This window comes from Gobius niger (assembly GCF_951799975.1).
Source record: "Gobius niger genome assembly, chromosome: 16".
NCBI lineage: Eukaryota > Metazoa > Chordata > Actinopteri > Gobiiformes > Gobiidae > Gobius > Gobius niger.
In genome coordinates, this window is record NC_136867.1 from 4,773,804 (window position 1) to 4,916,194 (window position 142,391).

The 142,391-nt window shown below is 41.9% G+C and overlaps 7 protein-coding genes across 9 annotated transcripts in view; 5 read left to right on the forward strand and 2 right to left on the reverse strand.

The window, feature by feature from the left end:
- Positions 1–22,453: 22,453 nt before the first annotated feature.
- On the forward strand, positions 22,454–33,688 carry LOC306976285 (pituitary tumor-transforming gene 1 protein-interacting protein-like; the record flags this gene model as incomplete). Its single annotated transcript, XM_079574207.1, has 7 exons — positions 22,454–22,526; positions 23,240–23,289; positions 23,493–23,601; positions 25,568–25,670; positions 27,920–27,985; positions 30,431–30,477; positions 33,394–33,688. 7 exons carry the CDS (start codon positions 22,454–22,456, stop codon positions 33,429–33,431), a joined length of 486 nt encoding a protein of 161 aa, XP_079430333.1. The 3' UTR covers positions 33,432–33,688.
- A 4,718-nt stretch (positions 33,689–38,406) lies between these two features.
- LOC306976152 (small ubiquitin-related modifier 3) lies at positions 38,407–42,103 on the forward strand. The gene is made up of 4 exons (XM_079574039.1): positions 38,407–38,554; positions 40,141–40,269; positions 40,416–40,487; positions 40,579–42,103. The coding sequence occupies exons 1-4, from the start codon at positions 38,534–38,536 to the stop codon at positions 40,639–40,641; spliced, it is 285 nt and encodes a 94-aa protein (XP_079430165.1). The 5' UTR covers positions 38,407–38,533; the 3' UTR covers positions 40,642–42,103.
- Positions 42,104–44,467: 2,364 nt separating this feature from the next.
- Positions 44,468–68,181, forward strand: LOC306975605 (thrombospondin-type laminin G domain and EAR repeat-containing protein-like). The gene is made up of 13 exons (XM_079573204.1): positions 44,468–44,603; positions 48,705–48,928; positions 52,497–52,822; positions 55,301–55,391; positions 55,469–55,628; positions 55,721–55,846; positions 57,702–57,772; positions 57,934–58,095; positions 59,232–59,436; positions 61,672–61,901; positions 65,653–65,831; positions 65,904–66,005; positions 67,921–68,181. The coding sequence occupies exons 1-13, from the start codon at positions 44,519–44,521 to the stop codon at positions 68,072–68,074; spliced, it is 2,115 nt and encodes a 704-aa protein (XP_079429330.1). The 5' UTR covers positions 44,468–44,518; the 3' UTR covers positions 68,075–68,181.
- A 1,406-nt stretch (positions 68,182–69,587) lies between these two features.
- On the forward strand, positions 69,588–86,133 carry usp40 (ubiquitin specific peptidase 40). Of its 2 annotated transcripts, XM_079574100.1 has the most exons (31): positions 69,588–69,736; positions 69,939–70,258; positions 70,335–70,591; positions 71,803–71,967; positions 72,040–72,186; positions 72,276–72,419; positions 72,494–72,622; positions 72,698–72,808; positions 72,875–72,982; positions 73,052–73,243; positions 73,331–73,466; positions 74,692–74,773; positions 74,853–75,024; positions 75,114–75,198; positions 76,063–76,133; positions 76,288–76,700; positions 76,774–76,918; positions 76,990–77,056; positions 78,167–78,220; positions 78,333–78,421; positions 78,539–78,625; positions 78,702–78,744; positions 78,824–78,888; positions 80,574–80,648; positions 80,720–80,887; positions 80,963–81,081; positions 81,692–81,757; positions 81,831–82,041; positions 83,702–83,797; positions 83,885–83,976; positions 85,775–86,133. In XM_079574100.1, exons 2-31 carry the CDS (start codon positions 70,063–70,065, stop codon positions 85,869–85,871), a joined length of 3,882 nt encoding a protein of 1,293 aa, XP_079430226.1. In that variant the 5' UTR covers positions 69,588–69,736; positions 69,939–70,062; the 3' UTR covers positions 85,872–86,133. The 2 variants fall into 2 exon arrangements, with proteins under 2 accessions (XP_079430226.1, XP_079430227.1); XM_079574101.1 differs by having other exon boundaries at positions 69,588–70,258; positions 78,702–78,738.
- A 4,841-nt stretch (positions 86,134–90,974) lies between these two features.
- Positions 90,975–92,133, forward strand: fabp7a (fatty acid binding protein 7, brain, a). Its single transcript, XM_079573794.1, has 4 exons — positions 90,975–91,133; positions 91,416–91,588; positions 91,668–91,769; positions 91,934–92,133. Exons 1-4 carry the CDS (start codon positions 91,064–91,066, stop codon positions 91,982–91,984), a joined length of 396 nt encoding a protein of 131 aa, XP_079429920.1. The 5' UTR covers positions 90,975–91,063; the 3' UTR covers positions 91,985–92,133.
- Positions 92,134–94,869: 2,736 nt separating this feature from the next.
- LOC306975594 (uncharacterized protein) lies at positions 94,870–121,613 on the reverse strand. The gene is made up of 24 exons (XM_079573181.1): positions 121,285–121,613; positions 115,140–115,337; positions 113,232–113,315; positions 113,051–113,155; positions 112,818–112,973; positions 109,137–109,280; positions 108,918–109,061; positions 107,336–107,479; positions 107,128–107,247; positions 106,904–107,023; positions 105,310–106,794; positions 100,222–105,237; positions 100,056–100,151; positions 99,856–99,903; positions 99,739–99,780; positions 99,579–99,647; positions 98,416–98,448; positions 98,208–98,246; positions 97,908–97,952; positions 97,575–97,610; positions 96,484–96,522; positions 96,178–96,237; positions 96,073–96,102; positions 94,870–95,810 (listed from the first exon to the last, which is right to left on the reverse strand). The coding sequence occupies exons 1-24, from the start codon at positions 121,292–121,294 to the stop codon at positions 95,725–95,727; spliced, it is 8,349 nt and encodes a 2,782-aa protein (XP_079429307.1). The 5' UTR covers positions 121,295–121,613; the 3' UTR covers positions 94,870–95,724.
- Positions 121,614–135,272: 13,659 nt separating this feature from the next.
- The window catches only part of LOC306975618 (E3 ubiquitin ligase TRAF3IP2-like), an 8,634-nt gene continuing 1,515 nt past the window's right edge, over positions 135,273–142,391 (reverse strand). The window contains exons 2-10 of one of the 2 annotated variants that reach the window (XM_079573225.1): positions 141,903–142,151; positions 141,727–141,836; positions 138,850–138,973; positions 138,584–138,747; positions 136,969–137,057; positions 136,833–136,886; positions 136,654–136,758; positions 136,498–136,572; positions 135,273–135,512 (exon numbers count right to left, since the gene is read on the reverse strand). In XM_079573225.1, the coding sequence (XP_079429351.1) occupies positions 135,339–135,512; positions 136,498–136,572; positions 136,654–136,758; positions 136,833–136,886; positions 136,969–137,057; positions 138,584–138,747; positions 138,850–138,973; positions 141,727–141,836; positions 141,903–141,916 (909 nt within the window). In that variant the 5' untranslated portion in view covers positions 141,917–142,151 and the 3' untranslated portion in view covers positions 135,273–135,338. Of the gene's footprint in view, positions 135,513–136,497; positions 136,573–136,653; positions 136,759–136,832; positions 136,887–136,968; positions 137,058–138,583; positions 138,757–138,849; positions 138,974–141,726; positions 141,837–141,902; positions 142,152–142,391 lie in introns of both variants that reach the window. The other variant, XM_079573224.1, reaches the window with a different exon arrangement.

The window sequence follows — 142,391 nt, forward strand, 5'->3', positions numbered from 1 at the left end:
AAAATTACAAAAATTCAACAAAAATGTGACAAAAATTCAACAAAAATGTGACAAAAATTCAACAAAAATGTCACAAAAATCTCAACTAAAAAATTACAAAAATTCAACAAAAATGTGACAAAAATTCAACAAAAAGTGACAAAAATTCAACAAAAAGTGACAAAAACTCAACAAAAATGTGACAAAAATTCTACAAAAAGTGACAAAAATTCATCCAAAAAGTGACAAAAATTCAACAAATATGTGACAAAAATGTGACAAAAACTCAACAAAAAAAATTACAAAAACTCTAAGCTCTAAACTAAAAAAACAAAGCAAAAAAGGTGACACAACACAGCAACAACGCGAGGAAAAAGATCAGTTTTGTGGGTCTTAGCTTTCAAATGAGGTGTTACACAGGCCTATATAATGGCCAAAGAGGACAGAATGCATTTGGTTCAGGCGGGTGGTAAGAGGTTGTGAATAGGACCCTCCATACAGACTCAAAACGAAGATATATCAACTCAATGTGACATGATCTGCATACCCTCCATTGTGCACCAAGTTTATATTATAAAAATGCATTCAAATTGAAGCATGATGAGTTCATCAATAACTGCCATCAAAGTCAAAGCCCCGTTTAGCTTGTGTCAATGTGGTTGAAAGAGTGTCCGCCATTCCCTGGTGTGTGCTGCCCTCTTGTGGACAACTCTTATGACTGCAGTTTTACAGCTTTATATGTATATTATGTCTGTTCCCTTATCAGGACTTGTTATTTATTTATGTTGGCTATATTTTTTAACCTCATAGCCCCCGCCTTAACCGAGCACACAGCTGGCTTCACGACATTTGAAAGCTAAGACCCACAAAACAATTGAAGCTTCTTTCTTGTTTTGATTGTCATGTTTTTTTTAAATCCTTTTTGGCTGTGTTTTCATCACGTTTTTCTTGCTTTTTTGATAGTTTTGGTCACATTTTTGTGGCCTGATCACAGTTACGTTACACACACGCGCATACACACACGGACACGCACACACACACACACACACACATACACAAAAGGAAATGGCGCCAAAACGCTACAAAGAAAGCAGTGAAAATGTGATGAAAATGTAGCAAAACATGACAAAAATGTGTTAAAAAAGCAATAAAAACATGAAGCTTAGATGAGTTCGTTTGTTTGTTTGTTTGTTTACTTTATTGTCCCCTTAGGGAAATTCATCCTTCCTTTAACCCATCCTTCGATGCCGCTGGGGCCACCCGTAAGGAGCAGTGGTCGACGGGAACCCATCTCCATGATGTGGAGCCAGGCTGATGGTCAGAATCACCTGGCTGGAGGATTCACCTATTGTACATGTTTTTAGTGGTAGGGGAAACTGAAGTACCCGGAGGAAACCTACGCAGACACGGGGAGAACATGCAAACTCCACACAGAAAGGCCCCGTCCTGGTGGGAATTCAACCCGGACCTTCTAGCTGTGAAGCGGGGGCGCTAACCGCTGCGCTACCGTGCCGTCCGTTGTGTGGGTCTTAGCTTTCAAATCAGCCATTACTCTGGTCGATTGGCTGTAAACTCTCCAGTCAAGAAGTCGTTGCTTGTGCTTGGTTTGGGTGCATTTCTCCAGTTCAGTTTTACCCAAATCTATAAACTTCTCAACTGGAGCTTACAGACTTGTTTTATTGTTATGGCAGGTTTTTCGGAACTATGGAAGACTATAGGCATCTTAACCTCTTAACTCCCACCTGAACATGTTTTCTCCTGTTCTCCAAATCTAAAAGCTTCTGCAAAACAGAGGCAAAACACGAGAAGAAAATGAGGATTTAAACGCTACAAAAAAAGCTAAAAAGTGACGCAACAAAAAAGTGACAAAAATCCAGCAAAAAAAACAGGGGAAAAAATTACAAAAATCCAGCAAAAAGAGCATAACAAAGTGATAAAAAAGTGACAAAAACACATAAGGGAAATAAAAAGTGACGACAATGGCAAAGAGGAGAGAATGCATTTGGTTTTGGCGGGTGGTAAGAGGTTAATTCAATTGTCTATTCATTTGTCAAATGGCTGTGCATTAGGTTATTTTAGTATTTGGCAAAGTATAATGTTATATCCAATTTTGACATTTAATTTTCTATTCCAAAAGTTCTAGTGGCAATTCACTATGTAAAGTGTCGATGCAATGTCTTCATATATTGCAAAATACTAGTTTTGAAATGAATAGCATATTGCCATGGGATTTTGGCCTCTTTATTCATTTTACAATGCAATTGAGAATGATGCATTTGACATAAAAGAATACGTGGTGAAACAGCACCATCTTGTGGTGACAGCATTGCGGATTACAAAACGTCTCACGCGCCAAAGGTCTCTTTATGCTCCTGGCCAATCAGAGAAGAGTTCGCCTCAGCAGAAAATAAAAGAGTCCTTAAACTTAAACTTTGTGTAATTGCTGATTATGTGCCAAAAAGTCACTCAAAAGTCATGAATGTGGTGGAACGAGCTGTTTTGGATTTGACTGTTTTTTTGCACAGATTGGTCCTGCACCCCACGTGGCAGACGAGACTCAAAGGTATGATGGTCCACAGCCATCCATCCTTTCACTGCCCAGACTCCAGGTCCAGATGCCCTCCTTCAGTGCGGCAGCTTCCAGTGTTCAAAAAGACAGTGCAACATGGGTCCAAAAACCATCTTAACCTGCGTGGCGCGTGGGTTCCGTGAGTGACGAGGCGGCTACAGGAGCCCCGACACTCACATCCTCCACCTGTTCACTCAGCTCACTCCACTCTCGGCCGCCTCTGAAGCGACATCACCGCGCACACTGCCTCCTCCTCCGCCCCGGTCACCTCCACCGCTGCTGCCCCACGAGGAGCCCAAAGTGAGCCGCATAAGGCAACGAGTTTGAGAAATAAAAGTCCTAATGAAATGATAAACAATGGTTACAGCGGAGATCGCATTGACGCTAAACCTCTTTTACTTCAGTTTTTCCCATTTTGCGCCCTTTTCAAACATGCTCTAACATACTGCAAAACACAGAGATCAAATGTTCATATTTTCTAAAGCTTGTGCTGCTTTTTGTTGGCAGGGTGAATATGGGTAAAGTGGGACACTTTGAAAATTCAGTTTCCACCTCATTTTTGGTTTGGAATTAAATGCCAAAGTCTTTAATGTTGTATATTTTTACAAAGCTTTAGAGTCTATTTTACGTCAGTGGAGGAAAAAAAAGTCAAATGTTTAACACAGAAGTTACAATTTTGCCTCAAACACAGGTTGGTCCAATGATACATTTTTTGAGGTGCTATTGGTAAAGTGGGACACTTGTAATTGGTAAAGTGGGACGCTATTAACATGGTAATTTTTGTATTCAAAATCATTAATATTATTGTAGCAACTACTTTTATGAATATGTGAAGAGGTTATGAATAATAATAATAACCATTCTAATGGTTATTCTAACTGGTGTGTGAGACATATGACCATGATGGGATGTGTCTGATGTGCAGCCCGAGCTGTCAGACATGTTACAGTGTGGAATATCTAACTGGGACCTTTGGTATAAACTAAAAACAAGAGTGACAGAACAATGGAAGAATGATATTGTAAAGTGCCTTCATCAGATTTGTTTTTGTTTATAGATGAGTGAGGAATAATCTGAAGGACATGCCCAAAAAAACACCTGTAAATCTGTGAACTCAGGCTGCCTTTGATTGGTGAAGTATATGGGAACAAGCCTGTTTTAAAGATTTGCAAAGAAATATATATAGCCGATATTAAAAAAAAAAAAAAAAATCTACAATTAAAGAACTTAGAAACCTCAAATAACAACTTAATGTTGAAATGTTGCTAAATGGCGATCAAGAGTTCGTAGTGAACAAGAGCTATAGTTAAAACTTCAATCAGAAATGTGATCATCAGAAAACTTGATCAAAACAAGAAATATAGAGTTGATCTAATTTGAAGATGTGTGAATACAAGAAGACCTAATACCCAGGATTTTCCACAAAAATACACTGTCCCACTTTACCAATATGAGACTGTCCCACTTGACCAATAGCACATTGGTCAAGTGGGACAGTGATAAAATCGCTTATAAAAATAAAAGTATAAAGAATAAACATGTGATTTTGGGATGTTTTGTTTGCAGATGCATTCCCTTATATCATTTATCAACAAAAATCTGCATGTCTGTTAGTTAAAAAAAAATATATATAACCTTAAGATCATAAATCCCCAGATGCTCTGTCATTGGACAGACCTCTGCTTTTTTATTATGATCTAAAATGCCCCAGATTGCAGGAAATCATATCTGAATTATAAAAAAAATCCCCCCTTCAGAGTGCCCTCCCACACTTTCAACAGGTTCTGATGGTCATGTGGGGCGGTGCCAAAGGAGATGAAAGGTCTGGACTTCTTCTCTTTCTCTGAAGTCACCAGCTGGTTTTACTTCTTTGTAACTGGAACAATGGCAGTAAAAGCCTTTTCTTTGAGACAACTTATATCTCCAGTGTCTGCTTTGGCCATGTCCAAATAACTGTTCCCGCGTGATACAAAAGAACCAGATCCTAACAAACCCTAGACACTATCGCTCAAACTCTGTTCTTTGACAGATTAATATGGACATTCAGGAAGAAAGTCTTATATAAATCTATTAACACAGATCTGAAGGAATGAAATCTTGAATCTTTTAACTATGCTGACGAAATCAAAGCACAATAACACGTAGAAATCCAAACTTTAAATGCAAATGGGAATATTTATTCAAAATTTGAGGTCACACACACACATTACTATTACTATGGTTTAATGTATAACAGGTCTTAAATGGGGTGAATGACAATTACAGTAGTGGATGGAGCATCTTTGTTACATTGGTCTAATTATCTTTAATACGGTTTGGCCTGATCGATAGATTTACAAAGGGTTTTTAAAAGTAATGTAATGAAAATGGTCAAAGGTAGCCTGGTCTTACCTCGTACTCATTTCATACAGAGGGTCTGGATCTTCACAGCGGAGCTCCATTTTCAGGTGGGAGGGGTGAACTCTTTTGATAATTTGAGACGATTGGATCTGACTTCACGTAGGCGATGTAATGCGCCCGAGTGAGTGAAGAGAGCGATCAAATGCTACACCTACAAGCCCCGCCTCCCCTGCTCGCTGATTGGTAGGTTGAAAATCAACCGATGTAACGCGGCCACTGAGATCAGACCCACATGAAACATGTAGGGAGATAATGATTGGCCGGAGTTACGGATGGCGATGGCGAGGTCAAAGGGGACATTTTGGGGGCGGAGCTGGAGTAGCCTGCGCTCAACACCAAGCCGACAGACACCGCAGGATGGAGGCGATCTTTCACCTGGAGGCCATGGAGGTGGACAGCACTTGTTTTGGAGGACGGGTTTGGCACCGTGGTGGTCAGCCTGGTGGCGCCCGAGAGGAGCCAGGTGCGCCTGGTTTGACCACTTCTCTCCTTGTGTGGGTCCCCAGAGGCTCTCCAGTATACTCGCTCAGGCCCAGCGCGGGTACTCTCGTGGAGCCGCGCTGAGCTGCTCTTTAGAGCTACTGTGGCCGGCGCTCGGTCGAGCCCGTCCAGGGCTTCATTATGTTGCAAAAAGTGCTTTTAACAATTGTGATCAAAAAACAGTTTCCCCAACCACTGAAAACAGATGGAACTAGCCCAAGGCTGCAATCCAGTGTGGCATGTTTACATGCACGAGACCCATGTATGTTAATTAACACGCACTGTCCCGACCAAATAAACCAATTAATTAATTAATTACAAAATTAAATTTGTAAAGCTATTTTTTTTTACCAGGATTTGCTCCAAATGGTTCAAGTTCAAATCAAGTTCAACTACTGAGCTCAAAAATGTAGATATTTTTAAAGAAAAATAAATGAGAAACACGAGGTTTGAAATGGAGGGAAGACGAGCGTGACCACGAGGATGGTCACCACAACAAAGAGAAGTTTTATAAGAGAGCGAGATCAGGCCCTATCTTTAAATTTGACGGCAACATTAATACTCCATCAACTACTGATAAATATTCAACAAAGAGTCAAACATTTGTGTGACACACATAGTGAGGCCGTTAATATGTACATTAGTCACATTGTCAGTAAAGAGTCTTTGGTCTCGTCCAGAGGGTCCATGGCCAGCAGCAGCTTCAGACTTGTTTCATGAGTGTCATAAAATAACCAAACAGTTGAAATCTGTTTCTTTCTTTGTGATAGGACAGTCTTTGCATGGAAATCCACTGTCTGTGGGGGAACTTTGTCTGACCTCAACACAAGGCCAAGATGTTGGTTTCAATCCTGAATCCAGAGGAGTGTGGCTTTTCAGCAGATGTTAAAAGCTCAAGGAAGTTTCATCTTTGTGAATGAGTTTTAACATTAGGATCAGTTCCTGTTTTTACTTTTAGTGGGTTCCTTGCCATCCCAGTGGGGGTCTTGCTTCTGGCAAAAGGAGAAACAAAGGAGTGCCAGTCTAGAGAGGATGGAAGTCATCCATCTTGTTGATTAGATCCTAGGAGTTTAATTCTAAGTTCAGTCCCAAAGAATTCATTATGCTTTGTCATTACTTGAGTAAAAGCATCTTTGTAACTTCAAAAATATGACGGTAAACTTCTGAAGACGACCCAGTTCCTGATCACCTCTAAACATTTGTCATACGTTCTTAAACTCTGTACACTTTGGGTAAGAGGGAAGGAGTGATTAAACTCACACCAGCTGTTCCCCTTATTTCCCTCTGCAGGCCTGAGCTCTGAGGCAACACGTGGCCGTCTCAGGAGGAGAGCGCCCCCTACAGGAGACCAGGGCCCAGACAACGTTGAGCTGAAGAAACAACCTAAATGCAGGTACAAAGCGATGCTGCCCGCGACAGCAGCCACAGAACGAGGTCCACTGCAGCTGCGTGGAGCCCTGCCCCGGGTCCTGCACATGGGGGGGTTTGGGGACACATCTGTCCCAGAGCTGAATTCAGAAAAGCTAACTTGTCGCTGCCCAGTCTGGTTACACACAGTACCCTCACGACCCATAATGTCACGCCCTATCCTCTCTCGCGATGTCCTAGCCCTCGCTAAAGGCCGCGCGATGTCCTAGCCCTCGCTAAAGGCCGCGCGATGTCCTAGCCCTCGCTAGTACCCCGCGCGATGTCCTAGCCCTCGCTAAAGGCCGCGCGATGTCCTAGCCCTCGCTAGTGCCCCGCGCGATGTCCTAGTCCTCGCTAAAGGCCGCGCGATGTCGTAGCCCTCGCTAAAGGCCGCGCGATGTCCTAGCCCTCGCTAAAGGCCGCGCGATGTCCTAGCCCTCGCTAGTGCCCCGCGCGATGTCCTAGCCCTCGCTAAAGGCCGCGCGATGTCCTAGCCCTCGCTAAAGGCCGCGCGATGTCCTAGCCCTCGCTAAAGGCCGCGCGATGTCCTAGCCCTCGCTAAAGGCCGCGCGATGTCCTAGCCCTCGCTAGTGCCCCGCGCGATGTCCTAGCCCTCGCTAAAGGCCGCGCGATGTCCTAGCCCTCGCTAAAGGCCGCACGATGTCCTAGCCCTCGCGATGTCCTAGCCCTCGCTAAAGGACGCACGATGTCCTAGCCCTCGCTAAAGGCCGCGCGATGTCCTAGCCCGCGCGATGTCCTAGCCCGCGCGATGTCCTAGCCCTCGCTAAAGGCCGCGCGATGTCCTAGCCCTCGCTAAAGGCCGCACGATGTCCTAGCCCTCGCTAAAGGCCGCGCGATGTCCTAGCCCTCGCTAAAGGCCGCGCGATGTCCTAGCCCTCGCTAGTGCCCCGCGCGATGTCCTAGCCCTCGCTAAAGGCCACGCGATGTCCTGGCCCTCGCTAGTGCCCCGCGCGATGTCCTAGCCCTCGCGATGTCCTAGCCCTCGCTAAAGGCCGCGCGATGTCCTAGCCCTCGCTAGTGCCCCGCGCGATGTCCTAGCCCTCGCTAAAGGCCGCGCGATGTCCTAGCCCTCGCTAAAGGCCGCACGATGTCCTAGCCCTCGCGATGTCCTAGCCCTCGCTAAAGGACGCACGATGTCCTAGCCCTCGCTAAAGGCCGCGCGATGTCCTAGCCCGCGCGATGTCCTAGCCCTCGCGATGTCCTAGCCCTCGCTAAAGGCCGCGCGATGTCCTAGCCCTCGCTAAAGGCCGCACGATGTCCTAGCCCTCGCGATGTCCTAGCCCTCGCTAAAGGCCGCGCGATGTCCTAGCCCTCGCTAAAGGCTGCGCGATGTCCTAGCCCTCGCTAGTGCCCCGCGCGATGTCCTAGCCCTCGCTAAAGGCCGCGCGATGTCCTAGCCCTCGCTAGTGCCCCGTGCGATGTCCTTCCCCTCGCTATTTTGCCCCATGTCGTCCCATCCTGGACTATCAAATCTCTACCAAACTGAGCCCAGTAAAAGCAAATTTTATGCCATTGATGTGAGAGAACCACCGCCCTGTCCTAAACCTCCCCCCACCCCCAGTCGTACAACAACTGCCCTGTCCTAATCCTCCCCCCGCCCCCAGTCCTACAACCACCGACCTGTCCTAACACCGGCCCTGTCACACCAATGGCAGCAAATTTACCTCACTGACGACTGATCAGCTTTTCGTAGGGTCCGCTCGCCGCAGAGGCCCCTCCCACCCTCGCTGGGAGGGGCGGGACCCCGGGGTCAGAGGCTTCCAGACGCAGCTGCAGGTCCTCGCTCTGTGGCCCGCTGTCGTTCGAGCAGCATCGTCCTTGCACCTGCATTAAGCTGTTTCCTCAGCTCAACGTTGTCTGGGCCCTGGTCTCCTGTAGGGGGCGCTCTCCTCCTGGGACGGCCGCCTGGTGCCTCAGTGCTCCGGCCTGCGGAGGAAACCAACGGGAGCTGAGATGTGTGTTTATCCCTGAGAAGAATATATTCATATTTTAGAAGACACAGTTTTCATTTGACCGAACAACTTTTACTATTAAAATAAGTTCAAATACTTTACTTGAGTAAAAGCATCTTTGTAACTTCAAAAACAGACAGTTCCTGATCAACTCTAAACATGTGTCATACATTCTTACTCTCTTACCCAAACTGTACAGAGTTTAAGAGGGAAGGAGTGATTAAACTCACACCAGCTCTTCCCCTTATTTCCCTCTGCAGGCCTGAGCTCTGAGGCAACACGTGGCCGTCCCAGGAGGAGAGCGCCCCCTACAGGAGACCAGGGCCCAGACAACGTTGAGCTGAGGAAACAACCTAAATGCAGGTACAAAGCGATGCTGCCCGCGACAGCAGCCACAGAACGAGGTCCACTGCAGCTGCGTGGAGCCCTGCCCCGGGTCCTGCACATGGGGGGGTTTGGGGACACATCTGTCCCAGAGCTGAACTCAGAAAAGCTATCTTGTCGCTGCCCAGTCTGGTTACACGCAGTACCCTCATGCCCCATACTGTCACGCCCTATCCTCTGTCGCGATGTCCTAGCCCTCGCTAGTGCCTCGCGCGATGTCCTAGCCCTCGCAATGTCCTAGCCCTCGCGATGTCCTAGCCCTCGCTAGTGCCCCTCGCGATGTCCTAGCCCTCGCGATGTCCTAGCCCTCGCTAGTGCCCCGCGCGATGTCCTTCTCCTCGCTAGTGCCCCGCGCGATGTCCTAGCCCTCGCTAGTGCCCCGCGCGATGTCCTTCTCCTCGCTAGTGCCCCGCGCGATGTCCTAGCCCTCACGATGTCCTAGCCCTCGCGATGTCCTAGCCCTCGCGATGTCCTAGCCCTCGCGATGTCCTAGCCCTCGCTAGTGCCCCTCGCGATGTCCTAGCCCTCGCGATGTCCTAGCCCTCGCTAGTGCCCCGCGCGATGTCCTTCTCCTCGCTAGTGCCCCGCGTGATGTCCTAGCCCTCGCTAGTGCCCCGCGCGATGTCCTTCTCCTCGCTAGTGCCCCGCGCGATGTCCTAGCCCTCACTAGTGCCCCGCGCGATGTCCTAGCCCTCGCTAGTGCCCGCGCGATGTCCTTCCCCTCGCTAGTGCCCCGCGCGATGTCCTTCTCCTCGCTAGTGCCCGCGCGATGTCCTTCCCCTCGCTAGTGCCCGCGCGATGTCCTAGCCCTCGCTAGTGCCCGCGCGATGTCCTTCCCCTCGCTAGTGCCCGCGCGATGTCCTAGCCCTCGCTAGTGCCCGCGCGATGTCCTAGCCCTCGCTAGTGCCCGCGCGATGTCCTTCCCCTCGCTAGTGCCCGCGCGATGTCCTAGCCCTCGCTAGTGCCCGCGCGATGTCCTTCCCCTCGCTAGTGCCCCGCGCGATGTCCTTCTCCTCGCTAGTGCCCGCGCGATGTCCTTCCCCTCGCTAGTGCCCCGCGCGAAGTCCTAGCCCTCGCTAGTGCCCCGCGCGATGTCCTAGCCCTCGCTAGTGCCCCGCGCGATGTCCTAGCCCTCGCTAGTGCCCCGCGCGATGTCCTTCCCCCCGCTAGTGCCCCGCGCGATGTCCTTCCCCCCGCTAGTGCCCCGCGCGATGTGATTCCCCTCGCTAATTTGCCCCATGCCGTCCCATCCTGGACTATCAAATCTCTACCAAACTGAGCCCAGTAAAAGCAAATTTTATGCCATTGATGTGAGAGAACCGCCCCCCTACTCCTGTAACTACCGCCCTGTCCTAAACCTCCCCCCGCCCTTAAGTCCTACAACAACCGCCCTGTCCTAAACCCCCCTCCCCTCCCCCCAGTCCTACAAAGACCGCCCTGTCCTAATCCTCCCCCCGCCCTTAAGTCCTACAACCACCGGCCCGTCCTAACACTGGCCCTGTCACACCAATGGCAGCAAAATTACCTCCCTGACGACTAATCAGCTTTTCGTAGGGTCCGCTCGCCGCAGAGGCCCCTCCCACCCCACCGTGCGGGACCCCGGGGTCAGAGGCTTCCAGACGCAGCTGCAGGTCCTCGCTCTGTGGCCCGCTGTCGTTCGAGCAGCATCGTCCTTGCACCTGCATTAAGTTGTTTCCTCAGCTCAACGTTGTCTGGGCCCTGGTCTCCTGTAGGGGGCGCTCTCCTCCTGGGACGGCCGCCTGGTGCCTCAGTGCTCCGGCCTGCAGAGGAAACCAACAGGAGCTGAGATGTGTGTTTATCAGATCATATTAAGAATATATTCATATTTTAGAAGACACAGTTTTCATTTGACCAAACAACTTTTACTGTTAAAAGTGGACTAATCCGTATTCTTAGTTTTTTCATTTCAAACTAAGAATAATATTATGAGTTTAAGTCATTTAGACCTATTTACATATGAATTTGTTGACACTTAGGTCTTAGTGGAACCGTCACTGAAGGATCGTTCAGAAATCGTTCTCGATCTGGAGGAAAATCCCCAAATGTGAGCAAAGCGTGGTTATTGTGGCCTTCACTCATGTTGGCGCTGTTCGCTGGCTCAAATGTTTGCTGGACGTTTTCTGCTCCTGAACCCTGTGTGTTCGTCGTCTGAGGGATTCATATTTCTGATGTTCTTTCAACTTCGATGATGAGATGCCTTTGATCCTCTTTTAACACGTTGAAGAGAATCTAATCACGTCCTGCAGACTCTCGTGCGGCGCTTTCAAAGTCTTGTAACTGCTGCTCATGCAGGACTTTCCACTCACACCAACGTCTTTCATTCTCAAATTGCGTCTCTGACCACTGTCGTTCTCTGGCATGAAAAAACGACAGCCAGAGCCTGTCACGCTCCTGTCTCCATCTCTCTCTCTGAAGGAGACCTGATCTGGAGCTCCTGGATCTCGGTTTGAGTCTGTCTTTTTCAGAAAAAGCTTCAGCTCCTTCTGTAACACTGTAGGAAGTGTCTTGGGCGTTTTCCATTTTGCTAATGTCACAAATGTTTGTACAAACGAACTAAAAGTCGATCAAAACTGTCACAATGTGCTGAGCGTTTGCTAAGACGGAGTCGCAATGTGCAGTTTGGCAGAAATGACCTGGACTCACCATAGCAACAGACACAGCATTCCATATGGACCAGGAAGGAATGTGTCATGACACATTTTGGAATATGACCTCTTGCTAGGTTACAAGGTAGATTCCACTTTCCCAGGTCAAAGGTCATGGTACATTAAAACTGAAAATGGTAAATGGTCTCAACTTATAAAGCGTTTTTCCACCTATATTCCACCCAGCAAGGATCATACTCTCATTCACACACCGATGTACGCAGACACTGGGGGCAATGTGTCTTGCCCAAGGACACAACGACAGTGTGCACTTTCAGGAGGTGGGATTCGAACCCCCGACCTTCCGATCATGAGACGACCCGCTCTACCATCTGCACCTCTGTCACCCCTATAATAATGATTTCTCTCAAAAAGGTGCTCCATCTCAAAGCGCTAAAACTCAATTAAAATGAACACTGCATGAGTGCATCTAGTAGTTGTGGTAGGCCGGGCTATAAATAACCCATTTCTTGGGGGAGGACCCCCAAACCCCCCTTCAGAGTGGCCTCCCACACTTTCAATAGGTTCTGATGGCCATGTGGGGCGGTGCTAAACCCCCTCTGATCCATATGCAGCTCCTGATGTGCTCAGTCATGTAGATCGTAGACTTTCTTTTGGCTTAGAATTGAATACGATTACGAGACACTATCGCCATGAAAAGGCCCCCCAGCTCGGGACCGACCAATGTCTCACTCCAAAGTTTGGTGAAAAGTTGGCAGCCCTGATACAAGTGTTAATGGGATGATTGTGGGGTTTTTCATCTCCCCCGGTGCCTCTGGCCAGAAAACCACAATTGCAACTCCCCCGCCTCCAGGTCGGAGGCTCCAAAACACACTAATGGAATCATGAAGAAGACACTAACAGGCTAACGGGCAAAGCTAACTGCGGGCTAGCGCCACTTAAACAGTATTTACAGCCAAGTTTGAGTGTAAAAAATAGCTCCATTGTGTAATTGGATGTACAATTCCCTCTCTCCCTTTGTCTTTTCTGTCAGTGTAGTTTGATTACGTCGACCACGTCGACGTAATCAATTACGTAAATATGTCGATGTCGTTTTTTGTGCGTCGCCGCGTCGCTTGTTTACATTTCACTTCCTGCATGTGTAACGCGTGGTGGCGATGGTGGAGGCATGGACGTGTGCAGCTGGATAGTGATACGAGCAACCAGGTTTCCACGTAGTACTTCTTTATTTCCTTAAGCTCTAAAGAGCCATATTTGGCTCCGCCCCCCTTGTTTCTGCATCTCCGAGGCCATAACTTTCACATACAAATACTGACAGTCATATTTTTCACCTCTCCGTGTTCAGTGGACTCTCAGCAACAAATTCATCCACTCCAATTTCAAATCAACAGATCCTAGCTCAAACAGCAAGCCACAAAATGTCAGTTTGTCATAATTCGTTGTACATATTTTGGTCAGTGACAAATGAATGCTTGTGACCCGATATGTTCCTATGACTAAAATACTTAATTTCTGTAAAAATAAAATAAAAAATTGTTTAAAAAGTTGTAAAAAATATATATATATTTTTTTTTATTTGGCACAGTTAGATTCCGCCTGGACTTTTTTTTATATAAAGCATTTATAACTTTAGTGTTTTGACCTACTGGTATTTTGTTGACTACAGGGAGCACACATTATATTGTTTTTTTCCATTTCTGTTCTTATTTGCTTCAGCACAGACAGAGAAAGAGCATTTTTTGGTGCAAATATGTGTTTTTCATTCAGGCGGAATTTTGATTTTTCTGTTTCAAGCTAATTTTTACTTACAAACTGCCGACACTAGGTTAATGTTGAGGATTTTAGGTCCCACGGTAAAGCGCTGTTACGTCTTACGGGTCATATAGATGGTTTTCCATTGACGTCACACTCCCGCATAGTTCCATATGGCGCCATCGTGTGTGTCAAGGGTCTAATTGTTTGTGTTACGGATCATTGATAATATCGTGAAGAAATAGTGCTGTGTTGTGTGGGGCTGATCCCGACATGACGAAGAGAAAATGTCTCAATATCCCAAAAGTAATTCATCACTAAGTAACAGAAACATAAAAACTTTCGTACGAGAGATTTAAACTATGGCCGCCGACCGCTCGTCCCAGGTGTCGGGTCTGACTTTACGGGGCAGCCTGTGCTTATTCCGCTCTGTGTCTGAGTCTGAGTTTCATGTCTTGGCTGATGTTCCCTGGTTTTGCCAGGGGAAATAAATGAGAAAAAGTGGCATCAAACAGATTTGACAACGGGGCTAGCTGCTAGCATGAAATAAACAAGTCTACGATGAGCTCATAGACTTGTATTTTTTCATGCTGCTGTCAAACGCAAACCAGATACAGTTAGCAGCTAGCAGAGAAATGAGACTCGGACAAATCACGGAGGAAGCACAGGCCGTCCCCGTAAAGTGAGACCCTGTGAGAGCGCGAGGCGGCGGGGGAGTGCGAGGAGAAGGCCGGGGAGGCGAGAGCGAGGCGGCCGGGGAAGAGCGTGAGTCGCTCGGGGAGAGTGTGAGGAGAAGGCCGGGGAAGAGCGCGAGCTGGCCGCTGTTACTCTCTTGGTTCATCAGGAGGTAAACTAAACGCAGCACAGATTGGCGCTGATACACGTTATAAATACAGCCATTTCTCATTGTTTAACAGCTCACATGACAGCTGTTTGTTTGGTTCGATGGACGAGTTTAAGTGCACGCTATGGCCTACGTGTTTTACTGTAATGATTACCGTGCATGTGTACATCACATTGATTACATTGACCAGTGCAGAACACCACGCTCTGAGACGGGGACAAGCCCAGGAGGCGGTGCACCGTTTCAGATGATCAGAGGAGACAGAGGGCAGCTACAGTTTCTCCATCCTCCAAGGTCATGCGGGTGGAGTGGCTGAAGGACAACAAGATCATCGACCCGGCCGAGGACAGGAACTTCTACATCACCGTGGACCTGATCATCAAGCAGGCGCGTCTGTCCCACACGGCCAACTACACCTGTGTGGCCAAGAACATCGTGGCCAAGCGCAAGAGCTCCACCGCCGTGGTCATCGTCTACGGATTTCCCATCAACCAGTGCTTCTCCTGTGACCAAAACAGTGAAGATGGCAGCCGCGACACAACCATCTTTCACCAAAGAAAAAAAAGAGTGGTGCGCACTGAATGGGTGCTGCTGCCGGATGCTCTCTCATCGAATGCAATTTCTCCATCTGTGAGATCAATAAAGTATCACCTTACCTTACCTTATGTTAGCCTCCCCATCACATGGCTCATTGTGAGTGAAAAAAAACACATTTGCGACTACAGAACAGCCGTAGTAGACACAATTCTTCATGAAATGTGCATGCGAGTCGTGCATAAACATTGTCGAACGCCACATAAAATGGCGGCGCAGAGGATCATGGGAACGGAAAACCATCTATAGGGCATGTGTCTGTGTGCCAAACTGTTCCACTCACCAGTAAAGGCTGAAGAAACAGTGGTACTTCGATTTGCATTACCAGTTTTAATTTCGTTAATCGTGAACAAAAGTAAAATCTCAATATTTTTCCTCACAATAATTGAGTTCTCATCCCGAATGTCCGCTCCCCACTGGCTGCAGGTGGTGGAGAAGTTGATCCGGGGCTTGGCCATGGAGGAGAGTAAGAACCTGTTCTCTCTGTTCGAGCACCACTCCGTCACGAACCGCGCTGGAGAGCAGGGTCATCGTGGCCGACGTCCTGGCCGAGTTTGAAAGGTGGGCCTGGTTTAGTCTTTGTTACAGTCACGGCAGCGGGGCGTCTCCAGTGGCGCTGTCAGTGTCCCGCACCGATGTCGGTTTGGCGGCTCTGAGGATGTTTTCGTGTATAGAATTAGTATTGATTATCCTTGATGTGGCCGCAGACTGGCTGGCAGCGAGGAAGAGGACGAGGAAGGACAGTGGAAGCTCTATTTCAAGCTCTACTGTTTCCTGGACGTGGAGAGCACGTGCCCAAGGAGGGAGTGGAGTTTGCGTTTATGTTTGAGCAGGTGAGATTCTTCCCTTTCTGTGTCAAGAATCATCTTTACATTCACCAGAGAATGCTCTAATAGATCACACACATGAACATAAAAACAGTATTTTGAAGAACATTATGCAGTATTTTGCTAAATTAAAGCAGAACTAAGTAACTCATGCCCCGAGAGGCCACAGGCGCCACTGCAGGTGTTATAGCATGTTATTGTTTTTACTGACATACTCCAGATAATCCAGATCCACTATTGGCTGACACAAGGCCCACTGAAGTCTGGTCATTAAGCGTTCCAGTATTTCATTAAGTATTTCCTATAAAATAGAACATAAAGGTAAACCTTTGAACTGAGGAGTGAGGAGAGGTCAGCCCTCTCCTCACTGACCACACGGTCCCTCTCCTCACTGACCGCAACCGCGCATCAAACAAGCGCAGAGTGCGCACAGAGCCACGGGCACCTGCCCGGTCAACTTAGCCATAGGATTTAGCCTCACAGTAAATGTAGCTATGCTAGCTTTATAGGTTAGCTTGTAGATGCGCTCACATTTCACATGGCTGTTGTCAAATATGAAGCTACAGTCGTCACAAAACAAATGAGAGGGCTGACCTCTCCAGGTGGACCGTGTGGTCATTTAGGAGAGGGCTGACCTCTCCAGGTGGACCGTGTGGTCATTTAGGAGAGGGCTGACCTCTCCAGGTGGACCGTGTGGTCAGTGAGGAGAGGGCTGACCTCTCTGGGTGGACCGTGTGGTCAGTGAGGAGAAGGCTGACCTCTTCAGGTGGACCGTGTGGTCAGTGAGGAGAGGGCTGACCTCTCTGGGTGGACCGTGTGGTCAGTGAGGAGAGGGCTGACCTCTCCAGGTGGACCGTGTGGTCAGTGAGGAGAGGGCTGACCTCTCCTGGTGGACCGTGTGGTCAGTGAGGAGAGGGCTGACCTCTCCAGGTGGATCGTGTGGTCAGTGAGGAGAGGGCTGACCTCTCTGGGTGGACCGTGTGGTCAGTGAGGAGAAGGCTGACCTCTTCAGGTGGACCGTGTGGTCAGTGAGGAGAGGGCTGACCTCTCTGGGTGGACCGTGTGGTCAGTGAGGAGAGGGCTGACCTCTCCAGGTGGACCGTGTGGTCAGTGAGGAGAGGGCTGACCTCTCCAGGTGGACCGTGTGGTCAGTGAGGAGAGGGCTGACCTCTCCAGGTGGACCATGTGGTCATTGGGTGGTTCTGACGTGGTTTCTGCTGATCAGAGACGTTAACGTTGGCAAGTTTACTAAAACTGAACGTGTCCAAAGAGACTTGAAACTATTCAATTTGCCAAACATTTGTAAGCTTCTAGTCGCTGCTGTAGCCAGAAAAAAACTAATACCATTTTAGTTTTTATGGTATAGGGTGGCAAATTCTGCAGTACAGTTATATTTCTATAAATAGTCAATACAAGTTTAAAATCTATATTTAAAAATAGAAAATGTAACAATATTTGATCCTTTTTTAATATAATTCAAATAGAAGACAGTATCTTCTGATGAACAGAGCCTGATTTGGAATTTCACATTATGTTCAAATCCTTTACTCTCTCTGTCCACTGAAGCCATGAGGAGAACTACAGTTCTAAAACAAAATGAAAGTTTAGTGTTGAATTAATATAGTCCATCATATGCACTACAAAAAAGTGGATTGTTTTAGTTCATTAATCATAGAATCTACATGTTCTGTTGAAAAATGCCGCCGCGGCCCCGTGAACTGTCACCTTTTTCACTATATCTGTGTTTGCATGTCTTAAATGTAAGTGCAGTCTTATTGCACAGTGGACTCATTAAGAAATGTTGTGCTTTTAGGTTTATTGATAATGAAAGAAGAACCAGATGAGGAGAAGAAGAAGAAGAAGAAGATGATGATCATCTTCAGGACATTACTTTAGCCCTACAAACGGGGGGATTGTGTTGGGATTTGTAGGAATCAATAATACGTGATATTAACGGCCAATAACCGAATAACACTGTTGAGCCAATGACATAAGGATTTACCGGCCAATGCTGGATGACCTAACATTTTGTTTGTTTCCCACATAGACTGCAAAATTAAGAATTTACTGAGAGTGTGGGCTAGCTGGAACTTGCATGCTTGCAATGTGACCATTTATTAGAATAGGGCAAGAATAAAAATAGTAAAAGGATAATTTTGGGACGACGTTGCACATGTTAAGACAGACACGTAGAGGTAGTAATGACGTGCTTGTGTTCAATACTGTACAAAAGAGGCCAAAATAAGTCCACTCTTAATTTTACAGTCTATCTAATAATACGTAGAGAAGAATCGAGAAGTTTTGTCCGCTGCTTCTGAGCTACAGTCGTAGGAAAATGCAAATGTGCTGCAAAAAACGAAAGCACGTCTTAGAATAAACCTAGTGAGAATGAAAAGGTGTACGCTACCATATACAGCTGCTGATTAACTTAAACTGCTCATTGCTATTCACAGGTTGTGTCCATGTGTGTGTTTCAGCTCACTGGTCACTGGCTGCTGGATGACCCTGTGATGACTGACCTTCGCCTGCCCCGTCTGTGCCTGATGGACCTGTGGACCCCCAGACTCTTCTACTCCAAACTAAGCTTCAGAACGGTTAGTTTGTGGTAAATGTTTAGTCATTGTTATGAGGAACTTTTCAACAATAAAACTCTCTGTGGAAAGCAAAATGCTTGTGTTGCATTTCTTTTGGTAAAATGTTACGTAGTGTATCTTTCAAGCCTGGAAAGTACAGGATCAAGATCAAAATTATATATATAGAAGCAACACTTTAACTGCTGCTGTTGCTCCGTTGTCATTGCTATAACTACTCAAACTACACAATAGTAACTTAGGGGCGAGACATGGATCACGACAGGCACAAAAAGCGTCGTCCTTCTAACACATCTCACAGTATAGGAGGTAAACATCATCCACCAAGTCAACTAGTCAGGGCAGCTGGGTGGGGCCTCCACCCACTCTCAACAGGCCACTATACACTCTGACTTTTTAACACCACCACACTATTGCTGGGTTGCAGGTGACATCACAGCATTCTAAAGGCCTATACTATTATATAGAGGAAAAATAATTTTGTTTTTGAGGACATTTTTGGTCTTGTACAGAGAGATCATGGACCCAGTGACTGATATTAATGATCATTTTTCTAATTCATACATTTTCTTTTTAGCTTTTTTTCCTATTAACAGCATTACACTTCCACAAGTCGTAGCTAAAAAGACAATGTATGGATTAGAAAAATGATCATTAATATCAGTCACTGGGTCCATGATCTCTCTGTACAAGACCAAAAATTTCCTCAAAGACAAAATAATGTTTTCTCTATATAATAGTATAGGCCTTTAGAATGCTGTGATGTCACCTGCAACCCAGCAATAGGGTATACAAATTGGACATGTCATTGATCCAATATCGATAACAAATAGTGGATAGTAATGACAACAAGGAAGTGGCAAGATGGCAGAATATAAAGTCCAATATGAATATAATATGAAATCGGACATTCACTGATAATGACAAAAATGAAAATTGTTATGATAAATAACAATAACTACTAATCACATTTATTACTTTTTTTTATTAGCATGCTGTGTTTATGATATGAAATGGTAAAACCTCCTTGTTTGCCAGTGCTGCAAAAGTCTGTTGATTGTATGTTGACAATTGTAACAACAGTAGGATAAAACTTAACTCACAAATACATATAGGTATATATTTGTGTACTGACACTGATATAGAATACTCAGAAAGGATTGTACTTTGTTTATTTAATGTAAATGTAAAAGTAATGTATAACTGTAGCATCATGAATTGCAAATGTGATGCACATGAACAAGGGGTCGGCACTTATCAGCTTTTGCTTCGGTCGACTCCCTTTGAGCTTCCATTGACTGTATGATTGTGAAACTCTGGAGAAAGAGAAAATGTTAATTGCTCAAATAAAACTACACAAACAAACAAACAAATTAGGACTTATTAGGATTTAGTAAAATGAACAAAATTATGATTAAACTGGGTGTTAATCAGATAAATACTTTCATTGAATGCACCACAAAAGCATAAATGAAATTATCTAATCAAAGGCTTTATGTGCCAACGTACAGCGCCCGGAGATCAAGCTAATGGCCATGATCTCCAGCTGGAGGTTTGTGCATGTTCTTAGCGGTAGGGGAACCGGGGCACCTGGAGGAAACCCACGCAGACACGGGGAGAACGTGCAAACTCCACACAGAAAGGCCCCACAGTCAGAATGTATTTTCCTTTTCCACAGGTACAGATGTTCTGCACTGAAGCTGGTGTTCACTGCACACACAAGAGTCATGTGATTATCTCATTGACTCATTCTGCAGGTACAACACTTGCAGAGCTGAACAATTTTGCCTAAAGCTATTTTGCTATTTTTATTTTATTTAAATTGTTTTTCCAATTTAGCAATGACCTGAAATGACTTTTTGTTGCATATACGAAAAATATAATTGATGAAATATTGATGAAACAATCCATATTGTTGTCACACCTATGAACAACGGGTATATAGGCTTTAGAACATCCACCATACATATAGTATAGGTAACCTACAAAGAACATACCACTGCTGGCTTTGGGGCACATCTGATATTGTCCACGCGCCGCGGAGTCTGAAAAGTGCATCCAGGCCTGTCCACAGAACGCCCTGTGCACATTTGACAGGAGCGCACGTACAGATGACCGGGAGCAAAGGCCAATAGCGTTTGGAATCAGGTCTGTCTTTATCTAAGAGACTGAGATCTCTACGTTTTATAGCTCTATTCTCCTGTTCAAGACAGATTCACACTTGGGTCGGCTATTCCAGTTGACACAGAAAAGGATTCTGTGTAGGATCAATTAAGGTAAATTGTTGTTTTTTCTTTGTTGATAATGTCTATTATCATAAACCTATTGCCCATCATGGACAACACCTCCCACCCACTGCACGGGACCGTAAAGGAGCTGAGCAGCTCTTTCAGTGGAAGATTGAGACTGAGACACCCTCAACGCAAGAAGGAGCAGGTCCTTCATCCCCACTGCTGTCAGACTGTACAAGACTGTAAAGTAACATGTGCAATAACCCCTTTGCAGAAGACATGCAATAACCCCTGTATTTACATCACTTTCTGCGTCACTTTATCAAACACTTGCACTATGATTGTAAACCTGCACTGCTAACACTATAACTTTTTTATAGTCTGTTTACTTATTATTTATTGTTTATAGCTACTTTTTGTCCCCACAAAGTCCTTGGTAGTCATTGTGTATAAGATATCACATTTCATATTTGCTATTTAATTGTTTTTTCCTTACATTTCCTGCCTATTCGCACACCCTGAGTGTTTCTAAGAGTTGAACGTAACAAGTAAATTTCTCCATTGTGAGATCAATAAAGGCAGTTTTATCTTATCTTAAATGTCTGATATAGACAAATAAACATAACGATTGCCAGTATTTTTTATATTGCAACAGTGCACAATGTAAAAACGCATTTTTTTATTTTTTATTTTCCTGTTAAAATAGAAAATACAACGCAAAAGTTCACGGACAAAAGTAACGCTGCTCTTACGGGAGTATATTTCTGTTATGCGTGTGTGATGATTTAGTTTCTATCGCTGCAATGTCATTGTAATGTTTGATTTGTTCCTTAACCCCTTAACTCCCACCTGAACCGAGCCCATTTTCTCCAGCTTTACCCCAATCCAAAAGCTTCTGGAAAAAAAGGTGTGAAAATAGCAACAAAACTGAGACGAAAACAAGGATGAAAATGTGAAAAAAGTGAGAAAAAATTGACGAAAAAGTGACAAAAAATGTTTAAAAAAAATGACAGAAATGGATAAAAATTGGACAAAAAAGTGAGAAAAATTTGACGAAAAATTGAGGAAAAAATGGACGAAAAAGTGACAAAAAACGGACAAAAAAGTGATAAGAATTTGACAAAAAATGCAAATAATTTGACGAAAAAGTGACAAAAAATGGACACAAAAAAATCTAATTTGACGAAAAAGGGAAAAAAATGGACGAAAAAGTGAAAAAAAAATGTCCAAAAAAATGACAGAAATGGATAAAAATTTGACAAAAAAGTGAGAAAAATTTGACGAAAAATTGAGGAAAAAATGGACCATAAAATGAAACAAAAAAATAAAAAAAATTGACGAAAAAGTAACAAAAAAGTCACGAAAATTTGACAAAAATGAGATGACTGCCAAACAAAAAAAAGTGCTGAAAAAAAAATCTGATGATGTGAGGAAAAATATCAATTTAGTTTTGTAGATCTCAGCTTTCAAATGAGGCCTACAGGATTTGGGTAAAAGCTGAACTGGAGAAAATCCTCTCGGTTCAGGCGGGAGTTAAGCGGTTAATTCGAGGTTCCATTTCTATTTCGATCGAAACAGGAACAGAATCTGCACAACCTCTCTTCTGCCCACGCCCACCGCCTCCCTGCGCTCGTGCGTAACAGGTACGCGTCAGGACGATTTGGAGAGCTGATCCACTTCGACGGTGGAGGCGCTTGGGAAAGGAAGAGGACTCTGAGAAGCACCGTTTTTGTTTTGGGTTTTTTCCACTTTATCTGCCTGACTTCTTTCCACTCTAAGGATAATCGTGAGAACCATGAGGGATCCGAGGATTTTACTCCCTGTGCTTCTCCTAACACTGGGTTTGGCTGCTGTCGCCATAGCACAAAGTAAGTAGAAAGGGATTACGCACGAAACACTGGCTTCCTGCTAATGCATCGTCTTGTTTTATGCTAATACTTAGGCTAGCTGTTAAGGCTACTTTCATCAAATTCGAACGTAAACAAAAGTTAGACCAATTATATCCATATTTTTTAGGCTAATATCCGCCTCTAATTTGTCACCACGCGCGTAAAACTGTCCAAAGTCGATGTACAAAGTGTATTCAATACTTGTGACACTTTCTAAACAAGCCAGAGTGATGAAAGAATGAAGAAGTTGTGGTTTCACTGTTGGAGTTCTTTTGTTAACGTTTCTTACTCATCACAGCCAACGTAACACTTCTTTACGCAAACAACAAGCCAAGCCTCTCCAAAAATCCTTTAAGGCTTTTTTTTTTGTAGACAACGTCAACCTACAGCCTGGTGTTGTAAGTTAGAGGTTATCCTGCTGATATTAAAGATGGTAATTATAGGCCTACTTCAGGGAGAGCTTGTTTACTTGGTCCAATCTCCAAGGGGAAAACACCTCCCTAAAGGATCAGCAGTGGCAACAGAATCCAAGAAACAAGGAAAGGCCTGTGCTATCAGACTCTGTGATCTAACCCTTTTGTTGCATTGGCTCATACGTTTGGGCTTTTTTTTTTCTCGCCACAGCAGGTGATTTCTGAGATGAACCGTTTGCCTGAGACAGTTTAACGTAAATCTTGCTCTTTGTTTTTCAGCGTGCGAATCAAACGCAACAAACTGCGAAGAATGCCTCCGAAACGTCTCGGTAAGTGCCGTTCTCACTTCCCTTTGCGTGTCGGTGGGAAAGAACTGGCTCCTCCTCCTGCCCCGAGCACCTGTTGGTCCGGTTTGGGGACTTTTACCTGCCTCTTTCTCTCTCTCTCCCTCCGGCGTGGCCTGGATACTTGCGGATTCTCCGATTTCAATGAACAATACAGTTGGTGACATTGTGTTCCTCTTGTTCGGCAGTGCCTGTGGTGCGGCACGAAGAAGACCTGCATCACGTACCCGGTGAAGACCATCCTCCCGCCCCACTCGGTCTGCCCGCTCAACGACGCCCGCTGGGGGCTCTGCTGGAGTAAGTGGCCACGCTCGCGGATCGAAACGAAAACACAGCAGTAAAAACATCAAACGAGCAATGGTGGAGTGATGGGAAAATCAAAACGGTTACAAAAAGTGACGCAAACGCCACAAAACGGGTGACAAAAAAGCAAGAAAAATACGACAAAAAGGTGACGACGACACGGCAACAACGCGAGGAAATATCTGAGATGAGTTTTGTAGGCCTTAGCTTTCAAATGAGGCACTACACTGGTTTATAGGCTGTGAACTCCTTTTAGATTTAAGTTAAAGCTGAACTTGAGAAAAGGCGCTCAGTTAAGGTGGGGGTTAAGAGGTTAACACAATTGTATTTAAGATTTTTGCTAAAGATTTGACCCAGTTTTTGTTAGTTTTGACGTTTTTTGTGATGTTTCTAGTTTCACTTCCTGATTGGACACTGACAGGAAGTGACATAGATGGAGGCAAACAATTTTAAACCGTCTACGTGGCAAACATGTTATGCCAATGGGAAATGAGTGTACTGCTGTCAGTGGCTTAAAATAAACATAACTTTGAGTCCTAATAGGGCTGCTCGATTATTGAAGAAATAATAATCACGATTATTTTAGTCACAATTGAAATCATTATTTGTAGCCTTTATTTATTTATTAATCAAAAAACTACATATTTTCTGTTTTCTGAACAGTCATAAAAGTACAAATAATTTCAAGCTGGCCTCGATTAGGGAGAGGTCTCTGTTTCACACCTGCCCCCTGCTGGCCAGCCCTCACACCTGCGCAAGTCTGCTTTGCAAAAAAAAAAGATAATCATTATTTTAAAGTGGGGGTATTCTGCAAAATCGACTTTTTCAAGCTTTACATCATGTTATTATGTCATTCCCTCATTAAAAACATGCCTGAAGTGTTGCCTTGGCACATTCACGTATTTTTGAGTAATCTGTAAAAACTCTGATGGCGGCCATTTTAGGGATAGGTTTGCCTGAGTCCTCCTAGGAACGCCCCCACCTCCTGGAGACGCCTCCGAGCTTTCGTCACCAGCCGAGTAACCAACCACTGCTCCTCAGAAGAACCCCCTCCCCACTGATGCCACAGACAGCATGTGGAGGGGGCGTGTCGGAAAGGCTCAGAGGTTCTTAAAGAGACAGAGGCCTATTTCAAGACATTCACTACAGCCATTTTGAGAGAGCCATTTTATACAAGGCAGTTATTCTAATTTACTGCATTTACAGACCAACAGAAGGTTTGGTCATCATTGTAGTGTGATATAGACTGGTGCTATGTGACTGAAAAAAGCAGAATACCCCCCCCTTTAAAAATTATTGTTGTTTTTTTTATTCTTTTTTTCGATTATGCTAATTTTGTAATCGTTTAGTGTAATAATTGAAATTCGATTAATTGTAATTCCTAACATTTCTTCATCAAATTGCTGCTTTACTGAAATAACATAATTTTGACTAACAATGTTATCCATCTAAATAAGTCAATAGCAGTAAAACCTGTCAGGTTCAGTTCTTCTCTCCCCTCTCTCTTGCGGTGTTTGTTGGTGTTTCCTCTTTGCTCTGTGCTGCCAGGCTTTAGGTTCATGGAGAGAATCTGAGCTCTGCAGGGGCATAACTGAGGGGGGGAATCACAATCCCTGACAGAAAACTGCTCCATTACATTAAAAATACAGGCTGAAATTCAAAAAATGAGTAAAAGGGATGTGCCCTTCCCAGCAGCTCATGTCAAAGCCTGTGAACTGTACTCGTCATAGAGCTGAAATGGGAAGAGCAGAGTCATTTGAACTTCGTCTTTTGGTCTCAGATGAAACCACATTCAAACCTAGCACCACATCCAGTCTTTCAATTCATTGTTTAATAGCTGACCAAACGTTTTTCATGTATATATTTACTGTGATTTACTATTTATTTTTGACACATTTTCCGCCTGTATCACGATTGAAGCAATGCCAGTCGTGATGAGAACGTGGTTGTTTGTTTGCAGTGAACTTCCAGACCCTGATCATCACCATATCAGTTGTTGCCGCGGTCATCATCATCGCTCTGATCATCTGCATGTTCTGCTGCTGCAAGTGCGGGAACGCGGGGTGAGTAAAACCACAGCGGGGAGGTTTGAATTCAATTCACCCCAGCCTTGGATGCATGTCTTATGTAGGTTTCTGAACAGGTAAACTGACGACAACAAGCACTAGTCAGATGCGCCCTGTAATATGAATGATTAGCCTGGATTTAAATCATTAACCTCTTAACTCCCGCCTGAACCGAGAGGATCTTATGCGCCCTGTAATATGAATGATTAGGCTGGATTTAAATCATTAACCTCTTAACTCCCGCCTGAACCGATAGGATCTTTTTCCTCACGTCATCAGATTTTTTTTTTCCATCATTTTTTTGTTGGGTATTCAACTCATTTTTGTAAGTTTTTGTCATTTTTTTGGGTCATTTTTTGTAATTTGTTTGTCAAATTTTTGTCATTTTTGGTCATTTTTTTGTAATTTGTAAAATTTGTATCACATTTTTGTCACATTTTGTCAATTTTTTTCGTCATTTTTTGTCACCATTTTGTCATTGTCATTTTTTTGTCACATTTTGTCACATTTTTGTCATTTTTTGTCAAATATTTGTCTTGTCACATTTTGTCATTTCTTTGTCAAATTTGTATCACATTTTTGTCACATTTTGGTCATTTTTTGTCACATTTTTTGTCATTTTTTTGTCACATTTTTTGTCATTTTTTGTCACATTTTTGTCATTTTTTGTCACATTTTTGTCATTGTTTTGTCACATTTTTGTCATTTTTTTGTCACATTTTTGTCAATTTTTGTCACATTTTGTCTTTTTTTGTCACATTTTTTGTCATTGTTTTGTCATTGTTTTGTCACATTGTTGTCATTTTTAGTCACTTTTTTGCCACTTTTTCATCAATTTTCAATATTCAACTCATTTTTGTAACTTTTTTGTCATTTTTGTCAATTTTATGTCAATTTTTTGTAATTTGTTTGTCAAATTTTTATCACGTTTTTATCACATTTTTTCGTAATTTTTTTGTCACCTTTTTGTCCTTTTTTTTGTCAGATTTTGTCATTTTTTCGTCACTTTTTTGTCAATGTTTTCTCACTTTTTTGTCACATTTCCATCATTGTTTTCTTCCTAGTTTCGTTGCTATTTTCACAGCTTTTTTTTCCAGAAGCTTTTGGACTGGGGTAAAGCCAAACTGGAGAACATGTGCTCTGTTCAGGTGGGAGTTAAGGGGTTAAACTTTTGTTCATATCAATAAAGCAAAAGAAAACAGGTTGGACTGTCTGAAGTATGTTGTCGGAAACATGCGCAGGTAGATAGTGCACTTATCTAAACCTGCTTTTGTCAATCAACAGCGGCCGTTGCCTGTGAATAGGTTAAACCTCAGGAACACAGTGAATGCTGGCGGTTTGCTGTTACATTCCCCATGAACAATGCTCCCATCAGATTACGCCCATTTGCTTAACAAAGTCGACCTATTTTGTTTAGTAGAGCCAGCACTCCGTGTACCTGTCCTGCCATCTTGTCTGACGAGTGCATTTTCCTGTTAGATTTTTTTACAAAGATGGCTTCAACCCCTTAACTCCCACCTGAACCGAGCACATTTTCTCCAATGTCCAAAAGCTTCTGGAAAAAAGCAACAAAACTGAGACGAAAACAATGATGGAAATGTGGCAAAAAAGTGAGAAAACATTGACAAAAAAGTGACGAAAAATTTATGAAAAAGTGGCAAAAATGTCACAAGAAATTGACAAAAAAATGACGAAAAAATTACAAAAATGTGACTAAAAATGTGACAAAAAAATGACAAAAAATGGACACAAAAAATGGACGAAAAAATGACACAAATGTGACAAAAAATTACAAAAAAATGACAAAAAAGTTACAAAAATGAGTTGAATACCCAACAAAAAAAAATGGAGAAAAAAACAGAAATGACAAAAATGTGACAAAATTTGACAAAAAAATTACAAAAATGTGACAAAAAAGTGATAAAAATATGACAAAAAAATGACAAAAAAAGACAAAAAAAATGACAAAGAAAATGACTAAAAATTGACAAAAAAATGACAAAAATTTGACAAAATGTGACAAAAAATTGATTAAAAAATTGACGAAAAAATGTGACGAAAAAATGACCAAAAAAATGACAAAAAAGTTACAAAAATGAGTTGAACACCCAACAAAAAAAATGATGGAAAAAAAATCTGATGACGTGAGGAAAAAGATCCTCTCGGTTCAGGTGGGGGTTAAGAGGTTAAAATAAACTGCTTTTTCACATAATGTAACAAAACTTGTGTTGGTTCGTGTCTTGCAGGTCCAAGCGGTTTGAAGCCAAGATGGCGAGGCAGACAAACAAGATGAAGGATAAACAAGAAGAGAGGTAAGTTTATTCTTTCATTTTTCATCTACTGTAATCGCATTATGATCACCTGACATGTAAAATAGTGCATGCTTTTTCACCTGCGCAAACCAAATACAAAAAAACTGAAGCTGTGCCTGCTAAGCTCGTAAGACCTGTTTACCATCCGACTTTTTTATTTTTTTGTTGCTGAAACATAGTTAACACAATTATATTTAAGATTTTGCTAGAAATTTGACCCAGCTTTCTTTAGTTTCACTTCCTTAAAGGACACTGACAGGAAGGGACATAGATGGAGGCAAGCAATTTTAAACTTGCCGTGCCGACCATGCTATGTCAATGGGAAATGATTGTGTCAAACTGCAATGGAACTTTACCTCTATCTATGTCACTTCCTGTCTGTAACTTTCAGATTGAAGTCAGACGTGTTAGATAAGAGGCACACGAGCAGCTGGTGTACTCGGCTCCTGTAGGTTTAGCAAGATAGTAAACCCAACAATAACGCTCATATTTTATCAATACTAGATTAAAGGGACTATACAGAGTTTAAACATGTTAAAACTAAGTATTTTCATCCCCCTACATCAGGGGTGGGCATGTTTGTGTCATGGGGGGCCGATTTTCTTCATTGCCAAAACACCAAGGGCCGAAACTCACAATTTTAGCCCAAAGTAAAGCACCTTTTCTTTACAAATATAAGTTTTGTGTACAATATATGACCTAATGGGTGTTTTGCTGGGAAATGTGAAAATGTTGACAGTATTTTCTACATTTTAGAGTCCTTTTCATGTAATTGGTCTCGGATTTATGAATAAATGTTTCTTCAAAATTCTCTTGAGGGCCAAAGGTTTTATGCTGGAGGGCCGAATTTGGCCCCCGGGCCTGACGTTGCCTAACCCTGCCCTACATGTTCCCGAATGAGCTCAGACCTGTTCACCACAACTGCCTCTAAAATCCTGCACTGTCCCTCAAAAAGGTGTTAATTCGGGTCCGAAGTGCCGTCATGCACGAGCTTAATATAGAAGGTGCAGTTACGCATAAGACCTGAGGTGGCAGTAGTGAGTTTAAAATGACCAACTTGCATCTAGTCTCTTTAACGTAAGAAAAGAACTGCAAGAGCGTCACTTGTCCACTTCCTGGTCACTAACATGCACTTCTCCCCTGTTATGACGTGTTAAACTCCACTTCTTGTTGTTGCTAGTTAAAGCCACACTGCGTAAGATTTCCCCCAATAAACAAAATTGAAATACAAGCATTTATTTTCTGATCGACACTTTCACCATATGTGCTGTTGCTGTGAGTGGCTGACTTCTGCTAAAACGTTACTATAATTTTACTGGGAGTGGGTTCGTTTCCAGCTTGTCTCCGTGGAGATGTCGAGGTTAGGCCTCATCCAGATCCATTCTTATATTACCCACTGCAGTAGAGCTGCTCATTGGAAGCATGTTTTGTGTTGATGGCAACAGTATAGTCCACAATGTTACGCAGTGTGCCTTTGGAGCAGTACTAAGTAACTCTGGCCCCTAGAGGCCATAAGCGCAACTGCAGGTGTCGTAGCAAGTTAAGTTTTTGTAACTTATGAATTGTCTTGGAGAGTAAATACTACGCTGACAGGAAAGGCGAAGGGACAGAGGGATATTGTACATCCAATTATACAATGGAAATATTTTTTTTCACTCAAACTTGGCTGTAAATACTGTTTAAAGTGGCGCTAGCCTGCCGTTAGCTTTGCCCGTTAGCCTGTTAGCTTCTTCTTCGTGATTCCATTAGTGTGTATTGGTGGCTCCGGACCGGTGGCAGACAAGTTGCAAACATGGTTTTCTGGCCAGAGCCACCAGGGGGAGATGAAAGACCCTCCAATCGTCCCATAGACACTTGTATTACCCCCACAGGGACTACGGAGAGGATTTATTAAGGCAAACACGTTACTTAGTACTGCTTTAACAGTGGCTGAGGGGGCGGGGCTTTTGCGAAAGGTCATTCGCTTATGATGACCTTTGAGTTCAATAAAATAATAGAAGCGTGTGTTATTTGCTCAGAAATGTGGGCAATGTTGATGCCACAAAACTTAAAAAAACTTCAAAAAAATATATATATATATTTGAGTGTTTATTCATTCGTACTGGGTCTTTTCCCTATGCCATTTCCTTTTCTTCTTCTTTTTTTAAATACCTATTATTTATCAGCCATGCCTTTTTATCTCAAGTGACTTCCTGGTCAAATAAAAGTATGTAAATCATTTAAGAAATAGATGGATTGCAGAAAAGACAGGCAACATTATGCACTCCCTTAAATCTTTCTGGTTTTGATCATGATTAGTCACCATGACACAGCCTGAGCTCCTTGTGCGTAGTTAAGTATATCAAAGAAGTACGTCAGCCGCGTATCTGCCCTAACAGGTTTGCACACGAGTTATAATCGGTCACATACAGTAATGTCGCTCATGAGGAATGTTTGTGTTCACAGGCGGGCCGAGATGAAGCAGAGGCACGACGAAATCAGGGCCAAATACGGTAAAGGCACTCAGGATTTTGATGACAAGTTTGACATTTTGTGGGTTCTGACCGGACTGATTTAAGGCGGTGGCTTCACTAACCGAGCTGAAACAGTTCATGTGTAAATCTATGACAATGGATCCATTTTTTTGATATAAGCGACTACAATTAAAGGAGGGGTATTATGCAAAATGGACTTTTTCAAGCTTTACATCATGTTATTATGTCACTCCCTCATTAAAAACATGCCTGAAGTGTTGCCTTGACACATTCACATATTTTTGAGTAATCTGTAAAAACTCTGATGGCGGCCATTTTAGGGATAGGTTTGCCTGAGTCCTCCTAGGAACGCCCCCACCTCCTGGAGACGCCTCCGAGCTTTCGTCACCAGCCAAGTAACCAACCACTGCTCCTCAGCAGAACCCCCTCCCCACTGATGCCACAGACAGCGTGTGGAGGGGGCGTGACGGAAAGGCTCAGAGGTTCTTAAAGAGACAGAGGCCTATTTCAAGACATTTACTACAGCCATTTTGAGAGAGACATTTTATACAAGGCAGTTATTCTAATTTACTGCATTTACAGACCAACAGAAGGTTTGGTCATCATTGTAGTGTGATATAGACTGGTGCTGTGTGAGTGAAAAAAGCAGAATACCTCCTCTTTAAACATGAGTCATGTGACAGAGACCCCACAATAATGTTTCTCGTGCAAACTAAACCTAAATTGAAAAAAAAAAAGAGAAAGAAAGCGACTAACTGCTTATCGATCCAGCCTTCTCCAGTTCGGCTTTACCCAAATCTAAAAGCTGCCCAACTGGAGCATTCAGACTGTAGGCCAGTGCAACTCTTTTCTCGCGTTACTGACGTTTTTCATCAAACTTTTCGCCACTTTTTTGTTCAACTTTGTGGCTTTTTTCATTGCGTTCGTCACACATCTGTCTTTTTTTTTTTTTGCGTCATTTCATCTATATTTTTGTTACTCCTTTGTCACATTTTTTCGGTCACTTTTGACGCTTTTTTGTTGCGCTTACATAAGATGAGATAAGATAAGATGATACTTTATTGATCTCACAGAGAGAGCATCCGGCAGCAGCACCCATTCAGTGCGCACCACTCTTTTTTTCCCCCCCATTTTCTCGTTTTTGTCACTTTTTCCATTGCTTTTTTCACGAAGCTTTTAGATTTGGGTGATGCCAAACTGGAGAAAATGTGCTCAGCCGGGGGTTAAGTGGTTAAAGTATGAATTAGCTACATATTATGAAGTATTTAACCCAAATGCTACTGGATGAAAGCTTACAGGTCTGACAGAATGCAACATAAAAGGTTTACTGTTGACTGAAATGTGCTGTGGTGTAAATGTTTTGAAACTTGCTGCTGGACAAAAAGAGAATTTGGTTTAGAATTTGGTTTAGCTTTTAGGAGGTGGATATGTTGATCAGTTTCTGCCGACTTGCAAGTCCGTGGAAAGCCGCCATTTGTCCTCCAGTATGGTGCTGACTGTCCTGCGTTACCATGGAGATCAGCTGTCTGTTTTAATAGGCCGATTGAAACTACAAGGCGACTCTAATTGAAAAAAGTTGCGATATGCGTTGTAGGTGTGCAATATCACTATTACAGTATTATTATTTCAATTAACCTCTTACCACCCGCCAAAACCAAATCCATTCTCTCCTCTGTGCCATTGTCGTCATTTTTTATTTCCCTTATGTGTTTTTGTCGCTTTTTTATTACTTTTTTTCTGCTCCTCTGTCACTTTTTTCTGCTGGATTTTTGTCTTTTTTTTTTTGCTGGATTTTTGTCTTTTTTTGCTGGATTTTTGTCATTTTTTCTGCTGGATTTTTGTCTCTTTTTGCTGGATTTTTGTCATTTTTTCTGCTGGATTTTTGTCTTTTTTTCTGCTGGATTTTTGTCTTTTTTTCTGCTGGATTTTTGTCATTTTTTTGCTGGATTTTTGTCATTTTTTTCTGCTGGATTTTTGTCATTTTTTGTCAGATTTTAGTCTTTTTTTTGCTGGATTTTTGTCTTTTTTTGCTGGATTTTTGTCATTTTTTCTGCTGGATTTTTGTCATTTTTTCTGCTGGATTTTTGTCTTTTTTTCTGCTGGATTTTTGTCTTTTTTTCTGCTGGATTTTTGTCTTTTTTTTCTGCTGGATTTTTGTCATTTTTTTCTGATGGATTATTGTCACTTTTTTGCTGGATTTTTGTCATTTTTTTTGCTGGATTTTTGTCTTTTTTTTGCTGGATTTTTGTCATTTTTTCTGCTGGATTTTTGTCATTTTTTCTGCTGGATTTTTGTCTTTTTTTCTGCTGGATTTTTGTCTTTTTTTCTGCTGGATTTTTGTCTTTTTTTTCTGCTGGATTTTTGTCATTTTTTTCTGATGGATTATTGTCACTTTTTTGCTGGATTTTTGTCATTTTTTTTGCTGGATTTTTGTCTTTTTTTTGCTGGATTTTTGTCATTTTTTCTGCTGGATTTTTGTCATTTTTTCTGCTGGATTTTTGTCTCTTTTTTTGCTGGATTATTGTCTTTTTTCTGCTGGATTTTTGTCATTTTTTTGTCAGATTTGAGGCTCTTTTTTTTTTGCTGGATTTTAGTCACTTTTTTGTCAGATTTGAGGCTCTTTTTTTTTTTTGAATTTTTTTCGCTTTTTTTGGTCACTTTTTAGCTTTTTTTGTTGCGTTTACATCCTCATTTTCTTCTCGTTTTTTGCCTCTGTTTTGAAGAAGCTTTTAGATTTGGAGAATTTGGAGAAAATATGTTCAAGAGGTTAAATTTCAGCACAAATCATGGCAACACACACTGCATGCAAAAAAGATTCATCAATATCTCCAAAACCAAACCGAGGGGCTTCACTCGGCTCTCGGGATCGTCTGTAACGTTTGCCTTTATTTCAATCATGCTAAACAACGTAATAACTCGCTCTTCTGTTCTCAGGTTTGACTGGGCAGAATCCGTACTCCAAGTTCGCCTGAATAAAGTGACGAGGCCAGCATTACAGCACAATGTGAATCTTTGTAAATTAGTAAATTATTTTAGGTATTCAGAACAAGGTCGTCTGGATGTTCTTCCATGTGATGTTCTGGTCGCTGTTGAGTGATGTGCATGAAGCAACTGTAGCCTGTGTATTATGGTCTGTAATACTGCATGTAGCTTTGCACAGAATTTTGTATACACCTGCAAGCTTTTGAAATGTTCACTATGACACTGCTGCAGAATAGTTTTCCCCCAAAAAATGTTTTATCTTTATATCTTCGCTTCCATTTGCATTTGAGCTGGAATTGGTTACTTCCACAGATTTCTTTTTTTTCCCCTTTTTTTTTTTTGGGATAAAAATCCATTGACTTTGACTTCAGACTGTCTAACCTCTGCTCTTATATGTACATATTGTGACAATAAACTTTTGGATCAGCATTTGTTTTTTGTTGACATTGAGTTATTTGATAGAATGTGGGCTACAACCTTTTCAGTGTTTTTTTCCCCCCCTGCTCATGTTGTAATAACTTATACTTGCGCTTTACAGTGGTATGGTATGGTATGGTATGTTTTTTATTCAGACGGGGACAGTGCACAATTTAACAATGACCAAAAGGAAAGATGCATTGTACTAGGGCTGTGCAATTAATCGAAATTCGATTACGATTTCGATTACTTTTTTTTAAATTATTTTTTTTCAATTATTATTATTATTTTTTTAATTTTTAATTTTTGGATTTTTGTCACTATTTTGCTGGATTTTTGTCACTATTTTTGCTGGATTTTTGTCACTTTTTTGATGGATTTTTGTCTTTTTTTTGCTGGATTTTTGTCACTTTTTTGCTGGATTTTTGTCTTTTTTTGCTGGATTTTTGTCTTTTTTTGATGGATTTTTGTCACTTTTTAGCTGGATTTTTGTCACTTTTTTAATGGATTTTTGTCACTTTTTTGCTGGATTTTTGTCTTTTTTTGATGGATTTTTGTCACTTTTTTGATGGATTTTTTGTCACTTTTTTGCTGGATTTTTGTCATTTTTTTGCTGGATTTTTGTCACTTTTTTGATGGATTTTTTTAAAGGCAACAAATAATCGTTTGAATAATCGTGATTTCAATTATGACAAAAATAATCGTGATTATTATTTTTTCAATAATCGAGCAGCCCTACATTGTACCAGGTTATAGCTCTTCCAGTTTCCTCTGGAGGAGCCCTCTGCCTCGGGAGCGGTGATTGGCTGTGGCTGCTGGGGTGCTGTCCTGTGGGTGTCTGGATGGAGGTGTGGTGTTGTCTGGGCACCCTGTGTTGGTCCCTGTGGCTGCAGCCGAGGAGCCGCTCCCGATGCAGACGGCTCCTTGGATGGTGTTCCCTCACCTGGTTCATCTGCACCCAGCCTTATCTTAGCCTTTTGTCCATAGTCTCCACTGTTTTACCTTGGGGGTGTGTTGTGTGCTTGTGTGGTGTGTCTCTGGGGAGGTGGGTGGGGGGAGTGTGGATGCGACAATGCGTCTGTATTTTTGGAAGGAGGTGGGTGTGAGAGAATGTTTTTAAATCTGTAAAGCACTTTGTGTTAGGTTAGTGCTAGATCGTATGCTCGGGAGGGACAGTCTGCTGTGAAAACGTGAGATATCATGACGCAAATTAAGGTTAGGGCCAGGGAAATGGTTAACCTCTTAACTCCCGCCTGAACCGAGAGGATCTTTTTCCTCACGTCATCAGATTTTTTTCCCCAACATTTTTTTGTTGGTTATTCAACTCATTTTTGTCACATTTTTGTCATTTTTTCGTCAATTTTTTTGTCACATTTTTTTCACTTTTTTATCACTTTTTTGTATTTTTTTTGTCACATTTTTGTCATTCTTTCATCAATTTTTAATCCATTTTTTGTCACATTTTTGTAATTTTTTTGTTACATTTTTGTCACTTTTTTGTCAATTTAATGTCAATTTTTAGTGGCATTTTTGTGACATTTTTGCCACTTTTTCATCAATTTTTCGTCACTTTTTTTTGTCACATTTCCATCATTGTTTTCATGTTAGTATTGTTGCTATTTTCACACCTTTTTTTCCAGAAGCTTTTGGATTGGGGTAAAGCCAAACTGGAGAAAGTGTGCTCAGTTCAGTTGGGAGTTAAGGACTAGGGTTAGGATTAGGATTATTTGTATTTTTAGACAAACCAACTCATAGATCTATACAAAATCACAGCAGACTGTCCCTCCGGAGCATTCGATCTAGCACTAACCTTTGTGTTACATGACATGCATGAAAAGCGCAATACAAATAAATTGATTTGATTTGATGGCAAAAGTGCTCATTTCCACCTGTAGTCCCTGGGCAGGTTGATCTTCCATCCATCCATCTTCTTCCACTTGTCCGTTGCCGGGTCGTGGGGGCAGCTGTTACGTTAAGGTGGTGGTTCCAGGGGAGGGGTAGGTTGATCTTGCAGTACAAAAACAGATTTTAAATGTAGATGAATACTTGACCATGGATTTATACGTTTAAAAACATGCATTTCATTTAACCAAGATGGAACATTAGAGCATTTTCTACCGGCCCTTTTTCTGGGTGAACGGTCGCTCCTTCATGGCTTCGTTACAGGTCATGAGCAAGTTGTTTTTTCTAGAAGCCATTTTTTTAGTCAAACTGCGCAAATCTTTTAATTGTCGTACTTGCAATAATCTCTGTTGGCAGTTGTACATTTTGGGACGCTGCATTCTCCTCTAGAAGAGTCATTTTATCAGTACATAGAGTTACACATTTTCTCAGGAGCGGTGCAGTGACTCCATGGATCATTTTAAAAAGTAAGTAAACATTAGTGTAGAATATTAGGTTTTTAAAATTCAGAATTCCAGACTTATTTAGTATCTGACGATGGTGATAACGCCTGGGTTTATCATCATGGATCTTGAGTGCATATTTATATAAAGATTCAAGAGGCCCCAGAACCGTTTTACAGCCTTGTGACCAACTCGATATACAATACATAAACAAGATCATCGAGTTTAGGTACAAATGGGACGCCTTACGAGCCTGTGTCACAAGTTTCCCAAAGCCCGACGAGTCAAACAGCGCTGAAGATACAGATGATCCAATGCTCTTCACAAACAAAAGGTTATATTTAGTCAAATTTAACAAATACATTTTTAATTAAAAAATTTGACTGCATTAAAAAAAAGTATGATTTGGTAATGATGACCCAGCAAGCACTTCACATTGTGATTGTTGTTGTTGCTGTTTTTTTGTCTTTTTTTGCTGGATTTTTGTCATTTTTTTCTGCTGGATTTTTCTCTGTTTTTTGCTGGATTTTTGTCATTTTTTCTGCTGGATTTTTGTCACTTTTTTGTCAGATTTTAGTCTTTTTTGCTGGATTTTTGTCATTTTTTTCTGCTGGATTTTTGGCCTTTTTTTGCTGGATTTTTGTCATTTTTTCTGCTGGATTTTTCTCTGTTTTTTGCTGGATTTTTGTCATTTTTTCTGCTGGATTTTTGTCACTTTTTTGTCAGATTTTAGTCTTTTTTGCTGGATTTTAGTCACTTTTTTGTTGAGTTTTTGAAAAAAAAATCGCCTTTTTTGGGTCACTTTTTAGCTTTTTTATTGCGTTTACATCCTCATTTTCTTCTCGTTTTTTGCCTCTGTTTTGAAGAAGCTTTTAGATTTGGAGAATTTGGAGAAAACATGTTCAGGTGGGAGTTAAGAGGTTAAATTTCAGCACAAATCATTTAAAAAGATGCTTTGTACCAGACTGTGGCTCCTCAAACTAATTCCCATGATTCGGGTCCGGAATGGCAAATATGATACAAGTTGTGTTTCGCTCACCCAGATCTTACACATACTTTTAGAAACTAGAAGGTCTTGGCTTTCAAATGAGGTACAAGCTGTTGCGCTGCCATCGTGTGGTCTCGTAATTCAAAACTCGAGGTCATTTTGGTTCCAGAGATGCGATGACCTTTGACCTTTCAACACAACAGAGAACAGCGATAGTACGATTTTGTGTCTTTTAGCTGACCTTCACGAAGTCGAACACTTTGCATTTAGCTGCTTGATTTTAATATTGTTTTGTGTGACAAAAAAATGTGACAAAAAAATTACAAAAATGTGACCAAAAAATTGACAAAAAAATGACAAAAATGTGACAAAAAAAAGAAAAAAAAAAGACAAAAATGTGATAAAAGATTGACAAAAAAACGAGAAAAATGTGACCAAAAAATTGACAAAAAATGACAAAAAAATGACTTAAAAATGACTAAAAATGGACAAAAAAATGACAAAAATGTGATGAAAAATTGACAAAAAAATGACAAAAATGTGACAAAAAAATGACAAAAATTTGACAAAAAAATGACTAAAAAATGACCAAAAAATGACTAAAAAATGACAAAAATGTGACCAAAAAATTGACAAAAAATAACAAAAATGTGATGAAAAATTTACAAAAAAATGACAAAAATGTGACCAAAAAATTGACAAAAAAATAACAAAAATGTGATGAAAAATTTACAAAAAAATGACAAAAATGTGACAAAAAAATGACAAAAAATTGGCAAAAAAAGACAAAAAAATGACAAAAAATGACAGAAATGTGACAAAAAAATGACCAAAAAATGACAAAAATTTGACAAAAAATGACAAAAAAAATGACAAAAATGTGACAGAAAAAAATGACGGAAAAATGACAAAAATTTGACAAAAATGACAATAACATGACAAAAATTAAAATAAAAAAATGAGTTGAATACCCAACAAAAAAATGATGGGAAAAAAATCTGATGACGTGAGGAAAAAGATGTTAAGAGGTCAACAATAAATAATATCTGTAACAAAACAAACACTTGTATTCTATGTATCGGAGGAAATATTACACCGTGTGGCTTTTGCTCAGTCTTTTGACGGGGATCGCCATCGTGACCGAGTATTTCGCTGAAGTGCGCGCGCTCGTCTCCGCGCTCCCGAGGCTTCATGTCACGTGGTTTCAGGGGCCCAATAGCGTGCGGGGGCAGCGGTCTGAAGCGCGCGCACGCTGCTTGAGCAGGAGGAGGACAGAAGGCGGCAGAAAGACAAATAAAAACCCATCAATTCTTCACCTACAGCACACCGGACCGGCCCAACGATGTCCGAGGAGAAGCCCAAGGTAAGGCGCGCTCCTTGGGGGGCTTTCACCGCTGATCCGACCCCACAGGCGGTTAGATGCGGCCAAGAAAAACGGCTTGGTTGTTTGCACGTTTCTAAATCGGCGCAGTCTTTTCTCCGCAAATGAATGGGGCACCCGCAAACTCCGTCCTTTATTACCTTGAGCTCGGACTTCTCTCACATACGTCCACAAAACCTACCGTGAACCCCCGTTAGCTTAGACGTGTTGCCTTCACTTGGCCGTATATACTTTATTTAACCATTCTGACGTTCTAGTATTCGCGTATTTCCTTTCTTTGTCAAACCGAACCGCGTTAAGCCCGCAACGTCGCAAACGTCGCAACTGCCGCAACTGCAGCAGCGCTAAAACGAAGCGCAAAAAAAAATAAAAAATGGGACGCATCGACCCTAACCCAGATATTCGCTGCCGTCGCAAATAAATAACAAAGAGTTGCGTGGAACTATAAGCCGCGCAGTGTTAGCTTCAGCTGGCTCCACGTCGTGTGCTTTTGAGTCGGTTCGCTCGCGTGCAGACCGTTGAGACTAGCCTGAAGCTAAGCATGCTAACGCTAGCTCAGTGTGGGCAGTTAGCCGCGCGGTGCCAGTGTTTAGCTAATGTGGGCTGTGGAGGTTTGCTGGAGAGTTTAGCTTCTGTGCAGTGTAAACTATTGTTAATGGGCTCTAGAGGTGGGAGGTGCATGCGTAGAAGCCTATCTCAAGCTTTAAAGGGATTTAATCGAGCGATATTTATGGAAAGCATGAGGGAAAAACTGCAAAAAAAATAGCACAGAAACGTCCTGGTTTAGCCTCAGCAGATATCTAGGCTTAACATGTTCTTTGGTTTAACCTCTTAACTCCCGCTTGAACTGAGAGCATTTTCTCCAGTTCAGCTTTACCCAAATCCTGTAGGCCAGTGCACCACCTCATTTGAAAGCTAAGACCTACAAAACTAAATTGATCTTTTTCCTCACCTCATCAGATTTTTTTTCATCATTTTTTTTGTTGGGCAGTCATCTCATTTTGGTCAAATTTTCGTGACTTTTTTTGTCACTTTTTCGTCAAATTTTTGGATTTTTTTGTCAAGTTCTTATCACTTTTTCGGCCATTTTTTCTCAATTTTTTTGTACATTTTTGTCATTTTTTTGTACATTTTTTGTCACTTTTTCGGCCATTTTTTCTCAATTTTTTTGTACATTTTTGTCATTTTTTTGTACATTTTTTGTCACTTTTTCGTCCATTTTTTCCTCACTTTTTTCACATTTTCCTCATTGTTTTCGTCTGTTTTGTTGATATTTTCACACCTTTTTTCCAGAAGCTTTTGGATTGGGGTAAAGCTGGAAAAAATGTGCTCGGTTCAGGTGGTAGTTAAGAGGTTAAGAGGTTAAATGAGAACTGACTTTACAATTGTCTTAATTTGCACGCTGACCTTTTATTTCTTGGCTGAGGTGGTGGCAGTGGGGGGGGGGTATTTTCTAGATCTCCCCAGCAGTTTTTGCAACTTTCATGATTTGACTATTACTATCATCAGGAACCTAACCTTGCACACGACACGCCACCTAACTTGTGTTTTTTTGCTCTGCGTTTCAGGAAGGAGTCAAAACCGAGAATGACCACATCAACCTCAAAGTGGCCGGACAGGATGGATCAGTGGTCCAGTTCAAAATTAAAAGGCATACCCCCCTCAGCAAATTAATGAAGGCGTACTGCGAAAGACAGGTGAGGCCAAGAAATCGAAATGTTGAGAGTACTTTGAATTGGGCAGTAGGCTTCCCAGCTGCCATAAAAGTCATCACACCTTAATAATCTTTCAGCGTATTCATGATAAACGTTGGTTTATTCATTTCTTCAATTATATTTTCCAGGGTCTTTCAATAAGGCAGATTCGATTCAGGTTTGATGGGCAGCCGATTAACGAGACGGACACCCCGGCACAGGTCTGTTTGTTTGTTTTTCTGGAATTACCTATCCAGTTGATGTTCTACAATAATAATAATGATGATCTTTCACTTTTGTTGCCCTCTTTAGCTGGAGATGGAGGATGAAGACACTATAGACGTGTTCCAGCAGCAGACAGGTGGCCACTGCTAAGCCCCTCCCTCCCCTCCAGACCACCTCCTTCCTCATCGCTCCTCGACTTCTTTCGTCGTCGTCTTCTTATTCTTATATTATTATTACGAGCTTCGTTTTGTCATGGCTTCCCATCGAGGTGTGGAGGGTCGTCCTCGTGTATGTACTGTCTCTGCCTGGACTGAACTTTGGTCAGCTGTCTTTTGAATCCAAATTGGATCCAAATCCCCCCCCACCTTTTTCTCTCTGCGCATTCGGACCATCCGTGTCCGGGGCTGTTCCTGGTTTGCCGCAGCTTCTAGGTCTCTAGTCTTCACTCAAATATAGGTTCCGTTTTTCTGCCATGTTAAGTCTTTGAGCGCCAAGCCTCCAGAAGTAAACGCATCCCATCTTCTGTTTCACACTTCCTCATGTTTGATTGTTCAGAATGCTGACTCTTCGCACCCATGTCAATGTATTTTTAATTGTATCTGCATTTTATTGCATTTTAGGAAGTTCTCTTTTTGCGCTAATCTGTTTTGTTTGCTTGTAAAACACTCGCTCTGCACAGTTCTCCACAAACATTTTTGACTCTGTGCGAAGGGCAGTGGGGCTCGATGTGTTTGAAGCGGCCCACACGGTTTCACAGGCCGCTAAATTCAGCCGTTTTGTCAGTTGATATCGCCATTGTATGGAAGCTGTGGAGGAGGAGGAGTGAGAAGAATAAATTTTGACATTAAAATTAACTACATCCCTTTTTCAAATACGTATGTCTACTCTGAAACTTAGCTCAAGCTTCTATTACTTTCTCCAAGTCGAATTTGTTGCTGACAAAACACTACTAAAAGCTTGTTATTCCTGTAATTATGGGGGGGGGGGAAGTTGTTGGGAACGACTTTTATCCTGGACAAGCTTTCAGTCGTGCCAAGAAGTCCGTGTGTGTTTTCTGCTGTCTAATTTTAATGTATCGTTTATTTTCTTGTTTGTACAGGACGAGAAGTACAGGTCATTTTGTTTGAACACCCTTTTCGAAGCAGTGTGCAAACTTTCGAGATGTCACGCCAGTCTCCCAATAGTGTGTACAGCATAGATAGCGCCTCATGGCTGCGTATTAGGTAGGCAGGGACGTCACTTTGAACAAACCAGTCTGGATATGTTCTCTACACGCGAAGGCCCAGTTCTTTACACGTAGGTTGCAAAACACCACCAAAGTTTGAGATAAATTTGATCTTCCGTGTTTTTTAAAAGAAATGTGCATGTTACCGTAGGCTATAAAGCTTTCTAGATTGGGAACGTCATGTCTTGATAGTCTCAAATTATTATTTTTTTTCTCTAATAAGCAAACGCACAAGTATTGGGTAAAGGTAAATGGAGCGTGCATTTAAATTTAGATTGAAAGCAAGAGCTGGGCCCAGGTTTTTCATGTTTTTGGTTTCTCTACTGATTTGTACATTATTTGTGGTCTTTTACTACTGTATACAATAAATATAGTTTGGTACTCAGAGTCGAATTTGTTTGTGATGTCATTTTTAGTAGAAGCTTTCGCAGTGTACGGTTTGACCACAAGAGGGCGCCTCTGGACCACTGTTTTTAGAAAAGCGTCGGTTTCATGTTTACGCGGGGATTGAACATTGACGCGCTCCTTTTTTTTCCTCCATGGAAATTATTATTTAAGCAGTTTTCAGATCTTTTGCTGCTCAATATATATACATTTCTGTCAATTTGGGTCATTTACACTGAATGACATAATATCCTTGCGTAAAACATTAGATTTGCATATTGCTCCAATAGCTTGTGGGTTATGCCGTGCGTAAAGCGAAGGTATGGTGGCACGTTAACCTTTACCTATGCAACTGAATCTTGTTACAGAAAACCCAGCCTAAAATCCGATTAAAGACCATTAAAAATGTACATATATACAAATCATTACTGGGAGCAGAGATGGTGATGGGAACTGGCTGAAGATGTTCTGTCATTAGTTAACTAATTACATATATCTTCCATGTTTTGCAACTTCATTTTAAAGCAGTAGCTACTAAGTAACTCTTCCCCCTAGAGGCCATAAGCGCAACTGCAGGTGTAGTAGCAAGTTCCGATTTTTTTAACTTATTAATTGTCTTGGAGAGTAAATACTATGCTGACAGGAAAGGCGAAGGGAGAGAGGGTTACTGTGCATCCAATTATACAATGGAATTTTTTTTTTTTTCACTCAAACGTTGCTGTAAATACTGTTTAAAGTGACGTTAGCTTTGCCCGTTAGCATGTTAGCTTCTTCTTCGTGATTTCATTAGTGTGTATTGCTTTCTCCGGGCCGGTGGCAGTCAAGTTGCAAACATGGTTTTCTGTCCAGAGACACCAGGGGGAGATGAAAGACCCTCCAATCATCCCATAAACACTTGTATTACCCCCACAGGGACTACGGAAAGGATTTATTAAGGTAAACACGTAGTACTGCTTTAAGTTAGGTTCGTTATTTTTTTTTTTAACCTAGCTTTTGCAGGGATATGGGTTGAACTGTTTCACCGTTTGGCCCATTCATCCAAATTGAAATTCAGTATAACTTTTACAGCAGTGGGAAACCGGAGCATCCAAAGGAAACCTACGCAGACACGAAAAAGGCCCCATCTGGTCCCAGTGTTCCGAACGTGGGACCTCGATGTAAGGTCAAAGTACGAACCATCATCTGTAAATACTATCTAAATAAAGGGGCGGACTGGCCATATGTCCATTCTGGAAGAGCACAGAGGGGCCACTGGCTCTAGGGCCACCAGTCCCGCCTTAACCGAGCTTTACCCAAATCTAAAAGCTAAAAAGAAAAGCATCAAAATAGCGACAAAAGGAGGATGAAAAGTCAACAAAAACATGAGAAAAACACGGACAAAAAATGATAGAAAAATGATGATAGAAAGAATAATTGTAAAAACCAACAAAAATATGACAAAAATGTGACGACGTGACGAAAAGTTTCCACCACTTTTGTAGGTCTTAGCTTTCAAATTAAGCGTTATATTGTTGCTCTCCAGTCGAGAAGCTTTGAGATTTGGGTAAAGCCCAGTTTAAAAAAACATGAATCTAAAAGGAATTCCGTGGAGTATGGTGTACCACAAGGTTCAATTTTGGGACCGCTATTATTTATTATTTATATGAATGATTTTGCTTCTGTTTCTACGACCACCTTTCCCGTTCTTTTTGCTGATGATACCAAATCAAAAAAAATAATAATAAAAAGCCGAACTGGGGAAAATGCACTCGTTATTGTTAAGGCGGGGGGTCAGAGGTTAAAATATGTATTTGTGGAAATGCACAATTACGCTAATTTGGGCCAGGCTGGTCAGAGTCCAGGGCTGTTTTTCAGTCCCAGTCCGCCCCTGTCTAAATACAGCCTATTTCTCTGTGAATGGTGTGTGCTAATACTGACTAAAAAGGGGCTAATCTACATAAAATAGTTTAAGGCAGCAATAATCTACTGTAATGTGTCCAAACTAATTCAAAGTAGGAACCTATAGCCTTTGTGGAACTACTTCAGCCATGATGTCAGTTACTTTTTCTATGCTTTCAAAGTTCCCAGCGTGCTTTGTGTTCGGCAGACCTGCAGACTCCGTGGCTTTGGAGCTGCGCCCTCGAGCTTGGAGCGATGTCACGGAGGCGTTCGCAGAGCCTGGCGCGTGAGTGACAGATCGCTAAGTGATTTGCATGGTTTAAAAGGAGCTGCAGGTGTAGAGCTGTCCGCACAAGAGCCCATCTCCTCCCTCCTCTCTCCACATCCTCCACTTTCCTACCCCGACCTCCCCAATGCTCACGAGCGCGCTCCGATGCGAGGGCAACGTTTCCAAATTGGCCTTGGGTTTAGATAATGCTTTCGGACTGGAGTGACCGGACTGTGACGCACGGATGAGACGGAGACGGAGGCCACTGAACCATGTTGCGGCTCACGTTTTTGCGGCTCTTTCTGGTGGGGTTTCCGCTCGCAGACGGCAGTGCAGCCTCGTGGAGACGGTGTGATGGTAAGTCCCGGCTTGTTCTACTTTTTCAGATCGTGGTCCGTTCCTCTGCGGTGTCAAGCAGGGGCGGTTCTAGTTTTGCGCGGGGCCATGCGCAAAATCCTGTTCGGGGGCCCCCATTTGCAGAAAAGTAGATTTTGAAGTGTGTTTGTAAAGGGCTGAACTACAAAGTTTGCTGGTTTTACTACACTAAAATTCAAACAGAAAATACTAACATAAACATTCAAAGTAACTAAAAAAATAGTGACGTTTGATTATTTTTATGGCATGCATTCGACAACATTTATTTATTTAGTTGCAGTTTTGGCTCAAATTTTCCATTCCTTTTGTTTGATAATATATATTTCAATATTTAGCAGATCTTTAGATGTTTGATCATGTGTTTTATAGGGTTATATAGGGTTAGAGGGAATAGGGTTTGTCTTATGGCACGTCATTTGGAAGATATATTCATGTTTTCCGGGTAAAAAATAGCTCCATGGGTCACTGCGCGGGCCCCCAGTGTGACCGCCCCACCAGCAACGGGTCAATATGGCATTAAACTCTCTACTTATTTGTAATTAATTAGTAATTAGTAAAGTAATTATTATGGGGATGGTGGGACTACAGCACGTGCAGGGGGAATTCATTTCTGTTATTCATCTTCAACAATTAAGCTAACATAGGACTCATTAAAAGTGAGATATGTAGCCTTTTTTTGTTTGAATGTGTTGATTATTATCACTCGAAAAATTTGAATATTTTGAAAATAGCCATAATCATCAACATTCTAACAAAGACTTGAAATGTAATGAGTCTGCATCATATATAAGTTTCACATTTTGAGTTGAATTGCATAAATAAATGAACGATATTCTAAATTTCTGAGTTTCACCTGTATATAATGACTATAGGGACTAGGGTGGACATTCGGACCCAACCATTGGTTTATAAGCAGAACATCAAAAGTAGATAGATAGATAGATAGATAGATAGATAGATAGATAGATAGATAGATAGATAGATAGATAGATAGATAGATAGATAGATAGATAGATAGATAGATAGAGGATGCTGTATTACCTGTAGCCTCGCTGTTGATCTGGGGTCCTGCACACTTGCTTAGCCTTGCCTATCGCTGCAAACGGCACTTGTCTCCCTTCATCTGATATGGAGCTAATGATTATCGGGGCATGCTGAATGGTTTCAGGTAGACCTGGGAAAGCCCTGCAGCTCACATTCTTTTCAATCATTCCAACTGTCTGAGTGCGCTCTGTGGAATGACATTTATAAAAACCCATCCTGGTGAGCACTGAAGGCAGAGGCGGATCTAGCGTTAAGGGGAGACACTACAGACAAAACTACATTTTTTCAGTTTTCAGGTTTTGGGCCAAATTGGTCTCTGAACATACAAGCTTTCACCCGGAAACAGAAAATATGCCTAATCTTCACAATAACATGTTTAAATATTGCGCTGATTCAATGTTCCCCCATAGACTTATATGGGACAATGCAATTTAAAGGGCCTTTTTCTCAAAACACATTTTTCTGCCATTGTGGCGACACTATGTCCACGTCAGTTGGACCTAAAGACTTCAAATTTTCCAGCCTTGGACTGAACAATATTTGGAAGATTTTTTCAGAGGGATTTTTTATTATTTAATCCCTAAGCCCCATTTATTGAGTCTTGAATGTCAAAAAATAAAGCGAAAATTATTTTTTTTACAAATTTTTCCACTAAAAAACAGCTTATTTTAAAACTAAACAAGAAATCCAAAATCCCCTCTGAGAAAGTCTTGGCAACTCATCTATCAATAAAATGAAACCATAAATTTGAATGTAGCTCTATCCATTATTCAGATTTCGTCGCCGAAAAGATGGGAACTCTGGGACATGTTTAGGCATAAAACACCTTGTTCTTATATGAAAAGATAAAATGACAAAAAACTTGCAATTTATTTTTTTTCTCACATTTATGCCAGTGATCTACAGCAAAAGTGTCAAATTGATATCTGTAAATTTAATTTTTTCCCCCTATTCACCTGCAGTGTCTCACCGCGCCCCAATGTGGAGAAATGATTTTTTATGTTTTAACTCCTTTATAATAATAATAATAATAATGCCTTACACTTGTAATGCGCTTTACAAGCCTGTATTAACAAGTTTCTCAAAGCGCTACATTGTCGTCATTATTCATTCACTCCATACTCGGTGGTGATAAGCTACTGTTGTAGCCACAGCTGCCCTGGGGTAAACTGACGGAAGCGAGGCAACCAGTCTGCGCCATCGGCCCCTCCGACCACCACCAACCACTCACTCACTCACTACATTCACCCCAGGCTTCCTGGTGTTACCAAACGGTCTCCCATCCAAGTACCGACCAGGCCCTTCCCTGCTTAGCTTCCAAGATCTGACGGGATTGGGCAGAGCAAAGGCGGTATGGCCAACAAATTGCCCAATTGATTTAAAAAAAGCAACATCTAGCAATGACTGTCGGTTAAACACTGGCTTAAAGCAGTATAATGTACCAAATAATTGTACATGTATGTGTGGCCATACCTTTGTTACGCCCGTCAGACCTTGGAAGCAAAGCAGGAAGGGCCTGGTCGGTACTTGGATGGCTGCCCGTTTGGTAACACCAAGAAGCCTGGTGAATGTAGTGAGTGGTTGGTTAGTTGCCTCCCTTCCATCAGTCTACCCCAGGGCAGCTGTGGCTACAATAGTCGCTTACCACCAGTAAGTACGGAGTGAATGAACAATGCAATGCAAAGCGTCTTTGAGTGTCCAGAAAAGCGCTATATAAAACCGATGCATTATTATTACTGTTATTATTATTACATTTCCTTTCAGTATATTTTTTCAAAGTACTTGCTTTGAAGATGAGCTTTTGGGGCCCCCCTTAGTGTCTCTGAGCCCCCCCCCCCCCCCACTCTAGGAACCACTGGTCTAAGGTATAATGCAAAAAGACATTACTCTGTACAAGTGATAGTGAGAGGAAAAAAAAATCAACGGATCCCCTGGCAGAATTTTGCTCAAGGCTTTCATATGTCAACATGCGGCCCTGGCTGGATCTGGTTTACACGTCAGATCAAATAGGAGTGGATGTTGTAAGTCAATTTTTGCGTTTATTTTTTTTTTTTTTTTTTGAGGGGGGTTATTATTATTTTAAAAGTAGTGTGAGTAAGGAGTAACCTATTGTACAAAAATATGGTTCATAGAAGTGAAATAAAATGTACCCGTTTCTTTTTCATATTGTGTTCAACTGAAATTCACTCTTGCAGCACAAATGCAGGATCACATCTCTCAACTTTAGTTCTTGGTTATGCAGAAAGTTGGCCTATAGTCGGGCTTATTATGTTCTCTAATATTTCAAAATGAAAATCTCTATCCTGTTTCTATGGATGCACTGTAATCCTTGCCATTGTAAAGGGTTTTTATTTTTACGGCCTGTCATGGCACGTTAAAATGTCTTTGGTGCTGCTTGTCCTTCTGAAAGTCTGCTCCACTCCCTCCAGGCCTGTTCTCGCACCGCAGGGCACTTATGATGCGGAGGGATCAATTCATTGATTATTTTACAGCAGCTCCTCCCAGCCATTAGTCGTGCTTCATCATCCAAAAATGTCAGCTATTTCAGTGAGCCCTTTCACGGCACTATTACGTCTTATTATGTTCTATTACACACACGCCACAGACGAGCTTTATAGGGCAGTCTAGTCCTGGTGCAGCCCATATTGTAAACCTTTAACCGTGCTATTATGTGGTTCCCTTGCGCAAAATACCTGAAGCGTATTCCGTCTTCTCAAGAGCTCAAAACGCTTCCCCTTCACCTGCTGATGTCATGAGATTGTGCTTCTCCAACTCGGCAGCTTCACCACACTCGTACTCATCAGCCTTACCTCCTCCATGAGTCATTTACTGTTAAAAGCAATGTAGTCAAGTACATTTCCCTGAAAAACCTTTTAAGAAACTGTTCTCCTAAGAGCAGTTTTATAAATCAGCACTTCTTACTTCTGCTTGAGTAGTATTTGAAGCATAAATGCTCTTACTTTAGCACCACTTTGGGAAAGCTCGGTCTCCTCAGTGTTAATAGTCAGTCCATTTGTTGTCTTGGCTCTCTCTCTCCAGGCGTTGTCCCTCTGGATCTGCTGTCCTTTGTCCTGGAGCGGGACACCTCCAGGCTGGTTCCAGGGGTGCACTTGGACCAGGCTGAAGGCGTGAGAGGACTGCGCTTCTCCAGCCCTCATCTCTCCATGTCCTTCCCCTCCTCGGACCTGCTGCCCGACTGTCACCTCTTCCCCCAACAGTTCTCCGTGGTGGTCACACTGTCCGTCACTCGCACTGACCCACAGGTAAAATACCAATCTACAGGGCGACTTTTTTTTTTTGCTTTGTTTTGATTTTTCTATGAACGTAAGCATGAAGTATTAACCCCTTAACTCCCTCCTGAACCGAGCACATTTTCTCCAGTTTGGCTTTACCCCCAGTCCAAAAGCTTATGGAAAAAAGCTGTGAAAATGGCAACAAAACTGAGATGAAAACAATGATGGAAATGTGACAAAAAAGTGAGAAAAAAGTGACGAAAAATTGATGAAAAAGTGGCAAAAATGTCACAAGAAATTGACAAAAAAATTGACGAACAAATGACAAAAATGTGACAAAATGTGACAAAAAAATGTGACAAAAAATTGATATAAAATGGATGAAAAAATGACAAAAATGTGACAAAAAATGACAAAAAAATTACCAAAAAGTTACAAAAATTAGTTGAATACCCACAGGTAAAATGCAAATCTACAGGCTGGCTTTTTTTGCTTTGTTTTGATTTTTCCATGAACGTAAGCATGAAGTATTAACCCCTTAACTCCCTCCTGAACCGAGCACATTTTCTCCAGTTTGGCTTTACCCCCAGTCCAAAAAGCTTTTGGAAAAAAGCTGTGAAAAATTGATGAAAAAGTGGCAAAAATGTCACAAGAAATTGACAAGAAATTGACAAGAAATTGACAAGAAATTGACAAAAATTTACAAAAAATTGACGAACAAATGACAAAAATGTGACAAAATGTGACAAAAAAACGTGACAAAAATTTGATAAAAATATGACAAAAAAATGACAACATTTTGATAAAAAATGGATGAAAAAATGACAAAAATGTGACAAAAAATGACCAAAAAAATGACCAAAAAATTACAAAAATGAGTTGAATACCCAACAAAAAAATGATGGGAAAAAAATCTGATGACGTGAGGAAAAAGATCCTCTCGGTTCCGGCGGGAGTTAAGAGGTTTAAAGGTATAGGCCTCCGTTTTTACACACTGAGATATGTTCTTACCTGAGCTTAGACGAGTTGATGTGTACCTGTCTGGTCTTTACGCGTGCGCTCAGTCACACAAAAACACCGAACATGTTGTTAGCGATTAGCCTCTCCTCATGGACCCAAACAGGGGTGAAGTTAGAAGCGACCGAGCTCTTCCACATTTCCCACTATATTGTAAGGCGTAATAACACCATAGGAGCGCTTCGACTTTACTGCACGGACGTCAAAGTGCTCCTAAGGTATTATTGCTGTTTAATTATTTGATTTTGTGTAACTATTCTTACACCGTGTAACTACTCACATAACCGTATTTAAATAGGGGAAATGTGGAAGAGCTGGGTCACTTCTAACTTCACCCCTGTTTGGGTCCATGAGGAGAGGAGGAGAGGCGGAATGCTAACAACATCTTTGGTGTTTGTGTGACTCAGCGCACGCGTAAAGACCAGAGAGGTACGCATCAACTCGTCTAAGCTAAGGTATAGAACACATCTCAGTATGGAAAAACGGTGGCCTGTTCCTTTAACCGCTGACCTCCTGCCTTAACCGAATGCATTGTTTCCAGTTTGGCATTGACCAAATCTAAAAGCTTGTTGAGAAAAAGCATCAAAATAGGGCCAAAAACATCAAGGGTGAAAACAAAAAAAATGAACCAAAATGAACCGATGAAAGTGTGACACAAAAAAATGACGAAAAAGCCACAAAACAGTGACAAAAACTCAACAAAGAAGCAACAAAAGTGCGACGAGAATGCAACAGAAAAGTGACAAAAATGAAATGGAAGAAGAATGTGAAAAAAGTGACGACAACATAGCAACAAAGTGAAGAAAAGGATCCATTTAGATCCGTTTTGTAGGCCTGAGCTTTCAAATGAGGCGTCACTCTATCCAAAATGTACTGGGTTATGGCAGGGGTAAGAGATTAGGAAACAACAAAATTCATATTTTCTAATCCCATTATTGTCATTCATGTACGCTCAAGGCCTGCGTAGCTCTCTGCCGTTTTTACTTTGTAAATAGCATTGCAATGCACAGCCCTGTTCTGTTAAAGCAATAGGCCACCGTTTTTACATACTGAGATATGTTCTTACCTTAGCTTTGACGAGTTCTTTAGGACCTGTCTGATCTTCACCCGTGCCTTCAGTCACGTAAACACAGCGCAGACGGCGTTAGCATTTAGCCTCTCCCTCTCTCCTCTATAGCTCCAAAACAGGTCAAGATAGAAGCTACCAAGCTCTTCCACGTTTTCCCTATTTAAATATGGTTACGTGAAGTGTTCCACTACAAAGTATAATTACACAAAATTAAACAATGTGGATTTTCTAAGCGGATAAAAGGGGGGACTATATTGTAAGGCGTAATAACACCAGGAGTAGTTTGAAATCCGCGCAGTAATCTTCACTTTACTGTGCGGATGCCAAATTACTCCTTGACCTGTTTTGGAGCTATAGAGGAGAGAGGGAGAGGCTAAATGCTAACGCCGTCTGCGCTGTGTTTACGTGACTGAAGGCACGGGTGAAGATCAGACAGGTCCTAAAGAACTCGTCAAAGCTAAGGTCAGAATATATCTCAGTATGTAAAACGGTGGACTATTCCTTTAAGTCTGTACCAACCACTGAAATCACCTTAATTTTCCTAAAACTGCAGTAGTTTTAAGTTGGACTGTTGTGAATGCCAATCGGTTTCACAAACGAATTTGGCGGAAATGTTGGAATGCAATTAGATCTAATTGCATCTAAAGCAATGCAATTAGATTCACTGTTACACTGCTAGATTGTTGATATATTGTTCAAATATTGCAATTTAAAGACCTTTTCAGTCCTTTATGTTTCTCTGAAGTGCCTTTTAAAGGGGGGTATTATGCAAAATCGACCTTTTCAAGCTTTACATCGTGTTATTATGTCACTCCCTCATTAAAAACATGGCTGAAGTGTTGCCTTGGCACATTCACGTATTTTTGAGTAATCTGTAAAAACTCTGATGGCGGCCATTTTAGGGATAGGTTTGCCTGAGTCCTCCTAGGAACGCCCCCACCTCCTGGAGACGCCTCCGAGCTTTCGTCACCAGCCGAGTAACCAACCACTGCTCCTCAGCAGAACCCCCTCCCCACTGATGCCACAGACAGCGTGTGGAGGGGGCGTGTCGGAAAGGGTCAGAGGTTCTTAAAGAGACAGAGGCCTATTTCAAGACATTCACTACAGCCATTTTGAGAGAGCAATTTTACACAAGGCAGTTATTCTAATTTACTGCATTTACAGACCAACAGAAGGTTTGGTCATCATTGTAGTGTGATATAGACTGGTGCTATGTGATTGAAAAAAGCATAATACCCCCTCTTTAACACTAACCGTCTTCATCGTATGGACCTTCATCACACCTGAACAGTATCAAGAGCGCGATCACATACTTGTTTGTTGTTGTCATGAGAGCCTAAATGGAGTAGGCTGAAGTAAGATCTTTGTACCCATACTCCCAATACTTCTAATAACAGCCTGGCATGCTCACACCCTTTAGTTTCACATTTTAGTCAAAGAATAAATATCATTCAGTGTTTGAAGTAATAAATGACGGATCACAGGTAAGAAATCTGTGCCTTTCCTTTGCAGAGAAACGACTACATCTTCTCTCTGATGGACACGAACAGTTCAGCGAAAGCCAGAATCAAGAAAAACAAGCTCAATCATTTGGAGAAGAGCAGCGCCGAAGATGCCAAGGAGAGACAAGTGACCACAGGCGACCGCGGACACCTCCTCCTGGGACTCCGGCACACCAAAAACCGCCTGCATTTCCTGTACAAAGACCCCCACGGGGAGGTCAAGCGGCTGGCCTTCCGGACGCCGGGCCTGGCCGACGGCCGGTGGCACACGCTCGTACTCGCCGTCAGCGGCGGCTCCGTGCGGCTCACGTCGGACTGCAAACCTCCGGTGGAAATGTAAGCTGTTTGTTGCTCTTCTTCGTCCTTCCTGTTTTGAAAAACCCCTTGAGGTGAAGCATATCTTTCGACGCAGCACAATGGCCCTGCTCCAAAATTGACTTTAGCCCACGGCCATAACACAGTGTCCTGACAGAGTTTGATGGATAGTTTTTTTTTTTTTAGCGGAAACTCCCTCTGGCAGGCTAAAAAAGAAGGTGCACCAGCAACTTAAAACGGCCTCTACACCGACAGAGCTGTGCATATAGATACATAATTATAATATTGTTTCAAAATGGTGCCCTTTTTGAATAAGAACCATCCTGAACAAGTGCTTTCCAACAACAGTACAGGAAAGGACTTTATTTGTATAGTGCCCCGTGATAGACATTTTTGGCTATAATTAGTGTTATCCCGTAAATCTCTCGTATTATAACAAAATAGTTATAATAAAAGATTCTCTGCCCCTCCAAAAATGAACTCTGCCACTCGTGAGAAATGGCACCTGCAGTGGCCCGGGTGGCAGTTGTCACGAGGTTACATAGTGTACCTGTAAACCGCCATATTTGACCCCATCTCGGAGCTTGGCACTGGCGATGGGACGGCTCGCAGAGGGTGCCAGACAATATCCCTTATTTTCAACTCCAAAACTTGGAGTGTGTGTGTGGTAGACTGAAAGAAGCATGAGGCTGCCAATCTGCGCCATCAGTCCCTCCGACCACCACCAGCCACTCACTCTCACATACACACACACACCCTAACGTACATGTCTTTAGGGAAACCGCAGCTCCCGGAGGAAACTTGCACAAACTCGGGGAGAACAAACAAACTCCGCACAGAAAGGCCCCGTCCAGGTGGGAATTGAACCCGGGACCCTCTTGCTGTGCGCCATCATGCTGTAAAGTCAAGTGCATTGTGAATCTGGTCTATCATATGTCAAGTTCGCTTTAAAAGTTCCATAATGCACCTTTAATTTTTTTTTTGTGATCAATTTTTTATTGATTTTCCATTAAAGTGTAGGGGTGACATCCACATATTCAGCATGTATATCGCAGTGTTAATTTCATCGACTAAAATATTTAGTCTTAATTTTAGTCAAAGTGATATTTTTGTGACTAAAATAGGACTAAAACTAAATTAAAAGTTTTTCATGAGACTAAAACTATGACTAAAATGTCCAGATATTTTAGTCGACTAAAATAAGACTAAATAAAAATGAGAAGTAGAGACTAAAATCATCCAGGCTTCTATTGACCGTCTGAAAGAGCCTCATATCATGTAAATTCTCTGCCAAAGGATCAGCTCTGAGCTTTGTTCATGTGGAGCAGCTCCATGAAGCAGAGGAACAAGATTAAACATGATTATAATGAATATTATCAATGCAAAGTCAACTAAATTAGTCTTAAATTTAGTCGACTAAATTGACATGCAATTTTAGTCGACTAAAACTAGACTAAAATTTAAAAGATTTTTTCAACTAAATCTCAACAAAAATTACATTGCATTTTAGTCAAAAGACTAAGACTAAAACTAAATTAAAATATGTTGTCAAAATTAACACTGGTATATCGTACAGCGAGAGATGCACACGAAAAAAATTATATACATATAGCACATATAGGCATGCTACCCCACCCCAACCATTGGGACCCAACTCCTGCCCCCCATCCCCCACCACCCCTGGAACCTGACCCCATGGTATTTTCTATAGACAAAATTCAGAGTTCACATTCGATGGTTATTTGTACTGTCCGTTTCATACCCTTAATTGAAAGAACCAAGATTAAACAGACACATAGATGCGGAGATACAATAGTAAAATTACAGCGGTGAAATCAAGGATGTAGACGTTCAATTTATAGCAGTAAATACTTTGTCCCAGAAAATTATATTTTTTGACCTTGCATTATGCATTTGTGAGGCCCATTGTTCCAGTTTTGCCAAATCTAAGAAATCACTAAGCCATTTTTGCATGGTGACCAAGTGTGGCGTCTTCCATCTACAAGCAAGTATTCGTTTGGCTGCTGTGAGACCAGCTAACCACACACGCACCTTTAATCTGAGTGAAACAATTGAAAAGTTTGAAAACCAATTTGGATTTACAATAGTGACCTGGCCAAAAGGCAAGGCGAGATAAGTTTATGTGTAGAGCTTGTTTTGTACATAAATTCAAAGTTCGTGTGAGAAAATAATTTGATGAAACTTTATGAAATACAATGCAGAGACCTGAGCACTGGACTAATACGGTCCTCTTTCACAACAAGACAAAACAAAAACATGAGAAATCGATACTCAGATTGCTAACAGATATAACAGACTATAGCGCATTCACGTGGGAAGTACGTGGGGTGGAGTAACGCTTTTTCCTCCAACCAGACTCAAACTACAATACAAAGTTACCTACAATGGCCAGAGATTTACTGAAGTGGGCCGTTGTCATTAGTCGACGACACATTGTTTGCAGTTATCACTTCTAATCTGACCTCTGATCCCTGACAGAGTTCCGTCCAAGCCGTTCCCCTCGGCGCTCAACATCCACGGCTCCAGGTTCCACATCGCGAGCCGGGGAAGGTGGAAAGGCCTTTTTTCAGTGAGACAATAGCTATGAATTATTAAGCCGCGTTGCATTAGTGGAATAATAAATGCCTCTTTGTTGGTTTTTTTTAGGGAATGCTGAGACAGTTGGTTCTAGTTCCCGGATCAGACGCCTCCGGCCACATTTGCCCCTCCTCGGAGCCCCACCTGTCGGCCCTCTCGGTGCCCCCCAAACTGTTAGACCTGCCTCTCATCGTGGGACGAGAGGCTGAGGACACGAGGGCGGCACATGGTAAACTGCACATGGGTTTTATACGTATCTGCTTTTTATCTGAAACACTGCTGTCTAAATAAATGTATTTCCCCTGTACACGGTTCTTTCAGAGACGCGTATCTCCGTGGGGCTGGATCGACCGTGTTCCCAACAGTCCCAGGGCGAGCTGTGGTTCAGCCCACTGAAGAAAGGCCTGTACTTGTGTGATGGCTCTCAGTGGATCACCATGCTACAGGGTTTGGAACTATTTATCTTGAAGTAATGCCTTGTAAAAATCATTGTCTTCCCTTTTTTAAATGGGACACATGATTAAAGGTTTGAGCCCTTGTCAAAAATGCTGCACTATTTTACTCAAAGGATCTGTATCACTCAAAGTAAACTATAGGCATTTATATGTTATATTGTGCCTCTAACACTATGGAGTACTATTTTTTATGAGAAATATAAGTATTTTGCAAACCTGAGAGACACGATGCATCGATTATCATCAGTTAACTCCGCCCCCTCTCTCCGAGCTTATTCGCCCATGCAAAATTAGCAGTAAAAAAAAGATAAATATTGCAGCAATAAGTGTAGTTACTTCATGATGCAGTTACAAAGAGTTGACATCTGCATCACAGCTTCGTAAATTGACTCACCGCTCTGTCCTGGCCGCTCCATCAGGTCTTTACATTATGGGACTCACATTGGTTATAAAAGTTAATCCACTTTAATTCTGGCGAAGGTTTACCAAGCATCCATCAGAGACAGTCACAGAAAAAACACTATTTTGGTGATAGTCGCCGAATCCCGGAAAGGAATTCCCATTTCTGGGCGAGTGGCCTCTTCTTTAGGAAGGTTGAATAAAGTCCTGCACCTCTCTGCCAAACACGCTTTTCTTTAGGTAAGAAAGAAGAACAGGTGTCCAAAGGAGGTTAGAAAGAGCTCCTTCTTCACAACTTTCAGTGCATCTGTTCAGACGCTCAAGGGGTGTGTTGTTTTGTCCACAGGGGCAGCGCGGATGCCTCGGGCACTTATTTTTATTTTTTTTTACTTTATTTCTTTACTCTTACAACAGAAATAATGAAAAGGCTGTTTTATAAATTAAAATCAGACCATAAGGCATTACATTACAGACGTCGGGCTCTTCCTGTTTGACACTATGACGTAAAAAACGTCAGAGTGTCACAACTCAGTGGTTTTCCAGCAGAGGACGGAGCAGCTGCTCAGAGAGCAGGATTCAGGAGGATTGCTGAGAACTACGTGAATGAAGCCAAAAAACACTCTGGGGTGTTTTTGATAAAGAAATACCATAACAACATGGTTAAAAGCTCCAAAAAGTCAATTTTGCATGATATAGGACCTTTAATTCATGCAGGACGTAGTTGGTTAATCATGTTTAGTTAGTTATTTCTTCTTCTACAGATTTGAATTTCCTAGATTTTGTTTGCTTAACTAATACAACCCAGAATTGCCCTCGGTATATAGGAAAAAATAATAATCTTAGATAAGAAATTGAATTTTGAGAATTTTGAGTAGATTTGGATGATTGCTCATGGATAGGACTGGGTACCGTTACGCAATACCAGTATGGTATCGAAATACAAGTTTAGGCACTACTGGTATCAAAAAAATAAATGTATCGAAGGCAGGTACGTAAAAAAAATATATATATATCTTTACAGTTTTGAAGCAGAGACAGCATTAAAGTATAATAATAATAAATTGACATGCTTATGGTTCTACATGACAAATATTTTAGTATAGGTATTGAAAAAAGTATTGTTCAGGTATTGGTTTTGTAAACCAAGTATCATTAAAGTACCGGTATCAAAGACATGCATCGGTATTGATGGAACAAGCAGGTTTTTTGTGTCTCATATCAAGCGTTGTTTTTCTTTTTTTTAAAGTGTACACCTTCATTTCTCTTATTCTAAGTGATATACTGCTTGTTCCATTGCCAAGCTTACAGTCCAAAAATGGTGGGTTGTATCTTGTTTTTATCTTCGTTCATTCCCCATGCTTAAAAAAAAAAATCAATACCCAGGTGCCCCAAAAGCCGGTTTATAAGCAAGCAGCAATTATGCATTAATCAAAACCTCTCTCTTCCAGATCACCAAAGACTCGACTACATCTTGGAACAGCAGGTCCTCACCACGAGCTCGGAGACCAACGACATCGAGGTATTATTAGCTTAATAGACATTGTGAACTCTAGTCGGCCTCTTGTTGTGCATCTCGTGTCACGCAACATAATGCAAGAAAATAACAGGGCAGGGGTCAGTGACGTCTGCCTATAACACCGCTCCAAACAGCACGTCATGCCATTGTGCTGGGTCCCGCAGGTGTTTCAGGTTGCGGGTGTGGGCGTCATGGCTGCCCTGGCTCAGCGCTCCCCCGCCTCTGGCTCCGCTCTGTATCTGTGGACACGCTCGGGCTTCCAGCTCTACCAGAATATCAGCACGCACGGAGCCCTGGCCTGGAGACACTTCCGAATAGGCAAGAGGGTAAGTAAGTAAGAGGATAGGGGGACAGGACGTGAGGATGGGGATGGAAACAAAGCAGGACAAGGCGACTGGGGCGAAGTACTCTCTGCTTTCAAATGATTTTGAAAGGGCAACCCAAGTAACCACTCAAGTAAGAGTAAGAAAGTTGTTGGCGAGGGAGCTGAGTGTAAAAGTCTGATTCACGTCGTATTGTCGATGTCAAAAACGACAGACAAAAATACAAGTCAGTGAGGACTTAGAACGCCTCAAAGCATCGCACTCACCAGAGCCGGTGCCGGCCCTTCTGGGGCCCTAAGCAAAAATCCACACGGGGGCCCTACAGTTCGCATCCCATGGTTACTTCCCGAAGAGCGAACCATTTACGGTCAACAACAGTTCCACTGTGCAGTAGTGCTGGGCAGCAGGAGAAAATAATGACCTCAATTCAGGCCCCGCCCCTCTGTGTGAGAACCACTAATCCACTGTGAGACTGGGATTTAGGACGACTGTAGTCTATTTCCCAATTTTTTAAAAGGTAAATTGTCACAACTGAAACCTGCACCTGACGGTTATTTCTGTCTGACCACTGAGAATTAGCCTGTGAGTCGCCCAGTTCGTTTTAGACTGTGCACATTCAGAGAACCAGAGTTACTGTAAGTAACTGCGCGCATGAGAACCGTGCGGATTCAACTCATCTTTGAGACAAATACTGTATGCCCGTAACAACGAGTTGATTAATCAGCGAAACAACACCGTAGATTGACTGGGATGTGGGGCCCTTGTGGCTGCGGGGGCCCTAAGCAACTTGCATAGTTTTCCTATAGGAAAAACCGGCCCTGGCACTCACAAAGAAAATCTGTGCCAGAGTAAACTCCTAAGTCGTCTGTCTTCATTTATATGTAGAAAACTTGTCCATTAAACATTACTCATGAGCCTTACCAGTCAGTTTGTGGTGTAGCTGTGATGAACTGCAGCCACACACACAAAACAGAACTGCAAAGAGGAGCAGTTACGGTGCACTGCCGGGACATGTTGTTGTCAGAGAATGGACAGATTGTGGCAGAGTGGTTTACACTTAACTTTAGCTGCTGTCAGACCACATCGTAGAGAATGAGTCTACAGTGAACCAATGATTTCCTATGTCAACCTCCCTTCAGTCGTACCTGGTGGTCTCAAACTTCGGAGGTGGTGCCGACACATCGGGAGCTGAGGTGGAGCCGGACTTCTCTGTGATTTACAAGTGGAGCAGGAAGAGGAGGAGATTTGTGCATCTGCAGACGCTGCACACTCACTGTGCACGTGACTGGGAGGCCTTCTCCATCAACCAGCACACTTACCTCGCCGTGGCCAATCACAGAACAGGTCAGCAACATGCCGGGGGTTGCGTTTCATGATATGGACCAGCCCCTAGGTAGTCGGGGGTTTAGCTTACCGGGATGGTTGCTTGCCTTAAAACCGGATGACTCGATGGCATCTGCTCTATGACAGTTTCTCTGTTCACATGTAGCTTCCACGCGTTTAATCTCCACAGTCAGCAGACCGTGTTATTCAAACATTCAAACATCTTATTTATCTTATTAAATAGGCGTGGTTAGTGCTAGCCGGGCCAGCCACTCCTGCTTTATGTCTCTGTTCAGAAGCAGGACCGTCTGGAACTCTGCTAACAGCCAATCATATCTCAAAAAGTGTTTTAGCGTTCCAATCACGGACCATGTTGTAAGTACAGGAAGACAGAATTAGCCAGTAGTAAAACATCTCCTTAAATGTAACGCTTCTTAAAAAGAATGTGCCAGCCTAAGCTTTTCCATGTGATCAACTTAGAGGGTTTGGCGGGGCCACAAATGTTCTTCAATTTCCTCTCTTTTATTACTAAGAAGAAGATATGAATATGTTTGTGAATCACACCCATCGGACCACACCTGGTCCCAGACTACAAGTCTTTGTAAACAACAGGAAAAGTGTGTAGTCTGGCTGGCCAGGCTATGTTATAGCACTCCCGACCCCTCCCCTCATTAGTAGGCCTCTCACGTGTGTGTTTATCCTGTATGACATTTGACTACGAGAGTGAGAAGAAGCATCAAGATCAGCGGTTAACCTTTTATACCTGGCGAGCTACTTTTACGCTATAAAAACGGAGAGCTATTTATATTTTAAAGGGGGGGTTTTATGCAAAATCAACTTTTTCAAGCTTTACATCATGTTATTATATCATTCCCTCATTAAAAACATGCCTGAAGTGTTGCCTTGGCACATTCACGTATTTTGGAGTAATCTGTAAAAACTCTGATGGCGGCCATTTTAGGGATAGGTTTGCCTGAGTCCTCCTAGGAACGCCCCCACCTCCTGGAGACGCCCCCGAGCTTTCGTCACCAGCCGAGTAACCAACCACTGCTCCTCAGCAGAACCCCCTCCCCACTGATGCCACAGACAGCGTGTGGAGGGGGCGTGTCTGAAAGGCTCAGAGGTTCTTAAAGAGACAGAGGCCTATTTCAAGACATTCACTACAGCCATTTTGAGAGAGACATTTTATACAAGGCAGTTATTCTAATTTACTGCATTTGCAGACCAACAGAAGGTTTCATCATCATTGTAGTGTGATAAAGACTGGTGCTCTGTGATTGAAAAAAACATAATACCCCCTCTTTAAGAAGTTAGCCCTGGAGAAATAGCAGCCAAGATATTTCAAAGAAAATGTATTGAATATACTTTACTCTATTGACCCAAATGCTTTCAGATTGTGTTCAGCCGGTTCAGAACAAAACGAAAAAGCATCAAATAAGTGAGTCATCAAGTGCAAGTGGAAATGTAGAAAGTGTTTTTGGTGAGCTACCGAGAAAGGGTTGGAGAGCTACTGGTTGTAAATCCCTGTTCTGTTCTAGACACAAAACGTCTGCAATTTAATCCACCCAGTCCTGTCGACGATATCAAAGTCCCTGCTGTGATTTGGAATGCATGTTTATCTATTAATTCTGTACGTTTGATGGAGTAATGCCTGTGGTAAGCATTAACCTGTTCCCTGCCACCTTAGACTTGGGGTTAAGTTTAGAGATATCCAAATCTCAAAGTGTATTGACTTGAGACCTTAGAGCCTTTTTTTTTTTAATGCCAGTGTGATAGGCCATTGTGATATCCAACTAGATTCTAAAACTATGTGTAAGATCTGTGTGAGTGAAACACAACTTCCATCACATTTGCCAACCCTAACCCTCATCATAACAACCCTAACCCTCATCATAACAACCCTAACCCTCATCATAACAACCCTAACCCTCATCATAACAACCCTAACCCTCATCATAACAACCCTAACCCTCATCATAACAACCCTAACCCTAGACCCCTGATTAGCGGGAATGGCAAGTACAGGTTAATCATAGTTTTCATCATGGGTTAGAGTTATTATTATATTAAAAAAAGTTGAAACGAACTTTTCCATTGCTGGAGGGCCAATGGGGTCTCGCTCAAAACGATTTGTTTCTTTCAAATGTTTTGATTCATGAAGCTCCTTTGTGGTGTTTTTATTTACGTTTTCCCTCACAGCTGCCTTTTGAATTGCATTTGTACTTTCCATTAGAACCTGCTTTGTCTGCCCTTTAGGAAACAACCACACCATAGACAGCCTGATCTACAAGTGGAACAGGTTAGCGAAGGCCTTTGAGGTTCACCAGCGGCTGCCCACATCAGGAGCCTACGACTGGGAGTTCTTTACTGTGGGGCCCTACCACTTTCTGGTGGTTGCCAATGCCTTTGATGGGGTGACAACGTCTGTGGACTCTGTCATTTATGTGTGGGTCAATGACGGCTTCCAGGTGTTCCAGACTATTAAGGTGTGTGCCGTCATAAAAGTCTATTTGATCTCACAGCCGGAGGGGACTTATATGTCATAGTAGCTTTTGACAACAGGATTATTTTTCGCTGACCAAAACAAAAGAAAAAACAAGTATAAAGCAGCTGTTGAACAACGACTCTATATAATTTGGTTTACTAATAAAAGCTGAGCAATAATGGAACAGAAGGGACACATTTACCATCCATGCAAGATCCGCATGCAACAATATGAATGTGATTTCTTCTTCTTCTTCTTCTACTTCTTCTTCTTCTTCTTCTTCTTCTTCAATCAAATAACTCCAAATCGTACATATTTAAAGGAATAGTTCACCGTTTTTCCATGCTGAGATATGTTTTTACCTGAGCTTAGACGAGTTGATGCGTACCTGTCTGGTCTTTGCGCATGCCCGTGGAAGAGCGGGGTTGCTTCTAACTTCACCCCGTTTGGAGCTACAGGAATATACTGGGAGAGGCCGATGCTAAAAACATCTTTGGTCGTTTTGCATGACTGACGGCACACAGTTCTTCCATACCGAGATATGTTCTTACCTAAGGTGAGACGAGTTGATACGTACCTGTCCGGTCTTTGTCTGTGCCCGTGGAAGAGCGTGGTAGCTGCCAACTTCACCCCGTTTGGAGCTATAGGAATACATTGGGAGAGGCCAAATGCTAACAACATCTTGCTTCGTTTTGCGCGACTGAGGGCACGCGCAAAGACCAGACAGGTACGCATCAACTCGTCTAAGCTCAGGTAAGAACATATCTCAGTATGGAAAACTGGTGAACTATTCCTTTAACTTCCCATAAGCAGATCTGGACCTTTGTTCATTTGCGAAACGGTTCCTAGAGCCGTGTAAAATAGAATAAGTAATAATCTATTTTACCCCACTGCATTATTTTGTATTCATAGACATTTGTGGGGGAAAAAAAACTGCTGTGCGCTATGTATGTTGTATTCTAAGCCATTTCCGGTTATCGCTAACCTTGAAGTAACTTTTAATTAGCCTACCGCTGTTTGCAGGCTAGTTGTTGTTAGCATCAAAGTAGTGTACCGCTTCACTTTCCCCTTTGAAAGACAAAAACGTGCTGATAAACTCAACCTCACCAAGATTCCAGATAATATCACTGCACTAGGAAAGTTAGGAATAAGTATGGACCACACAACTACTTGAAGTTCCTGTAGCCTACATAATTTCTCCTGTTTGCAAACGGAATAAACGTAGATTGTTCATTTAAAATTGTTAATTGTGGCGAAGCTTATTCCTAACTTTCTTATTGCCTTCCAAACTTCTCAATTCTTTGCAGGAAAGAGCCTATAAACATGTTTGCATTCAGGAAGCAGAGTGATTTGTCCATGTTCACAATATTAGCCTCCACCAGGCTAATTGTTTTTAGCACTGATGCTACTTCCAAGTTTATGATCTCGGAGCGACGCGGTGCTCTCTTTTTTTTAGTAGTAAAAAAGTTCATTATGGGCCTAATTTGTCCCAATTAACTGCATTTAAAGGGGCTAGATGCAAGTTGGCCATTTTTATACTCACTACTGCCACCTCAGGTCGTAAGTGTAACTGCACCTTCTATATTAAGCTCGTGCATGGCGGCAATTCGGGCCCAAATTAACACCTTTTTGAGTGAGTGGTGAATAAGTCATTCTACACATTAGGACATTGTTGAAACATGTAGGGGGAGAAAATACTTAATTTTAACATTTTTTAATTCCGTATAGTCCCTTTAAGCATAATTTATTAGGGGTTTAGGTATATTTTAGATGCAGATGTGTAATCATTTCAAACACTTTAAAGACAATCGCAGATTGATTTATTATGTCCTGCCCCAAGACATTAGAGAATGATCTTTTAAAATGAATTTATGTCGGCTTAACCGCGTGAATAAACATGTTTCACAGTAAACTGTTTTTGCCGTTGTGCGGTGTTCGGCACTAAGCAAGGAAATAGGAAACTGAAAAAGTCCTGCTAAAGTAAAGTGTGATTAATTCTGATTCATATTTTTAAACCTTATGTAATGAATTAACGGGGGGGAAAAAGTCCCGGCCCTATAGAGCGTTCAAAACAGTCAAAACCAACACTAATAGAGTGATATCAAAGCCTTACAGATTTGGACTTTTCTTTAACAAGCTCGTATTTAATTTCCGCTGATTATTAGAGAGGAATGAAAATGTCTGTTGCCTGTACGCTGAAGGAAGAGACACGCACCTGAGACGAGATTAAAGCTCCATAAAAGACAAATGGGCATTTAATAGACAAGATCAAAATAGTATTCAAATTGCTGGAGATGCAGCAGTGCTTTGACATGACGGATAATGATCACGCTGGCCACACATAAAGCACGAGTGGTGACACATTGATAGCTGCACAGAAACCATAAGAGGATGTGTAATTTAGGGGGAACTCCGACGAGAGGAGATGAAACCTACAAGTGTAGCCAGAGGCGGCTGGTAATTTATCGCCTGAAATTATTAAAGGAAAACAAAGTTAGTCTGGCTTTGTTTACACTTCCAGCTCATTTAGGTGTTTGGGCTCAGTGATTGATATAGGGCTGTATGATTTTGGAAAGTCTTATCTAGTTGCATTTTTTCTGACAAGCGCTGCAATTAGATGTGTGATTTATCTGTTAACCCCTTAACTCCCCACCTGAACCGAGCACGTTTTCTCCAGTTTGGCTTTACCCCAGTCCAAAAGCTTCTGGGACAAAAAGCTGTGAAGATAGCGACAAAACTGAGACGAAAACAATGATGGAAATGTGACGAAAAAGTGAGAAAACATTGACAAAAAAGTGACGAAAAATTGATGAAAAAGTGGCAAAAAATGTCACAAGAAATTGACAGAAAAAATGACAAAAATTTGATAAAAAATTGACGAAATAATGAAAAAGTGACAAAAATGACCCAAAAAAAGGACAAAAATGTGACAAAAAATGACAAAATGTGACAAAAATGTGAGAAAAAATTACAAAAATGTGAGAAAAAATTGACAAAAAAATGAAAAAAAAAGTGACAAAAAATGACCCCCAAAAATGACAAAAATGACCCAAAAAATGACAAAAATGTGACAAAAATGTGAGAAAAAATTACAAAAATGTGAGAAAAAATTGACAAAAAATGAAATAAAAAAGTGACAAAAAATGACCCCAAAAATGACAAAAATGTGACAAAAATGTGATAAAAAATTGAAAAAAACAAACAAAAAAGGGACAAAAAATGACCCAAAAAATGTGACAAAAAATGACCCAAAAAAATGACCCAAAAAAATGACAAAAATGTGACAAAAATGTGATAAAAAATTGAAAACAAAAAACAAAAAAGGGACAAAAAATGACCCAAAAAATGTGACAAAAAATGACGAAAATGTGACAAAAATGTGAGAAAAAAAGACAAAAAAAAAGACAAAAAAAAAGACAAAAAAAAGACAAAAAATATGATTTAAAAAATGACAAAAAATAACAAAAAAGTTACAAAAATGAGTTGAATACCCAACAAAAAAATGATGGAAAAAAAATCTGACGACATGAGGAAAAACCCTTACCCGAGCGCATTCTCTCCAGTTCAGCTCTACCCAAATCTAAAAGCTTTTCGACTGGAGCTTACAGCCTATAGACCAGTGTGACGCCTTATTTGAAAGCTAAGGCCGACAAAACGGGTCTAAGATCTTTCATCACGTTGCCGCCACGTCGTCGTCGTATTCTTTATTGCCACTTGTTAACCACAGAATTCCCTTTCATCCCCTTTCCCAGACATACTGCGCTACCGACTGGGAAATGTTCCAAATCGGCGGGAGAGTCTTCCTCGTCGTCGCCAACGGGCACAGGCTGGCTGGCAGCGGACACGGGCGCTACGCCATCAACTCCACTATTTACGAACTGGACATGCACGCGCGCATGTTCGTCCGATTCCAGGACATCACCACCTACAGGTAAAGCAGAAAAAAAGAGATAGTGCGGGAACCTACACCTGTCGTCAGCTCGTAACTCCCGTCTGTCTGCAGCGCCGTGGACTGGGAGTTCTTCAGCCTCGGGGAGGAACATTTTTTGGTCGTGGCCAATTCCTTCAGCGGGGAATCCTACTCTCTCAACAGCATTCTCTACAGGTACATGTCGTGTCAGCTCGCTGTGTTCGCTCATGGGAGGCGCCCTCTGACTTAGTGCTCGCCATTGTGTGACGTGCAATTAATCCCTGTAACGTAGATTTATGATGTGTTTGGAAGCAAGGATTACAATAGAGCAAAGACAAGCCGTGTTGCATGGATTAAGTGAAGTGTTTTGATAATAATAAGAACGATTGCTTGGATTTACTGTAGCTACATCACATGAAAATATATTTAGTTAAAGGAATAGGCCACCGTTTTAACATACTGAGATATGTTCTTACCTTAGCTTTGACGAGTTCTTTAGGACCTGTCTAGTCTTCACCCGTGCCTTCAGTCACGTAAACACAGACGGCGTTAGCATTTAGCCTCTCCTGCTCTCCACTATAGCTCCAAAACAGGTCAAGATAGAAGCTAATTAAAGTAATCTTCACTTTACTGCGCAGTAATCTTCACTTTACTGTGCGGATGCCAAACTACTCCTGGTATTACTACGCCTTACATTATAGTTCCCCCTTTTATCCGCTTAGAAAATCCACATTGTTTAATTTTGTGTAATTATACTTTGTAGTGGAACACTTCACGTAACCATATTTAAATAGGGAAAACGTGGAAGAGCTTGGTAGCTTCTATCTTGACCTGTTTTGGAGCTATAGAGGAGAGAGGGAGAGGCTAAATGCTAACGCCGTCGCGCTGTGTTTACGGGTGAAGAACTCAGACAGGTCCTAAAGAACTCGTCAAAGCTAAGGTAAGAACATATCTCAGTATGTAAAAACGGTGGCCTATTCCTTTAAGGCAGTACTGAGTAACTTGTTTACCTTAAAGCCACACCGCGTAGAATTTTACCCAAAAGATAACATTGAAATACATACTTTTATTTGATGACAGATATTTTCAGCATTGAAAAATACCTCAAACAAACATGTGATTTTGCTGTAAGCGGCTCAGCTCTCCTAAGAGAAGACATAACTTTACCGGGAGTGGGTACGTCTCCAGCTCGTTTCCATGGAGATGTCGACTAAAGTCAGTAGAATTTTTCAGAATGTAGGTTAGGTTCCCATCCAAATCCATTCTTTGATTTTTCACTGGAGCTGGTCATTAGGAGCATGTTTTGTACTGACGCGAACAGTATAGTCCAAAATGTTACGCAGTGCACCTTTAATAAGTCCTTGCCGTAGTCCCGATGGTGATACAAGTGTTGATGGGATGATTGGGGGGGGTCTTTCATCTCCCCCTGGTGTCTCTGGCCAGAAAAGCACAATTGCAACTTCACTGCCACCGGGTCGGAGCCACCAATACACACTAATGGAGTCACGAAGAAGAAGATAACATGCTAACGGGCAAAGCTAACTGAGGACGAGCGCCACTTAAACAGTATTTACAGCCAAGTTTGAGTGAAAAAAAATGATCTCCATTGTGTAATTGGATGCACAATATCCCTCTGTCCCTTTGTCTTTTCCGTCAGCATAGTATTTACTCTCACGGACAATTAATGAGTGAAAAATTGCAACATGCTACGACACCTGCAGTGGCGCTTATGGCCTCTAGGGGCATGAGTTACTTAGTACTGCTTTAAAACATTTCGAGGTAAATATCTTCTGCTATGTCGAAAACCAGTTTTGTTTGTTGCTCATGCATGTTGAAAGAATCCCATTTCCAAGGTTGTCTCCTGCAAAACTGCGCATTTCTGCACTTAAATCACCTTCACTACCATTCAGAGGCTGACATGACTCGAGTAAACTGGCCAAATGCTGGTATTATTATTATTACTGACTTTACTCTGAGCCCTAGAATGATGTTCCATATTAAAAGAAAAGACACACATGAAAACAAAACCTGTATAGGCCCTGAAGCCAGTGAGTTAAGAGATTAACGTATTGTTATCCACAGCTTGACCCCCTCCCTTTTCTTTCTTTAGGTGGCAGGGTTATGAAGGCTTTGTTCCTGTCCACTTCCTCCCGACGATTGGATGCAGTGACTGGGAGTTTTTCACCTGGAAAGGGGAATCCTATCTGATGTACTCAAGTGCCAAAGCACCTCTTTCCAAAGTGTTTAAGCTCAAGACTTATTAAGTGACGTCCTCCTGGGTGTGCTACTGCTGTACCATGTTTGAGACTTTGTGTGCAATATTTCTGTGTTTGTGGTTGTGGTTTGTATGTTGTAAAGGTCCGTCCGAAGATCAAATGTTGCCATGTAACTATTACGCAATCGGCACAACGCTGAACTGGCAAGTGTTGTGTGTTGTGTTCTGTTGCACAAAACATGTTCATATTAATGTACAAATAAATAATGAATAATTTAATAACGTGTTGTTCTGTTTATAGGATCGTATAGTTTGCTTGGTGGAGGGATGATTTTCATTATCATTATAAGACGAAGGGCCGGACTCTCGAACTGTAGGCTAAAGTAAAGCATCACTTTCTACAAATGCCACGGCTGACCATCATATATGGTTTAAATGGGCGTCTGCCTAGATATTGTAAAGGAATTGACAGTTTTGTTAACATTGCTAGAGAACTTTTAACAGGCATTTGATCTCTGATTTGTGCAATAAGATTCCTCAAAATCATTTTGAGGGTCAGAGGTTCTGTGGTGGAGCGGCGGTTTTGGCCCCTGTACTACAAGAACCATAATGCATCTGCAGGTAGATGCAGTAGTAAGGTTTGTGCTGTCTGAACCCCTGAAGATTGTCAGAAATTCAATTCAATTTAGTGAATTTTAAACATATTAGAAATAACTTAACGACTGATGCTTCAAATTTGTACCTAAATGCCACAATTCTCTCGCATATTAATTACTGTTTGACGAGCTGTTCTCAGGCCAACAAGACCACATTAACTTGCCCCGCCCCCATCACAGGAGTTTATACAGCTGAATGTAAATACAAACACACTCATCAAGCAGAGGAGACTGTGAAATCCCATTTAGAAAGACTTCTTTTGGACAATCTGCCTTCTCAGTACGTGCAGCTCACTCCTGGAACCTGATCCCAACAGAACTGAGGAACCTGACCTCACTCCACACTTTTAGAAACTCTGTGAAGAAGTGGCTTTTGGACAATCAGACATGTGAACACAACATGGTCTACAGTCACCAACCACTGATGCATGTCTTGCTGTGTGGAAGATTGTGGTGTTTTGTGTATTGTCCCTTTCCGATCTTTCATCTGTGAACATTTACCTACTTTTTACATATTTATTGTTATCATTCATCATTCACTGTCTTTTTATGTCTCTGTGATGGTGTTTTTTCTGTATGTTTGTGCCTGTGTTTGTCCGTCTGTCATGACATCAACCTGCCATGGGACTACAGATGAAAATTAGCCTATATGGCAAACTCCGGCACATTTACATGTTGAAGAAACACATGTTGATTAATGTGCACTGTCCCAATTCAAATAAAGATAAAAAAGAAAAAAGAAAAAAAAAGACCAAGAAAAAGAAAAAAAAGCTTCTGAATGAAAACATATATAACTTTAAGCTCCTCCCATAATAGATCCATGGCTCCTCCATAAAACGATGCATAAAACAGATCTGTGTGTTTCAACTACAAGTACCACAATGCAACACTGCATCCTCTGCAGAAACCAACATGGCGGCCTACTGTCCACCGACGGTATTTTTATTTACGTTTCATGCGCCCTCGTTTTTCGGTTTCCTAAAGGGACACGGGGCCGGTGCGACACGCTAAGGCGACATTTGAGCTAAATACCGGAGGTTCCTGAGGACGACTCAGTACGTGACCGGTATTTGAGCCGCCGTCAGGCGCGAGCCTCTGACCGTACATTTCCATTTTCGCTGAGCTGTCAACACTCGTATCAGTTTCAGTTTTGCCTTTGTTCAGCCACTGGGCTTAGAAGAGCACATTAGCTCGTACACCGCTCTCATATCCGGTAATATTCGCTATGTTCAGCCCCATCAAATCTTGTTATTTCAGAGTCAGTCCCGCCATTATCAACACAGAACTCGGAAAGACCAAGATGAGATAGCAAGAGGGCACAGGAGTGCGATCACACAACACGTCCAGGCCGAGCCATCGGAGCAAACTCGGCAAACACAGCATGTTTGGCAATCTTTTTGTGGAGGAGGAAGAAGAAGGCTCTTCTTCTATTTCCTCCAAGGGCAGAGTCCTGAAAGGGCCCGAGGAACCGCCTCCACCCCGAGGAAGAAGCAATCTGTGCGGCATCAAGAACCAGGGAGGCACCTGCTACCTCAACTCCCTCCTGCAGACCCTGCTGTTCACCCCAGAGTTCAGAGGTGAGGAATGCATGGATCATACATGACTGTGATCCCTGTGCTGCCATGATGCTGTCAGTGTTTGCTTCTTTGACAGAGGAGCTGTTCAGTCTGGGACCTGAGGAACTGGGACGTCTAGAAGACAAAGACAAACCTGGGACCAAAGAAAGTGTCACAAATGTCACAAACCAATGTAATGGTGACTCCTTGTCATTAACAGAACATATTCTGTGTGAACAGGTGAGGGTGATCCCTCTGCAGCTGCAGAGACTGTTCGCCCGCCTGCTGCTGGTCGACCATCAGAGCGCCACCACGGCTGACCTCACGGACAGCTTCGGCTGGAACAGCACTGAGGTCTGCTCTTTGTCTCTGTGTACATGAGAGTGGCCTGTGCAGAACACCTGCTGTCATGGGGGATTTCACTCTTCTTTTACTTGTGAACAACTATTGATCCGACACTGGCATTATTATTATTTTGATTAATTAGTTTCAGGCAAGGCATTCCACAATGGAGCACAAGGGAGACACACAATTCACATGGTTCATATGTTCACATGTCATATCAAAATACATTCAACACTAAAAGAAGCAAGCTCCACCCACCAAGCCAATCCCACCCCCATTTCTCATCAATGTAACAAAGACTTAAAAAAAAATAATCAGTTTTTATAGCCATTGTTTGGGAACAGGTTCCCAAACTAGGATTTTTTCTCGGTGCAGACGTGTGACATAAAACATAAAACGTATAAAACTAAATCAGTAGCTGAAACCAGAGCGATGGATCATGGTGGCGTTGTCTATTATTACATTGCCACATTTAATGCCAAAATGGTAAGACCAATATTAACAATTATAGGAACAATAATTGGTTAAGAACACCATATCTCATATATGGACCTGTTTAGTCTGAACTCATTTGATTGATTGATTTATTCATTTGAGGAGAAAAGCATTTCAAACAAGCCTATTGTGTTCAGAAAGAGTAGGAAGAAGGTCAAAGAACTGATAATAAACCCACCCCTTATCTCTCATTCAAGGAACATCACATAAACTTTCAGCTACACTCAAGCAAGACATCGATGCATGAGTCTATCTTTGTGGATTAAAATAATCGTTTATGATCGTACAAAAATGTCTTAAAGGATTTATCATTTAAAGTTGTACAAAAATAAATACACACCATATGGTACTAGCGATTTATACCAAGGCACATCTTTTTCATTCTGTTCATACAAAAATATACACATACACACTTCAATGTCACTCAGCCCTGCTATAGCAAATATCCTCTGCCTATAGTCACACTTAAATTTAAAAGTTACATTTACATTTGTACAATATACATACGTATATGTAATCCATGAACAATTAACATTGGAAATATGTGTTTTGGTTTTATAGTCATGAAAAAGTTGAATAAATAAGCTGACCTTGTTTTAAGGTCATACAAAATGAATTCAAAACGCACTAAATGTACTGTTGTTAATGCTCAATGATACATTAGTTTCTTAACCACACACAAAAATGCAAGTGTGTGCCTGTCCTCATGGTTGTCTTACTTTCAGGGGACAAACCAACAGGATGTGCAGGAGCTCAACAGGATTCTGTTCAGTGCCTTGGAGCACTCCCTTGTGGGCACCAGAGGTAGTGCCTTCATTAACAGGCTGTACCACGGCACTATTGTCAACAGCATTGTGTGCAAGGAGTGTGGGAATGTCAGCCAGAGGCAGGTGGGTCTCTAATGTTCAAACAACCTTTTTATTTATACATCTTCATGGAAACGATTACATTTTCCCTCGCAGGAGGACTTTCTGGACCTGACAGTGTGTGTCTGTGGAGTGTCCAGCCTGGAGGAGGCGCTGTGGAACATGTTTGTGGAGGAGGAGTTATTCGAGGGTAATAATCTGTATCGCTGTGCTCAGTGTAACAAGCTGGTCACTGCTGCAAAGGTCAGTCAGCTTTAAATATGTGGAGAAATATACACTAACAATGTATGATGATCTCCTTTGTTACATATGTTTTTAAACATCTATTTTAGTCTGCAAAGATGAAGAAGCTCCCCCCATTCATAACCATGTCTCTGCTGAGATTCAGCTTTGATTTTACCAAATGTGAGCGATACAAAGAGACTGGCCGCTACAGCTTTCCCCTCAGCATCAACCTCCGGCCCTTCTGTGAACAGGTGTGCGTGTAAACTTCATCTGGTTAGTGATGTCCTTTTTTATTAAAACCTCATTTTAAATGTCCGTGTTCCAGACGGAGGGGGATGACTCTGATTACTCCTACGAGTTATTCTCCGTCATCATCCACAAGGGCGGCTGCTATGGCGGACATTACCACGTTTATATTAAAGACATAGACCAGCTCGGCCAGTGGGAGCCTCCTGTGAGTAACTGCTCACAATTACTATACCAATTGAACTGTTTAGGTAACCTCTCTCCTTTCTCTCATTCGTCCAAGGAAGAGGAATCTAAACCCAAGACAAAGAAGAAAATAAGTGAAGCTAAAGTTTGTGAGTCAAAGCCACAGGAGGACGATCCTTTGTCCATCCTCTCTGTTATTGTTGGACAGGTATGTTGGATTGTTGGTGCATAATGCTCAGTGCTATGTATAAAAACTCATTTCCAACTCCTCCAGGATCCCTCCAAGAGCGTTCTCGTGGACCAACTCGGCCAGAAACTCATGGATAGGTTTGGTTTCTCATGGAATAAGAAGTTTAAAAAGCAATACGGGGCCATAGGAAAGGTACATTTCTCTGCCTCTTTTATTCACAGTCATCTTCATAAGACGATAATAAAAGATGGTTTTGTTTAGTTCCTGCAGTCCCACGGCGATACCTTCATAATGATGTCCGGTGGCACTCGAGTGGCTCTGAAGACGAACCCCCCCAGCCCGGTGACAGACCCCTCTGGACCAGAGAATCCTCAGAGTGCTGACTGTGCACTCACCCAACAACATGAAGCCACTGAAGCACCGACGGGATGTGACCAGGAGGCAGAGCCAGAGGTAAAATAGATTCATAACAGGCCTTTTCAGACTGATGAGCGGTCGTGGGAAAATCTTTACAATAACACCCAGTTTGTCTGTTTTCAGAGCAGCCACTGGTTCGACCTGAACGACTCCGCTGTGACCGCCATCAGGGAGTCGGACATAGAGAAGCAGTTCCAGGGCAAAGAGAGCGCCTACATGCTGTTCTACAGGAGAGCACAGCTGCACAGGCCCACTCAAGGTCAACACACAGCTCTGGACTGGACTTGATTGACACAATTCATTACAAATACACTCCGAATGATGGCCCTAAAGTTTAGTCCACTGTGGTCAGTCTGTTAAAGGGGGGGTATTATGCAAAATCGACTTTTTCAAGCTTTCCATCATGTTATGACATTCCCTCATTAAAAACATGCCTGAAGTGTTGCCTTGGCACATTCACGTATTTTTGAGTAATCTGTAAAAACTCTGATGGCGGCCATTTTAGGGATAGGTTTGCCTGAGTCCTCCTAGGAACGCCCCCACCTCCTGGAGACGCCTCCGAGCTTTCGTCACCCGCCGAGTAACCAACCACTGCTCCTCAGCAGAACCCCCTCACCACTGATGCCACAGACAGCGTGTGGAGGGGGCGTGTCAGAAAGGGTCAGAGGTTATAAACTTCGTAACGTTCATTGTGTCTACTTGTGTTCTAGTATCACTTTTTTTGTTCGTTTTTGTCAGACACTAAGGTTAGAGATGTTAAAGATCTTTTACCTTTACATGTTTCAGCCGCCATCTGCAGGCCGTCATCAGAAGTATCACCGGCGCGTGGTGACGTGTCACTTATCAGCTGTTCTTACTTCCGAGGCGTGACCAGTCTGACGGTCCCAACAGGTCCGACAGACTGGTCACGCCCCCACGCCTCGAAAGTAAGAACAGCTGATAAGTGACACGTCACCACGCGCCGGTGATACTTCTGATGACGGCCTGCAGATGGCGGCTGAAACATGTAAAGGTAAAAGATCTTTAACATCTCTAACCTTAGTGTCTGACAAAAACGAACAAAAAAAGTGATACTAGGGTCAGAGGTTCTTAAAGAGACAGAGGCCTATTTCAAGACATTCGCTACAGCCATTTTGAGAGAGACATTCTATGCAAGGCAGTTATTCTAATTTACTGCATTTACAGACCAACATTTTCTTTTCATCTTTTGCATTTTCAGATTAACAGGAAAGGGAGAAAAGGCCACGCTCTATAGGCAGCCAAGAGTCTTTCAATTCTAGAGTATATATTGCTGTGTAAAATTGTAGTTTTTGCCGATTCTTCCTTGCAAAAGTCTCCCTGTTTTGAAATATTTCTAAAATTGCACGCCCTGCTTGAGACCGTAAAGGCTGGAATGGAATTTAATTGAATACATTCTTCCCTGTGCCATTTGGCTGCAATACAAACCCAAAAACCTTACCTTGCCATTTTTTCCCTGATTGCAGCACTGAACAATCCCCAGTATAAAGTTCCCCCTGAGCTCATCCAAATGGCCCAAGAGGAAAACATTAAGATGCAGCAGATCCGGTACGTCGTGTTTTTTTAATTCATTTCGAAAGCTGTACCTTTGTGTCTCGTCTATTCACTGTGATCACCGTTGTTGCAGAGAGGAGTTTGAATCCACCAGCAACACGATCGAGCTGCACCTGCACTTGGCCCCGTTGTACAGGCTGGAAAACGGAGCGCTCCAGGCGGTCTGCAAGGAACAGGGCGACACCAGCACCCTGAGCTTCGACCGCAGGAAGACCGTGGGAGACCTGCGCTTAACTATTTACCAGGTATTCATGAGTACTGTAGTAGTTTTACCACAAATGAAGGAAGGATGTTTGTTTGTATGTGTGCAAACGCATGTGTTTTCCATACAAAGATGCAGGACCCCTGGGATGGAGACATGGCTCTGACCGTGGCCAAGAGTCTTCCAGCTGGACTTCACTTATACAACACCCTCACTGGTAGGAGCAGGGGGGGATGGGATCAGGGGGGATATGTATAGTGCGTGCAAGCTCGGGCAGGGCGATATGGCCTAAATTCCATATCACAATATAAAAAGGAGCATACTAATTTCCTCGCAAATATTATCTTTACTGCAAAAAGTTAATATCAAGCATTGGCTTAAATGACTTGAATTGAGGAAATGCATCCTGTTTTTGTCGGTTTTCACTCATTTAGACACTTTTTCTGATCGGACCTAGTTTACTTTGCTTGTTTGAGGACATTTCAGACCAGTTCTAGGGTAAATCTCGCTTGAAATAAGAAAGTAAAATTGCCACTGAGATAAGACCAATTTCCTTACCCCATTGGCAAAGAAAATGACCTGAAATAAGGACGAAATGTATCGAAACGAGTCAGAAACATCTCAGAACAAGTGAAATAATCTAGGACAAATGCCCAAGAACTTCTTAACTAGTCAAAACAACTAAAATTTGGATTATTGTGCTCAAATTGAGATGTTTATACTGATCTAGTTCATTACTTTTTGCAGTGCACTCAAAAAGTAAAATGAAATGAAGGATGTAAACTGCTTAGGAACCTGTCTCCGTGTGTCCTACAGTCAGTGTTTATGCTGCTCTGATGGAGCTGAGCGGAACATGAATTATATCGTGTCCACAACCATATAAAAAATTACCATGATATGAAAAATTACAGCAATATTAAAAAATGATATTGCGATACGATGTGGCCCACCCCTAGTACAAGCACATCCAAAAGTACATTGTCAACAAATGAAATGTACAGATGTATGAACCAAGCTTGGAATGGATGATGTGATGATGCATGTTCATGTTGTTAAAGCATGTTTTTCTCTGTTCTTCCAGATGATGAGGTGTCATTGTACAGCGCAGGCATTACAAACAACACGGCTCTGTTTGTGTGGAACGGCAAAGAGGTACATTTATACAGTATCTCCAAAAAGTCAAATATCAATTGTGCTCTAAAGGTTTTTCACTCAGTCGCTCTCGTAAATGTATAAAAGTGTATTCTTATTGCTCGTTCCAATGCTGTGGTTGGTCTTAATGACTCCCTGTGTGTTTGCTCTTGAGGTCTGCGGTGCGCCCGTCCTGACCGGAGCTGAGTGGGAGCCCGTGCTGCTCACCGTCGTCCGCCCCTCTCTGTGCCCTGACGCAGAGGACGACATGGACCTGGAGGAGCCTGGCCTGACCAATGGACGGGGCCCTCGTGAGAGCCAAGCGCCCGGCCTGAGGAAGGAGGCCAGGGGGTTTGCGGGCGGTGCCACCCTGGGGGAGGTGAAGCAGGCCCTGGGTGAGCCCAAGGAGAGTCTGCTGTGTCAGGAGCATAAGGGGAGGAGGAGGGCGGAGCCCGGGGCAGGGGAGGGCGGTGGGGCCAGCGGCTGGAGGGTGTTCCCGCCGGACGACATGCACCGCACCCTGAAGGAGCTGTCTCTGAAGGATGGAGACGCCCTGCTGGTGCTGGAGCCTCAGTCCTTTGACAGCAGGTAGGTTTAAGTTTGATGTCCATTAGTCGCCCACTGTGAGGCCCCATGCCCTTACTCTGAAGTTTCTTTGCAGTGTGTTCTCTCTGAACGGAGACGTGGTGACCGTAACTACGCCGTCTGACTGCCGCTGGCTTCAGGTGGAGCATCAGCCCAGCATACGGCAGGGGCTGAAAGAGGAGGAGCCAAAGAAGGTCAAAGTGCTCGCCACAGGAAACACGGTAAGTCCCATTGTTGCTGAAACTTCACTTTATTTATGATGCAACTGAGATGAACGACTATCTTTTAACAGCTGTTAAGTGACGTCAAGCAGAGAGCCCTGGAGAAAATACAGGAACTGGAGCAGCAGACATTGGAAGGCAAGAACATTAACTTCATATCATTTTAGGAATAAGGGAATGACTTGTAACACGGCCTCTTAACGGGCACAAAAATGCAAATACACAAAAACATAGGATCAAGCATATAAAATAGCTCATTATACCTAAGACGTCAAACAAGAAGGACATGTTGTTCAGAAACCTTAAATCCATTTTGCTGGCCCGAAATGGTTAACTTTGTCCCGCAAAAGAAGAAATGGTCTCACTGTGCACCCCCAACACACCCCTCACCTGCAGCGGAGGGGGGCAGAGCTTTTTTAAGTTTATTTACAGATCCAACATGGCAGCAGTGACTCCATCTTTTGATCAAGCTTTAGGCCGTGTTCTAAATAGTTCAGCTTGAAAGTTTACAGCGGGTATGTCGTACATCATCTGATGCGATGATACGATTGGCTGTGGCTACGTGCAGACACATTCGTAGCGCCCAATAAACGCTATGGACAGTCGTAAACCACACCGCTCCTACGAGAAAATGAATTGGTGGTCCCCAGACCAAATATAACTTGTGATATTTTGTCTGGAGATGGCCAGGCTAATTCACTCATCCCGACTGTGGCCAAACTTTCTGCCTCGCGCTGATTAGCATGTTTGCCAATACATACCTGTTTGACACTTGTGTTTTGCCCTGCGGCTTTGAGGACGTGTGCACCCTTCTGGGCTTAAGTATAACTGCATTTTATCATATCATGAAAAAAAAACATGCATTTTATGTAGACGTGAATAATGTTTTCGGTTGTATTCCGAGAAACATCAAAGCTCAAGAGTATTAGTTTGAAAAACCAGAAATAAACCACGATATATTTGCAATGCTTTTTATTATAGGTCCTATATATGGGTAAATTAACATACACTTAATGAACTCTTCTGATTTAAACATGTTTACCTGGAGACATAAATGGATAATGTTGTAAGAGAAATCCTAAATAACAAACAAAAAAAGAAAGAAAGAAGAAAGAAAAAAAGAAAAATACAAGATAAAAGTGCTTTATATTGCCTCCACCGAAACAAACATTACAAACGTTCTCATCTGTAAGTCTTTCTTTGCGCTCTGGCTTCCCTCCTCACACCTGCATGTGTTTTCCTGACCAGGTGCGGAGTACTGCCTGAGACAGGTGGACTGCGCGGGGAAACTCCTGCCTCCAGGTATCACGTCTGTTACCTCACTCCTTCCTTCACTGCGGTACTTCCCCCCGCTCGTTATATTCTTCTTTAGAACTTTTTTACCACAGCTTTCTCCCTTAAACTTTCCGTGCAGTTTGCGAGGAGCAGAGCGTCCGAGAGGCAGGCGTTCGCCTCATGACCACACTGACGCTGTGCCGCGGACGTGCCCCCGAGGCCTCCCAGGTGCGCTTTGTACTCGCAGCTGCATGACTCCCACTTTATATTGATTTCATGTGTAGCTATAGCGCCGTAAAAATGCCTTGCAAAGTGAGTGATTCATGTGGGCTGTTTTAATTGCAGCTTTTCTTGAGTTTTTCTGTGGGAGCGGCGCCCTCTGCTGGTGCAGAGATGGACATAATTGTGGAAAAGACTTGCACGGCCAAAGAGGTGTGTTATTAAAGTGGGACTTTGACGGTATTAGCAAAACGAACCCACTTTTAACGTTCTGGACTTTCTTCCCCAGTGTCTGAAGCTAATGCTGGATGCAGTTGGGCTCGATGGTAAATGTGTGGTTTCATTTCTTACTGTTTTCCATTTGTAAAGGTTTTTTTTATTTTATTTATAACGTATGCCTGTTTTTCCTAGGCACCAGTTGGCACCTTAGAAGGCTCGACTGGTGTGAGGAGGTCGGAGAACCACTGATGGACGAGGTGTGTGTGTTTATCCAACATTTTACACTAACAAAGCTCACATGCTCTTCATATTCCACCATTCGCTGTGGCGTTGTTTCAATAAGTGTTGCATAAATCTTTCACAAAGGTCTTGTATTGATGATGGGAGAGTGTGATCACTGCTCAAAGCCTTTCCCAGCACAAAAGTATGCGCGTCTTGCTCCCTGTACCACTTTTTCCACAATGTGAGCCTGATCAGTCTTGGCGTCGTCATCTTGGAATATGACCGAGCCATCAGGGAAGAAGAAATCCACTGATGGAATAACCGTCACTGTCAGAATCGGTTTATTGCCATTGTCAGTGAACAGATTCACAAACGAGGAATTATCTTCAGTGCAAACATAAAAACTAAAAAAACTTGGTAGAGATAAATAATAATCTATAAAAACTTAAAAAACTATAAACTAGAAGGCATATGTAAAAATAGATTAAAATTAAATATGACAAAAAACAACAGCAATTTGACACACAACGCAGCGCGAATTGATTTATCTAGACAAAATGTGCTGCATATTTTTTAACATTTACCTCTTTCAAACCCCAAACATTTGATTGTTAGAGATGAGAGCCATGCTTATTCTTTCTGCAAGGCATTGGAGCTAACATGCTTTGGAAAAAATCCTTTGCTCTTTTGTACTCCAGAAAACGATCAGGTTTTACTCACATGTTTGTGTCCAAAGTTGCTATTCAAAGTCACATTTTCATATTTGTTTTCATGTGCATTGTCCCCCGTTTTCTGAAGTGAATAAATGATCCCTGACTTACTGCAAATGGGCCAGTTTACCCTTTGGTGTCAGTGGCATCACCTCATTTATATTTAAAAACACAAACCACAGCCCGGTTTCCAAAAGAAATAGAATAAGCATTTCATCTCATTCATAATTATCATTTACCCCTTAACTCCCACCTGAACCGAGCAGATTTTCTCCAGTTTGGCTTTGCCCCAGTCCAAAAGCTTCTGGAAAAAAGCTGTGAAAATAGCAACAAAACTGAGACGAAAAACAATGATGGAAATGTGACAAAAAAGTGAAAAAACATTGACAAAAAAGTGACGAAAAATTGACAAAAAAGTGACAAAAAATTGATGAAAAAGTGGCAAAAATGTCACACAAATGTCACAAAAAATTGACGAAAAAATGACAAAAAATGACAAAAATGTGACAAAATAATTACAAAAATGTGATAAAAATTTGACAAAAAATGACAAAAATGTGACAAAAAAATGACAAAATGTAACAAAAAAATAACAAAAATGTGATAAAAATTTGACAAAAAAAATGACAAAAAAAAAAAATATTGACAAAAAAGAGACAAAAATGTGATTAAAAAAAATTGACTAAAACATTGACAAAAATGTGACAAAAAAATGACAAAAATGAGTTGAATACCCAACAAAAAAATGACGGGAAAAAAATCTGATGACATGAGGAAAAAGATCCTCTCGGTTCAGCACGCCAATACATTAAAAGTAATGTATTGGCGTGACAGCGTTTGGCCCAAGTGCTGCCCTCTACTGTCCTGACGGTGTTCCTGAGCGGGATTAAAGAATATCAACATGTAAATAAAAGATATCGTAGCGTGGTTGGTTATCCCTGTACGCCGTATATACAATAGCTGAGGCCCAGGTTATAATAATTATTGAACCAAATGCATTTACTACCCAGGATGCACCACTGCCTGAGCTCAAGATAAGCAACGGAGAGACCCTCATCATCACTGAAGGCCAACTGCCCCCAAAGGTGCACGAGACACACACAACATGCCTACAGAGCTGTAATCCCTCGCTTACAGGCCGTTTGTGTCCGCGTAGGGTTTCCTGAAACTGTGCGTGCGCTCGTTTGTGGGTGTGGGCGCTGTAAACGGCTCTGCAGAGGAGTCCCATCATGCCTCTCTGTGCGGCTGCAGCTCGCCGCCGCTCTGGGACGCGGGCTGCGCGGAGATATCGGACGAGGCCACGCTGGACGAGCTCAAAACACAGGTACCGCCCACGGCCTCTCGTGGCGTGTTTGAGCTATTTCTCTACCTTTCTTTTCTTTTCTGCCCCTCGCTCCAGGTGATGACGCTGCCCGCTCTGTCGGACCTGTGCGCGCCCACCACGGCGTTCATGCGGGTGTGGCAGGTGGAGGGGAAGAGGCTGGCGCGGGTACTCAGGGGATCGCAGCTCACGCTCAGGTAAACGATATGACGATATTAGCAGCTCCTCCTCCACTGCACAAATACGACCAGGCTCCTCCGTCCAGAGCTTTTAGACCCAGCCTCTGTCTCTAGTTCAGTGGTGTTTATGTCAGTGTCTTTCCCCCCAGTTCCACTTCTCTCTGTGCGGATCACACCGTGTGTTTGTTTACCTGCACATGTGCGAAGAAGCGAGTCCTTCTCATTTGTCTACCTTAAAACGTGTATCGTGTTCAAAAATGCGTTGTCAATCCATGTCTGAAAATATAAGCGCTCTCCAAAAACACAGTGAATCTCAGTTCCTTACAAATGGCCTTGTGCGCAATAAAAGTCAGATCATGTTATCGCTTCAGTAAGACTCTAATTGTGAAGACGCCGACAGAGCCTCACATTACTACAGGAAGCATTTACCAAACTTACTTCTAGTTTCTGGATTTTATTGTGTTTTTAATATATAGATTTAGTTCCAAGTAGACCTATATTATTGCTTTGTCAATTATCTCAATGATAATACTAATAAATGTGTATATTCATTCAGTCGTTTTCTTCAGTGTGTAATCTTGTGAAAAGTTTCTGTCTGCGCCCCTGACATTACCTACTGTGTTTTCAGAAAGCTGAAGCTCACCAGTGGAACGGACATCTGCGTCCAACAACTGCTGAAAGAGGAAGACCTTGGGTAGGATTTTAGCTTAACTTGATTTCTCATGATCTATTTTTTTAGCTACAGCTTCTTGTTTCTGTTTTCCAAGGCCCAAAGAGGTGCTGCTCAACGTGAAGATTGGGGTTCCCGGAGAGAGTCGTTACTACCCCTCAGAGGAGCTAACATGGGACGCTTCCAAAGACCCCTCCCCTCGCTCTCTGCGCACCTGCCTGGCCGCGCACTACGGACTCTCCCCCGACTCTCTGCTGCTGGCCAAGTTTCAGCCGGAGAAACACGCCTGGGAGGAAATCTCTTCTTGGGTCAGTTGGACAAACGCTTGCACAATAAGCCTCTAGAATTACACAATTGTTATTTGAGTTGTTCCAATTGGCAAATTGCAAGCACTGCAATTTTTTAGGCAGTGTAATGTCAGCACACAGTGCACGACTTTTATGCCCGATTTTGCTCTAAATCTTCGTCGCGCCGAGTCTTCTTGAGTTATATCTAGTCGAAGGCAGTCACACAGGGTCGGGTTGCGTAGTGTGTGTGTGTGTGGGGGGGGGGGGGGGGGGGGGGTTGTCTCGACTGGACTCGCATTCGAATCAGCAGAAAGACATGACTAGACTCCAGTCGTAGGAAATCAAACATGTTTGATTTTTAAGCCTGATTTCGGACTCACAGGAGAGACGTGGGTGATTTTACTGTCCCCAAAGCGAACACACAGAATGCAGCAGCCAATGACAGAGTGAAATAAATAAATAAAAACACCGCAGCACCTCCTTTTCACTACTGTTAAAACATCGACACAAACAACTCATTTCATGGCCATGGTCACAGCCCCACACGAAACGGCACAACTTTATATCACCAAACGTTCATGAGAACCACCATTTCAAGCTATATTTCAACCACGTACAGAGTTAGCGGCACTAACTGAGTTTTGAGACGAACCGTTCAGCTTCACCTCGGCGCTAGCAGCAGCTAGCCTCTCTCCGCTTTCTCCACAGTCTCCTCCGCCTCCTCCATCTCGAGGCTGAGGCCCGTCTCCTTTTCTTATTAAATCCAGTGAAATACATCCCGCTTCTTCGTGCTGCCGACTTTTATCTCCAGAACTATAGCCAAGTGTAAGGCTTCGTAGTAGCAGTAGCCCAGCACTGCAATGTTGTGACATTGTTGACACTGTTGACCAATCGGGACATGCACACGTTTTCCCACACTCACAAACCCAGGCCTGTCTTTGCGGATTTGGGGTCAGTTTTTGAAGCCGGAGGAGAAATGAAGCCGTAGAGAGGACAGACACGCTGTGTTATAACATCACCTGTTTGAGAATTGTAAGAGTGACACACTGACATTCTGACAGTCGTTATGTGTGAGACGTTCTATAATCGCACTGAATCCAGTCGTGCAGTGTCGACCCCCCCATTCTATATAAAATCGTGTGTGCTGGCCTTAAGCAAAATCTATTGTCTCCATGTGGACTTGCTATCTAAAACATTAGTATTTTCTTGCTGGCATTGTTTCACTTCCCTTTACACTGTAGGAGTAGGTTTACGCCCTCTGCAGGCATGTCTTATGATAACATTTGATGACTTTGTATAAAAAGTCTGTAATTTCTATTATAAAGTGGTAACCAACTCCCTGATTGGCTAAATCCGCCCGTATTTCACTCAGAGCATGACCGATAGGAGGAGTGGGCGGGGCAAAGTAGAGCATGTGTTCGGGTTGGTCCACAGAGTTACATATTTAACTCATCGCCCGCTTCCGTACTCGGCACCTAAATTGCCTACACTACACAACTTGGCCGTTCACACCTCATCCGCCTGTTTTTAGCTTGTCCCTCACAGATAGGAGACTAGCGCCCTTTATGCAAATCATTCTCAACTATTTCTACATCCAATACCAGAGATAAGCGGCTCAGAGGTAGTTTTTAAGTCTAAAAGTAGGTCACAATTGATAAAACTGTTGTGGTCTGTGTCACAGAATCAGCAAGTTTCCAAAAAGAAGAAGAAAAAGCGCACCGAGTCCTTACTGGGGGCCCCTTTCCATCTGAAGGACGGAGACACCATTGGCATCAAGGTAATGTTTTCTTTGCAGATCGGAATGTCCTGCCGGATCTATGAAGTAGCCGTGTTAATCCAGTGCAACGTTGTGCATCTTTTCTAGAATCTGTTGATTGACAATAACAGGGACTTCTGCACGACGGAGGAGAAGCTGTGTCAGCAGAGGCTAAAGGAGCAGGCAGAGACAAAGAAAGGGTCAGTCCGATTTTTTTTTCTTTCTTTCTTTCCCACAAACTTGCCACATTGATCTCATAGCTTCAAGTCCTGTCAGCTGACAACAATCGCACCAGTGTGATTGAGTAATGGTACAACTGACTGAAAATCACTTCTTAGTTCATTTGTGCAGCTGGATAATGCTACTAATTGAACATACGTTTTACTGGAACCTTATGCCTGTTTTAGATTCACATGAACTGATTAAAGTTCACGATTTCTCCTTTTAACCTCTTACCACCCGCCTAAACCAAATGCATTCTGTCCTCTTTGGCTATTATATAGGCCTGTGTAACACCTCATTTGAAAGCTAAGACCCACAAAACTGATCTTTTTCCTCGCATTGTTGCTGTGTTGAATGTTTTTGTTTTTTCAATTTTTGTCACATTTTTGTTGAGTTTTTTCTGACATTTTTGTTGAATTGTTGTCACTTTTGTTGGTGAATTTTTGTCACATTTTTGGTTGACTTTTTTGTCACTTTTTGTTGAATTTTTGTCACATTTTTGGTTGACTTTTTTGTCACTTTTTGTTGAATTTTTGTCACATTTTTGGTTGACTTTTTTGTCACTTTTTGTTGAATTTTTGTCACATTTTTGGTTGACTTTTTGTCACTTTTTGTTGAATTTTTGTCATGTTTTTGTCGAATTTTTGTCACATTTTTGTTGAATTTTTGTCACATTTTTGGTTGACTTTTTTGTCACTTTTTGTTGAATTTTTGTCATGTTTTTGTTGATTTTTTGTCGAATTTTTGCTGAATTTTTGTTTTGGTTCTTTGGTTGAGTTTTTGTCACATCTTTTTCACATTTTTGTTACGTTTACATCCTTGTTTTCTTATTTTTTGTGGCTATTTTTCCCCAAGAACCTTTTTGATTAGGGTAAAGCCAAACTGGAGAAAATGGGATCCGTTCAGGTGGGAGTTAAGAGGTTAAACAAGTAAAATCCGATCAATGGAATCTGCAGAGGCTTTTTGTCACTTTTTGTTGAATTTTTGTCACATTTTTGTTGATTTTTTGTCGAATTTTTGTACATTTTTTGTTGATTTTTTGTCATTTTTGTTGAATTTTTGCCACATTTTTTGTCTAATTTTTGTCTAATTTTTGTCACATTTTTGTCACATTTTTGTCACATTTTTGTTGATTTTTTAGTTGAATTTTTGTTGCGTTTACATCCTTGTTTTCTTCTCATTTTTTGTGGCTATTTTGGTGTTTTTTTCCCCAAGAACCTTTTTGATTAGGGTAAAGCCAAACTGGAGAAAATGGGATCCGTTCAGGTGGGAGTTAAGAGGTTAAACAAGTAAAATCCGATCAATGGAATCTGCAGAGGCTTTTTGTCACTTTTTGTTGAATTTTTGTCACATTTTTGTTGATTTTTTGTCGAATTTTTGTACATTTTTTGTTGATTTTTTGTCATTTTTGTTGAATTTTTGCCACATTTTTTGTCTAATTTTTGTCTAATTTTTGTCACATTTTTGTCACATTTTTGTCACATTTTTGTTGATTTTTTAGTTGAATTTTTGTTGCGTTTACATCCTTGTTTTCTTCTCATTTTTTGTGGCTATTTTGGTGTTTTTTTACCCAAGAAGCTTTTTGATTAAGGTAAAGCCAAACTGGAGAAAATGGGGTCCGTTTAAACAAGTAAAATCCCATCAATGGAATCTGCAGAAGCCATGAGCTACTTGGAACCGTACTCCCCCAAACGCTCCCAAAACAGCAAATGTAATGTCAACATAACCCACTGCCTTTCTTTCTTTCTTCCTAATTGCACTGTTTTCTCATTCCAGAGACTTCAGCTGCTCTGAGCAAAAGAAGAAAAGTGGACAGACTAAGTCCAGGAAGCCTGAAGTGGGACTGTCCATCAGCGTCGGGGAATTCAGATAGCACTTGGCATCAACCGCACGGACAAATCAAGTCAACACTAACACAAGGGAGGAACAGGACATACTGGACAGCTTTTACTGTTATCTGCCTTCTCTATGCAACGATGTAACATATGACTTCACGAAATTATTGTACGTGGCCATGAATACATTTACAGACGCCAATTTCTACCAAACACTGTGACTTGTTTTATGCCGTACTCACAGGCCATTGGAAAATAGAAGTTTTGTAGGGTTACTAATGGAGGGCAATAATTTCATCCACTTCAACAGAGATAATGAATCTATAAATATTGAGTTGATGAATATAGACGTTTAATACAGAGTTTAGAATATCAAAATTATGTATTTTCCTCCCCCTACATGTTCCTACAATGTCCTAATGTGTAGAATGACGCCACAACTGCCTCTAAAATCCTGCACTGTCGCTCAAAAAGGTGTTAATTCGGGTCTGAAGCGCCGTCATGCACAAGCTCAATATAGAAGCCGCAGTTACACGTGTGACCTGAGGTGGTGGTAGTGAGTATAAAATGGCTAGCTTGCATCTAGCCCCTTTTAAGCTTCTATGGACTTGTTGCACGGTACGGCTATGCTAGTTCCTCTGACCTGAAGTTGTGAGCGCCAGTACTTCCTGTCTGTATTCTTTTCCTATAGAGATTAGCTCGGACCTGCTGGAATAATAATCATATTTTCTAAAGATTACGTGGTTAGCAGTGAGTTCCTGGTAGATCATATATCATTTACTGTGTGTTCAAACCTTGATGTAGGTTGCAATGAGTTCAGAGGAGACACCTGTGATCATAAAGGATTGATAGTTTGTCTTGAAGCTAAAGGCTAACATGCTATGAAAAAAAATGAATAAAAATAAATACAGATAGAAATGATGGTTTATATGCAGATTAGTTTATATTTTTGCCACTATTTCAAATTGTATAAGGCATGAAATTAATGTTAGCCTTTAGCTTCAAGACAAACTCACCGATCCTTATAAACATAGACGTCTCCTCCGCTGAAATATTTACACTGTACAGCAACTTGTTCACCTGCAGGAAGTGATCATCTACCAGGAACTCACTGTCCACCACAGAATCTTTAGGAAATACGATGATTCGAACAGGTCTAAGCTAATCTTAATGGAAATGAATACGGACAGGAAGTACTAGCGCCCACAACTGCAGCTCAGAGGAGCTAGCGTAGCCACATTGTGCAACAAGCCAATTACTGTACAAAGAGTCAGGATGGGAGCGTGTACTTGTACTCTGCTGCCATGAACAAGCCAACGTGGATTTGTAAAGCGGTTTAAGACGAGGGTGGCCATATTGTCGTCCCGTTACACAAAGGGAGAGAACGGCCTTTCTGCAGAGGCGTCCCGAGTGCGGCTCTGCTCTCACTACCTCACTCCCTCTGCTCAGTGGCTAGCTTAAACCGTTTGTTAGTATTCTTCATGCTTCTAATAGTCATTTTTACTGCGCTGATTGAACTTCAACTAATCTCCACACACTCACGGAGGATTTCTAAAGTCACTGATTTTCTTTAAGACTGGTTCTGATCGTTGCAGTTCCATAGACTTCAGGGAAAATAACGGTTCATTTTTTAAATCCAAACCTTGAGGGTGAATCGGTTGCATATTTCACGTGCGAGAAACCTACTCTTTGTATAATTTGTTGCGATAAATTGCAACACCGGCTACTTAGAAATATTACTATTGTGCTAGACTTGTTGAAATGCTTCTCTGGTGTTTATCGGTGCCAAGATTTTTTTTTTTTTTTCAAACTTTTTGCAAAGCACCTACAAGAATAATGGACAGTGCAAAGTGTTGCCAAGCAATTGTTTTTCTTATTTTATATTTTACAAGGTGTAAACATGTGCTTCATCCAACCCCGCCATGTTTTATTGAATATAATATAAAAAATGTAATACAGCCACCTTGTCTCTATCTCATCTTATCCTGGTAGCGACTTGAGTTTGGGATTCAAGTGCATAATATGACCATTTTCGTGGATTAGTCATTAAGTCTAAATATTAATCTTTTATGCGAAATCAAGTCATTTTTATGTGTAGACAATTCAAGTGGAGCAAAAGAGAACCAAGTCGTCAAAAAGTATTGGCTTTCCAAGTACTAGATCTATATAAACGCTGTGATGTCTAAACCGGGCGTAAACCCTGCTTTAACTAGAAAAGCACCAAACTATAGGATATTGCTAATGTAGGGAAAGTCTCAAATTAAGTGCAATTAAAATGTATAAAGTGGAAGATGACCTACATTCAGCTTTGCTTCTTGCCTGAAGCCTATAGGCCAGGGGTGTCAAACTCATTTTGGGTCGCGGGCCGAAATTCAGCTCCCACGGCGGGTCGCGGGCCACGTATAATAGAGATTTGTTTCTCCAATAAATGAATAATAACAAGCTGTGATTTGGTCAAAGCCCCAACTTAACTGTAGCTTCATTAATAACAACGGCTTGTGTTGCACTTTACAAGCCTGTGTCACAAGTTTCTCAGAGTACTACAGAGTCATTATTCATTCGCTCCACACTCTGTGGTGGCAAGCTGTCATTGAAGCCACAGCCGCCCTGGGGCAGACTGTCCATTTACCACATGGCTATATAATGTGTTGCTCATATCCTGAGCTCTTATGTCAGTTCCCTCTGCTGGACACGTGTGGAACTACATTCAATGCCCCCTACTGGCTAGAATGAGCATTCTGGTTATAATTTTAAAGGATCTATATCATGCTATTTTAGCCATTCCAAAGTTAAGTATAGGCATTTATATGAATGATTGTGCCTCTACCGCTATTGAGCACTCATTTTTGTGATAAATATAAGTGTTTTCTGGAGGTATTTTTCGAACCTGGAAGACACAACGCTTCGATTCAGTTAACTCCGCCCCCTGTCTCCGCACATACAACTTTACCGTAATATAAATAAACAACAATAAGTGAAATTGCTTCACGATGCAGTTATACGGAGTTGACATCTGCAACACAGCTTCATAAATGGCTAACACACATGCTACTATGCTAACACACAAGCTAACCCGCGTTTGGATTGACTCACCCTCTGCTCCATCGCTGTTTACATTGTGGGACTCGCGTTGGTTATAAAAGTTAATCCACTTTGATTCTGGCGAAGGTTCACCAAACATCCATCAGTGACAATCACAGAGAAACACCCATTTTGGTGAAAGTCGCTGAATCCCGGAGAAAAAAACAACTTCAAATGGCCTTTCCTTGAAAAAGGTTGAATAAACTCCCGTCCTTGTAGCCAAACGCGCTTCTTTTTCTCCGTGACATCATCGTTAGGTAAGAATAAAGAACAGGTGTGTCCAGTTATAACGAGCTCCATCTTCAGCTGCAGAGCAAACACTGGCTGTTTCTCAATTGCGAGGATCCGTCCTCCGTTTGGCCACTTCGTTGACGTCCTCGGTGGCGGCTCCTTCAAAACGGAGCGGAGTGTCCGCTCCCCGCCGCCTTTGAGCTCAAATGGAACGGCCTCCGGAGCGGCTGCGTCAGGTCACGTGTCAATCTATGCTCATTAAAACAACTGTTGTATGAACAACAGAGGCCAGGAAACTGTTTATGTGGAACAAAACTTTTTTAAAGTGAGTTCAAACTAATAAAGTTTTGCGAGAAAAGAAAAAAGAAACTATGCTGCAGTGCATCATGGGTAATTTCAGCTCTCCGAGGCAGCGGAGGATCCACTGCTGTATCCTTCGTAAATGAGCCAAACGGAGGAGTCGAGCTGCGAGGGGGCGAGTGGTCCAGGTGAAATGGAACCACTTGGCGGCGCCGTGATGACGCGAATGACGTCCGAAGTGGTCGAGACGCCGAGGATCCTGGCAATTGGGAAACAGCCAACGTCTGTTCAGACGCTCAGGGGATGTGTTTGTTTTGGCCTCAGCTGACCTGGAAGCACCTCGGGCACATCCTTTTTTCTTTTTTTTCCTTTTTTTTTTTCTCTTTGCATCTCTCTTACGACAGAAATAATGAAAACGCTGTTTTACAAATTAAAATCAGGCCGTAAGCATAGAATTAAGACATTACATTACAGACGCCGAGCACTTCCGTTCCGCTGTTACGACACAACTGAACACTCAGTCGTTCACCAGGAGAGGGCGGAGCCTCAGAGAGCAGGATTCAGGAGGATTACTGAGAGCTGCGTGAATGAAGCCACAAACCACTCTGGGGGTGTTTTTGATAAGGAAATAGCATAACAACATGGCTAAAAGCTCCAAAAAGTCGATTTTGCATGATATAGGACCTTTAAAATTCATAACTCCGCACAGGACTGGGCTAGAGACTGACTTTCTTTTTTTATATTTATGTACGCTCTACAGGGGCAGTGGGCCGGATTAAATCATAATCCAACGCCTCAAACCAACGCCTAATTTGAAAGCTAAGACCTACAAAACCTATGAAACTGATCTTTTTCCTTTTGCTGTGTTGTCATCGCCTTTTTTTAAATGCTTTTTTTAAATGCTTTTTTTAAATGCTTTTTTTTCTTTTCTCTTTTTGGCCATTTTGGCTTTTTTTTCTTTTCGCCCCATTTTTTTTTTGCTTGCTCTTTTTGTTGCTCTTTCGTCACATTTCCATTGCTCTTTTGGCACTTTTTTTTGTTGCATTTTCCTCCTCGTCTACGTCTCACTTTTGTCACTATTTAGACGCTTTTCTTCAAGAAACTTTTAAGCAATGCCAAAACTGGGAAAAAAAAAGTCCTGGAGGGGAGGTTAATCTTGGCCCATTGGTTCAGTACGAGCCAATACTCCAGTTAAATCAGGACATCTAATAATTATGTTTCTATACTAATCGGTTTGGTGAACATGTTTGCCTAATTTGTCAGAAGCACATGGCGCTGACTGAAACGTTACAATAGTGGGAAGTGGGAACAGCCGCAGACCCCCTGTCCTGAGCTCCACCGGGATAATTACGTTCCCTCACAAAGCCCGAATACCAATTTGCAACGACTTCATTCAACGGAACAAAAGCTTGAGCGTCTGATTCCGCGGTGGCCAATGGCGGCGCCGCTCGAGGCGAAGCTGTCCAATGAGCGTGCGGGCAAGGCGTGGAGTCCCGCCCCTGCCCGGTCAGTATTAATCTGCGGACAACACGGTGGACACTCACTGCTCCGGACTCCAACCTGTCCCTAACACCACTAACATCTCTACAGTAAACTTCACCGCCTTTATCTCGTCAAAATGGAGGCTTTCTGCGCCACATGGAAGATGATTGACAGCCAGAACTTTGACGAATATATGAAGGCGTTGGGTAAGACTTTTTCATATAGATATTAGCCTAAACTAGCTTGACCATTCATTAGGGCTGCGCAATTTGGGTGCAATTAGCTAATAACAGCTAAAATTAGCCTGTTCAGCAGTACATTATTTTTTATTTTTACAACACAATATCCTGTCTCCTGTCTAAACTCTAAAACTTTGTGCTTTAATTAGAAGTAGGCCTGCAAACTGACATAATTAGTTTCCAATGCTACTGAAAGTGTATGCAAATGTAATACAAAATATTGAAATATGTATTGCTTGTTTGTTGCAGGCGTGGGTTTTGCAACAAGGCAGGTGGGCAACGTGACCAAGCCCACCGTGGTGATCAGCCAGGACGGAGACAAGGTGGTGGTGAAGACCCTCAGCACCTTCAGGAACACCGAGCTGTCGGCCAAGCTGGGAGAGGAGTTCGACGAGACCACCCCCGACGACCGCCACGTCAAAGTCAGTACATCGGCTTCAGTGAAATCACGGGTCTAAAAAAGGACGTGCATGTCAGTAATGTGGCCTTTCTGTTTCGTAGTCTACGTTCACTTTGGAAGGGGACAAGTTTGTGCAGGTCCAGAAGTGGGACGGCAAAGAGACCAAGTTTGTCAGAGAGATCAAGGATGGGAAGCTGGTTATGGTGAGTTGTTGCTTTGTCTCTGGATCTCAGTGTTAAGACGTGTAAAAGAAAGATGCCAAAAGGCAGAGAAAAATATCAAAGGAGTCGATCCCTCAGTGTTCTTGTCTCTGACGATGTCTGTTCAATGCAAGCGACACATTCAATGATTTTTCTGTGTTTTCCAGACCCTGAATTTTGAGGGAGTCCAAGCGGTGCGCACTTATGAGAGCGCATAACCAACAGCATCTGTAACTGTGTTTGGTTTTAATGTATGATCTAATCTAAATGTTTTGAAAAATCTTTTGTAAGATCTTTTTTTAATTAATCCCCATTGGGAACTAAATGGTTTCATCTTAAAGAATAAAAGTTAAACTTTTCCAAAGTCTTCACTTGTGCGGCTCCTGTGTGATGCTGAGTGTGGGAACAGAGCGTGGCTGTATGGGCCAGTGTGCTGCAGGTGACAGCTGCAGACTCTGGGACAGCGCTCACAGGGACGTCCTGTAGTAACCTCCGCCCCCTGGAGGACGCAGTCCTCCAAACAGGACTCAAAAGAGGACAGGAGGGAGGGGGCGGTGATGTCACTCGGGGTAATCCGATTTAACTTGAGTCATTACGTGGACATCATGCGATGGTGTGAACCAACCGTGAGAGAAGGTCCGCTGGCCTGAGGCAGAGCTGTCAGAACCAGGTCACTATCACAGCGCTGTAGTATCCACAAATAGTGTGTCAATAAACCTTTGTAATCTGGAGCAAAAATGTGCTCCTCCCGCTTTCTGTCAGCTTCACTTAAAGCTCATTGGAGCATTGCTGCATCCTTTGTGCTGGCTTCATCATTCCCACAGAGAAGAATGAATCTGTGCACTGTTAGCTGTGTCTGGCCTACTGAACAGGCTCTACAAGTGGCCATTCTTCACTGCCACACTGCTGCCAAGAGTTTGCACCTCTGAATGAGCCGCACCACAAAGACTCTCTGGTAACGGCACTGGAACTCATGTGGCTCTGCTCCAGCAAATTCATTTTAATCAAATCTGTGATTCTTTAGAGGGGCCCAAAATGTCTGTGTTCTCACAACTTTGCACAAAAGAAGAGCTTTGTTCAGTCTGGTGTGAGCCCTACAGCAACAGCCTGGTGCACTACAATGTTGATAATATGGAAACATTATGGCAGTTGGTGTCACCGTTGTGTCCTTATTGACTGCTCTTTCCAAAGGTGCAGTGCAGGCCAACAACTCTATGTAGCTTCTCTTATCTGTCCATGTGCAAGTCAGAGTGAATCATTGTTTGTTTTTTATTATGAAGAGACCATATTTTATGTATAAACAATATTACCCTAAAAAAAGCACCCGATAGTCAAAAGACATGCACATTTCTGTTTTTAATGGACATCTGAATCAATATACAAATACATGGTACTTATCCACCCATCATAGTTCATTCTAATGGGAGAGGATTTTCTCGGGGGAATTTTTTGAGCAGATATTTTAGATGTGGCAACAACATCATTCTCAGAGATTGTTACAACTTTAAAGAACATTTCCACACCACTCATGCATGCACGCAAACATACAGTGTTTAGCTCCCGGACAGAGTTACAATGGTGCACATCGTGCCCCATTCAGATGAGTACATTTAAAACACATTGGGCTGCACAAAATAATTGTAATCAAAACCAAATCTTGATTTGAACGGCTGCATTTAGCGATTAAAGGCTGACATAAGTTAGGTAGTATAATATCTTCTGCAAACACCAAAGTGTCCTGTCTGTTGGTGTCTTGATATGTTTAATGCCTGCTCACCCTGTGCTTTGGTACAAAATCTGTTCTAAAATTGTAATATTGTCTTGTTTTAGGCGTTCATATTTCAGCCTTCTCTCAAACACTGCGAACTGAATCACAAAACATAAATCACAAATATAATCGCATGTGCAATGTTTGTCAGAAAATCGCAATTCAATGTTTATCCAAAATTGTGCAGCCCTAATTCACATAGTTCTGACCATATTCTGCACTTCTGTGGAGCCCGAGCTCACACTCGTATAAACCCATAGCTAAATAAATCTCCAACCCACATTTTCAGTCTGCCCACCGTAACTGAATGAGCTAGAACCGGGCCTGTGTGTGAGCCAGTTACATAACAATAATCTGTCTTCAAAAAAAAGACAACTAACAAAACACTCCAAACGTTTCGTACGATCGCACTGTTGATTCTGAAACAGTCCTAAACTACATTTGTCTTACGCACCCAGGAGTTTGGACCATGAGGGCAGTTGCATTGGACACCTTGATTAGAATCACTACGCCCTAGCATCGGGGGGGGCCCTATATGTGTCTGTGGGAGATCATCAGCCCCCCCACAGATGGCGAAAACTAACGATAACGGCTTAAAACAAAACAAAAAAATCTGCCGTAGTTCATTGCACTCACAATTCAAAATCGTTTTTTAAATAAAAAAAAATAAAAAAAATACAGTGTGTGTGGCCTACATGGGCTGCACTCTTTTCGGAAGGTGAACTGCATGGAAGAAATCGCCACATTGTTACAGGCACATTGCTAGTTCACACAATTGAAATCATTTTATACCACAAACTGCCTTCAGTACGACTCATGGACGAGCGGAGGACGATCCCCGCACATTGGTCCAAATCGTTGCAATCCTTTCCCTTTAAAATGTCTTTTTCGCAGACGAACAAACTAACAAATACCCAGAGGTGGTCAAAGCAACAAAGTCAATTTACTTGTGTACTTGCTTTACTTAAGTAGAGTTTTCAAGGATCTGTACTTGAGTAATATTTGTGCACTACAAAGATAAATAAAATACTTTCTTCTCCGGTGCATTGTGTTTGTTTCAAAACCCTTTCAATGCACACTCCAGATCAGTAGGTGGCGCTGTGCAGACGTGCTGCCTAATGCCATGTACTCACAGCAAGGAAGAAGTTTTGTCCCCGCCGTGTTGCCGTACTGATGGTGAACTAGGGCACAATTTTCATGGTTTTGAGACCGCAAAGTCATTTTTCCCGAATTTGTGCTTTCTACTTTGAGTATTTACCGCAAATACTTTCACACTGTAAAATATTGACTCAGCGATTTTTCCTTGCATTGCAGTAACATTTGACCAGTAGTATCTGTACTTTTACTCAAGCACTGAAATCAAGTACCGCTATAAATAACGCTGCGCTTGTTTTGTTTTTTTTTGGCTGATAAAAAAAACATGTTCCCTGTTTTCTTTGTAACGGACTCTCTCGAGCACCGAAAACGCGCTCTCTCCCATTCAGCCTGGACAAAGGGCCGCATTAATATGCAGGTCGGAGAGGCGGCTGTTTGCCACATGTTTCTAAGTTACTCGATAAAACAGAAATGTATTCAATGCATAAACCTCGCACAACACACCGGCGCCAGAACAAAGAGTCTGGCGCGTGTGGGCGCAGATGCACAAGACTAGTCCGGTGGTCTGGGTTTGGGAGCTCTCACGTACAGTGCACGGCCATTCCCTTGGAAAGAGAAATATAAATAAATACAAACAAATAGAAAAATAATAAGCTGTAAATAATGGAAAATAAAACCCTGATTTGTGAGAAATAAAAAAAAGACATTGTTTTTAATGCACGTTCGATTCAAGTATTGTTCATTCAGAAAGATCAAAGCTCTGCTGTGTGCAACAATAATCTGAAGTTGTACAAAAAAAACAAAGATGTCGGTTACTGTAAACAAAAAAAACTGCACTGGTTCCATTTACACTTGTGCACGGATATTCCAAATGTGAGGGAAGTGGCACTGGCTGCACATGATGTGGGTGAGAGCTCCACCAAACTGGCATAGACGAAGTCAGAGGGGGGTTCGTCTCAGGTCGTCCCCCTGAGCAGTGGGCAGTTAGAGTCTCCTGAGTGAACTGCCTCTGTGTACTCCCCCCCCCTCCCCATCCACCAGCACCACAGTGCCGGTGGGATCGCACTGTCAGCCCGTCGGTATTCCCCCGGCGCCTCAGAACACCAGCGGGGAGAAGGAGTAGAATGGGAACTGGGCCTCCTCCTCGTCCACAAAGAAGCACTGGAAGTAGGGCAGCTCTTCTGGAAAACACAGGGGGGGGGACAGCACAATGTAGTCAGAGCCACCCAACACCACACCTGGCCGGGCAACTTCACTTTTAGTTTTAGTCAAGGTCTATTCAGATTCTAATTCTAATTCTCTAGTCTAAATTTTCACCAGAGCATGGATAACACAATTATATACATTATAAAGATTTTACAGAAAATGTTAGTGTTATTTGACTGCCTTATTGAAATGTGACGTGGGCCATGAGCATATCAGCTTCATCATGTAAAAACGTACCTTCCACAGTGACGCTTTCTGCCGCTGGAGCTTTTACAAAGAGGGAAATATGAAAACATTATTCCAAGATAAAATGTGTAGTTTAACTTTGCAATTCTGCATTACCTTTAGGTTCTTTGGGAGCTTTCTTCACAGGCTGCTCTTTCTCTTTAAGAATCTTCTCTTCTGCAGACAACAACATTTCTGTGAGTTATTTGTGTTAGAAAACAATAAAAGCAGTACCATATTGCACCCTATGGCAAGAATTTATAATCAGTACTTATATAAAAGTCATATGAAGATCGATAGCTTGATTCCTGATCCATCCAGTGAAGTGCATCCCTCTCCCTCTCGTGTACAGGCATATAAATGTTGCATACATGTTCATAACTGATCAAATAAAGTATCAATAATAAATCCCACTAAACATACCTTTCTCTTCTTTGGACCTCTTCTTGTCCATGAGTTTTTCTGAGAAAACATTGAGGACAAGTCAATACAGTCCACATAACAAGATGACGCCATCTGAATGGATGTATTATTCCAGGGCCACAGAGCGCTACTGCACTATTACTGCTGCACGGCTGTTGTTATTGATGTTGGCCTGAAGCGAGTTAAGTGCAAGTGCAATACTACTATTGCCCACTATGAAGCACTAAAGTGCACAAGTGCTCAGAGCCGTGGGAAGATATTTTAGTTAGGGGGTGCTGAGGGGCAAAATTTACCCCCAAAATTCTTTTTCTGTGCATAAATCCTATTTATTAACCTCTTAACTCCCGCCTGAACCGAGAGCATTTTCTCCAGTTCAGCTTTACCCAAATCCCGTAGGCCAGTGTAACGCCTCATTTGAAAGACCTACAAAACTAAATGGATCTTTTTCCTCACATCAGATTTTTTTTCATCACTTTTTTTGTTGGGCAGTCATCTCATTTTAGTCAAATTTTCGTGACTTTTTGTCACTTTTTCGTCAAATTATTCTCATTTTTGGATGTCAAATTCTCATCATTTTTTCGTCCATTTTTTCGTCCATTTTTTCGTCAATTTTTTCGTCCATTTTTTCGTCCATTTTTCGTAAAAAATGTCTCACTTTTTTGTCCAATTTTTGTCCATTTTTGTCATTTTTTTGTAAATTTTTTGTCACTTTTTCGTCAAATTATTCGAATTTTTTTTGTCAAATGCTTATTATTTTTTTGGCCATTTTTTTGGCATTTTTTCGTAAAAAAAATTCTCACTTTTTTGTCAATTTTTTGGTCAATTTTTTGTCACTTTTTCGTCAACGTTTTCTCACTTTTTTCACATTTTCATCCTTGTTTTCGTCTCAGTTTTGTTGCTATTTTCACACCTTTTTTCCAGAAGCTTTTGGACTGGGGTAAAGCTGGAGAAAATGTGCTCAGTTCAGACGGGAGTTAAGGGGTTAATATTGTCTGCAGTTCACAAACTATCCACCAGGGGGTGCTGCAGCGCCCTCAGCACCCTGGGTTCCCACGGCCTTGCAACTGCTGTATATCACATTATACTGGTACCTTTTTTCAGATCAGCTAATAGACGTTTCACCCGAGCTAATGGAACAATGTAACAATAAAACAGTTAAGAATTTGATTTGGAAATGTGTCAGACGTCATTTTGCCTTGGAGCGTTATCATCTAAACAGTTCAGTTGTGATCACGCTGACCTGGTTAATGAACAATATGGTTATGGCAGCTGTTGCAGGATTAACATAACAATAGATTGAAGCAGATTATATATACAGTACATATATGCATATGGCATTTTCTTTGTCTTCAGGAGATTATGTTGGGCCTACAGTTGCTGCATTAGAACATTAATAATATACTGATAGAGTACGATGTGTGTACCTCTCTTTACTGGAGCTTTTTCCTTCTCTCGAGGAACCTCCACTTCTGCAAAAGAAACACACATGTTAGGTTTTTATATTGTTATACGTTTTCAAAAAGCATACTGAGCAGCAAGACATTAGTAAAGGTGCTCAGTCATCCAAGGGGAATTTAGTAAAAGGTTTGAAAAAGAAAGTCATCTGGACCAGGAGAGCTTCCTTTTCATATTTCAGCTCTAGCCTCAGCTGTTTTCAAAGCCATTCCAAATGCAGCTTGAATGTCTTCAGCTACTTCTACACAAATGTACAGGTCTTTAGGTACCTTTCTTCATTTGGACAGGCCTGGGCTTTCCCCTTAGCGCTGTACAGCAACCAGGGAGAAAAGCAATTGAACACGCTGAACATAAGACTATATTACTAATGCAACAGGTATGGTTTGCTGTCTTACCACACTTCTTTCATTACTTTAGGCTAAAAAAATGATTTATCACATTTACCGTGCATTTAATGAAATAGTAAAACAGCTTTACCTTTTCTGACAGAAACTGGTTTGACGTCAGCTTCTATGGAATAAGAGAGACATGTTCAGTGAAATAAACTTTAATGCAGACTTACTTGTACCACCTACGTTGGACCCAAAATCACACATCACTAGGGCACATGATGAGTGTATTGTAAAGGGGGGGTATTATGCAAAATTGACTTTTTCAAGCTTTACATCATGTTATTATGTCATTCCCTCATTAAAAACATGCCTGAAGTGTCGCCTTGGCACATTCACGTGTTTTTGAGTAATCTGTAAAAACTCCATTTTAGGGGAGTAAAAACTCCATTTTAGGGATAGGTTTGCCTGAGTCCTCCTAGGAACGCCCCCACCTCCTGGAGACGCCCCCGAGCTTTCGTCACCAGCCGAGTAACCAACCACTGCTCCCCAGCAGAACCCCCTCCCCACTGATGCCACAGACAGCGTGTGGAGGGGGCGTGTCAGAAAGGGTCAGAGGTTCTTAAAGAGACAGAGGCCTATTTCAAGACATTCACTACAGCCATTTTGAGAGAGCAATTTTATACAAGGCAGTTATTCTAATTTACTGCATTTACAGACCAACAGAAGGTTTGTCATCATTGTAGTGTGACATAGACTGGTGCTATGTGATTGAAAAAAGCATAATACCCCCTCTTTAAAAAAAGAATCCAGTGAGTTGTAGCTTGCCTTTGCCAAACTCTGCCATTCACTAACACTCTAGTTTGTTCAAAGTTAGCTACTCTAACTGTACCCAAGTGGAGCAAATGCGACCCAATCATCATCATCACGGCTCTATTGTTATTTTGTGCACATGCGGCATAACATTAAAAACAAATGAACACCCAGCACTAGGGGCACTCATTTCTTAGGAACTACAAAGCGGTAAAGCGTACTACTGCGGTCATGTACCTTTCTTCTTAACCGCTAATGGACGTTTGACTTTTGTGACAAGTGCTACAATGAAGAAATGCAGATGCCTTGCTTGGTGACACTGGCATTGTATAAAAAAAGAGTTGCCAGATTCTGTAATCACCGAAGTCATTTACCTTTTTGTCTTGATACTGCTCTGATTTGTACTTTTGGCCTCACCAGAACTAAGAATAAAATATAGATTTGCTGGTGACGTTTGTGTACCTTTGACTTTTTCATAAGACTGAATTGAAGGCTTACCCTTTCTGATGGGCTGGATCTTTGCTTTCTCTTTTGTCAGGGACACGTTTCTGGCTGGAGCCTTGGTGTCTGCGCAAAAATAGTAAGAATGGATCAACCTTTAATTGGAATGTTTTTTTGCACAGTTTGCTTCTTAAAATCGCACGGGCTTGTTGCATACCTTTAACAAGAGGGACTGCTTTGGTCTTCTTGGAAACAGGTTCTGATGATCATATTCGCATTCAAAATTCATTGTCAATACTGTTACTGTATTAAAGTGATGGTTAGGAAATCGTACCTGGTTTCAAAGGGACGGCTTTTACTTTGTCTTTTGGAGCTTTTTCTTCTGCGATAAAAGAGAATGGAGTATGAGGTTGGCTAGTGGGAGGATTGCTAGAATGATTGGTTCCTATGCGAGGGATGAACTGATTTTTAAGAAACATTACAAAGAATAGTGTTTATCTCTTCCCAACTCTACAAACCTGGATTGGGCCATACCAGTTTTGGTGACATTGAGATGTTCCTTCTTCACCACAGATGCGATCTCCTTCTTCACTACACGAACCCTAGGAACAAACCTGTGTCTCGGAACATCTGCAAACACGTACATTATGTTTGAAAGGTGTGTTTTTGTAACTTCTGGGACTTAAAAACAAGAACAAACCTTTAGTCTTTGTAGACTCTGATGGCGTGGCCTTTTCCTTGGTTGGTTTCTTTACTTCCTCTTTGGGAGGTGGAGCAGCTTCTTTCTTTTCTTTGGGCTTTTTCCTTTCTTCTTTTTCTTCTATTGGTGTTTTTTCTTTCTCCTTGGAAGGTCTCTTTTCTTTTTCTAGTACAGGGGGGCTGATCTTCACTTCTTCCTTTGCTTTTTTCTCTTTTTTCTCTCTGACTTCTGGGATTTCTTTGATTGGCTCTTTTTCCTTCCTTTCTTTGGGGGGTTTCTTCTCCTCTTTTGGTTCTTTGGGAGTTGCAATTTCCTTGACTTTTTTCTTCTCCACCTTGGGAAGTTCTTTGTCCTCCTTCTCTTTGGGTTTCTTCTCTTTGACAGTTTTCAGAGGTTCTTTGTCTTTAGAAGGTTCTTTGGTTCCAACTTTTTCTTTGAGAACTTCTTGATCGTCTTTTGGACGTTTTGGCTCTTTTTCCACTTTAGGAGCCTTCTTTAATTCTTTTTCTTCTTTGGGTTTCTTTTCCTTCGCTTCTTTGGGAGGCTTCTTGTCTTCTTTTACAACTGCAGGAGGCTCTTCCACTTCTCTCTTTTCTTTGGGATGTTTCTTTTCTTCTTTGATGTCTTTGGAAGGTTCCTTCTCTTTCTTTTCTTTGGAGACCTTTACCTCCATCCTTTCTGCCACTGGTTTCTTTTCAGGTTTCTCCTCTTTGGCTGGTTTGGTTTCTTTTTCTTCTTTTGGAAGTGGTTTGGCCTTCTTCGTATCCCCAGGAGTTTGGTCAAGGAGCTCTTTCTTTTCTTTTTGTTTCTTGGTTTCTTCTTTAGGAGGTTCTTCCTTTACAACTTGAGAACGTTTTGCAACTTTTTCAAGAGGCCTTTTCTTTGTGTCTTCCTTCTCTTTGGGTTTCTCTTTTTCAAGTGCCTTATCTTTGGGTTTCTTGATTTCCTTGATTTCTTTTGGAGGCTCCTTTTCCTTTTCTGGTTTCTTATCTTTTACAATCACCTTTTCTTTAGGTTTCTTTATTTGTTCTGTGACATTTTTAGGAAGTTTTTCCTTTTCAACTTTAGGAGGTTCCTCAACTTTTTTCTTCTCTTTTGGTTTCTCCTCAACTAATTTCGTCTCTTTAGGGGGAGCTTTCTTTTCTTTGGGCTTCTTGGCTTCTTCTTTTGGAACTTCTTCTACTTTAGGAAGTTCCTCAACTTTTTTCTTCTCTTTTGGTTTCTCCTCAACTAATTTCGTCTCTTTAGGAGGAGCTTTCTTTTCTTTGGGCTTCTTGGCTTCTTGTTTTGGAACTTCTTCTACTTTAGGAAGTTCCTCAGCTTTTTTCTTCTCTTTTGGTTTCCCCTCAACCAATTTCATCTCTTTAGGAAGTGCTTTCTTTTCTTTGGGCTTCTTGGCTTCTTCTTTCGGAACTTCTTCTACTTTAGGAAGTTCCTCAACTTTTTTCTTCTCTTTTGGTTTCTCCTCAACTAATTTTGTCTCTTTAGGAGGAGCTTTCTTTTCTTTGGGCTTCTTGGCTTCTTCTTTTGGAACTTCTTCTACTTTAGGAAGTTCCTCCATTTTTTTCTTCTCTTTTGGTTTCCCCTCAACCAATTTCATCTCTTTAGGAGGAGCTTTCTTTTCTTTGGGTTTCTTGGCTTCTTCTTTTGGAACTTCTTCTACTTTAGGAAGTTCCTCAACTTTTTTCTTCTCTTTTGGTTTTTCCTCAACTAATTTCTTCTCTTTAGGAGGAGCTTTCTTTTCTTTGGGCTTCTTGGCTTCTTCTTTTGGAACTTCTTCTACTTTAGGAAGTTCCTCAGCTTTTTTCTTCTCTTTTGGTTTCTCCTCAACTAATTTCGTCTCTTTAGGAAGTGCTTTCTTTTCTTTGGGCTTCTTGGCTTCTTCTTTTGGAACTTCTTCTACTTTAGGAAGTTCCTCAGCTTTTTTCTTTTCTTTTGGTTTTTCCTCAACTAGTTTCCTATCTTTGGGAGGGGCTTCCTTTTCTTTCGGTTTCTTAGTTTCTTTTACTTCTTTTGAAACCTTCTCTTCTTTAGGCTCCTCTTTCACTAATTCCTTTTCTTTGGCCATTTTTTTCTTTTCTATGGACTTCTTTTCAACTTTTGGAGGTTCTTGTTCTGTTTTCTCCTCCTTCTCTGACTTCTTATCTTTAGGAAGCACCTTATGTTCTTTTGGTTTTATTTCTTCAGTGACATTTTTAAGAGGCTCTTCCTTTGTAACTTTAGATGGTTCTTTGGCTTTTTTCTTCTCTTTTGTTTTTTCTTCAATGCGTTTCTTTTCTTTTGCTGGTGCTTTCTTTTCTTTGGGTTTCTTGGCTTCTTCTTTTGGAACCTCTTTCTCTTTGGGTGTCTCCTTTTCGGGTTTCTTAACCTTGGGAGCTGCCTTCTTTTCTTTGGATTTCTTAGTTTCTTTTACTTCTTTTGAAACCTCTTCCTTCTCTTCTTTAGGCTCCTCTTTTACTAGCTTCTTTTCTTTGGCCGGTGTTTTCTTTTCTATGGATTTCTTTTCAACTTTTGGAGGTTTTTGTTCCTCCTTCTCTGGTTTCTTATCTTTAGGAAGCACCTTTTGTTCTTTTGGTTTTATTTCTTCAGTGACATTTTTAAGAGGCTCTTCCTTTACAACTTTAGATGGTTCTTTGGCCTTTTTCTTCTCTTTTGTTTTTGCTTCAATACGCTTCTTTTCTTTAACTGATGCTTTCTTTTCTTTGGGTTTTTTGGGTTCTTCAATGGCATCTTTAGGAGGCTCTTCCTTTGCTTCTATCTTTGATTCAGGTTGCTTCTTTTCAAGTTCAACAACTTTGGGAAGGTCCTTACTAAGCTTTTTCTTGGGCTTCTTTGCTTTCTCTTTAAGATCTTTGTGTGGTTGCTTTTCTTCTTTGGGAAGCTTCTTGATATCTTTAGGAGGTTCCTCTGCATCTTTCTTCTCCTTGACTTTCTTCTCTGGCTTGATCTCTTTGGTGGGTTCTTTCTCCTCTTCTTTGACCTTGGGAGATTCCTTTACTGCTTTTTCTTTTGGTTCCTTCTCTTTCATTTTGATTTGTTTCTTAGAAGGTTCTTTGTCCTCCCTTTCAACTTTTGGAGCTTCCTTTGCATCTTTTTTCTCTTTGGGCTTCTCCTCTTTCTCTTTGATAGGTATTGCCTCTTCTTTCTCTGCTAAAGTTTTCTCCTTCTTCACTTCTTCTTTGGGAGCCTCTGTTTTGGGTTCTTTTTCAGCCTTCTTTTTAGCCTTTTCTTCTTTGGGTACCTTGATTTCTTTCTCCTTTGTTTCTTTGGGTTTCTTTGCTTCTTTTTTAGGAGGTTCCTTTGACTCATCTGCTGGAGGGTGTATTTCTTCTTTTGGTTTCTTGTCAACTTCTTTCTTGGGGAGTTCCTTTGTTTCTTTCTTCTCTTTGGGTTTCTCTTTGACAGGTTTCACCTTCTCCTTTTTAATGGAAGGTTCTTCTATTTTGGGTGTCTTGTCTTTCTTCTCTTTTGGTTCTTTCTCTTTTTCTTTGATTTGTTTCTTGGAAGGTTCTTTGTCCTCCTTTTTGACTTTTGGAGCTTCCTTTGCATCTGGCTTCTCTTTGAGTTTCTTCTCTTTATCTTTGATAGGTAGGGCCTCTTCTTTCTCTGCTGAAGGTTTCTCCTTCACTTTTTCTTTGGGAGCCACTGTTGTGGCTTCTTTTTTAGCCTTTTCTTCTTTGGATACCTTGATTTCCTTTTCCTTTGTTTCTTTGGGTTTCTTCATTTCTTTCTTAAGAGGTTCCTTTGACTCATCTGTTGGAGGATGCACTTCGTCTTTAAGAGGTTTCTTGTCAACTTCTTTTTTGGGGAGTTCCTTTGCTTCTTTCTTCTCTTTGGGTTCCTCTTTGACAGGTTTCACCTTCTCCTTTTTAATGGAAGGTTCTTCTATCTTGGGTGGCTTGTCTTTCATGCCTTTCTTTTCTTTGAGTTTCTTTAAGTCTTTTTTGGGAGTTGCCTTCACTTCTTTGGGAAGTTTCTCATCAAGGTCTTTAGCTTTAGGTATTTTTTCTTTAGAAGGTTTCTTAGCTTCCTTGCTCTTTGAAGGCTCCTCAGCTTCTCTCTTCTCTTTAGGTTTCTTCTTTTCCACCTTAACCACTTTGGAAGACTTCTTCGCTACTTCCTCCTCCTTAAGTCCTGGTGCCTTCTCCAACACCACCTCTTCTGCAGGAGCTGTAATGTTTTTGTACTCTTCTGAAAGTTTCTTTGGTTCCTCTTTAGGAGGCTTCTTTTCTTTTTTGGGCTCTTTGGATTTTTTAGCATCTCTTGATTCCGCGTCTTCTTTTTCTTTGATAAGAGGTTCTTTTTCTTTAGGTTTTTTCTTGTCTTTTTCAGGTGCTTTTACCTTCTTTTCCTTTTTCTTGTCTTCTGTTGGTTGTCTTTTGGGCTCATCTTTGGGAACCTTCTCCTCTGCCTCTTCTTTGGCTGGTTTCTCTTCAGGCTTTTCTGCCAAGAGCTTCTTTTCCTTTTTGTCTTTAGTAACTTCTTTGACCTCTTTTTGATGTATCCTTTTCTCCTTTTTATCTTTTGGGGGTTCCTTCATTTGTTTTTCCTCTTTTCTGTCTTTGGGGGATATTGGCAAATCTTTAAGCTCCTTTTCAACTTTAGCAGCTTTCTTAACCCTCTTCTTTTTAGCTGGTTCCTCCTTCTCTGATTTCTCTTCTTTGGGAAGCTTGATGTTTTCTTTGTCCTCCTCCTCCATGACCTCCTTCTTCTCTTTGATTTTTCTAGATGGCTTTTTGTCCGCCTTTACTCGCTTTTCTTTTGGGGCTTCCTTTTTCTCAATCTTTGTTTCCTGAGCAGGTTCTACTTGGGGTTCTTCGGGGACTGGAGGCTCTTCCTTGAGAGCTTCCCTTTTGGCCTTCGTTTCTTTGGCCGGTTTCCTAAACTTTTCTTTGTATAATTTGGAAGGTTTCTTCTCCTTTGCTTTAGGTTCTCTCTTCTTTTCTGAGACCTCCTTCTTTTTCTGCAAAGACTTTTGAGGTTTGGGTTCATCTTCAGAAATCTCAGGTTCCTCATCTGAAAAAAAAACATTTCAGGGAAAGCCATTACTTGTTACTTAATAATAAGGAATATTTTGAATGACAGTACCTTCCACAGGTTTCTCCTTGTGAGCGTGCCTTCTTCTCCTGTGGGAGGGGAGCAGCCTCCTCTTCCTCTCTGGTTCAGTCTTCAGCTTCTCACTGTTGTTGTTGTTTTCATCGTGATCGTCAACAGTGTCAGAGAAGTCTTTGGGCTCCAGAACTTCCAGGATAGGAGCTCCTGCCTCGTCTTCCTCCTCTCCCTCCTGAGCGCTGATGTTGTGAGGCGTTACAGCTGACACATGGTCCACTTCAGGTTCAATAGACAGTTCCTCCTCTTCGTCCTCTTCTTCCTCTTCAGGGGGTGATGGTTCTGCAGTGTCGACCTTTTCTGCCTCTTCTTCCAACAGTGGCAATGCCTCCTCTTCTCCTTTCTCCTCCACCACCACAGGAGAAGGTTCCGCTGTGTCAACCTCAACTGCAAGCTCTTCTTCCTCTTCCTTCTCTTCCTCTTCAGCGGACGATGGTTCCACAGGTGCGTCAACCTTCACTGCCTCCTCCTCACCCTCTTCCTCCTCCTCTTCTTCTGCAGATAGTGGTTCGAGGATTTCAGCCTTCTCCTCCTCCTCCGCATCCACAGGTGTTGGCTCTGCCTCTTCAGCCTCCTCTTCTTCCTCCTCTTCCTCCTCAGCAGGTGTCAGCTCAGCAGTTTCAATCTTCAAAGGCTCCTCCTCCTCCTCTACGGGCATTGGCTCCAAAATGTCAGCCGTTACTGGTTCTAATTCTTCTTCCTCCTCCTCCTCTACCTCAGCAGGTGATGGCACAGCTGTTTCAGCCTTCACAGCCTCCTCTTCCATTTGTTCAGATGTTATGGCAGGTTCTATTTCTTTGTGCTGTTCCTCCTTCTCTTCCTTAGATGTTATTTCTTCCTCCTCTTTCTCCTCTTCATCTATAGTTGTAATTTCTTCTTCTTCCTCCTCCTCTTTAGTTGTTATTTCTTCTTCTTCTTCCTCCTCCTCTCTAGTTGTTATTTCTTGTTCTTCCTCTTCTTTAGTTGCTATTTCTTCTTCTTCCTCCTCTTCTTTAGTTGTTATTTCTTCTTCTTCCTCCTCTTCTTTAGTTGCTATTTCTTCTTCTTCCTCCTCCTCTTCTTCTTTAGTTGTTATTTCTTCCTCCTCCTCCTCTTTAGTTGTTATTTCTTCTTCTTTCTCTTCTTTAGTTGTTATTTCTTCTTCCTCCTCATCTTTAGTTGTTATTTCTTCTTCTTTCTCCTCTTCTTTAGTTGTTATTTCTTCTTCCTCCCCTTCTTTAGTTGCTGTTTCTTCTTCTTCTTCCTCCTCCTCTTCTTTAGTTGCTATTTCTTCTTCTTCCTCCTCTTCTTTAGTTGCTATTTCTTCTTCTTCTTCCTCCTCCTCTTCTTTAGTTCTTATTTCTTGGTCTTCCTCCTCCTCGTCTTCTTTGGCGGCTGCTTCTTCCTGCTTTTCTTCTGGCTCTCCCGTGATGTCTGCTGGCGCTTCTTTCTCCTCAGACGGAACTTCTTCCTTCTTTTCCTCCACTAATTTGAAGGACAAGCGCAACAGTTCAGAATTTGTGACATGATTTTTTTTGCCATTTCCACTTTCATCTCACGGATCCTGAGTTCCAAAAGACTTGAAAAGAATTACCTTGTTCGCCAACAAACATGCTGGACATGTAGGCCACGAAAGCATCTTTGGTTTCGGAGGCTTCCAACACGGCCTCCTGAGCCGCCTTCATGGGGTCCACAGAGACTTCAGGCAAGATCCCTGAAATCAAGAGTTTACAGCTGTGCCAAATCGTCTGGATAATGGTGCTACAGAAAGATCCAAGAGAGATGACTATGAAGTGTTACATTTGTTCCAGGACATACCTTGTTCGCCCACCACCATAGTTGAGATGTAGTCGCCGAGAATACTCATTTGTTCTTTGGCGATGTCGGCCGTTGTCTTCAGAACCGACAAAGGACTGAATCCCAAAGCCTCTGTGACACCTGCGCGACAAAGTAGAAACTGATTGATCGGCCTAGTTACATAAACAAACAACTCGCATAAAGTAATGTTCATTAAAACAATACTGACCTCCTGCAGTGTCCAGAATGACATCCAGGACTAAACAGAGCACACCCTGAATGTATTTGGCTATCCCACTCACAAAGTCATCAGTGACACTGAAGGCGTTTCTTCCAATGACCACAGGGTCAATAAAGCTATAATCAGATGTTCCTGAGAAGTTCAAAAAAGAAAAGATAAAAAGGTTGGTTATTTTAATTCAGTATTCCACTCCTTTAACCTCTTAACCCCCGCCTGAACCGAGAGGATCTTTTTCCTCACGTCATCCGATTTTTTTTTCCATCATTTTTTTGTTGGGTGTTCAACTCATTTTTGTAACTTTTTCGTCATTTTTTTGTCACATTTTTGTAATTTTTGTGTCACATTTTATCAAATTTTGGTCATTTTTTTGGTCATTTTTTTGGTCACATTTTTGTCATTTTTTTGTCACATTTTTGTGATTTTTTCGTAAATTTTTTGTCAATTTCTTGCAACATTTTTGCCAATTTTTCATCAATTTTTCGTCTCTTTTTTGTCAATGTTTTCTCACTTTTTTGTCACATTTCCATCATTGTTTTTGTCTCAGTTCTGTCGCTATTTTCACTGCTTTTTTCCAGAAGCTTTTGGACTGGGGTAAAGCCAAACTGGAGAAAATGTGCTCGGTTCAGGTGGGAGTTAAGGGGTTACAGGTGCATTATACACAAAAAAAAGACATTTGTGCGTATATGACCATATGACCCAGCGGCTGTGGTTAGCATGGTGTCTTTACATTGCACTCCAGGAGCAATTGTGTTGTAAGTTGTCTGGTGAGAGTCAGTCAACAGAGAAAACTTTTGACAATTGATCCCAGAGTGTCCCAGATACCACTGGGATGGAAAGTAAAGGCACCATACTGACCACTCATACAGCCACTGGGTCACTACAAGGTCAAACACACACAAATATCAACTTTTTTTCCGCATAAAAAGTTGCTTGATGCACCTTTAACCCCTTAACTCCCACCTGAACCAAGCACATATTCTCCAGTTTGGCTTTACCCCAGTCCAAAAGCTTCTGGAAAAAAGCTGTGAAAAAGCAACAAAACTGAGACGAAAACAATGATGGAAATGTGACAAAAAAGTGAGAAAACACTGACAAAAAAGTGACGGAAAATTGATGAAAAAGAGGCAAAAATGTCACAAAAAATGTCACAAGAAATTGACAAAAAATTACCCAAAAAATGACAAAAATGTTACAAAATTTGACAAAAAAAATGACAAAAATGTGATTAAAAATTGACGGGAAAAAATTACAAAAATGTGACAAAAAAAAGACAAAAATGTGACAAAAAAATTACAAAAATTGAAAAAAAATGGACGAAAAAGTGACAAAAATGTGACAAAAAATGACAAAAAAATGGACAAAAAAATTGACCAAAAAAATGGACAAAAAATGACAAAAATGTGATTTAAAAATGACAAAAACGTTACAAAAATGAGTTGAATACCCAACAAAAAAATGATGGGAAAAAAATCTGATGACGTGAGGAAAAAGATCCTCTCGGTTCAGGCGGGAGTTAAGAGTTTAAAGTAAAATTCAAGAGTAAAACATATTTCTTTTGACATAGACCAACCCTTTGTGATGTCCAGAAGACTGTCTACCACGAAACATAGCTTGTCTTGGATGTAGCCGACCACTCCGCCCACGGCGCCATTGGTGACCCCGAAAGCGCTGCGTCCGACCACCACAGGGTCCATGAAGCTCACGTCCGTCGTTCCTGAGAAACAAACACAAACACAGTGTAGTACAATTTTAAACATTGAATAATGGCAGTGACCAGAGAGTAGCCTACCTTTGGAAACATCCAGAAGTGTGTCCACAATGGAGCAGAGCGCCCCCTGGATGTAGCCCGTAATTCCAGACACAAAGTCATCGGCTGCAGTGAAGGCTCCTCGGCCTATCACCACTGGGTCCAAGTAACTTATGTCCAGTTTTCCTGCAGAAATCATGACATTTCCTTTTAAAATCACGAATCTGTCACGATATAACACTTTAATATTTGATCGCGATCCAATGCAGGCTGTGAAAAAATAACTATCAAATTCCTCCCCTCTTGAACCAGAACCTTTTTTTTTTTTTTTGCAAAATGGAGAAAGCAGGAACATAGTTTTCTAAAGTAAAGGATCAAGCTCCTCCCCCTCGCTCCTGATTGGATCTGACAGGCTGGTTCACAGGAAAAGCTCGTCTCATTGGTCAACTCGAGAGAATACTGGATTCTGATTTACTGATTTTACTTTACAAAAAAATACTATTTACTGTCTATTATTACTTACTTTACATCAAAACGCAAGACCAGGTGGTGGATTTTGCACATTTTCATTTTTTTTTTATACATTTAGAATTCCAGACTATCACTTTAAATGCTCAGAAGGCTTTGAACCTCTTAACTCCCACCTGAACGGATCCCATTTTCTCCAGTTTGGCTTTACCCTAATCAAAAAGCTTCTTGGGAAAAAAGCGCCAAAATAGCCACAAAAAATGAGAAGAAAACACGGATGTAAACGCAACAAAAATGTGACAAAAATTCAACAAAAATGTGACAAAAATTAAATAAAAATGTGACAAAAATTAAATAAAAATGTGACAAAAATGTGACAAAAATGTGACAAAAATGTGACAAAAATTCAACAAAAATTCAATAAAAATGTGACAAAAATTCAACAAAAATGTGACAAAAAATCAATAAAAATGTGACAAAAAATCAATAAAAATGTGACAAAAAATCAATAAAAATGTGACAAAAATGTGACAAAAATGTGACAAAAATGTGACAAAAATGTGACAAAAATTCAACAAAAATGTGACAAAAATTCAACAAAAATGTGACAAAAATTCAACAAAAATGTGACAAAAATTCAACAAAAATGTGACAAAAATTCAACAAAAATGTGACAAAAATTCAACAAAAATGTGACAAAAATGTGACAAAAATGTGACAAAAATGTGACAAAAATGTGACAAAAATGTGACAAAAATGTGACAAAAATTCAACAAAAATGTGACAAAAATTCAACAAAAATGTGACAAAAATGTGACCAAAATGTGACAAAAATTCAACAAAAATGTGACAAAAATTCAACAAAAATGTGACAAAAATTCAACAAAAATGTGACAAAAATGTGACAAAAATTCAACAAAAATGTGACAAAAATTCAACAAAAATGTGACAAAAATTCAACAAAAATGCGACAAAAATTCTATAAAAATGTGACAAAAATGTGACAAAAATGTGACAAAAATTCAATAAAAATGTGACAAAAATGTGACAAAAATTCAATAAAATGTGACAAAAATGTGACAAAAATGTGACAAAAATTCAATAAAATGTGACAAAAATGTGACAAAAATGTGACAAAAATTCAACAAAAATTCAACAAAAATTCAACAAAAATTCAACAAAAATTCAACAAAAATGCAACAAAAATTCTATAAAAATGTGACAAAAATGTGACAAAAATGTGACAAAAATTCAATAAAATGTGACAAAAATGTGACAAAAATGTGACAAAAATGTGACAAAAATGTGACAAAAATTCAACAAAAATGTGACAAAAATTCAACAAAAATGTGACAAAAATGTGACAAAAATTCAACAAAAATGTGACAAAAATGTGACAAAAATTCAACAAAAATGTGACAAAAATTCAACAAAAATGTGACAAAAATTCAACAAAAATGCGACAAAAATTCTATAAAAATGTGACAAAAATGTGACAAAAATGTGACACAAATTCAATAAAAATGTGACAAAAATGTGACAAAAATTCAATAAAATGTGACAAAAATGTGACAAAAATGTGACAAAAATTCAATAAAATGTGACAAAAATGTGACAAAAATGTGACAAAAATTCAACAAAAATTCAACAAAAATTCAACAAAAATTCAACAAAAATTCAACAAAAATTCAACAAAAATGCAACAAAAATTCTATAAAAATGTGACAAAAATGTGACAAAAATGTGACAAAAATGTGACAAAAATGTGACAAAAATGTGACAAAAATTCAACAAAAATGTGACAAAAATTCAACAAAAATGTGACAAAAATGTGACAAAAATTCAACAAAAATGTGACAAAAATGTGATAAAAATTCAACAAAAATGTGACAAAAATTAAATAAAAATGTGACAAAAACTCAACAAAAAATTACAAAAATTCAACAAAAATGTCACAAAAATTTAAAAAAAGAAAGAAAAAGAAAAAACATACAAAAGGTGACACAACACAGCAACAACGCGAGGAAAAAGATACGTTTTGTGGGTCTTAGCTTTCAAATGAGGTGTTACACAGGCCTATATAATAGCCAAAGAGGACAGATTTGGTTTCGGCGGGTGGTAAGAGGTTAAAGCCTTCTGAGCTTCGATTAAAAAGCGAAGCAGGCCGCATATGGTCCATGGGCCTTAGTTTGCCGGCACCAGCACTTGTGTATTGTTAATGATCTCTCTAATACAAAGCTTTTTATAATGTTAGAGCTTATTAAAGTCTGTTAACAACCACCTCGTAACCCTGCTGCTTCTGGAAGTGAACGTCATACAGATCTTTTTCTTTTTGGATAACAATGGAGGATCAGCAATATGATAACTACCTGGCCATATGTCCATTCTGGAAGAGCACAGAAGGGCCACTGGCTCTAGGGCCACCGGTCTGGCCTCTGAATTTTTCTCCTTAACCTCGCTCTTACCCCCGCCTTAACAGACCTTTACCCAAGTCTAAAAGCTGAAAAGAAAACCATCAAAATAGGGATGAAAACGAGGATGAAAAAAAATAACACAAATTTGCTGGAAAAGCAACAATAACGCAACAAAAAAGTGACAAAAACGCGATGAAAACATGAAAACAAAGCAACGGAAAAAAAAAACAATGAAAAACCAACAGAAACAAGACAAAAACACAGCAAAAAAGAAAAAAAGACTAAAATATTTAGTCTTAATTTTAGTCAAAGTAATATTTTTAATGACTAAAATTGCACTCAAACTAAATCAAAACATTTTCATGAGACTAAAACCATGACTTAAATATCCAGATATTTTAGTCGACTTGCTTTGTTCATGTGGGAGCAGCTCCATAAAGCAGAGGACCTTGATTAAATATGATTATAGTGAATATTATAAATCACTGTCTTAGGTCTTTCAGATGAGGCGTTACTCTGTTGCTCTCCAGTTGAGAAGCTTTAGGTTTGGGTAAAGCCGAACTTGAGAAAATGCGAGAAAATACGTCGGCCTATTTGTGGTGATTGCATTAATTTGGGCCAGGCTGGTCAGAGTCCAGGGCCGTTTTTCAGTCCCAGTCCGCCCCTGATAACTACCGACCAATTATTTCAAATGAAAGAAAATACCAAATACTTGAAAATACTTGTTTATAAATGTTTTTTTTTGCTATTTTAGGTTTACAAAGTGTCAGATAAATATTTCCTGTTAAAATAATGTTGGGCTGTTGAGCTCCACAGTGCACCCCGAGGTAACGCCTCTCACCTTTGTGTATGTCCAGGGCGGTCTCCACTATGTAGTCCACAGTAGTACACAGTGTGTCCTGGACCGTTTCCCCCACCTCACTCATGAACTCATCAGTGGTGTGGAACGCACTTCGTCCGACCGCCACCGGGTCCACGTAACTCGGGTAAAAGACTCCTGCAGCAAAACACAAAACAAACAATCGCTTTAACAGCTCTCCACAGAATCATCATCATCAGAACAGTCAACCTCACCCTCCTCGTCTGAAAAATATTGGACGAATCCATCTTTTGCGCGTTCTATTTCCTCGGCCGCGTACGTGGCTGCGGCTGCGGGGTCGCTTAAATCAGGCGCGCATTCTGGGGAAAAGAAAGAAGTGTGTTTGGAACGATATGGAAAGCTTGATGGCCATGTGGGAGGACTTTGAGACTTTACCTTGAAATTTATTTAGGAGACTCGTTACTTCATCAACGGCGTCATTGACTGCTCCTACAGGATCACTAACTATTTGCTGAATGTCTGGGGGGGGAAATACAAGTAGTAATGTGCAATACAGTAATGCCTAATGCTTATGTTGATGTCTGTCTGGAGCCCCCTGCTGGCCAGAGCGAGGAGCGCCCCCTGCTGGAAAGGCAACAAGCACTGCAGCGCTAATTGTAGATGAAGGTTTTCAATCAGGGGCTGGACTGGGACTGAAAAACAGCCCTGGACTCTGGTCAGCCTGGCCCAAATGAGCGTAAATGTGACACTTCCACAAATACATGTGTTAACGCTCTTACCCCCCGCCTTAACCGAGAGCATTTTCTCCAGATCGGCTTTGCCCAAATCTAAAAGCTTCTTGACTGGAGGGCAACACTGTAACGCCTCATTTGAAAGCTCAAATCGAGAAAAGTGATGGTAGCTTTTTGTCACGTTGTCGCTGCATTTTTGTCATGTTTTTGTTGCTTTTTCATGACTTTTTCGTCACTTTTTCGTTGTGTTTTCGTCTCTTGTTTTTCTTTTTTTTTTTTGTTATGTTATTGTTTTTTCATCGCTTTTTTCATTGCTTTGTCGTCACGTTTTCGTCACATTTTGTTGTGTTTTTGTCACTTTTTTGTTGCTTTTCCAGCACATTTTTGTTTTTGGATGCTTTTCTTTTAACCCCTTAACTCCCACCTGAACCGAGCACATTTTCTCCAGTTTGGCTTTACCCCAATCCAAAAGCTTCTGGAGACGAAAACTATGATGGAAATGTGACAAAAAAGTGAGAAAAGTTTGACAAAAAAGTGACGAAAAATTGATGAAAAAGTGGCAAAAATGTCACAAAAATGACGAAAAAAAATGTCAAAAAAGTGACAAAAAAATTACAAAAAAAATTACAAAAATGTCACAAAAAAATGATAAAACATTAACCAAAAAATGACAAACATTAGATGAAAAATGACCAAAAAAATGACAAAAATGTGACAAAAAATGACAACAAAAAATGAGTTACAAAAATGAGTTTAACACCCAACAAAAAAATCATGGAAAAAAAATCTGATGACATGAGGAAAAAGATCCTCTCGGTTCAGGCGGGAGTTAAGAGGTTAAGCTTTTAGATTTGGGTAAAGCTCAGTTACGCCCGGGGGTAAGGGTAAGGTAAAGTGAGAGGCCAGACCGGTGGCCCTAGAGCCAGTGGCCCTTCTGTGCTCTTCCAGTCCGCCCCTGGTTGTTTTGGCATCACCAGAAGGCTTCGTCGGCAACTACTCCTCTCCAGCGGCAGGCCGGGATCATGGGCAGTTCTTGTTTGGAAAGGTTTACCTTGTTTTTTGTTCTAAAATATGCTCTCAACTTGTTTGGTTTTTGGGTCAGACTCCACATGCTTTCACTGACTTGGAGTTTTCTCCTCACTACCAGCAGAGGGCGACAGACCGTTACAAGCTTCATGGGGGAACAAAGTGAAATTCCAACGTGAACTCGGCTATTCAGAGGTTTTTTCCCATAAAGAATAAAGTTACTAGGACTTTTAACTTTTAAAGTGATAGTCTGTAAGATTGCAAAAAGACATTTCAGAAATAAATATTGAAGTCTCCCCCTCCTCCCCTTCTGAGTGGACCTGAAAGACGCTCCTAGTTTGCAAAATTTGGAAAGAGAAACATTTTAAAAGTACATGGTCAAGCTCTCCTCCCTCCTGATTGGCCGATTCACAGGAAAGCTTGTCTCATTGGTCAAAGTGATGGCACCGGGGATTCTGATTGGTTGTTGAGATCAGCTGAGGGAGGGACTTTAGATACAAATCTGGACAATTAACCTGATTTAATTGCGGTCAATTATACGCAACCCTTTAATTCTTACAGACTGTCCCTTTAAGATGCGACTCACCTGGCACAGTTTTGTACTCCACGAAGTCGAACATGACCACCCCCACGGTGATCCAGGTGAGCAGGGCAGCGAGGGCCAGCAGGAGCTCCACCGACAGCCGCAGGGTCTGCACCAGCGCCAGGGCCCGCGAGCGCAGCGTGGGAGGCGGGCTGCGGGGGGCGCCATTCGACCCATTGGCTCTGGAGGCCGCTCGGGCCCCTGGGAGGAGATACAAAATACACAGTCAAAAACAGAAACAAAACTAACTGAAGACAGTATTATACATGTTACATTTGGATATTGAATGTTTATTTCAAATAATCTGCACAGTGTGGGTGAGTTGTGTTTTTAACGTTCGTCATTCGGGAACTTTTAATGACAATCGACTAACACTGTCATAAAAGTCTTAACTTCTTAACTCTCGAACACTAAACCGTCCATAAGGCGCAAGGGAGGACACAAAGAATGAGTTAGTTTTCATTATTGTTAATTATCACAATATCTATCTATAAATATCATCATCAAACTCTGGCCCTCGAGATGATTTTGAGAAAAATGTGACAAAAATTCAATAAAAATTTGACAAAAATTCAACAAAAATGTGACAAAAATTCAACAAAAATGTGACAAAAAATCAACAAAAAAGTGTCAAAAATTCAACAAAAATGTGACAAAAAATCAACAAAAATTCAACAAAAAGTGACAAAAAAGTCAACCAAAAATGTGACAAAAAATCAACAAAAATGTGCCAAAAAATCAACAAAAAAGTGACAAAAATGTGACAAAAATTCAACAAAAATGTGCCAAAAAATCAACAAAAAAGTGACAAAAATTCAACAAAAATGTGACAAAAAAGTGACAAAAAATCAACAAAAAAGTGACAAAAATTCAACAAAAATTCAACAAAAAGTGACAAAAAAGTCAACCAAAAATGTGACAAAAATCAACAAAAATGTGCCAAAAAATCAACAAAAAATGACAAAAATTCACCAAAAAGTGACAAAAACTCAACAAAAATGTTACACAAAAAAAGAAAGAAAGAAAAAAAAAACATACAAAAGGTGACACAACACAGCAAGATTTTGAGAAATGTTATGACCCAAATCTCAGTACTCTAGAAAGTACTCTAGAAATGTGAAAAATACTGTCAATTCCTTAAAATGTCTTGGCAGAGCACCCTCTTAGGCCATAATCCTAAAAGAATGCTCCAAGAATGTCAAGAAATGACTTAAATCTACTTAAATTAAGAGAAAAAATCTAAAGATTGAGTGGATTTGGTCTGGCCTTAAAGCAGATAAAATCTATTCTTGCCAATGGAACAAGCACAAGTTATTTCTTAATTCAGATTATTTTGTATAATTCCTGTGGGGAAAAAAAAAAAAAGACATTAAAAGTTAATTTGGGGGATTTCTATTTGTTCCGTTGGCATTGGTGTTTTTATCTGATCTTAGATTAGTTCAAACAGACTCAAATTTAACATAAATTATTCCAGCGAATTTTAATAATTTCATTTAATCATTTTCCAGTGTGTGTGATGTAAAGCACTGGCACGTGTAGAAAGTGATGCTTTACTAATTGCTTTAATTGGAGGGTCCGGCCCTTGGTCTTTTGACGATGAAGTAAACTTGCCGACCCCTGATCTATGTCTTCACAGGAACACTATTTTTACTGGTGCGAGACAGGGCCAAACGTTTTAAAGGTTTCTAATTCGATTTCAAAATGTCAGAACTGCAAATAGTTCCTCTGAATTTAGCCCAGACAATTGAATTATCGCTGTGTTTCCTTCCCTACAGTTGCACGTGTTTTTGCAGTTAAGCAGCTGCATTTGCACCGTAGCCCAAAAGTCCCTGATGGATAAAGTTGTTCCGGACACACTGTACAAACGTCAGTCAGTATGCAACAGAGCTTTGGCGCCATCTTGAAAGGTCACTCACCCCAGCGCTAACCAGGGCTAACATGGGGCTAACAGCCACGAGTAAACATACGGCAGCTATATCAGTTTTTTCAGCGATGGTATGGATTTCTTGTGTTGGGTGCTACGTTAACTCACAGTTAGGCGGTCAGGCTGTGAGAATGGGCTCTCATTTTATATACATTTTCTACCTGGAAACAACGCAAGAGGCGCCATGTTGGACTGACCAAAGGGACACAACTAGCCTGAACTGCAGCAATGAGATGGGCGGATATAATTGCTCAACATACCCACAGACGTCTTCAAATAATGGCTCACACATTTTTGTACCGGTAAGTTTTAGTTCAGGTGTGTATTTGATATTTAGCTCTTGTTTTAGCCCTTGTTGTGCACATGTCAACAGCTGCTAAGGCTCGTTAGCTTCAGGCTACGTCACGTCCAATACATATTTTGAGCCAAAAGAAAGCGGGCTTCGACTCCCCCTGCGATTATTAGCCACATTAGCTCTGCTGTTAGCCGCGCTAGCTCTGCTGTTAGCCACGTTAGCTCTGCTGTTAGCCACGCTAGCTCTTCATGACTTCGGATGACAAAAAAAAACATGTTTATGTAAAAAATAGAAACCTAAAGGATTACACAGGTAACCCACGGGACTGCACGTGGCTTAGTTTACAGTGAATTCACTCTGGCTCAAGCAAATAAGCACGAATCTTCACAAAAATGCTCGTTTTGTGCCGTGGCCAAGCAAGATGGCGCCGGAGGCCCCAAATGCATTGCGCCGTGACGTAGGTTCCAAAGCTCTATAGAGTTCGGGAATGTGATGTCATATCGGTAAGCATTATGGGATTAGCAGCCATTGTAAACTAATGGAGATTTTAAAAGTTAAAATACTGGAGTTATTGTTCACATTAAAACACTAGGAGACCACAGTGTGTTAGATGTGTTTACCAGCAGTATCTCAGCAGCTAACGGAGTCGTTCCACTGGTTTTATCTCCACTTTTTATACCGTTTTTAGCTAATGTTAGTCTATGGAAATGTATGCTAACAGCTGCAAAGATGGCGGATCTCCATGGTAACTGTGGAAATTCCCGAACTCTGTAATGACTTTGGACCATTCCTTTCAAAATGGCCTTTGCTGTTCTAGGCCGTACCGCCTTTGCTCTGCCCGATCCCGTCAGATCTCAGAGGCTGAGCAGGGAAGGGTGAGGTTGGTGCTTGGATGGGAGACCAGAGTGAGTGGTTGGTGGTCACAGTGGTCTCGCTTCCGTCAGTCTACTCCAGGAAAGCTGTGGTAGTAACTTACCATGACCAAGTATGAATGAATAATGCAATGTAAGGCGTGTTTGAGTGTTCAGAAGAAGTGCTATGTAAAACCAACGTATAATTAACCCAGAGATGTGCTACAGGCTTAAAGGCTGAGGATGTGAATTGTTCAATGGGCTGGTGTGTGTTCTCTTCATGCATGTTTGTTGATTTTGGAAACATTAGCCACACATAATTGGGGAACAAAGGAAATAATTAGTCGTGAAATTTAAATGTGTTTCATCCGTCAATATATTGTAAAGCGACTTCATGTGCCGAGCATCTAAATCTGAATTATTGTATTGCTGAGGAACACTAGCAGCTAGTTGTTGATGTTTATCTGATATTTGCTATATTTTTTCACTGCTGATCTCCATGGTTACGTATATGTTCCCCTCCATCCAGGAAACCCTCCAGAACCCTATATAATCATTGATCCAGGAGCGTCCATGAACCTGTGATGGATAGAAAAGGTGGGTCTCTAAAGGTTACACGCACACTCATATCAAGTCTTCTTTCTTTTTTCTTTTTTTTTCATAAAAAGTTCCATTATACGCTTTAAGTGTTGTTGTTTTTTGTACATCTCAAACATGTAGCGCATTGGAGAAGTGGTTCAGGGAAATCTTTGTGGACTCGCAGTGACACCAGTCTGCCTGATGGTGGCAGCAGCAGCAGCAGTGTTTCATAATGACCGCTCATGCCTCACCTGTCTGTACATTGTTATGGTTAGCTGTCATGTGCCCTGTCATATCAACTCCATATGCTTTTGCTAGCGGGCCCTTCCAAAGACAACATGTCAGCTCATTGTAATTTGCGAGACAAATTTGCATGTTAAAGAGCGAGGCAGCCTGTAGAGTCTTGTCTTAAACGCCATACAGTGAAGTACATAAACTAACTAGACCCTATACTTACAACACCTGAAATATATGCATCGTAGCACTGTTCAAAGGCAAATGTTATGCTACACATCACTTGGTGTTGTTTTTGGAATTTGATCATGAGCCTGTCTAGGGACACCGTGTGCTAGTATTTGTTTCAGGCGGATAAGGCCGGTGGCAGGTCCAGACTTTTTTTTTTTGGTGCTTACGTTGAAGCACCACAACGTAAATGAGGAACACCACATGGTATATTTCACAGCTTTATGTCTAATTTAATACATTTTATGTTATGTGCTGAATAAAAAAATAAAACAAGCCGGCGCTAAAGCAGCACAACAAAGTCTGGAATGCCATTTAATGTTACTGAGGTAAAATCTCCTTGCTGGACAAACAAAAATCCAAGCTGGGCCATGACTAACTAATGCTAACACCACAACAGAATGTGATCATTTTTGTTACTTACAAAGTGCCAGTCAGCAGGATTTTTTTTGCTTAGTAATAGTAATATCCATTGTGCCAACTTGCACTACAGCATTAATATTCATTTTATTTTGTATTCTATAAAGAAGCTCGAGTCTTAAAGGAATAGGCCACCGTTTTTACATAGGAGTAGTTTACTGCGCGGATTTCGAACTACTCCTGGTATTATTACGCCTTACAATATAGTCCCCCCTTTTATCCGCTTAGAAAATCCACATTGTTTAATTTTGTGTAATTATACTTTGTAGTGGAACACTTCACGTAACCATATTTAAATAGGGAAAACGTGGAAGAGCTTGGTAGCTTCTATCTTGACCTGTTTTGGAGCTATAGTGGAGAGAGGGAGAGGCTAAATGCTAACGCCGTCTGTGCTGTGTTTACGTGACTGAAGGCACGGGTGAAGATCAGACAGGTCCTAAAGAACTCGTCAAAGCTAAGGTAAGAACATATCTCAGTATGTAAAAACGGTGGCCTGTTCCTTTAACAATCAGTCATTAGTGCTGCATAACAAAAGGCTTCTTATGATGATTTTTGCGGGTGGGGGAGGGGTGTGCTAATGAGGAAACACTGCCACAAATATTCCTCATGCTTCCTCAGCCCCCCAGATTGGGGTGGCACCTGGGATGGCCCGGCAGAAATCAGGGGCCACCTCTGGCCACCCCGAGACATGCCACTGGATAAGGCCGAGCATTGTCACGTAAACCAGGTCAAAAGCAGGAGTTCGACAGCACGAAGGCAAAGTCTAAGACAAATCCTTCCACATTTATTTCCGATATTAAAAAACAAAACAATGCCAAGTTGTCTGAAAGAGTCAGTGTTTTTAAATAGCGAAGAGCTTGTTGCATTCTTTTGACGTCAATCCCAGCCGTGCGCGCAAGTCACAGGAGAGATAACACCCTCTGCTACATGATATCCTGTATTTATAGCAACAGACTTTCAGCGCGGTCCGTTCCAGCACAACGGGGCCAAGACGATCAAAACAGTCTCACTTGTAAAATAAAATAACAATGTTTTTAGCTGATCAAACACTTGAAACAGTTGTACCTGTGCAGATAACTTTAAAACAATGTGTATTACGGCGAGGAGAGGGTGCATTGATTTAATACATGCATTTTATTTACTTTTAATGTGCGTCCAAGGGTTTTTTCACGCCATACTTTTTACTTTTACTCGAGTAATATTACTTTAAAGTATCAATAATCTTACTGGAGTAAAAAGTTGTGGTTACGTGAGTAAACATGAGTAAGTGGCAAAAGCTTTTTTCAAGATTGTGTTAGCTCTGTTTCCTTAAAAATATTGCATTTGTCAACATCTTCATGGTACATTGTTTGAAAATATCTGAGTTTTCCCATTATTTTGTGGTTTTCTGTTTTTTATTGCATGTATTGTTGTATTACCATAATAACTAAGACTATTACTGTTAAAAAAAAGGGCAAAAAGTATTGACACGACGCACTTTTCATGGGTTTCCACAAGTATTTGTTTTTGGGCCGCTGCTTTTTTACTTCTATTTGAGTGAAATAGATAGCAACTGTTGCTCTAGCTTGGAATATTTTTATTCACACCTCCGGTTATGGCGGCAGGAGCGAGCCTTACCTTCAGCCATGGTCCGCTTTGGGTTATGTTATAGTTTTTGCGAATAGGGCCGAAGCCTCCTCATGGAGAAAACCGGGGTCTAGCACCTTCAGTAATTCCAATCGGCGTCTTCTATTACAACCCCCCCCCCAAAAAATAAAAAATAAAATCCCAATCCTGGTTGATTTTTTATTCCATTTCCTTAAACTCCTGTGGTCTGGCCCATAGAATCCAATGGTTTCTTCCAGATCGGTGCCAGAAACGATCCTCGGAATCTCCTTTTTTTTTTACTGGATTTGGTGAATTTGGAGCTGCCAGCGGAGCAGCATGGCAGAGGTGGGTCAGGCGATGGTTCGGCAAAGGGGCACGGCAGAGGGGAGAATGTCAAAAAGCACGGGGAGCCCGGAGGGGAGGGGGGTGAGGAAGTGGCAGGACCGTCCCCCGCTTTAGAGGTGCCTCACATGGGTATAGGCCAGGGAGAGAAAGAAGGAAGGGAAAAGGAGGGGGGGGTAACTCAATCTCTCCACATGAACAGGGATATTCTTAGCCAAGGCTTCTGACACGGGCCTTTTTTGGTGCTGTGGGGGGTGTGTGTTCAGGGTGGCGTATAGCTGGGTGTAAGGTCCCCTACTGGTCTGGTGGGGCATGGACGTCCCAGAAGCGAATCGTAAACACATATATAAAGGTCGACAGTAATGCACAGTGGGTTCAGCAGGAAGGATTACAGACCTTTTTTCATGTCATTTGCACAGAAACACATTAAAAATCAAAATATAAAACAGTTTGGAAAGAAAATAATAAATGTGATTGCTGTCAATTTTATCAAACAGAACACATAAATAATAATAATATTCATGAAAGTTTAAGTCTGTGGTCAATTCCATTCATTGCCATACAATCTATTTTTTGATACCATATATTTTCTTATAATAGGAAATATTTATTTGATCAGACTTCAACATAATAACACAAGCACTTTTTATGGTCTAATTTTTGTCTCTTTTTCATCTGTTATTGTTGTTGCTTTTTTCCTTTTATTTTATGTGTTTTCGTTACGGTTGTTTTTTGTTGTACTTTTTACTTTTGCTTGAGTAATGCTACTTTAAAGTATCAATAATCTCACTGGAGTAAAAACTGTGGTTGCGTGAATAAATATAAGTAAGTGACAAAAGCTTTTTTCAAGATTGTGTTTGCTCTGTTTCCTTAAAAATATTGCGTTCGTATCTGAATTCTTCCATTATTTTATGTTTTTTTTTAATTGTATATCATTTCTGTATTTGTATTGTTGTACTACCATAATTACTAAGACTATTACTGTTTAAAAAAGGGGGGGGGGGGGGCAAAAAAAGTCATTAAGTGTTGACGCAAAGTACTTTTCACGGGTTTCCACAAGTATTTGTTTTTGGGCCGCTGCTTTTTTACTTCTATTTGAGTGAAATAGATAGAAACTGTAGCTTGGAATATTTGTATTCACTCTTCCCACCTCTGGTTATGGGGGCAGGTGCCATGGTCTGCTTTGGTTTATGTTTAGTTAGTTTTTGTGAATAGGGCCGAAGCCTCCTCGTGGAGAAAACCGGGGTCCCTTTTTTTATTGTATTGTTTTTGTTGCTTCTTCGTTGCTTTTTTGTGACTGTTGTTGCTTTTTCATTGCTTTTTTGTTGCATATTGGTATTGCGTTTTGTTTGTCAGAGCTGACTCCCTGTGAAGGAGCTAGTCAGCCACTTCCCCCTCACTGCTTGGTCTGTTTAGGCCTGAACTTCACTTCACAGGCGCATGTTAAAGGAATAGGCCACCGTTTTTACATACTGAGATATGTTCTTACCTTTGCTTTGACGAGTTCATTAGGACCTGTCTGATCTTCACCCGTGCCTTCAGTCACGTAAACACAGCGCAGACGGCGTTAGCATTTAGCCTCTCCCTCTCTCCTCTATAGCTCCAAAACAGGTCAAGATAGAAGCTACCAAGCTCTTCCACGTTTTCCCTATTTAAATATGGTTACGTGAAGTGTTCCACTACAAAGTATAATTACACAAAATTAAACAATGTGGATTTTCTAAGCGGATAAAAGAGGGGAGTATATTGTAAGGCGTAATAATACCAGGAGTAATTTGGCATCCGCACAGTAAAGTGAAGATTACTGCGCGGTAAAGTGAAGATGTGGGTGAAAGGTGAAGACCAGACAGGTCCTAAAGAACTCGTCAAAGCTAAGGTAAGAACATATCTCAGTATGTAAAAACGGTGGCCTATTTCTTTAAGTGGTAGGGTGAGGGAGGAGGGCGCGGGGGATCAACTGGAGCCAGGTTAATCAGATGCTGCACCAATCACGACCAGGAACAAGCAACCAACCAGAACAGAGCTGGAAACCAGTCCTCCAATCCCAGGCCAGAGCCCACACAGCCAGGTTTACATGGAGGAAAAACAGAATTAAGCCACACAAACAAAAGTTAATACAAAAAGAAGGGAGACCGGAGGCCTGGGGACGTGACAGTAAATGATCTGAAAAGGTTTGTCAAAAGATTGTGCTAATTGTAGTAAAATCAATGTGGTGAACCCGCATGTCGCTGAAGGTGACACAAACACATGAAGGAAGGAGAGGAACATAAAGTTTTAAGATTTCATTCAGATTAGACAGCGATGATGTTTGTTGTGAGGAAGTCGGCGCTCTGCCAAGTCTGTTAAGATGACTATTAAAGTGTCAATCAAACTGTGCACACACTGCTGGCAACAGAGGGTGCACAGCCAGGAGTAAAACAGTTTGAAAAAGGTTCAAAACTATTGCTTTGAAGTGAAGGCATTTTGTAGGGGGACACAACACCCTGCGTTCATCACGCCGTTTTCAATTTGTTAGCATGCCGTCAAATCAAAGTGGAGGCTTGCGTATCGTTTTAAGCATGTTTAATTTCCCTTCCTGTCCATGGACTGTGCTCCAACCAAACTTTGAGACGCGAAGCAAAACCCTGTTTACAGAAATAATAGACAACTATTATGTTATAAAGAATAAAATATCAGGTTCACTTTACACGAGGAGACGGGCTGAATGTGCAGGATTACTCAAAAATGCAACAAAACACAAGAAATATTTTTTATCAATAAGGAAACAAGATTAATTTTCTAGTCATAAGCTGTAAACATAACTTTAGCAGGTTCTTTATATTGTTATGAAATGCTTGCATCTTTACAGTGTGTTTTTGAGTTATAGAAGTTTAGGACAGTACTGAGCTGTCATGCAGAGGAATGTCTCCTGCCAGAACACTTTCCAGCTGACGGTTAATCCCACGACGTGATTGGACGCTGCTGCACAAGAGCAAGCAGGTGGAGCAATTAGAGAAAGGCATAACGTTTAAGAACATCTTTTGAACCTGCGCATGATGGATGTCTTTTCTCCTCCAGAAACGATTTTCATAACCCTCTCTTCTGATGCCGCCTTGGAGATCGCCCCCTTCGCTGAACCTCTGAATAAACAAGGATTTCGACCTGCGGTAAGGTTATTTTCTAAAGGAACAGAATAGGATTAACAGAGAAACTTTTTTGACCGATCAGACACATCTGTAAACACTTGAAGAGATGTGAACCAATGTTGATCATGAGCACAAACGGTGAACATGATTTATTGATCTGAACAGCCGTGACCACCCTGATCATCATTGCCATCAGTCCCAAGTACATGGCGGATGTAGAAGGGATTGCAATGGACAGTCACGGCAGATCTGTGTTCAGCTTCAGTCTGGTGTCTACGGTGGCAGCCATGTTGTTTACTGTCAAAGGACAACCTGATCATTACGCACATGGCAACAAAGGGAAGGTTCAATTCTTTATGTAAATAGTCATATTTTTACTGATTCACCAAGTTCCATAAAGTAAAATGGGCACTGTGTGATCTGCTTAACTGAATCAAAAATCAATCAAATTGAATCGTGAATTGAATTGGGCTCTTGTGAAGTGAATCGAATCGATTTGGGGAATCTGAATTGATCACCAGGCCAAATGATTATGAAACGTTTGCATCTTTAGAGTTCACTCATGCAACGGTCGTTCAGCCTCATCTTAATCGCTCCGTTTGATGAACTGTCAGCTGTGCCAGTGTCATGGCAGGTGACATTCCTTTGCATGACAGTCTCACCAACTGTCACGCAACAGAATCACTGTGACAACTGCAAACTGCCAACAAGTGTTGCCCTTTATGACCCCTTTACTCCTATTATGCAAATCATTTATTCACATGACATTATTGATGAGAAAAATCAATATGTGCTCCTTATACACAGACACAAAACACTTACAGCCATCAAGTGACGTGCGCTACAACAGGAGGAGGCAGGAGGAGGCAGGAGGCTGCAGGAGGAGGCAGGAGGAGGAGGCAGGAGGAGGAGGCAGGAGGAGGCAGGAGGAGGAGGCAGGAGGAGGCAGGAGGCTGCAGGAGGAGGCAGGAGGAGGAGGCAGGAGGAGGAGGCAGGAGGAGGCAGGAGGAGGAGGCAGGAGGAGGCAGGAGGAGGAGGCAGGAGGAGGCTGTAAGAGGAGGCAGCAGAGGAGGCAGGAGGCTGTAAGAGGAGGCAGGAGGAGGCAGGAGGAGGAGGCAGGAGGAGACAGGAGGCTGTAAGAGGAGGCAGGAGGAGGAGGCAGGAGGAGACAGGAGGCTGCAGGAGGAGGCAGGAGGTGACAGGAGGCTGTAAGAGGAGGCAGGAGGAGGAGGCAGGAGGAGACAGGAGGCTGCAGGAGGAGGCAGGAGGAGGAGGCAGGAGGCTGTAAGAGGAGGCAGGAGGAGGAGGCAGGAGGCTGTAAGAGGAGGCAGGAGGAGGCAGGAGGAGGAGGCAGGAGGAGACAGGAGGCTGCAGGAGGAGGCAGGAGGTGACAGGAGGCTGCAGGAGGAGGCAGGAGGCTGCAGGAGGAGGCAGGAGGCTGCAGGAGGAGGCAGGAGGCTGCAGGAGGAGGCAGGAGGCTGCAGGAGGTGACAGGAGGCTGCAGGAGGAGGCAGGAGGCTGCAGGAGGAGGCAGGAGGAGGAGGCAGGAGGCTGCAGGAGGAGGCAGGAGGAGGAGGAGGCAGGAGGCTGCAGGAGGAGGCAGGAGGAGGAGGAGGCAGGAGGCTGCCTTGGAGTCTTTGGTTTACCTTTTGAAAAGAACATGATTGCACATTATTGCTGTCATATACATATTTTGAAACATTCATAAAGGTGGATCTGCTGCCTCCATGACCCGGCCCCGGATAAAGCGGAACAAAATGGATGGATCAGTGAACATTCATGAAAGTTTAAGTCTGTGGTCAATTCCATTCATTGCTCATGATACAATATATTTTATGATACCATATGTTTTCTTTATAAAAATAATAAATTACTGAGACTTCAACATAATAACAAGTTTCAAGTTTAATGGTTTTGTAGAGCCCAATATCACAACAGAAGTCGCCTCACAGCTGCACCAAACATTAAGGCAATAAAACAGAGCAATAAATATGACAATTAAAAGTTCAGGTGAATCCAGGCAAATATAATGTCCAATAGGAGGTAGCGACGAGCGGCGTGGGCGTCCCCCGTCCTTAAGGTGCATACACACCAAACGCTTTTCGGGCGTCAAAAACGCGCCTAAAGCCCGTAGTTAGACGCTTGTGCTTACCTGAGGTCAGACGCTTGTCACGCTCTGGCCGCATGTCAGCGTGTGTTCGTAGCTACAACAGGCTTCCTTGAGGCCCAAACACATTCCCAGTGCAGATTCAGCCACTGAAAAAAGTTTTCTTGTCGCCGCTTTTAATCCTGGGTGTTTAGGTAAAGAAACACTGAGCTGCTGTAGCTCCGGTTCACAATGAGGCTAAACCTCCGTGACTTGTTGTCATTTATTTTTTTTTTTCTTGGGCGGCATAGAATCTGCCCCGGTGGCTCAGCTACAACGTACGTCACTGTTGGAGAAAGCTCCTGATTGGTCAACGCTCGCCAAAAAACCCGAAAAGCTTCAAAACGCGCCGCACAGGAGGCGTGTGACTCGCTGCGGGATATTTTGACGCTCCATGAGGCGCGTCCACCATGTGTTTTCAATGTAAACCTGACGCTTTGCCGCGTTTGGTGTGAACGCACCTTTAGACTCTCCAGCACGGCAAGGAAAAACTCAAAAACCCGGCAGGAGAAACCTTGGGGAGAACCACAGAAGGAGAGATCCACTCCCATGGACGGACAGGCTATAGAGACCCAGCAGGGCTGAAGGATCCCTCAGCAGACGGGCCAAGATCACAGACCGTCCAGTCCTCAGATTCCAGAATGCAGGTTACTCCGTTCGATCTAGACAGGCACTCCCGAGCATGTGTAACACAGGCTATAAACAATTGGTGTGAACATCTCCTGAAGCCACTGTAGGTGCTGTGCTCCAGATAGTCAGACTGAGCTTCTAGGACCTGTATCAGATTTTTTGTTTGCAAACAATGAAAGGCAAAGCGTGCATTTGAAAATATTATCTGTGTCTCAAACATTAAATAAGTGACCCCTCACCTCTCACGAAAGCTCCTGCTCTGTCGGGCAAGAGGAAAGTGCAGCCTTTTGTACTTCAATGAAAATGATCTGAAAACGTCTGTCAAAATACGGTGCTAATTATAATCAACTCAGTGAAGGCACATGGCACTGACAAAAACAGATGCAGAAGGAGAGGAACATAACGTTTATAGATTTCATTCAGATTAAACAGCGACAATGTTTGTTGTGTAATATGTGTCAACAAAAGGAAATCAGTGCCTGACAAGTCTGAGACGACTATTGAAGTGTCACCGGGGCCGTGTCGTGAAAAGCCAACAGTTTGGAGCTTTTAGTCGCGCTGTAGCGTTCCACACTCACATCACGCCGTTAGCATGCCGTCGGCTCACAGTGGAGGCTCGCGTATCGTTTGAAGCATGTTTAGTTTCCCTTGCTGCCCATGGAGAGTGCTCCAAGCACGAGGAGACGGGCTGAACGTGCAGGATTACTCCAAAATGCAACATGAAAAACAGATATTTTTCATAAGGAAACACGATTCATTTTCTGGTGAAACGTTCAAACCGTAGCTTTAGCAGGTTCTCTATAGGAGGAGAAGAAGAAGAGCAGTCCTTTATTATGAACTGTTTTCATCTTTAGAGTATGTATTTGCATAATAGAAGTTTAGGACAATACCAGCTGGCACTGGAAAATCGTCACCAACGACTCTGTCACGCAAAGGCATGTCACCTGCCGGCGCCCGTTCCAAATGACAGTGGATGTGCGGGCACACCTCAGCAGTCGGTTGGCTCTGCCACTTTTATTTGGATGTTTGTAAGGCTTGTAAATCAGTCGCTCACATGTGTTCACCTCTGGAGGAGCCACTGCTGTAATAAAAACCCTGCACTGCTGCAGCTGAGCACTAGGATGTGAATGGAACTTGTTTTTGATTCTTTGTTTGTGCTTGGGTGACAGTGGAATAGTTGTACTACCTTTCTCTGACACTAGAGGCAAACCTCGTCTCTTTCCTCTCTCCTGCCTCTCCCGGGTATTATCTCAGTCTGTGTGGTTTGGAGTGTGTCTGTCCAGCCTCATGTCATGACAAAACCAGCAGCAGTTTCAAAAAGATGCGAGCCCCTCCTCCTGCCTGTGCAATAGTCCTGTAGAGGAGCCCATATAGTCAATAAATATTGCTTTTCTATCTTCAAATACAGTTGCTGCAAAATGAAAGACTATCTACCTCAGCACGGAGAAAAAAAAAAGAAAAACGCAGAGAAACTTAACAAGATACGTTAATATTAAGTCACTTTTTTTTTTTTTTTACATCAAAGAACAAACACACACACAAAAAGCAAACAAACCAGCAAGCACTTAAATGCAGGATCTTAGCATCCGAGTAAAATACTCATAGTCCACATGAGGTAAAATAAATTATAAGAGAATAATATAAGAGAGAATGAAGCAAAGAATAATTCAAATAAAATTAAGCGAAACAAGCCAGATCACTTCTTATTGTATCAGCAGAGGCAGAACGGGATTCCAGTGTTTATCAAAGATAGGCTTTTGTAACCTCAATAAATATGTTATTTGTTCCATTTGATATACAGTATACTCCATCCTTTCTGAATCCATATATTGTAAGCCGGTGGGTCTGGTTTAAGCCATCTAATAGTTATGCATTTCAATGCAACTGTAAGTAATATATTTAAAAGGTACTTATGGTCAATAAGCTGACAATCCCCTTAGGTATTGCTCCCAGCAGTGCTACTATGGGAGTCAGTGGAATGTCATGTTTGAATATAACTTTAAGCGCATCAAAAACCTCTTCCCAGAACAATGTTAATGTAGGACATTGCCAAATATGTGCTTGTGGTTAGCATTGATTACCCCACAGGTAAAATGCTTCATTTTAAGCCAGTTTTCAGTATTGTGGGGAAATAGTTGGCTTCACATTACATTGTATTTAATGTGCATCCTTTGGTTTATCTATGCCACAAATAAAAGTATAGTACGTGTTTATAAAATATATTATCGTGTAATACAGACATGTCAAGCTGGCGGCCCATGGGCCCAAACTGGATGATTTAATCCGGCCCCTGACTTGTAGAGCACAAATTCCCGAGAATGTAAAAAACAAAAAAGTCTCTAGCCCTCTCCTGTGTGGAGTTATGAATTTTTAAGGGGGTAACCAGTATGCTCATTCTAGCCAATAGGGGGCAGCTTAAATAAAAAAAAATAGAAAGAATTCCACACGTGCCCAGCAGAGGGCACTGACATAATATGAGATCAGGATATAAACAATATAGTCAGTGGTAAAAGCACAATACAAGTGTAAGCTGTTTTTATTATTTATTACAATCCTTTCTTGCTTTTATTTTAAAATCACAGCTCATTTCTATTAATTTATAACAAACATGTTTTCTCAATTGAGTATTTTCATGTTTACATTACAGGTGGCTCGCCACCCGCCGAGGAAGCTGGATTTCGGCCCACCACCCATGAGTTGGACGCCCCTGGTGTAGTTTGCATTTGGGTGAGACTGGGTCGCAGCGGCTTCTTGCGTCTGGCTTTGTCTCTGTCCGTCCCGGCCTGTGCCAGTGTGTCATCCTAGGACGTATGGAGGTGATCGTCAGGTCACTTTGCTGACCTCAACTCACCAACAGACCGACCGGACGTGGCCCTCGGATGTAGCACCCCAGGGTTTCTTGATGCAGACCGGTCAGACCGGCTGCCTGAGCAGGGCCTTACCCCATCCCGGGCTCAGTCGCCTGGTCCTGACCTCCTCCTGCTCTGTTTACATGAAGTGCCTGCAGAGCAAACTCTCTCTGCTCTGGCTTCTTTGTTCAGCTGCTCTTGTTGGCGTCAAACCAAGAGGTGCAACTCTGCAATTTCCCTGCTGCGTGAACCCGCTGCTGCCCCCTGCAGTTCACTTTCTGAATGTCCAGGGCAAAGCTCATTTTCATTTTTCATTTATTTATTTATTTAATATGGACATACCAGATGCATTGTTTAAAGTGTTATAGCACATGTGCTAATTTTCAACACCTGTCCATAGGGGGCTTTTAGGTTTCAAAGATAAAACACATTATTAAACACAGTTACAATAAAACAGATTATTAAACTAGATAGGGCACATTTTACACATGTGAACACCTTTGGGCCGATTTGAGCCACTGTTTAAGCTCTCTGGTGAGGATGGTAACGTTCGTCTGCAGTTTCAGAGCCGTAGGGAGAGAGTTCCACAGTGTAGCCCCTCTGAAGGAGAAGCACGACTGTCCAAAAGATTTTTTAAATTTTGGGAGCACACAATCCCCATTAACTGAGGCTCTGGTGGAAGGTCTGAGAGAGCCCTGACACCTCACCATGAGGCCAGAGAACAGAGGTGACACACAATTGTTCAGACATTTAAAAGTCAATTTCAGTATACTAAAATTTACAAAGTTTTCAAAAGTAAAAAGCTTGTGCTTTTGTATGATATCACAATGATGCCATCTCAAAGGTTTCTTGTCAAATATCTTGATTGCCTGTTTATACAGAGAAGTGACTGGTTTCAGAGTGGACGCTGATGTTTGTGACCATGCTGTAATGCAGTATGACAAATGTGAAAAAACCATTGCATGCATATACAATAGAGCCGCGTGGTGTGATAATTCTCTTCTTATAAAACGAAAACAGTTTAGATTAGATTTCACTTTCCTGCAGACATTAGTGACTTGACTTTGGAACTTTAGGTGTTTATCTAAGATTATGCCCAAGTATCTTGTTTCATGAACCTCCTGAATGGGTTCATGTTCTAGCTGAACCTCAAAGGTGCTCTCAGGGGACCTCCGACTGATGGAGAAAAATATTGAGAAAGTTTTCTTAACATTTAAAGTTAAATGGGACAGCTGAAGCCATCTTGAGATGTTAAGTAACGCCTGTGTTAACTGCTGCCCAGCCAGCGCAGATGTTTTTGCTGACACATGAATAACTGTGTCATCAGCATAAAGCTGGCAGTTTACACCCTGACAGCAATCAGGGAGATCATTTATGTACATTGAAAACAGTAACGGTCCTAGGACTGACCCTTGAGGCACTCCTAAATCATTTGGACTCAGGGTGGATTTAACACTTCCTACTTTCACACATTGTTCTCTGCCCTCTAGGTACAACTTAAACCATGACAGAGCTGCAGCTGAGAATTGAAATTGCTGTAATTTCTGCAATAAGATACAATGGTCCACTGTGTCGAAGGCCTTTTTTAGGTCTAAAAACACAGCGCCTACAACATTCCCTTTATCCAGTGAACCTTTGATCTGTTCCAACAAGAAGCAGTTGGCTGTTTCTGTGCTGTATTTTTGTCTGAACCCAAACTGTTGGGGATGCAACAGTTGGTTATTTTCAAGATGTTCTATTAATTGCCCAGCCACAATTTTTTCCAGCACTTTGGAGACTACAGGGAGGATGGAAATAGGCCTGTAGTTGCAGGCTTGGTCTTTGTCGCCTGACTTATGAATTGGAGTGATTACAGCAATCTTCCAGCTCTGTGGGAAAGTGTTTGTTTGTATTGACAGGTTTACAAGGTAAGTTATAGGATCAAGTAAACTGCTTAGATGCTTTTTAATTAGAGCTACATTAATATTATGTATGTCTCTCGATGTAGAATTCTTCATATTTACGATGATTTTCCTTACTTCATCGTGTAGAACTTCCCTGATTTTAAAATGATCTGTACTGCTACGCTGAACTTTGTTCTCAGAAGGCAATTTGCCCTTGAAAGGTTTGGCTAGATCGTGGACACCTGCTTCGTTTGACACAGAAGCAGGTGATTTTCTCCAGGCCCTGGAATGCAGCGATCCACCAGGAAGTCCCTCGATGAGCAAACTGCATTTACTCACACCTCCATTTAACCACAACCACATCACTGCCAACAACACAAAGACCTTTATGAACCAGAGCGGTCCAGCAGTGCAGGTCGTGGCACGGAGCACTGCATTTTTGCCATTCCTGATTTAATCCCTTGTTATTATGAAACGCTTACATCTTCAGAGTATTTGCATATTAGAAGTTTAGGACAAAGCTACTTGGCAGTGAGCAATTGTCACCAACAACTCTGTCACGCAAAGGAATGTCACCTGCCAGCACCCTTTCCAACTGACGGGTTATCACAGGATGCCATCAGGTCATGGATGAGACTGAACGACCGTCCCATTTGTTCACTTCAGGTTATTGCTGATAAAATGAATAAAATATCTGAGAAGATTTCAGCCACATATCAGGTTTCTGAACCAGGACAAAAGTACATCAGAGCCTTTTGTCTGAATTGTGGGGATGATTTAGGAGCAGGAGGCTGCCTTGGATTCTTTGATGTACCTTCATGATTTTAGTATATGCAGTGTTTGTAATTAACCTCTGACCCTTCACCTGAAGCATTTTCTCCATATTGGTTTTACCCAAATCTAAAGTCTTTGTGGCTTTCTATTTTGCTTTTCGTCACAATTATGTTCCGTTTCCATTCTCGTTTTTGTCGCAATTTTTTTTAGCTTTTAGACTTGGGTTAAGCCAATCTGGAGAAAATGTGCTCGGTTATTAAAGGGACTATACGGAGTTTAAAAATGTTAAAACTAAGTATTTTTCTCCCTCTACATGTTCCTCTATGTCCTAATGTGTAGAATGAGCTCAGACCTGTTCACCACAGCTGCCTCTGAAATCCTGCACTGTCACTCACAAAGGTGTTACTTCGGGTCCGAAGTGCCGTCATACATGAGCTTCATATAGAAGGTGCAGTTACATGTATGACCTGAGGTGGCAGTAATGAGTACAAAATGTCCAACTTGCATCTAGTCTCTTTAAGGCAAAAATGATTGTATGTAGCTTTTTATGTAAAAGAAAAGTTGATGTTAATACGTATTTGACCTTTCAAAGACCCAGCGGATGTTTGGGTGGTCAGCACAGCACCTTTACTGACCATCCTGAGGGTCTGTGGGACGCTCCAGGATCAATTGTTTTCTCTGCTGATGAACCACATCCACAGAGCTGGTGCTGGCCTTTCTGGGGCCCTAAGCAAAAATCCACTCGGGGGCCCTACAGTACACATCCCAAAGCCATCCGACAAAGAGCAAACTGATCTACGGTCAAAAACAGTTCCACTGTGCAGTAGTGCAGGTCACAAGTGGAACACAATGACCTCCATTCAGGCCCTGCCCCACGTGTGACCACTGACCACTAAGCCACTGTGAGACTGGGGTTTAGGACGACACTAGTCTATTTCACCCCACTTTTGAAAATGTAAATGGTCACATTCTCTCACTTCTGGTCTATGACCCACAGTTTGAGAACCGCTGATTTAAAATGATCTGAAACCTGCTCCTGATTAACAACTTGTTTTTTTCTATCTTATCACTGAGAATAAGCTTGACAGTAATTCGTTTTGTACTAAGCACATTCAGAGAACTGGGGTTATTGTAAGTAACTGCGCTCATGAGAACCGTGTGGATTCAACTCCCCTTTGAGAGACCCAGCACTGGGCTGTGCAGTGTCTGGGCTGTGCAGTGTCTGCCCGCGGAGTAAAAGAAGGCTCTGAGCTAACCATCCATACAAACTGGGTCACCGAAAAATCCAATGCACTGATATATACATTTTTTTCTTATTGGACCTCCAAGTATAAGGAATAAGTTCGGGCTAGTTTAATGCTATGCGTACTCTGACTTTTTAACGACGTGGCTGCAGTATTTAGCACAGATGAAAAGCTGAACAGCTGAGTGTGTTTCGTGGTCTGTGGAGCGAGCGTGCAGCCGCTGCTAAAGATATTATGGAGGTTTTGAGTGTGTTGATTGTGGAAGCTGTTTTTACATATTTAACTGTATGTTGTCATTCATCACTCACTCTTTTTATGTCTCTGTGATGGTGTTTTTCCTGTATGTTTGTCCTATCTGTCATGACATCAACCTGCCATGGGGCTACGGATGAAAATGAGCCTGAATGGCTAAATGTGGCACATTAACAAAAAAAATACATGTTGATTAATGTGCACTGTCCCAATTTGAATAAAGATTTAAAAAAAGAAAAGAAAAAAGAAGCCATTCTTTTGCCCTTGTGTCATGCACGTGTTCAGAATCACCTTGTTTTTCCATCTAATTGTTTTAATCAAACGCCAGACTAAAATCACAAGTGATATTTAGTCTGGGGACCAATTCATTTTCTCGTAGGAGAGGTGTGGTTTACGATCGTCGATAATTGTTTATTGGGCGATACGAATGTCTATCATGCTTCTGCACGAAGCCACAGCCAATCGTATCATCGTATCCAATGACTTATGACGTACCCGTTTTTGCCGTAAATAAACTACAAGCTTCCGTATATCGAATAGCGCGTCATCGTCTTGCCGTCCCTCCTCGTTCTGTGATTGGTTCCCAAACCCATGCGAACACCTCGGCCATGGTCCCCAGGCTGCTGTGCAGTTCCAAATGATTCGAGCGCACACAGCAGCCTGGTGTTAGCCTGGTTAGTAATCATACATAATGCAAAAAAAAGAATCCCAAACAATAACAATGAGGTTTTCACTTTATTAACAAAGCATTCAGTTCACTTTATTTCTTCTTCCGACTCCAAACATTCTTTTATACTTTAGAAAAATAAATAGTGGTTCGACGGTGGGGCATAGTGGGATCATAGTGTGGGCGTGGTGGCACACAGCGGCACCGGCTGGATGATGACGCCAATCTCCGTGGCGACAGGGGGCGGGGCGTACCTCTCCCTCCTCAGCAGTCGGAACAGCAGGTCCTCACTGTGGCGAGGCCAGTGGTACAGGCTGGTGTTCTGCAGCCACCTGGGCACGTGCACCTGCAGGGGGAGAGGACCAGGGGGATAAGCCTGTCAGTAATGATTTGATTAAGCGCCGCGGTGATCAACAATCAACAATCAACCAGTACAGCCACAAAACTGCACCAATATAATGTAAACAACAACAATCCTTGCATCTTTAACAGCACAAACTGCTTCTACTAGTGGGAGACACATTATTAGCATGTTCATGTGTCTGTTGCAGCTTGTGTGTCATCACGGTGTGAGTCAGTCCGTTTCCCTCTGAGTCTGAACTTGTTGAAGGTCATGGTACTCTGCACACAGAGCTAAGCGCTGCCAAACTTTGTAGTTTTGCTTGGACTGTTTGTTTTTCTTCGTGACTTTCCACTTCGGCAAAACGAGTGCTTATCATTGTCATGGCGACACCGGCGTCTACAGTACAGTGACTTTACTTGATTCATTTGTTAACTCAAAGAAAATACTACATTAGATCATTTTAACAGTGTCAGTTCTGCATACATTCTTTTATAAGTCATTTTTCAACACCTTTGATGATGTCACCAACCTTTGCAATAAAAGTTTGAAGCCTGGGAAAGTTGATGTGCGACGACGCTCTGTGATAGATAAACCCAGAGCAACAACAGTGTTTCCTTAACTTTGCGGGTGGAGCGAAACAGCGCCCCCGATTTGACACTGGTGGCCAAAAAGTGCACTGCATCCTTACAGTAGGGGCTTACCATTGAGAATGAATGGGATAAGTTAAGAGAGTTAGTATTAACCATATGCGGCCACAAAAGTAGGACACCCTCTGGCAGGCCAACAGAATTGGGCCCCACTTTGGGCACCCCGTTCTATGAGAATTGCCTACTCCAATTCAGTAATGGACCTGGTTGCAATAAGTAACTGTAAGTGTAATGTCCGAGGTACTTCGACCCTTTGTTATGTTGTCCTGTTTTGTTCTTTCTGTTCCCACACTGCTTCGCCCCCTGGTGTTGAATAACACTGCAACACAAATCTTTCTTACCTTGGACGCGTTGAGGAATAGCACAGGTATGAATCTGAAATTCAAGCTTCCTTGTTGAATGAGTTCATTTTGCATCTGAAAACACAGAGATATGACTCTTCTGAACACAAGCTGAATACAAGCTGAACACAGATGTCCCCCCTCTACCTTACTTACCATAGAATAAATATACTTAGTGTGTCTGCCGTGACTGTCCATCGCAATCCCTTCTACATCCGCCATATACTTGGGACTGATGGCAATGATGATCAGGGTGGACGGCTGTTGAGATCAGTAAGGTCATGTTCACCGTGTGTGGTCATAATGAACACATTGGTTTGAAAGTGTTTGCTCACATCATTGAGAAACCCATCTCTCCAAGTGTTTACAGATGTGTCTGGTCGGTCAATCTGTAGACACAGAAGTACAAAACGGCCAATAAATCAAGTTTCACTGTTAATCCTATACTGTTCTTTTAGAAAATAACCTTACCGCCGGTCGGAATCCCTGTTTGGTCAGAAATTCAGCAAAGGGGGCGATCTCCAAGGCGGCATCGGAAGAGTGGGTAATGAAAATCGTTTCTGGAAGAGAAAACCATCCATTACATGCAGATTTAATAGATGTACTTGAATGTTACGTCATTCCTTCCTAGCAGCTGTCATTTGAAAAGTGTGCTGGCAGGTGACATTCCTTTGCGAGACAGTATTACATATGAGTCATTGGTGACAATTGCACACTGCCAACTAGTATTGGCCAATACTTTTACTATGCAAATACAGACAGTGCTGTCAGGCACTTCAGCGCTGATCATTCATTCTTTATAACGTCGTAATTGTCTGTTATTTCTGTAAACAGTGTTTTGCGTCGTGTCTGAAAGTTTGCTTCACACTCTCATAGACAGCAAGGGAAATTAACCTCTTTCTTTTTTTGTTGGGTATTCAACTCATTTTTGTAACTTTTTTGTCATTTTTTCATCAATTTTTTTTATCACATTTTTGTCATTTTTTTGTCATTTTTTGTCAAATTTTTGTTATTTTTTTGTCAAATTTTTATCACATTTTGTATTTTTTTGTAGCATTTTGTCACATTTTTGTCATTTTTTTTCACATTTTTGTCATTTTTTTGTCATTTTTTTGTCATTTTTTTGTCAATTTTTTGTCCATTTCTTATGACATTTTTGTGACATTTTTGCCACTTTTTCATCAATTTTTCGTCGTTATTTGTCACATTTTTGTCATTTTTTCTGTCCATTTTTTATCAATGTTTTGTCATTTTTTTGTCACATTTTAATGCTGTATATATATATATATATATATATTTGGCACCTGCTTTCAAGACTTTCATTTATTTGATACCAGTAGAACCTAAACTTCTCTCACCCTCTGTTGGCAGCGGTGCCGCAGCGTGTGCACATTATTCATTAGTCATTATTTAAACAGCATGGTTGACACTTAGTCATCTTAACAGACTTGGCAGAGCTCTTTTATGTTGGCACATATTTCACAATAAACAAATTTTTCCCATGCACGTCAGCCCAGAACATCGATCATCTTCTAAAGTAAATGCTTGAGTGTAACCTGGCACAGCACAGTTCCTTGTAAAAAGCTGAGGAAGTACATTTTAATTACAAAAGGAAGTACTAATATGCTAAGTTCAACAAAGGTAAATGACACATCCATTATGCAGCATCTGCGACAATAATAGTGTCAAGAATATGTTTTGAACTGTTTGTAGAAAGTGAAGCCGTGTCACCTCGCATCCAAGAAGCTTCTTTAGTTCTGATTTCTGCTGCTTTCAAAACGGCCACAGTTGTTTTGGTTTGGATGGGGAGAAGGCTCAAGTTAAATCTCAGGACCCTGTATTTGTATTGCTTGCATTCTGACCCCTGAAATGAACCCTACTGAAAATCACAGGAGGATATGGCAGGAGGAGCTCTTTGAAAACTGGACTGTAAATCCTTTTGAAAGTTGCCTTGTTGGAGTTTGTTTTCTCATTGCAAATCTCTAGGATCAATCCTGGCTGGACCTCAGAGACGTTTCTCCTGCGTCACCACGTTAGCGACCACAAATGAAAACAAGCGTAATGAATACATCAATGCAGAACTCACCGGCGCCTCCTCTTCTCTCCTGTGTGAGAGACCCAGACACTAACTCTCCTATGTCGGATTGTGACACTCCCCCTGCTGGAGGGAGGGAGAAGCGCGGCACGTTGACCGACACGCCACATGCCGGAGAGAAGCCGGCACAAAGGCTCTCCATGAAGAGCGGTGGGCTGTGAGGCCTAGACTCAGGAGAAACAGAGCCAACACAAAACAATGTGACTAATTGTGCTCAGATAGGTACATGGCAAACCCATGTTCACATGCGGCTGTACCTGTGGGCGTGCGTGGATATGTGCCAGGAGTTTGCATGGGGACAGGGTGCAGGGTGCTGATGGATGGGCTGGGGAGGAGCTGGGTATGGGCCGGGTGCGCTGCAGCAGAAAGAATGACAAAGTCCTGCAGGAGGGAATGATAAAGATGTACTTTATAGAAGTCTGACAAAGGTTCCTCATCTGGACATATGGATGGTAAATTTTAGTAGTAGTAGTAGTTTATTCGGTCAGTTCATTCATTCCTTTAAACGTAAATACATTTCCATTTCTTTGTGTACAACACGACCGAAAGGGTTTAGGCTGAAGTGAAAACTTATAACGCCTAACCCAGTTTACAGACTTCCACGAGAGAAAAACAAAAACAAAACACAAACATTAATAATGAACAATATCAAGTGTTAAACAGAAGAGCAAAAAGCATGTATCTGAAGTTAGTAACATAAATTTCAATATTCCAACAAATATGTATACATACATTTGTTTTAAGTTAAATTAGTTGAAACTAAATCATGTCATCATTATTATTTTTTTATTTATTTTTCTTACTTTATTCATCCTAAGCTTATATATTCTCGAATTTTAGTAGCTTTAAACAACTTTTTGAAAGTTTTGACTGTTTGGGACTGTTTAAACTGATCTTCCAGGTCGTTCCACAGATTAACACCTCTTACAGAAATACAGCGACTCTTTTTTATTCTTTTTCGCTTTTGCTTTTTTGAAAATAGCAGTTCCTCGGAGGTTATACTGACTTTTCCTGTGTTCAAAAAGCTCCTGGATGGGAGGAGGGAGAAGATTGTTAAATGGTCTCAACTTGTGAGTAACCACTCACCCATTCACACTCTCATCCATACACAGACCTTGTGCACAGACACTGGGGGGAAGTGTCTTGCCCAAGGACACCACGACAGTGAGCACCTGCAGGAGTTCAAACCCCCTTCCTTCACGAGACAACCCACTCTACCAACTGTGCCACCGTCCCGCATATAGTATGGCTCTAGTAGGGAGGGGTTTAACTTGTTATTGACTGCTCTGTACAAGGAAACTAAACGGCCTTTACTGCAGGGGGGAGCAAACCGTCGCACACTTCAGAAAATACTTTGAAGGATTAATAGGGAGCGTCGTGTAGACTTGAGCCGAAAGAGGAGACCTGAACTGCACCAGAAAACAGGTCATAACAGGTCCCAACCCCTCTGTTTGTCTCTGTTGTCAAAGAAAGGAATACAACTGTAAAAGTGTATTGTGACGCCCTCGCGTAAGCCCTGAACCTCACCTCCACCTGTGGGCGGGGGTGATGTGCGCCGCACGTGCACGCTCCTGACCCGCTCCTGATCCGCGCTCTACTTATCATGTTGAGTTCAGCAGGCTGTGTGGCGTGGAGGTGATTGGCCTCCCTTAATGGACGGCGGTGGTGGGGGGCTCTCTCTCCTCGGCTCCTGGTGCACGACATCTCGCCCGGGCTGCAGAGACGTTTCATCCATCCATCCATTTTCTTCCACTTGCCCGTTACCGGGTCGTGGGGGCAGCTGGGCTGCCCAAATCACATTGCACCAGCCCCTATGGCTCCGCCTGCAGGTGGTGGGTCCACAGAAGGACGACCTCACCATTCTACCCGGGCCTGTTGGTCTCTCATAAGGGGCTTCTGAACCGCTCTTTGTCTGACCCGTCACCTTGGACCTGTTTGCCATGGGAGACCCTACCAGGGGCACGAAGCCCCCGACAACAGAGCTCTTAGGATCATTCGGGAGCTCAAACCCCTCCACCAGGTTAAGGTGGCGGTTCCAGGAGGGGGAGACGTTTCATACTTTTTATAATAAAAGAAAATACCCTCTGGGTTAAAGACCCGTACTCTGCGTCCTGCTCCTTCCTTTGTTGCGGCCTCACGAGGTATGCTGTATAACAGAATGCAGCTAAATGAAAAGGTTGTAACTAATGTGAAGTATCTGTTGTCCTGCAGGTACACTCAACAATACATTTCATGTAACACAAAGTGTTTTACAGATTTAAAAACATTCTCTCACACCCACCTCCTTCCACAAACACACTGTCGCATTCACACTCTCCCCACCCACCTTCCAACCACACAAGCACACTAGACACACTCAAGGTAAAACAATGGACACAATGAGGTAAGGCTGAGGTAAGGCTGGGTACAGATAAACCAGGTAAGGAAACACCATCCATGGAGCGTCTGCATCGGGAGCGGCTCCTCGGCTGCAGCCACAGGGCGCCCGGACAACACCACACCTCCATCCAGACACCCACAGGACAGCACCCCAGCAGCCACAGCCAATCACCGCTCCCGAGGCAGAGGAAGAGTATGACCTTTCATATGTAGCACTCCATGTAAAATGTTTGCCAACCCCTGCTTTATTATACATATATACCGAGAATCAGACGACCTCTCCCTACAAGATCTGTAAGTGATACATCGAGCCTGCTGTTGTAGTGACTCACTCCTTCCACAAACATTCGTAAGGTGTAACTTGCTTCAGTAGATCTCATGTTCAGTCCAAGCTTCGTCTGCTTTCTCTTAGGATCTGGCAACTGCTCTGCTCAGTGCGTTCAGGACATAGAGTGCTCACTAAACCCGATTATTCTTTTTCAGCTGAGGATCCAACCCACTGCTTGATTCTTCTACACCTGAGGCCACTAAACGTTGGACTTCTGTCCAGATCCGAACCCAGGTGCCAGCCCGTCCGGACCCGAACCATGGATCCGAACTTTGGACCCGACCGTTAATGAACTGCGTGTGCTCTCCCTGCCTGACTGCAGAGCGGTACAACTACAGCCCAGATGAAAAGAGAGAGTCCTACGCCTTTTTTAAAAACCTCTCCTTTGCTATACAGTATGTGCACACAAAGCACACGAGGGCCTTACCGTAACGCTGGTTATAATGTGCCCAGTCCTCTTCAGACCTCAGGGGTAAGGGCGCCTCCAGTTCTTCTTCATCCGACCGGTTGCCTTTGCGATACTCCTCCTCCTCCTCCCTTAAAACAACATCACAACTTCATGCACCTTTACATTTCTGGCATCACAATTTTATTACTATTCACCTGAAGAAATCCATATTTTTTTCCGACTGTGTTTATGGCTTATTTCCCAGGTAATATTTTTTGCTTGCGACGATGTGGGCTAAGACATCCGACAATTCTCCTCCCTTTTCTCCGGATTTTCCTTAAAGCATGGTCTCCGTCCGCCGGGGTCCAAGCAGCAGGCGGGCGCACCGGGCCGGAGCTGGAGCGTCTGCTGCTCGTATGGAGGACCGTTCAGGGTTTCTGTGCTTTCTTCTGATCCTTTTGGCACTACAAAACATGTGAAGAAATGCAAGAAAAAAAAGTACGTAGAAATTAGAACTTGTTTTTCTTGTTCGGCGCATTAAAAAATCAAAACCGAGGCCCTTCATATTGAAAATACGCATCGAGGCGTGTTGCGAACCTCTACTCTCAGTCAGGGATTCAAATTGCTTCTCTAACGTTGTCGCTGCATTTTTGTCATGTTTTTGTTGCTTTTTCGTCACTCTTTCGTCACTTTTTCGTTGTGTT

Coding starts and splice junctions, on each gene's coding strand:
- LOC306976152 (XM_079574039.1), top strand. CDS start 38,534: ATGTCCGAGGAGAAGCCCAAG. Junction 38,555..40,140: donor TGTCCGAGGAGAAGCCCAAG/GTAAGGCGCGCT, acceptor TCTGCGTTTCAG/GAAGGAGTCAAAACCGAGAA. Junction 40,488..40,578: donor AGACGGACACCCCGGCACAG/GTCTGTTTGTTT, acceptor TGCCCTCTTTAG/CTGGAGATGGAGGATGAAGA.
- LOC306975605 (XM_079573204.1), top strand. CDS start 44,519: ATGTTGCGGCTCACGTTTTTGCGGCTCTTTCTGGTGGGGTTTCCGCTC. Junction 55,629..55,720: donor GGACACGAGGGCGGCACATG/GTAAACTGCACA, acceptor CGGTTCTTTCAG/AGACGCGTATCTCCGTGGGG. Junction 58,096..59,231: donor ACTTCCGAATAGGCAAGAGG/GTAAGTAAGTAA, acceptor ACCTCCCTTCAG/TCGTACCTGGTGGTCTCAAA.
- usp40 (XM_079574100.1), top strand. CDS start 70,063: ATGTTTGGCAATCTTTTTGTGGAGGAGGAAGAAGAAGGCTCTTCTTCT. Junction 75,199..76,062: donor CTTATACAACACCCTCACTG/GTAGGAGCAGGG, acceptor CTGTTCTTCCAG/ATGATGAGGTGTCATTGTAC. Junction 81,758..81,830: donor CTGAAAGAGGAAGACCTTGG/GTAGGATTTTAG, acceptor CTGTTTTCCAAG/GCCCAAAGAGGTGCTGCTCA.
- fabp7a (XM_079573794.1), top strand. CDS start 91,064: ATGGAGGCTTTCTGCGCCACATGGAAGATGATTGACAGCCAGAACTTT. Junction 91,134..91,415: donor CGAATATATGAAGGCGTTGG/GTAAGACTTTTT, acceptor TGTTTGTTGCAG/GCGTGGGTTTTGCAACAAGG. Junction 91,589..91,667: donor CCGACGACCGCCACGTCAAA/GTCAGTACATCG, acceptor TCTGTTTCGTAG/TCTACGTTCACTTTGGAAGG.
- LOC306975594 (XM_079573181.1), bottom strand. Junction 112,974..113,050: donor ATATTTTTCAGACGAGGAGG/GTGAGGTTGACT, acceptor GTTTTGCTGCAG/GAGTCTTTTACCCGAGTTAC. Junction 105,238..105,309: donor CAAGGAGAAACCTGTGGAAG/GTACTGTCATTC, acceptor TTTTTTTTTCAG/ATGAGGAACCTGAGATTTCT.